At 52.5% G+C, this 139028-nt stretch overlaps 6 protein-coding genes and 1 long non-coding RNA gene across 12 annotated transcripts; 3 read left to right on the top strand and 4 right to left on the bottom strand.

The window, feature by feature from the left end:
* Nucleotides 1-36924: 36924 nt before the first annotated feature.
* sgsm3 (small G protein signaling modulator 3) lies at nucleotides 36925-54816 on the top strand. Of its 5 annotated transcripts, none has more exons than XM_088930249.1 (22): nucleotides 36979-37209; nucleotides 40997-41086; nucleotides 41913-41994; nucleotides 42946-43006; nucleotides 43437-43645; nucleotides 43825-43932; nucleotides 44524-44667; nucleotides 45007-45202; nucleotides 45388-45533; nucleotides 46240-46467; nucleotides 46694-46876; nucleotides 46960-47115; nucleotides 47325-47379; nucleotides 47728-47777; nucleotides 47871-48023; nucleotides 48381-48451; nucleotides 48963-49011; nucleotides 49127-49212; nucleotides 49388-49510; nucleotides 50148-50208; nucleotides 50895-50966; nucleotides 53156-54816. In XM_088930249.1, the coding sequence occupies exons 2-21, from the start codon at nucleotides 41076-41078 to the stop codon at nucleotides 50964-50966; spliced, it is 2244 nt and encodes a 747-aa protein (XP_088786375.1). In that variant the 5' UTR covers nucleotides 36979-37209; nucleotides 40997-41075; the 3' UTR covers nucleotides 53156-54816. The 5 variants fall into 5 exon arrangements, with proteins under 5 accessions (XP_088786373.1, XP_088786375.1, XP_088786376.1 ...); XM_088930250.1 differs by having other exon boundaries at nucleotides 53153-53210; XM_088930247.1 differs by lacking the exon at nucleotides 50895-50966 and having other exon boundaries at nucleotides 36925-37043; nucleotides 53153-54816.
* Nucleotides 54817-55541: 725 nt separating this feature from the next.
* Nucleotides 55542-73327, bottom strand: LOC148821637 (GTP-binding protein 1-like). 2 transcript variants are annotated; one of them, XM_088930670.1, is made up of 14 exons: nucleotides 73081-73327; nucleotides 72335-72529; nucleotides 68734-68845; nucleotides 68259-68439; nucleotides 67383-67731; nucleotides 66922-67045; nucleotides 66602-66716; nucleotides 65328-65472; nucleotides 63758-63940; nucleotides 62994-63129; nucleotides 62392-62570; nucleotides 61532-61693; nucleotides 60098-60148; nucleotides 55549-58471 (listed from the first exon to the last, which is right to left on the bottom strand). In XM_088930670.1, exons 2-14 carry the CDS (start codon nucleotides 72518-72520, stop codon nucleotides 58367-58369), a joined length of 2028 nt encoding a protein of 675 aa, XP_088786796.1. In that variant the 5' UTR covers nucleotides 72521-72529; nucleotides 73081-73327; the 3' UTR covers nucleotides 55549-58366. The 2 variants fall into 2 exon arrangements, with proteins under 2 accessions (XP_088786795.1, XP_088786796.1); XM_088930669.1 differs by lacking the exon at nucleotides 60098-60148 and having other exon boundaries at nucleotides 55542-58471; nucleotides 73081-73323.
* A 4567-nt stretch (nucleotides 73328-77894) lies between these two features.
* LOC148821636 (beta-galactoside-binding lectin-like) lies at nucleotides 77895-85171 on the top strand. The gene is made up of 4 exons (XM_088931100.1): nucleotides 77895-77995; nucleotides 81039-81115; nucleotides 82536-82707; nucleotides 84573-85171. The coding sequence occupies exons 1-4, from the start codon at nucleotides 77987-77989 to the stop codon at nucleotides 84717-84719; spliced, it is 405 nt and encodes a 134-aa protein (XP_088787226.1). The 5' UTR covers nucleotides 77895-77986; the 3' UTR covers nucleotides 84720-85171.
* Nucleotides 85172-87433: 2262 nt separating this feature from the next.
* LOC148821635 (beta-galactoside-binding lectin-like) lies at nucleotides 87434-93264 on the top strand. Its single transcript, XM_088930501.1, has 4 exons — nucleotides 87434-87623; nucleotides 88809-88888; nucleotides 89897-90074; nucleotides 91269-93264. Exons 1-4 carry the CDS (start codon nucleotides 87552-87554, stop codon nucleotides 91440-91442), a joined length of 504 nt encoding a protein of 167 aa, XP_088786627.1. The 5' UTR covers nucleotides 87434-87551; the 3' UTR covers nucleotides 91443-93264.
* Nucleotides 93265-95048: 1784 nt separating this feature from the next.
* Nucleotides 95049-96281, bottom strand: uts2r4 (urotensin-2 receptor 4). Its single transcript, XM_088930500.1, has one exon. It carries the CDS (start codon nucleotides 96087-96089, stop codon nucleotides 95049-95051), a length of 1041 nt encoding a protein of 346 aa, XP_088786626.1. The 5' UTR covers nucleotides 96090-96281.
* A 2372-nt stretch (nucleotides 96282-98653) lies between these two features.
* LOC148821633 (arf-GAP with dual PH domain-containing protein 1) lies at nucleotides 98654-112785 on the bottom strand. The gene is made up of 11 exons (XM_088930498.1): nucleotides 112171-112785; nucleotides 108343-108473; nucleotides 106858-106949; nucleotides 105404-105486; nucleotides 104754-104866; nucleotides 103977-104123; nucleotides 103316-103399; nucleotides 102779-102841; nucleotides 101773-101844; nucleotides 100390-100621; nucleotides 98654-99796 (listed from the first exon to the last, which is right to left on the bottom strand). The coding sequence occupies exons 1-11, from the start codon at nucleotides 112259-112261 to the stop codon at nucleotides 99771-99773; spliced, it is 1134 nt and encodes a 377-aa protein (XP_088786624.1). The 5' UTR covers nucleotides 112262-112785; the 3' UTR covers nucleotides 98654-99770.
* A 17780-nt stretch (nucleotides 112786-130565) lies between these two features.
* LOC148821632 (uncharacterized) lies at nucleotides 130566-134454 on the bottom strand. The gene is made up of 2 exons (XR_016093885.1): nucleotides 134170-134454; nucleotides 130566-131136 (listed from the first exon to the last, which is right to left on the bottom strand). It is a non-coding gene; the product is annotated as an uncharacterized LOC148821632 (long non-coding RNA).
* Nucleotides 134455-139028: the final 4574 nt, after the last annotated feature.

The following is a 139028-nucleotide window of genomic DNA, read 5'->3' as shown; positions in this document are numbered from 1 at the left end:
TCCACCTGTGTCCTGTCTCGTCTGCATGCCTCCCTCTGGCTCTCTGCTCCTCTCCTGCTGTCCGTCGTTTTCTCTATCCTTGTTCGAACCCGCTCCTCTCCCATCCCCCCTGATCCCACCTTTAATCACTTTGCCGTTTTCCTTTTTTTAATGCCAGCGTCCTGTGGCACCCTCGCCCCGTTTTTCCCCAGCCATCCCTGCATGTCTGTTCTTCACTGTACCCCATCTCTCTCTGCCTCCACCCCTTCTCCGTTCTCCGCTAGATTTTGCCCAGTTAGCCTGCCTGACGTGTTTTTTTTCTTCCCCGTGAGATGTTTCCATGTTTTTAGCTAGAATGCTAGACCGTGATCCTGAAGTGCCCTTCACCGTGCAGGAGTCTGGAATTCAGCGTAAGCCCTTCAGTGCGCACGGCGGTACGCCACAGCACCCGAGCGATCAGGGAGCAGTGGCAGAGTGAGTCATCGTCTTAGTCAAACGGAGTACAGCACCGTGAAAAGCAGGTGGGTTAGATGCAGATCTGCAGCGAAAGTGCACAATTAGCATGGCAGATGTTGAAGCTGGAGATGATTGGAATGCATTAATAACTGATGACTTTATATCATCCTGGCTCTTCACTCCTGCGGCCCCCGCCTTCGTCGATGAGTGCCGAGCGGTTTCTCCGTTCTGTAGAGTCTCTGAGTTATTCCCTACAGCCTACAGCTCGCCACGGGGCTTCTGAGCCCTCGTGCTGGTGGCCCCGGAGTCTGCCGTTTCCACTGAGCTCTCTGCTGCGATACTGGGTACCACCCAGAGCTGGGCCCAGCCTCGCACCTGCCCAGCCGACAGAGGGAAAGCCCTGGGGGTACGTGACTCAGGAGCAGGGGCACCCCCGGGCGAGGACAGAGCAGACAGACTGGGAAATGGCGGGGGGGGATAGAAACAGCAGAGGCATGCAAACCCAACCATTTACGCGTCTTTGAAAAGGGCCCGGGTGCTCAGGGGCTCCCAGAATTCCCCATGGGGCAGGGCAATGCCTTTGTCCTCGCCGGTCACACTCTAAATCAGCACCTACTGTCGTCCCCTGGCACTGCAGTCTAATCAAATCCGAGATCTCTGAGCGAGCGGCAGAGGCCAGGGGAAGAACTGTCCCGAAACGGAAAAGCAGAACCTCCCCAGACAGCATCTAAGGACGCGAAGAACAGTTCTGTAAGATCCTGGAACCGGCTGATCGTACAAAACAGTGAGAAGTCACCTGAATTGCACGTGATGTGTTGGATGTACTGTAGATCTCCGCACAGTTTGGTAATAAATAAACAATGCCTGGAAAGGTCTCCTTGATTCAGGATCTGCAGGACCTTTGATCCCCTTGATCCCATCAAGCCCTAATTGGGCTAATTTAATCCTCTTCCTGCTTCTTGCGCAGATGATGATGCAAGGAGACCTGCTGGACTGCTGTCTTTCATGAGAAGCCGACCCGTGGAGCCCTGCCTTAAGATAAGACGCTCCGCTGCCTTTGCAAAGCACTGTTCTGATCACACGCAGGCCCTTTCTCCGACAACATCCCTGGATGTGCTCTGGCAAGACGAGGGCAGGACTTGCTCTTTCCAGCAGAGGACCGCAGCGTGTCTGGGTGTAAAGTGGGCGGATTTGAAAGACGGATTGTGCCATGCCCGCTGGCACGCATGGAGCTGGCATGGGCTGGCTGTTTTCAGCTCCAGCCCGGACCAGACGCAGTGTCTGATGTTTGTACAAGTAAGACTAAGATGACTTTCAGAACTAGCTATGGGTTTGTTTTAAAGGGACGCTGTTTTATTAAATGGACAGAGGAGAAGGTTAGAAACCTTAGCCAATCGCGGGCTTGTCAGTACCATACAGCTTCCTCCCAGCCCTGTGTTCTAGGTTTGATTGTAAGCAGGTCTACCTTCTGTGTGGAGTTTGCATGTTCCCCCCCCCAGGTTCGTATGGGTGGTCTCCCATACATTGGTTTCTCCAAAGATATAAAAACACGTGGAACAAGTTTCAAGTGAGAGGAAGCCCACTTGGTCTATCAATCCCGTGTGGTAGTTTGTAGCTAATTGATTCTCTGGGTCTCATCCAGGTTTTTTCTTGAAAGAAGCCAGGGTATCGGGTTCAACCACATGGCTGGGCAGCTTGTTCCACACTCCCACCACCCTTTGGGTAAAGCGGCGAGCGCTCTGCCGTTCTCAGTCTTCGGCAAAGGCCCATGTAGTTTCCACACATGTTAAACCCAATTCAATAACACCGACAGTGTGTCTGGAATAAATATCACGAGCCTACCTGCGAGCGATCAGCCTAGCTCAGTGTCGAACGGGTCTTGAGCTGTGCTGGTACTCTAGGGGCAGCTCAGCTGCAGTCTGCCTGTCAGCAGTTCTTGATGGCAATAATTGTCAAGTGTGAACCCACCCTGAGGCTGTGTTGACATGGCAGTCGAGTCTGCACCTTCTGCAGCAGTGTGGAGCGAACCGGTTCGGGCACTCACACAATTTTTAAACCAGTGTAGCACAATTTGAAAGTCTCACTGTGTGTTTTTCTAATTTTGCTCTTTTTTTAATTACCCACTACTCACTTTGCTGTTCTCCTTATCTGCTTCCCAGAAGGCTATGACAGACAACGAGGGGTGTATACCCGCATGATGTGACACAGAATTAAACTGAGATGCCGACATCATTTTGTGCATTCCTGTGCCCGGGCAGAAAATCTTTCATCTTCCTGTGTTTGCACAGAAAATCCTGTCTCCCTGTATGCAGACCTACACAGACAACGTTCACTCTGTCTGTGTATCAGTCTATAGCAGAAGGAAATGTTTAGTGCTGAAATACGCTCAGCCTGAGAGTGTGTGCAGGTTGAATGTTCAGTCTGCGTGTGAGGAGAGGACGGACACTCGCTTAGATCAGATTGATTGGCCACTGTCTTGCTCTGCGTGCACAGAGATGTCAGTCTCTCTGTCTATACAGTACATACAGCTTAACAAGTGTCTGTAGCCCACACATACTCCGGTATCGATCTCTGGCTCTCTCTCTCCATTCCCCCTTGCCTCTCTCTTGCTCTCTCTGTGATGAGCCTACCTTGACAGGTAATTTACTGCTTGAGCAGATCTAACAATGCACAGGAGAGAGGGAGAGAGGAGAGAGGGGGAGTGGAGACGGAGAGACCCCAGACATGGGCTAAGACAAGTGGGAGAAAGGGGGAGAGACTGGAGCCGAAAGAAACAGGAGCAGAGGCCTTGTGATTGTTCGGAGGTGGGAGGGCGATCTGCCAGCATTCCAGCAAGAAGAGGCAGAGAGAGGCAGACTGGGGAAGGAGGAAGAGGGGGAGAGGCAGAGAGAGGCAGACAGGGTAAGGAGGAAGAGGGGGAGAGGCAGACGGGAATGAGGAAGAGGGGGAGAGGCAGAGAGAGGCAGACTGGGGAAGGAGGAGGAGGGGGAGAGGCAGAAAGAGGCAGACTGCGGAAGGAGGAAAAGGGGGAGAGGCAGACTGGGAGAGGCAGACGGGAAGGAGGTAGAGGGAGTAGAGGAGGGAAGGAGACAGAGGGAGAGAGGCAGAAAGGGGAAGGAGGTAGAGGGGGAGAGGCAGAGAGAGGCAGACTAGGAGAGGGGGAGAGGCAGAGGGAGAGAGACAGGGGAAGGAGGTAGAGGGGGAGAGGCAGAGAGAGGCAGACTAGGAGAGGGAGAGAGACAGAAAGGGGAAGGAGGCAGAGAGAGACAGACAGGGGTAAAGAAGAAGAAGGAGGCAGGCCGAGACAGACAATAGAGACAAGTTAGAAATCAGTTCAGAAGTGCAGAGAGGGAAAAGAGAGCCAGAGAGATGGGCTATTTTTAGTTTACCCTTATCACACAGGTGCAGATGTGACTGGAGAGCAGCGAAGCACGGTGTCGCCCCCAGGGGGGGTATGTGTGGTAAACAGACTCAGCGCAGGCGCCCATTTCCCACGGACAGAGGGGAGCAGCGGAGAGGGACCCTGAGATCACAAACGGGAGGTACAGGGCGGCACAAACCCGACGCCGGCTGTGTCTCCTCCACGGGTGACAGTAGTGTCAGCAGGGACTCATCCTGGCGAGACGTGCCCCCTCTTCTCCTTGCTTCCCAGTGTCTCTCCTGCGTGGAGACACAGGGAGCCCCCGCTCAGTCCGGCGAAGGTATGAGATGAGTTTCATTCGTGCTGAAAACGGCCGTTTCCAGAGAACACTCTCCCTCAGTGTCCTGAACTCCAGCAGTGGAACAGGGGCTTCAATTATCTGGGGCTACTGCCCCCGATGACAGTTGACATATTTAACCCCAGTGACCCTTAGTACAAAGTGTAACGCCCCCCTGGCTTCTGGCGATCGCAGCTGCACAGATCGGCACATGGGCCTGGGTGTGGCGGTGGGCCAGAGCCCCCGAGCCCGAGCCCCTCCGGAGGTCCCACGCTCTGTGCTGCCAGCTGATTTCAGCAGACGCTGGTGTGTCTCTGATGACGGGGTGAAAAGAACACGTCCCGATATCTTCCAGCCCCTCCCTGCTGTCCCTGACAGCACAGCACAGCGGCGCGCAAGCCTTTGAAGACACGACAGTCCCCGCAGTAAGAGCTCAAGTAATTATGGGAGAGGAGAGTGGCGACTTCAGCTTCTGCTGTGAGGGAGCTGCCAGCGTTTCTGTGTGAAGCCTGCCTGATCAAGGCTAATGAGGACTGCTTTCATTACACAGTCTTCCCTCTGTCTCAGAACTGCTCTCCCTGTTCAAGAGCTGGCCTTGTTCTCTCTGAGGCGTGCACATTCTAAAGGCAACGTCTCTGATTGCTATTTTTTTTTGTCCCAGTTCTCATTTGTTTTTTAGTCTTTCAGATCGCAAGCCGCTTTTGGGGGGTGGGGGGTGGAGAACCGCAGTGCTTTGAACGATCTGGAAACAAACATGCAGCAGGCTGGAGAACCACAGCATAGCAGTCTGCTGTCCAGGGGCACCAGGAGGGGTGTGCAGCATCACTCTCTGGGCGTAATGTAGAGAGAGAGATTGCCATTCATGAGAAAAGTGCTTGGTTGTCACGCCAGAGAAAAAGCCATTTTCATAATTTTAGGGTCTTTTAATAAACTTCAATCCAGGCCAATTTGAGCTTCTCCTGATGCGATCTATGGATTTGGCTTCCAATAATATCGGAACTTCAAAGTTCGAACCTCTGGACCCTACAGAGGTCAGACCCGCATGCTCCTTGCCCTCCTCCTGATGCATCCTGGGTCATCTTGATCTGGAGACACTCAGCTCTTGGTGTGTGGAACTGCCGGCTGCTTTTGCTCCTAAATGCACTGGAAGCATTGCATCCCTGTCTCATAGCTGAGACGCACCGGCCCGTGGGCGGATGTGGACAGTTCCCTTTCTGATATCCGACCACCTCGCAATCTCTTCCTTTCAAGACACGGGGGGCTTGTTCTCCTTGAAGTGCTGCAGTGCCCCTTACTCCAGGGGGACCGGGCCGACTCTTTTCAGTAGAGCCACTTACACTTTGTGGAGTTACGATCACAGCTAAGGACAGTCTCCTTAATGAATACTGTCCTTCGCTCACTGTGCCTGAGACGAAATGTCAGACAGTTGGGGATCACGCTTTTCCTGCCACCGTTACATTTTTATGGGACGTCCTCCCTCCGCCTCCCTCGAGAGACAAATTCTCTTGACGGGTTTTAAATCTAAAGCGTCTGACACACCTATTTACTGCCTGACTGTCTCGCTGTCCGCTTGCATGTTCTTGTTTCATTTTATTTCTTTCGTGCTGTATTTCCTAGACTCCTGTCCTTGGAATTGGAAAGGCGCTTTATAAATGTAAAGTTAAATTATTGAGAATAACATGGATGTGTTCTATATGATAAGGCTCTTATTATTTCCTCAGGAGGTCTAGATCTTCATCTTGCGTCTGTGCGCTCTGCCCCAGGCTGGCTCAGGTGAGGGAATGTCAGCGCTGGTACCCTTGGGCCCCTGTCGTGCGGGTGATGACGGGCGAGGAGACAGCGTGTGGGCACTGCGCTGCCAGAGAGGCCAGCCTGGCGCCGGGCCAGCCCTGCCGCGGCTGTCAGCAGCCCCCGCAGAGGAGAGCAGAGGAGGTCAGAGCCGGGCTCGTACCTGTCAGCTCCTCGGCGTCTCCCGGGAGGGATCCTTCTTCTCGGACGCTTCCTCAGGCGGCACACCGCGCACAGCCGGGGGGCGTGTTCAAGTTTTGCCGCTGGGGCTCGACGATTTCCAGCGTCGTCGTGAAGAGTGAAGTGTGTTCGGCTGCGATTGTGGCGCAGTGCTTAGCGTTCCTGCCTCCCTGTGCTGGGTTCTTGGCTGCTGTCTGTGTGGAGGCTGGCCCCGTTGTGTGGGAGTGTGTACGTCTGTGTCTGTGTGTGCCCCGCAGTGGACTGGCGTCCTGTCCAGGGCGTGTCCTGCCTTGTGGCTGTTGCAGGATAGACTCTGGCTCCCCTGTGACCCTGTACTGGATAAAGCTGTTAGAAAATGGATGGAGGGATGAAACGTGTTGATTAACAAAGAAATCATCGAGGGACAGTTTATTATCGCCTGCAAACGCTCCGTAGTTTGCTCGCTGTTTGCTGACGGTGATTAGTGCTGGTGGTGTGTAAATTATGACAAAGTTGTGTAACAATGAGGGAGAGTTCTGAGCTTTCTGTTCCCACTCATTATTACACTAAAGAGAGTGATATTATCTGGTTAAAGCACAGTAAAATAGCAGCACATTTCTGGTAGAACACCAGGGAATTCAGGGTGAAAGGAAAGTCAGCTGGAGTGTGAAAGACTGAATTGGAGTTTAGCGGTGGAAATGAATTGAATTAAGAGGTTTTTTTTTGTGACTGCCAGTCTAACCAGTCCCGTCTGAAGCATGGCACTGTGTGCTGACAGCCGCTGGTCCCCGTCGCCGTCCTGGAATATAGTTCTGGAAGAGAGCAGGGTGACGCTCCTGAGCTGTCTGCCACGCTGGCCAGATCACGAGGGCTCACCCAGGTGAGCAGAGCTGGCCGAGCCGGCGTTTCAGCGGCAAAGTCCAAGTCATTTCCCGACCGCCGGGCTCCGCGCCCCATCGGCATGGTGGGGAAGCAGCGAGAGTTTTAATTGGGGTCCAGTCCGCCCACGCACTGACTGTCAAAGGCGCGCAGCACAGCTAAGCCCAGCTCCACGCAACCAATTAGTGCTTTCCTGGGCTGAGAAAGCCAGCCGGCCGCTGCTGGTCTCTTGATTTCCCTGCAGGATTCCGCGCACGCCCGGCGGGGAAGACCGGGAGTCCTGCGCCACCTGTGGGAGAGAGCGGAGAGGGACGGAGGCGGTGGGGTGGGGGGGGTCAGTGGTCTGTGCTGGGAGTTGAACAGTGTGGCTCTGTTGTCACGGGAGCCGGTCCCGACTCCCGTGTGGTGAGTATTTAGGACCCTATGCAGACGGTATAATCCAGATGAGACTGGAGAAGGACAATAGGGAAAACACGGAGAGGAATGGATGGGAGGACAGATAGGGGGCGGTGCCGCCGGTGATCCAGGTGCGAGGGGGAGCGCAGGCGAGCAAGTCCTGTGGGAGCCCAAAAGGGAAAAACAGGGCACCGTCCTGTAGCCAGGAGATCAATCCAAGACAGACAGTTAAAACAGGAACCGGGTCGGAACCGGAACAGGAACAGGGAAGTTAAAAACACGATGAACAGGCCGGGCGCTCCGAGCCCCGGACCCAGAAGGTCAGGACGTCGGGGTGAAGCCGATGCCATCGGGTTTCTCCTGGACCCGCTGGTAGGCGGGCCTCCGGGCGTCCATCTCCCAACGCTGAGCCCAGAGCTTAGGAGACACGTAACTTATATAGTGACGGGCTAAACAGGAGACAGGTGCACGTAATAATGAAACTAACAGTAAAAGGTCGGAGCGCCCTCTGGAGGAGGGATGATGAGCGTGTCATCTGTGGTCCCTGCAGAGAGAGAGAAGGCCAGGGCAGGCTAACGGGCAGCACCAGCAGACCGGCAGAGAGAGGACACCAGGTCCTGGGGAGCGGCAATATCCCAGAGACCGGGAGGGAGGGAGCGGAGGACGAAGACTGAGAGCGAGGACAGCAGGTCACACGCGTTGCGTTTCGGGAGAGCAGCGGGGGGAGAGAGACAGATGTCCGCTCGAGTCGGTTAATGAGCGCGTCATCTTTTCCACCGATCTCTCCCCAGGGAAGCTCTCTCGCGGTAGCTCTGCTGCGCCAATCGTGTGCGTGCACCTACTCACACAAGGTGCGCGCTCGCCGCCTCTTGGTCCCTCTCTGTCACCCTGGGCTCCGCGCTGTCTCTGTCCCTCTTGGCCCTCCCGTCTCTCTCTCCCGCTTTCCCTATCTCCACCTGCTTGCCCCCCTCCCTCCTCTCCTTCTCCCTTCTCCCCCCTTTCTGCACTCCCAGCGCTCAATCGAGTGCCTCCTCTGAGCACTCTTCACTTGTCCCTGCAGCCCTCTTAAGCCACAAGCCAGCACAGCGGCCACCAGCCACACCGTTCGCAGTACCTGTGCGTGCATGCACACGGGGCCTGAGGTCCAGGGCGGGGCCTGTGACAGCGGTATCACGCTCTGGGGTTCCCAGGCACAGTTACATCCCTGGGGCCGGGGGATCTGTCCTCTCCTGCACCTGTCTGAGCTGCACCCGGGAGAGAGCCTGAAGCTTGGAGCGTGGAGTTGCGCAGATGCGCGGCTCTGGCTGGTGTAGGACAGGAAGCGCCCTGAGGCGCAGAGAGAGGCGCAGGAGGCAGGCAGGCCCACGCGGTGCGGAGATGTGGCGAGTGGAGCGGACACGAGCACACCCGCGGCCGTCTTCCCTCGAATCCTCTCTGTGCTCTCGTTTTTGCGTTTCCTCAGTCCGTTCCAACAGAAATTGTGTGTGTGTGTGGGAGGGGGGGGGTTGGGATTATTTGTGTCCCTTTTAAAAGTTAAAAGAAGATGCTATTTGATGAAGAAGAAGAAGAAGGCCATTTGTACTGCAGCACAGTCCCCACATTTTCCATTTGTTAGAAGTTACCCCAAAAAAATATAGAGTATTTACCCCAGAGTACAAGGGTTTTTAGAACAATATCAAAAAACATTAACTTGATCTAGTTGTTTTTTTTTGTCCTTTTCATCCAGTACTGGGTCACAGGTGAGCCGGAGCCTATCCCAGCAAGCAGTGGGTACAAGGCAGGGTACACCCTGGACAGGACGCCAGTCCATCACAGGGCACACACACAAGTCAGTGTTACAGTTAGGGTTGAAGTCAGGCCAGGAGTATCAAACGTAATTCACCCCAAAAAGCCCTTTCAGGACAGCAATTTATAACATCCATCTGAGGAAGGATAGTGAGCCAGCAGTCACTTGTTAAATGTCCTTGTAGAAAAAGGATTTTTTTATTATTTCAGGCTTTCTGTTTCTGCATCTGCATTTCATTTTTTTCTGCATTCAAAGGAAACGCCCTGGGCTCGACAAGCTGACCGCTTTTATTAAACTCAGAAAAAAAAAAGGTGTTGCAGCTTCAGAAGCAGATTAATCTTCAAGTTCAAATCACCTGCAATAAGCTGATAATTGGCCAGGGTTCACAGCCTGTAGCACATGTGCTGTACTGTGTACAGTTCGGTAGATTTGTACATATATTAATTAGCTGTTGCTGTTTCCTGGTGCTAGAACAGTTTAATCACAGATCCGGGGATGGGCGTGACGGGCTGATAGGCTCTAATAAAGGCCAAACAGCTGGCCATGCAAATTTGTCTTAAAATGTGCATAACAGAAACAGAACTGGTTAGATTGTTCTACCTTCCAGCTTTGTGACACACCCACCCCTCCATTCTTTTAACCACTTCTTCCAATTGAGGGGTGCAGGGGAGCCGGAGCCTATCCCCAAGGTGGGGTACACCCTGGACGGGACACCAGCCCATCGCAGGTCAGACGCACAGACACACTCGCACCAGGGCCAGTTTTCCCAGAAGCCAGATAAGCTTCCAGCGTGTCTCTGGACTGTGGGAGAAAACCCACGTAAACGCAGGGGGAACACACAAACTCCACCCAGACAGCACCCCAGGAATTGAACCTGTGGCCCCCCAACACTGTGAGGCAGCAAAGCTATGAGCCACTTTGTAACGCAGTCAGAGCTAATTAATATTCCGCTGTCCCACAAGTCATAGCAAACTTTGTAACGCCGTCAGAGCTAATTAATATTCCGCTGTCCCACAAGTCATAGCAAACTTTGTAACGCCGTCAGAGCTAATTAATATTCCGCTGTCCCACAATTCATAGCAACTTCTCCTTGCTCCCCAGGGAAGAAGCCGTAACCCTGAAAGGTGCTCCTTATGAGAAGGAGACGCACAGATGAACATTCTGCCGGAACGTGTGCTGTGCCTGTCAGACTAGAGGAAACGGCGGCAGGGATCACGCAGAGAGCACAGTGGGGTTCGACGCGGGCCGAGGAAGTGCCAGTTGTCTGATGTGCCTGCTGTACTCCTCTGACAGCGCGGCTCACGCCTTCTCCCTGGGATGCAAAGAGCAGCTGGATGATGCCTAGAAGGAGCGCTGAGCGGCCGGATGGGCTCAAGGGTCCTCCTCCGGGTTATCGCCTGCACTCTGACTTTCAGCTTAAGGTTAGTAAAATTCCAGGGGTGGGTGCTGAGGTGTTCTGAGACTGGGCACTTGCTTGCGTTCACTCACTGACACTGGAACTGAGCTCTAGTCTGCCAGTGCATCAGCAACCTAAAGGACACCTGCCTCATCTCTTCAAAACCTAGTTCAGTTGGCACCATATTCCATTTTTCACAAGCCCATTTTTCTCTCGGCTTTTTCAGACTCTTCGCTTTTTGCAAAAAAAACATGAAAGTTATTACAATTCACCGTGGTGGGTGAATATAGCCAGCTTTTCTTGTTCTCAGCTGTACAGTATAAGGCATCATGAATTGAAATTACCCTAGCTTCTCAGTGAAGGGCTTCGTACTACCAGCTGTGCACTTTGGCAGAGTCATACAGTATTTTTTTTTCCATTCTGCAAGCACTGCGTGAAGGAATGCTGTCAGGGTATATCCTGGGGGCAGCTGTCTTCTTCTGTTACTCACTGCCCCCCCCCGAACAGCAGCTCAGAGTCAGCACAAAGCAAAGAACCCTGACCCAGATGAGCCCAGTCCTGAAAACACGTCCTCACGTCTGGGAGGCTCGAGGTACAGAGACCGCCATAAAGAATTCGATAGCTAGGTAGTCAGTCCTAGCTTATTTTGGGGTCAGCGGTGGGATTTATTTTCCATTTTATGTACATGAGCAATCAGACAAATCCAAAGCTACAGATATTAATTGTAAAAGGTTTATGTAGCTATTAGGATCCCAGACTGTATGTGTAAATGTGATCCCTTTAACCCTTGAAAAAACCCTCAACCCCACTTCCCAAACCACCGGCACCATTTTGAATTCGATACAGAACGGAGTACAAGCTGACAGCAAAAGGCTACCTGGTCCATCTGCAGACACAGGGCATTCCTATTTCTCAGTATGGGTGTGGAGTGGTAGTACTGATGGCTGCTCAGAAACAAAACGGACAGCCGCCTGGAGTCAAGTCTATACTCTGAAGGTTGAATTTAATCTTATCCGATTGTAGGGGTTGAAAAAAGACAACACATGGCTTTCAGGCACCTGCGAGGGGAAGGTGGAAATAGAGATCTTCAGCTGAGACAAATTCAGGAGCGCAGATAGAGCAGTGTGGTGCGTGCCTCTTATCTGCTCCCCAAAACAAGCCGTCTTATCTTTTACTGAGATGCTGAATGTGGGTTTAAGGAGGGCGTCAGTCCAAAGCTGAAGTTAATGAATCAGGAATGGGAGATAGGATGTCTAAAAACCATGGTCCTGCGAAATCCTACAGGACACTACGGCAGGTCAAAATTGGGAACGCACTGTCGCTGTGACTTTGTGCACCTCAGTCTACACCACTGCCATGCCGGCCCAGTGGACAGAAACGTGTTCAGCCGACACCTCTGACAACGCTGGACCAAGCACAGCATCCTGTCTGAGATTGATGCGGCGTGCCCACTCTGGACAGGGCCCCTAACCTTCCAACAGACCAGTCCAGCGCTGCTTAAATCTGACAAGCTGATATTCCCCCTTTCAGCACCTTTTAAACTGTCCGATGTCATAAAATCAGGGAGCGCCTTGTTAATTACTCGCTAACTGCAAGGAGAGCTTTTCTGCCCCCGGCTAATGGCACCTTGTTTCCAGAACCAGGCATTGGCAGTGAGGAGGGGTGACCTCTGAAACATGGCACCTTTCTGTCCAGTTTAAGCATTGGACACCGCTGGTAAGAGCTGCAGTTTATTTGCTGTAGAAAGCAATGGAATACTATGATCCAAGCTGTGCTCTTTTTTATGTAGACAATTGGATGTTTTCTGAGAACACAAAATGCCATAATCTGTTTCAGTAGACTTGACTGGCGATCGGGAGTAATTGAAGAAACTTACATTGATCTGGTGTAATCTCTGATGCTGTATTATGGCTATGTAGTTTGCTCTACAGTATGTTCGCAGTGCTGAATGGAGTAACACATGTTAACAATCAGCACACAAATTAGCCTATATAATTTGCAGTAAGTGCTGTAATTCAAGATGCCAGAAGACGCTGCCTCTTTATCAGTGTCTGGAGCTGCGCTGTAAACAAGACACAGCGAGGCAGTGAAGGCACAGGCAGGGAATCTCATCATGCAATTGCTGTGTCATTAACAGTTTCCTGTCTTTTTCCTCTCCGATGGCAGCAGTAAGGAATCGTGATCGGGGCTCTGGACTCGTAACCAGAGAATTGTGAGGATCAGTTCTAGAACAGGACGGGACTGTGCTTCAATCAGATTGCTCTGGTTAAATTGCCCCGCTACATCAATGGACACAAATGTAAGTCACTTTGGATAAATGAATCCCGTCTTTTTATTTAAACTACAGGAATACCCAGAAATCCTCTTTTGTCTGCAAAGTCTGTGAGCAATACTTCTAGTGATGTTTTTTCCACCAGTCTATATAAGATACAGTACATAGCATCACCGGCAAACCTGTCACCAGAACTGCAACAAATTCTAAAAGCTATCAGGAAAATAATCATCATGGTACTTTGTTGAACATTGATGACGTTTGGTAAATTCATTTTTGTTGGTTGCTGGTTAGCACTTGTCATCAACAGGATTGACAAACCCCAGCAAGCAATGCGTACAAGGCAGGGCTCACCCTGGACAGGACGCCAGTCCGTCACAGGGCACACACACGCATACATACAGACACGCACACACTCACAGCAAGGCCAATTTTCCCAGACGCTAAGTAACCCACCAGCCTGTCTTTGGACTGTGGGGGGAAACCGGAGCTCCTAGAGGAAACCCACATGAACACGGGGAGAACATGCAAACTCCACACAGACCGCACCCCAGGAATTGAGCCCAGGACACCAGCGCTGTGAGGCAACAGTGTTGGCCACTGTGCCACCATGTTACCCAAACGTTAAATTAATTTAAAAAAATCTCTATTCGAATTAAATATATCTAATCTTTAAATCTCACAGGACGTGCACAGTAGGTGCAACAGTACACACTGGTGTTGGTGGAGGGCAGTCCCCATTATCTGTAAAGCGCTTTGAGTGGAGTGTCCTGAAAAAAGTGTAGGGATATTTTATGATGAAGATGATGAATGATCCTTTCCAAAACCCTTATATTTCATTCTTGTCAAAAACACCCATGCAGAAACTGGGTGATGGGTTTCTTTTGATGCTCCACCTGCATATACAATCTAAATAAATCTAAATGAACGTCTAATTCCACTTCATATATTCAACGATAGGTCAACGATAGCAGACCAGACAGCTGTTTCCTAGTCGGGTTCATCTGCTAGACGCATCTATTGTCTTTACTGTCCGTGAGATGAATCGATTTTTTTAAATAAGCACATTGACGGAGCACTTCACGTATTATCGAGTGGCTTACAGGTTTCTCCCTGTGCAGAGTGTGGTCTGATAGACTGAGCTGTGTTCAGGGGGGGTGACTGAGAAGCCTGGTGCTGCCCTGTGTCTGGATTCCCAGTCCCTGCTGCTGTCCGTCACACGCCGAACTGATGAGCCTCGGTGTGCTTTGGTTTCCTGTCTGTCAGACTGTAATACTGCTTCTCCCTCTCCTGCACTGCGAGTGTGCTGACTACTCTAGTGTCCAGTCTGTCAGACTGTAATACTGCTCCTCCCTCTCTCCTGCACTGCTAGTGTACTGACTAGTCTAGTGTCCAGTCTGTCAGACTGTAATACTGCTTCTCCCTCTCCTGCACTGCTAGTGTACTGACTAGTCTAGTGTCCAGTCCGTCAGACTGTAATACTGCTCCTCCCTCTCTCCTGCACTGCGAGTGTACTAACTAGTCTAGTGTCCAGTCTGTCAGACTGTAATACTGCTTCTCCCTCTCCTGCACTGCTAGTGTACTGACTAGTCTAGTGTCCAGTCCGTCAGACTGTAATACTGCTCCTCCCTCTCTCCTGCACTGCGAGTGTACTAACTAGTCTAGTGTCCAGTCTGTCAGACTGTAATACTGCTTCTCCCTCTCCTGCACTGCTAGTGTACTGACTAGTCTAGTGTCCAGTCTGTCAGACTGTAATACTGCTCCTCCCTCTCTCCTGCACTGCTAGTGTACTGACTAGTCTAGTGTCCAGTCTGTCAGACTGTAATACTGCTTCTCCCTCTCCTGCACTGCTAGTGTACTGACTAGTCTAGTGTCCAGTCTGTCAGACTGTAATACTGCTCCTCCCTCTCCTGCACTGCTAGTGTACTGACTAGTCTAGTGTCCAGTCTGTCAGACTGTAATACTGCTTCTCCCTCTCCTGCACTGCTAGTGTACTGACTAGTCTAGTGTCCAGTCTGTCAGACTGTAATACTGCTCCTCCCTCTCTCCTGCACTGCTAGTGTACTGACTAGTCTAGTGTCCAGTCTGTCAGACTGTAATACTGCTTCTCCCTCTCCTGCACTGCTAGTGTACTGACTAGTCTAGCGTCCAGTCCGTCAGACTGTAATACTGCTCCTCCCTCTCTCCTGCACTGCGAGTGTACTGACTAGTCTAGTGTCCAGTCTGTCAGACTGTAATACTGCTTCTCCCTCTCCTGCACTGCTAGTGTACTGACTAGTCTAGTGTCCAGTCTGTCAGACTGTAATACTGCTTCTCCCTCTCCTGCACTGCTAGTGTACTGACTAGTCTAGTGTCCAGTCTGTCAGACTGTAATACTGCTTCTCCCTCTCCTGCACTGCTAGTGTACTGACTAGTCTAGTGTCCAGTCTGTCAGACTGTAATACTGCTTCTCCCTCTCCTGCACTGCTAGTGTACTGACTAGTCTAGTGTCCAGTCTGTCAGACTGTAATACTGCTTCTCCCTCTCCTGCACTGCGAGTGTACTGACTAGTCTAGTGTCCAGTCTGTCAGACTGTAATACTGCTTCTCCCTCTCCTGCACTGCTAGTGTACTGACTAGTCTAGTGTCCAGTCTGTCAGACTGTAATACTGCTTCTCCCTCTCCTGCACTGCTAGTGTACTGACTAGTCTAGTGTCCAGTCTGTCAGACTGTAATACTGCTCCTCCCTCTCTCCTGCACTGCGAGTGTACTGACTAGTCTAGTGTCCAGTCTGTCAGACTGTAATACTGCTTCTCCCTCTCCTGCACTGCGAGTGTACTGACTAGTCTAGTGTCCAGTCTGTCAGACTGTAATACTGCTTCTCCCTCTCCTGCACTGCTAGTGTACTGACTAGTCTAGTGTCCAGTCTGTCAGACTGTAATACTGCTTCTCCCTCTCCTGCACTGCGAGTGTACTGACTAGTCTAGTGTCCAGTCTGTCAGACTGTAATACTGCTCCTCCCTCTCTCCTGCACTGCTAGTGTACTGACTAGTCTAGTGTCCAGTCTGTCAGACTGTAATACTGCTTCTCCCTCTCCTGCACTGCGAGTGTACTGACTAGTCTAGTGTCCAGTCTGTCAGACTGTAATACTGCTTCTCCCTCTCCTGCACTGCGAGTGTACTGACTAGTCTAGTGTCCAGTCTGTCAGACTGTAATACTGCTTCTCCCTCTCCTGCACTGCTAGTGTACTGACTAGTCTAGTGTCCAGTCTGTCAGACTGTAATACTGCTTCTCCCTCTCCTGCACTGCTAGTGTACTGACTAGTCTAGTGTCCAGTCTGTCAGACTGTAATACTGCTTCTCCCTCTCCTGCACTGCTAGTGTACTGACTAGTCTAGTGTCCAGTCTGTCAGACTGTAATACTGCTTCTCCCTCTCCTGCACTGCTAGTGTACTGACTAGTCTAGTGTCCAGTCTGTCAGACTGTAATACTGCTCCTCCCTCTCCTGCACTGCTAGTGTACTGACTAGTCTAGTGTCCAGTCTGTCAGACTGTAATACTGCTTCTCCCTCTCCTGCACTGCTAGTGTACTGACTAGTCTAGTGTCCAGTCTGTCAGACTGTAATACTGCTTCTCCCTCTCCTGCACTGCTAGTGTACTGACTAGTCTAGTGTCCAGTCTGTCAGACTGTAATACTGCTTCTCCCTCTCTCCTGCACTGCGAGTGTACTGACTAGTCTAGTGTCCAGTCTGTCAGACTGTAATACTGCTTCTCCCTCTTCTGCACTGCTAGTGTACTGACTAGTCTAGTGTCCAGTCTGTCAGACTGTAATACTGCTTCTCCCTCTCTCCTGCACTGCTAGTGTACTGACTAGTCTAGTGTCCAGTCTGTCAGACTGTAATACTGCTTCTCCCTCTCCTGCACTGCTAGTGTACTGACTAGTCTAGCGTCCAGTCTGTCAGACTGTAATACTGCTTCTCCCTCTCCTGCACTGCTAGTGTACTGACTAGTCTAGTGTCCAGTCTGTCAGACTGTAATACTGCTCCTCCCTCTCTCCTGCACTGCTAGTGTACTGACTAGTCTAGTGTCCAGTCTGTCAGACTGTAATACTGCTTCTCCCTCTCCTGCACTGCGAGTGTACTGACTAGTCTAGTGTCCAGTCTGTCAGACTGTAATACTGCTTCTCCCTCTCCTGCACTGCTAGTGTACTGACTAGTCTAGTGTCCAGTCTGTCAGACTGTAATACTGCTTCTCCCTCTCCTGCACTGCTAGTGTACTGACTAGTCTAGTGTCCAGTCTGTCAGACTGTAATACTGCTTCTCCCTCTCCTGCACTGCTAGTGTACTGACTAGTCTAGTGTCCAGTCTGTCAGACTGTAATACTGCTCCTCCCTCTCTCCTGCACTGCTAGTGTACTGACTAGTCTAGTGTCCAGTCTGTCAGACTGTAATACTGCTTCTCCCTCTCCTGCACTGCTAGTGTACTGACTAGTCTAGTGTCCAGTCTGTCAGACTGTAATACTGCTCCTCCCTCTCTCCTGCACTGCGAGTGTACTGACTAGTCTAGTGTCCAGTCTGTCAGACTGTAATACTGCTTCTCCCTCTCCTGCACTGCGAGTGTACTGACTAGTCTAGTGTCCAGTCTGTCAGACTGTAATACTGCTTCTCCCTCTCCTGCACTGCGAGTGTACTAACTAGTCTAGTGTCCAGTCTGTCAGACTGTAATACTGCTCCTCCCTCTCTCCTGCACTGCGAGTGTACTGACTAGTCTAGTGTCCAGTCTGTCAGACTGTAATACTGCTCCTCCCTCTCCTGCACTGCGAGTGTACTGACTAGTCTAGTGTCCAGTCTGTCAGACTGTAATACTGCTCCTCCCTCTCCTGCACTGCGAGTGTGCTGACTACTCTAGTGTCCAGTCCGTCAGACTGTAATACTGCTCCTCCCTCTCTCCTGCACTGCTAGTGTACTGACTAGTCTAGTGTCCAGTCTGTCAGACTGTAATACTGCTTCTCCCTCTCTCCTGCACTGCTAGTGTACTGACTAGTCTAGTGTCCAGTCTGTCAGACTGTAATACTGCTCCTCCCTCTCCTGCACTGCTAGTGTACTGACTAGTCTAGTGTCCAGTCTGTCAGACTGTAATACTGCTTCTCCCTCTCCTGCACTGCTAGTGTACTGACTAGTCTAGTGTCCAGTCTGTCAGACTGTAATACTGCTCCTCCCTCTCTCCTGCACTGCTAGTGTACTGACTAGTCTAGTGTCCAGTCTGTCAGACTGTAATACTGCTTCTCCCTCTCCTGCACTGCGAGTGTACTGACTAGTCTAGTGTCCAGTCTGTCAGACTGTAATACTGCTTCTCCCTCTCCTGCACTGCTAGTGTACTGACTAGTCTAGTGTCCAGTCTGTCAGACTGTAATACTGCTTCTCCCTCTCCTGCACTGCTAGTGTACTGACTAGTCTAGTGTCCAGTCTGTCAGACTGTAATACTGCTTCTCCCTCTCCTGCACTGCTAGTGTACTGACTAGTCTAGTGTCCAGTCTGTCAGACTGTAATACTGCTCCTCCCTCTCTCCTGCACTGCTAGTGTACTGACTAGTCTAGTGTCCAGTCTGTCAGACTGTAATACTGCTTCTCCCTCTCCTGCACTGCTAGTGTACTGACTAGTCTAGTGTCCAGTCTGTCAGACTGTAATACTGCTCCTCCCTCTCTCCTGCACTGCGAGTGTACTGACTAGTCTAGTGTCCAGTCTGTCAGACTGTAATACTGCTTCTCCCTCTCCTGCACTGCGAGTGTACTAACTAGTCTAGTGTCCAGTCTGTCAGACTGTAATACTGCTTCTCCCTCTCCTGCACTGCGAGTGTACTAACTAGTCTAGTGTCCAGTCTGTCAGACTGTAATACTGCTCCTCCCTCTCTCCTGCACTGCGAGTGTACTGACTAGTCTAGTGTCCAGTCTGTCAGACTGTAATACTGCTCCTCCCTCTCCTGCACTGCGAGTGTACTGACTAGTCTAGTGTCCAGTCTGTCAGACTGTAATACTGCTCCTCCCTCTCCTGCACTGCGAGTGTGCTGACTACTCTAGTGTCCAGTCCGTCAGACTGTAATACTGCTCCTCCCTCTCTCCTGCACTGCTAGTGTACTGACTAGTCTAGTGTCCAGTCTGTCAGACTGTAATACTGCTTCTCCCTCTCTCCTGCACTGCTAGTGTACTGACTAGTCTAGTGTCCAGTCTGTCAGACTGTAATACTGCTCCTCCCTCTCCTGCACTGCTAGTGTACTGACTAGTCTAGTGTCCAGTCTGTCAGACTGTAATACTGCTTCTCCCTCTCCTGCACTGCTAGTGTACTGACTAGTCTAGTGTCCAGTCTGTCAGACTGTAATACTGCTCCTCCCTCTCTCCTGCACTGCTAGTGTACTGACTAGTCTAGTGTCCAGTCTGTCAGACTGTAATACTGCTTCTCCCTCTCCTGCACTGCTAGTGTACTGACTAGTCTATCGGTGTGTCTGCATTGCCTCTGCGTCTCTGTCTTGTCTCTCTCATGCTCAGCGCAGTGGAAACCCACCACGCTGCCTGCACAGTGAGCTCCCTCTCCCTCCCTCTCTCTCTCTGCCTCCCTGTCTCTCCTCCTTCCCCCAGTGCTGTTTCCTTTGTACAACCTCCAGTAAAACAAGACTGAAACAAGATTGATCCGTTCCACCTGATTAAGTCTCTCGCTCTGCCTCTCCTCCTTCTTATTTCCGCCTCACTCCCTCCTCTCCCTCTCTTCCATCGGCCTCTCTCTGTCTCTTTCTCTCTTCGTCTCGTTGTTTCCTCACACTCTTCCGCTTCTGCCTTTCCTCCTGTGCCAGCCGTTTCCTCCTTTTCGCCAGGCTGGGTCTGTCCCTCTCCCTTTCGTTCCTCCTCCATCCTCCCTGTCTCCCTCACTGGCCCTCTCTCCTTCTCTTCCTCCTTCTCTCGCTCCCCCTCCTCTCCTCCCTGCCTCCCTCTTTCATTTCTCTGGCTTTCCACTCAGGCATCTCCGTGATCAGCTTAATTTTTAATCAAAACCCGCAGTCCTCTGCCACTCCAGGGAGAGCACTGAATTATTGATTGGCAGCGGGGATGAAGAGGAGGTGAACCAGCAGGGGAGAAGCCTAATTAAAGGAGAGGGAGGAGGGTGGAGGTGGGACAGAGGGATGCTGAGCGCGAGAGAGAAAGGCAGATTTGGGGAGGTGTGAAATCCAGCAAGGCCTGCCAGATGTGGTCTTCAGGACAAGCTATGTGGCTCATTTACTACTCATTTAATACCTGTGCCCTCATCTTTGCAAAAAGACCAAGTACCAGAGCACTTCCAAAACATGGAGCATAATGCAATACATCACTGCATGTATGTAGCTGCATTGCCCTTTCCATTTCTCCTATCAGCTGCTGTGCTGTTCTGTGCATTTCATTCAGGGTGGTGATGCCGTCTTTCATTAGCGCTGGACACTCAAGCTCGCTGGAGTCACGGGGAGCTCCCTCAAGACACACACAGAGAACCGGAGTCACTGGGAGATCCCTGGAGACACGGAAAGATCGCTGGAGTCACTGGGGGATCACTGGAGACACAGAGAGATCACTGGAGACACATACAGAGAACCGGAGTCACTGGGAGGTCCCTGGAGTCACTGGGGGATCACTGGAGTCACTGGGGGATCACTGGAGACACAGAGAGATCACTGGAGACACAGAGAGATCACTGGGGTCACTGTGAGATCACTGGAGACACAAAGAGATCACTGGGGTCACTGGGAGATCACTGGAGACACAAAGAGATCACTGGAGTCACTGGGGGTTCACTGGAGACACTGGGGGTTCACTGGAGACACGGAGAGATCACTGGAGTCACTGGGGGATCACTGGAGTCACTGGGAGATCACTGGAGACACTGGGGGTTCACTGGAGTCACTGAGGGATCACTGGAGACACAGATTACTGGAGACACAGAGAGATCACTGGAGACACAGCTCACTGGAGTAACTGGGAGCTCATTGGAGATACAGAGAGATCACTGGAGACACTGGGAGCTCCCTGAAGACACAGAGAGATCACTGGAGTCGCTGGGAGATCACTGGAGTCACTGGGAGCTCACTGGAGTCACTGGGAGCTCACTGGAGATGCTGGAAGCCCACTGAAGTCCTTGTGAGTTCCCTTGGGACGCTGGGAGATCCCTGGAGTCCTTGTGAGCTCACTGGAGTCACGGGGAGCTCACTGGAGACACTGGGAGCTCGATGGAGACGCAGGAGAACTGTTTACATGTGCTCATAGGATTCCAGTCCCAAATGGAAGAATCACAGAGCCTTGAATGGAGCTATTGATGTTGTTCTGTAGGACCTACTGAGCACAAGTCTTCAACACTTCGGTCGCTTGGAAGTCTCACAAATTGCCTCTTGTAAATTGAGTTGGAAATAGCTCTGAATTTTTATATAACATAAAGAAGAGAGACGGAATAAAATTAAAAACGACTCCTTTAATTTAAGGCTTTCTCAAGATAAGTGCCAAAAACCTTTCTCGTAATACCTAGTAATTCTCTCTGCCTGTCAGTCTGGCTGTCAGTATTTAATTAAATGACACGCATATAGAAACCTTAAACAAACTGCTTTGCATGAATCTGCATAATGGGAAAATATGCAGGCCAGATTATGATTATCATTAATATTTTTTTTCCTGTTTTTGCCCCCCCCATGAGTCACAGCAGTGGCCATGATTAGGAAACTGCGATTGATAATGTAACTATCCCCATCTTCATGAATATTCAAATCCCTGTCAGGTTGCGGGTGCTGATGCTACTGATGCTCTTTGCAAAACTGTCAGGTTTTCATCCACGATTTCAGATAGACACTCCCGTCATCATCATCATCGGCTCTGAGGTTCACCCAAACATTTAAATTAACACTCCTGTTGGCGTTGGAGCTTGTAGGGTAATTTAGTCTAGCTCATCTGCAGCTTCTAATTTACTCTCCCCCATCATCATCGGAAGTGAAAGAAGCCGTGTCTCATCCATACCTTGAAATAAAACCCCATCAGTATCAGAACAGCACAACCCAGAGAGAAACTCTCGAGCTCATCGATAACCACAAATTAAAACGCCTATCAAACCTTTAAACGCCTGTCGCTGTCAGGTCTGGAGAACAGCCGAAAGAGAGAGTCTGGAGTCTTATACAGAAGGTTCTTTTTTAAAAATGGTGACATTTCCAAACTTGAGTGGGTATTAATATGAAAAATATTTGTTGATTTCTGTTTTTTTATTATTTGATTGAAGAGAAAAAGGATTACACACTTTCACACACATGTCATTTTTTTAACAAACGTTGTGCGAGATTTGCATGCATTCAGGTCATACATTCACATACAGCTTGACTTACATCTAAATCTACAACTTGATCTGTGTAGATAGTTACAGAGATCCCTCCCACAGGAGGCAAACCAGTGTGCAGATGAGTCTAGTTCTACATGAGTACCAGTACAAGTCACAAACCTTTTTATGTTTGGCGAGGAACGTCTCTAAACCCAAAGACTCATCCTGCCTTTAAATTGATCTTTTAATCCCTAGGTTCTCAGCTGGAACTTTGAGTTACAGTTCGACGTTCCTCAATTGAGGAGAGCAAATTCTGTTTCATTCCTGAATTTGGGGTTCATATACTGGACATCCTCAAGCTGTAATCTGGGGATTTCGGAGGTGATCTCAGACAGTATGCGTCTCCTCTTCAGGCTTTGGAAGCTACATTTCAGGGGCTCCCAGTCATGATCCAGTACTCTCGCAGGCCTACAGGATTATACACCAAGATCGAGCTCTTAATTGACTCATAGGATTAATCCGAACTGTTTTCATGTTGGTGGTCTCACCCTTTAACTACTGCATTTCGTACAGAAAAAAAAAACTCCCAAACTTTTCAGTAGTAAAAATAAAACTTCCCTGTAACTTTGTCACTTTATTCCAATCCAAGCATTAGTTTGGCTTCCGTTAATGAATTAAGCTTGTTTGCAGTGGGTGGTAGTGTTCCAAGGCCTGCTACAGGGAACACCTTGCAGACCCAGGTAAGTACCTTTATCTCTAGGTCTGGATCTAACTCTTGGGTCTGGGGTTTGCAGAATAGCTTTGCAGACTTTCGAAAACCTGAATCCTCTTTCCCTTCTGATTCCTAACTAAAAAGCTCCAGGTGCTTTCATCTGCCTGCAGGGTCTGGTATTCTCAAATGCCTCTCAGGGCTGGTGTTTGCTCATCTCCCTCTCCTCTGGTGATGAGCTCTGGTGCTGGGAGTGGGAGTGACTGGTGGACAGGAGTTGGGAGGCTTTAACTGTTGTCGGGTGCGTGTTGCTCGCTCAGCATGTAAAAGGCTCTGAGCCACACTTTCCCTGCTTTTCAGCTCAGTGTCCTTCGAGTGGCACCAGAACCTTTGCTGCCTGCTCCGGACTCCTTCCACAAAGACGTTAAAGGCACTTGATCGGGGGTGAGTCCCTTATTGATTTTCCCTGTGTACTTGGCGTATTTCCTGTACTGCTTGACAGGTTCTGTCCAGTTGTTTGATGCGGTAAAAGCGTTAAAATGAATGCACTTGAAATCGTTGGGGGGGGGGGGGGGGGTTTTTTTTTTTTTTGCATTTCATTAGTGTCAGCACACAAAACCCGGCAGGTGAATGCATGAGGAATTCGTCTCTTCTCTCGACGTGCGTCTCTGCGAATCAGTTTCTGTTCCAAGACGCGTTCCTTCATCAATGGGGACTCCCGCTGTTCTTCAGTTTTGCTATCCGGTATTTAAATTTGGAATCAGAAAATGATTTTGCTTTGAATACCTCCCCCCCCCCCCCCCCCCCCCTTCTGCAGTGCTCCGTATAACAAACATGTTTCACTGTGGGAAAAGCGGATCAGCATTAGAGCAGTGCACTTCAGACCACGAGCCTCACAGAGCACACAGCACCCACTGCTGGAGGAGTGACGCAGCTCTCGTTGAGAGCACATTCATTCAATCAATCAATCTGTCAGTCAGTCAATCAATCCAATTATTATAGAGCGCCTTTCAATGCAATTCATTCAACAGGCACTTTGCATCAGTTGTCCAATAAAAACAGTACACTATACAGTATATGCAAATAAAAACAGGTGTCACTGAGAAATGAAAAGAGATACGTTCATTCCAAAGACAAGGGGCTGCCGCTGAAAACGCTGGGTCCCCTACCGTACAGTGTGAGGACAGTAACTCATGAAGGTGCACAGGAGACAGCCCGTGTAACTCCTGGTGGGTCAACAGGAGAACGCTATAGTGTGTGCTGTAACTTAAGAGGGCGAGTCCTGTGCTCTTCTGTAGGTCACTAGCTCAATCCCACACTCCTCCTGCGCTGCTGCCTAGGGAATAGAGCTGGCAGTCAGCAAGGGGCATAGCCCAGAGTCAAGATCGCCCGGACTGAAGACCCTGAGACACCTCCGGCTGTGTCGGTCTAACCCTTTCCTTGAAAACGGCTTGGGCCCGGATAAAATCCAACCCTCAGCCCACCCACCCATCTATTTTCTAACCACTTCTTCTAATTCAGAGTCGCGGGGGAGCTGGACTCTATCCCAGCAAGCAACGGGCGCGAGGCAGGGTACGCCCGGGGCAGGACATCAGTCCATCACGGGGCCACACACACACACACAGACACACCCTCACGCCAGGGGCAGCTTTACAAGAAGCTAATTCATTATCAGCATGTCTTTGGACTGCGCAAGAATACCCATGTGAATGCGGGGAAAACATGCAAACTCCACCCAGACAGTACTGCACAAATTGAACCAAGAGTCCCAGCGCTGCCAGGCTGCAGCGCTAACCATTGTTCCATCATGGCTCCCCCAAAATATCTGCACTGCTTTGCCCCATGAATCTGTTTCTTCTCCTCCATCCCCCTCTCCCTCTTTCTCGTCCTCGGTGCTTTTTCTCCTCCGTCTGTCTCATTCTACTGTTTTCCACACAGATCAACCCCCTGCTGACTTCTGCTCTAGTTCCCTCACTGATTTCTGATTGGAGAGGGAGAGAGAGGACAGGAGGGGGGTGACTGACAATCTGACTGGCTGATGGCCTGGACACTACAGCACACTGACTCTGCGCTGAGTAAGAGGGAGGAGCTCCATCACTGAAAAACAAGAAGTTCAGTGGAAATCTAGTACAGGTATTGGCCACCTCATTTCCAACAGAAATCATCCTGGCTTGCTAGAATCCATAGATTCAGTGTAAATCACTTATTGTGTGTTTTTATTAACAGTGTTAATGTACTGGACTGGAGTCAGTCAGTGTGTCTGGATTAACCCCTCTCTCTCTCAGTGCAGTGTTAATGTACTGGAGTGTCCAGTCAGTGTGTCTGTATTAACCCCTCTCTCTCTCTCAGTGCAGTGTTAATGTACTGGAGTGTCCAGTCAGTGTGTGTGTATTAACCCCTCTCTCTCTCAGTGCAGTGTTAATGTACTGGAGTGTCCAGTCAGTGTGTGTGTATGAACCCCTCTCTCTCTCAGTGCAGTGTTCATGTACTGGAGTGTCCAGTCAGTGTGTCTGTATGAACCCCTCTCTCTCAGTGCAGTTTTAATGTACTGGAGTGTCCAGTCAGTGTGTCTGTATGAACCCCTCTCTCTCAGTGCAGTGTTAATGTACTGGAGTGTCCAGTCAGTGTGTGTGTATGAACCCCTCTCTCTCAGTGCAGTGTTAATGTACTGGAGTGTCCAGTCAGTGTGTCTGTGTGAACCCCTCTCTCTCAGTGCAGTTTTAATGTACTGGAGTGTCCAGTCAGTGTGTCTGTATGAACCCCTCTCTCTCAGTGCAGTGTTAATGTACTGGAGTGTCCAGTCAGTGTGTGTGTATGAACCCCTCTCTCTCAGTGCAGTGTTAATGTACTGGAGTGTCCAGTCAGTGTGTGTGTATGAACCCCTCTCTCTCAGTGCAGTTTTAATGTACTGGAGTGTCCAGTCAGTGTGTCTGTGTGAACCCCTCTCTCTCAGTGCAGTTTTAATGTACTGGAGTGTCCAGTCAGTGTGTCAGTATGAACCCCTCTCAGTGCAGTGTTGATGTACTGGAGTGTCCAGTCAGTGTGTCTGTATGAACCCCTCTCTCTCAGTGCAGTTTTAATGTACTGGAGTGTCCAGTCAGTGTGTGTGTATGAACCCCTCTCTCTCTCAGTGCAGTGTTCATGTACTGGAGTGTCCAGTCAGTGTGTCTGTATGAACCCCTCTCTCTCTCTCAGTGCAGTGTTAATGTACTGGAGTGTCCAGTCAGTGTGTCTGTATTAACCCCTCTCTCTCTCAGTGCAGTGTTAATGTACTGGAGTGTCCAGTCAGTCAGTGTGTCTGTATGAACCCCTCTCTCTCTCAGTGCAGTGTTAATGTACTGGAGTGTCCAGTCAGTGTGTCTGTATTAGCCCCTCTCTCTCTCAGTGCAGTGTTAATGTACTGGAGTGTCCAGTCAGTGTGTCTGTATGAACCCCTCTCTCTCTCAGTGCAGTGTTAATGTACTGGAGTGTCCAGTCAGTCAATGTGTCTGTATGCCAGCCTTAGCAAAAATACCAGGTTACCACCACTAAGCTCATGAACAGGTCCATGACCAAGTGGTCGACACAGCAGTTTCACATCTCATCTGGAGGACAGCACCTCCAATGGTTTTGCTGTGTCTTTCTGTTCCTCTGTGCTTTAGTATACTGGGGGATATGTCAGATACAGTATGTCTATTACTTATGCCATATATATAGTATGTTTGTAGTATGCTCACAGTACAGGAAACCATAGTAAACCTGCAGGAAATGCTCATAACACTATGGTTTGCGAGGCAGAAATGTGCTGAAAACAATTATGCAACACTGTATCATTTGTAGCAAAACTGTGCTTCCTGACAGAAGCACACCAGTTGTGAACAGCTCTCTCGAAAGGCTTTTCCAGGTTATTTCTCCATATTGAATTCTTATTCTTACTGACAAGCGCTAAAATAAAAAATTTAAAGGAGCCACATCCAGCATCTGTTATCTTTATCACTCTTACACATACTAGTGCTGCTCTACAAAGTCGGGATATATTGAGGGAATAAATATGTCAAGATCTCATTCAAGCGTTTCTCGAAGGATCCCAGAGAACGGGCTGCGCTGATGTTGTCCGGCTAGCTGGGCTCGGACCGTCCCGTCTCTGCAGGGAGAGAAGCACCGTAAGCTCTCGCCTGTGTGGTATCGGGCCTCGTGGTCTTCGCTGAGCTTGGGGGAGTCTCTCCGATTGAACTTGTTCAGCTCTTTCAAGAATTTCAACAGCCCCGCATGTAGTCATCGTATAACACAAGAGTAGTGGAGTAGAGGAGCTCACTGTGGAGTAGAGGAGTTCACTGTGGAGTAGAGGAGTTCACTGTGGAGTAGAGGAGTTTACTGTGGAGTAGAGTTTATTGTGGAGTAGAGGAGCTCACTGTAGAGTAGAGGAGTTCACTGTAGAGTAGAGGAGTTTATTGTGGAGTAGAGGAGCTCACTGTGGAGTAGTGGAGCTCACTGTGGAGTAGAGGAGTTCACTGTGGAGTAGAGGAGTTCACTGTGGAGTAGAGGAGCTCACTGTGGAGTAGAGGAGTTCACTGTAGAGTAGAGGAGTGTATTGTACAATAGAGGAGCTCACTGTGGAGTAGAGGAGTTCACTGTAGAGTAGAGGAGTGTATTGTACAATAGACGAGCTCACTGTAGAGTAGAGGAGCTCACTGTGGAGTAGAGGAGTTTATTATGGAGTAGAGGAGTTCACTGTAGAGTAGAGGAGTTTATTGTGGAGTAGAGGAGTTTATTGTGGAGTAGTGGAGCTCACTGTAGAGTAGTGGAGCTCACTGTAGAGTAGTGGAGCTCACTGTGGAGTAGAGGAGTTTATTGTGGAGTAGAGGAGTTCATTGCCATATGTTCATGCACATTGAAATTCTTATTCGCTCTGATCTCTCGGGACATACACAGTACAGCAGACGACACCACACATTGTAGACAGTACAGCATGCACATCATAAATAATAACAGGACAATAATAGTACTCGTCTCTGTAAGAGTCTCTGCTCGAGACCGAGGAGATTCAGTTCCTCAGAATCAGGCAGGAAAAAGTTTGGGCGTTACAATCCAGTCCGCTGCTTTCATTGCTCCAAGTAAGAGCCGACTCCCGCTAGCAGGGCTAGCGTAATTGGCGAGGCTACATTCCTATTTCAATAAGAAGCGGGCAGAGATCCTGGGCTTATTAACAGTCTTCACGGGGCTAATCCATCACTCTCTGCTTGAAGGGGAGTGGGGGGGGGAGAGGTTAATGCAGACGCAGCAACAGTCTGATTGGACTCTAAGGAGCACCCCCCCCCCCGCTCGGACACAGAGCTAGGCTGGAGGAGGAGGGGATACAGGCACACCCAAGCACTCCTCACTGCAGCTCATCAACACAGCCCTGAGCTGAGAGGAGCACAGCGGCACTATATAAAATAAAGTTGTTCTTGTTCTTGTCCTTCTTCTTGTTCTTCTTGGCATTGAGGCCTTCGGGATTAACACTTCAGCCCTCAGTGTCACCCAGTACCCCAGCATACTGAAAATTTGGGGTGCTCAGCCCCCCAGAGGGTCTCTGCGATGGTACGATGTGGCTCGGAGGGCAGGAGGGAACTGAAAAAGGACAGTCTTCCTCGACGTTAGCCCCACCAGCGCCCTGAGCTCCAGCCGGCAGCCATCAGCATTTCTCTGGACGGAGCGCCTGGGTCTCCGGAGCTGTTTCCCAGCGGGCGCGCGCCGCCAGTCTCCGATCCACGGCCCCCCGCGCACGATTCGGGCCCGAGCTGCGCTGTGCCCAGTTTCCCGAGCCAGCTTACTGCAGCTCAAAAGACAATCGCAGCACGGCAGTGAGTGTGTTTTGTCAATTACGATGTTTACCATGGCGAGGCCAGGGAGGAGGAGGAGGAGGAGGAGGAGGAGAGGAGCTGGAGAGACGCCTGTTTCCAAGGAGATCCGCTCGCGCCTCAAGGTGATTTTACACGTCTCACTGGAAAAGTGTGGGAAAAAGTGGAAAAGTGGGAGTGCGAGTGTGTGATGTGTGACTGCGTGAGGGGAGGTGCTGAGCAAGGAGAATTAGGCTCTGCCGGAGCCCTGTGTGTGTGTGTGTGTCTCTGTCACCTTGCGCCCTCTGCTGTTTGTTCTGAAGAGGTGCGCGGAAGAGGTATGTGACTTCACCATAAGCCCCCGAGTCTTTCTCGTAGGCGTGCTCTTCATGCTCAGCGTTTCCCTCTTCATATCTGCGGTTCGTGTTTTTGTTACCTGCTGCCTGTGGCACTCCGCGCTTGTCCACATTTCAAAGTCCTCTACCAAGTGATTGCTTGGGCCAATATCTGTCAGAACTTACTTTGCAGGTTTCTACAGTGTTTTCTAATCCTTCTCCAGTTCGGGAACCATGTGCAGACATGCTTAGTTCACTCCCTTCTCTGGAATCTAGAACACTGCTAGACGTTTAAAAACCAGAGGCCCTAGTACAGCCCCCTGTGGCACCCCACTAATTACATCACCCTAATTTCAGCAGCTAGCTCTTGTTTATGCTCTCTGTTTTCTATTGAACCAGTCCTGAGTACAAGCCCAGGTTCATTCTGCAATCTGAGAATTCATATTTTATGAGGGACTTTTCTGAGCTTGTGAAAACCTTCTGAAAATCTAAATACACTGTATGCATTCTCTGTGTGAGTCCATTACTGTTGTCGCAGGTGCAAAGAACTCTTAATCAGTTAGTTAAGCAAGATCTGTGTTTTATGATCCTAAATCTGTCCTGAGTCCTCTTCCCAATTCCCAATTGTTCCCAAACAATGGGTGTGCCTCTTGTTTATTTCTATTTACCTTTTCCATATTATCTATATTATTGCATTTAATGGATCTTATTGCTCTGTGATTATTTGGTTGAGTTTTGTTTTCGTGCGTGGACACTGTGAATGAGCCAGAAGCTCTGTCTTTATCTTTGTCTCTGTCTTGTGCACTGAAAGGAACGGGTGAAAAGAAATTGATCTTATTAATCTGTCTCATAACAGGCGTTGAGCTGTCTGTGGGTGCAGTTAGAGGAGGAGTGTGGAATGAGGTGCTGTAATAATCCTAAATCTGCCTTAATTCCACAAGATGGCCCTGAGCTCCATTCATAAGAAGAGATTAATGTGCTCATTTGGCGCTCCTCTGAAATCCACAGAAAACCCAGATGCAAAATTCATTAACCTTGCAAGAAGCTGAGGAAAATGTCACAACTGCTGTGTCTTACTCAGGGTACTGGAATTAAGAATAATTTTGATATTGTCATTAGCAGTAGTAAACATACCAGCATTAGTTTATATGCGCATTTCAGGCGATGCAATGCAGTATTTTTCACTAAATAAATTGGAAGCTTGTAAATTGCAGTATAATTGTATAATACAACTTAACTGTACAGGTAGTCAAGTTGTCTTTATGTCATTACATGTCATTTTCTCTGAACTGTTTCAGGCTGGAACAGAGATGACTCTGAAAGAGGACCTCATTGATGTATTCTAAGCCCTTGTCAAGGCATGGACAAAGACCATCCTGCGCATTTCTTTCAGAGGAAACCCAGACACAGAAACCAGAGCCCACAGGCGGAAACCTTGTGGCAGTGCATCCTACACCAGGACCGAGAGGCATGCCTGTGCCCAAAGGGAGGTGGGGGTGTGGAACAAGCTGCCCAGCCATGCTGTTGAAGCCGATTCCCTGGCTTCCTTTCAGAAAGAGGTGGATGAGATGCTGAGGATGAGTTGGCTACTCATCCCTGGACAGGCCTCCTCCTGTCCGCAAGTGATCTTATGTTTTTCATGCGAGGTAGACAAGCCCTAGGGCTAGACAAGCCTGAACCGGGAGGCTACACGGGACAGTGCAGGGGGAGAGCCTGCGTCATCCCGGGGCAAGACAGTGGGGAGGCTGGAGGGAGGGGGGTGAGAGATGAGCAGAGAGGAAGAGAGCCTGGCTGGTGGACAGGATGGAAAGCAAGGAAAAGTTTTGGTGCCTGGAAGATGCATCTAGGGTGCAGAGAACCCAGACTAGTGAGCATATAGTGACTGCTTACAGAATAAGCCTGTCAGGGGTGTTCACGTAATCAGCTGTGTCTGTCTCTGAGTCTCCATTTTGCTCCTTTTATCTCCCTTTGGCTTCTGCTTGACCTCTCTCTGGCCTTTGGGCATTTCCACCTTGTTCTTCCTCTCCTCCCCTCTTTTCCCATCGCCTCAGACTACCTCTCTTCCTCGCCCCCCCTCTCTCTCTCAGTTCAATTCAAGGTGCTTTATTAGCATGACCGATGGGTACAATCAGTGCTGCCAAAGCAAATAAAATCATGAAATTCACATGAAACAAAACAAAAAATAACATTAATATAAAATCTACAGACATATTACAGACATTTACAACAATGACGTATTATAAAATATTTACATTTACTGTAGACAGAAGGAGCATTATTGGGAGACAGACTCACTGTTCCTCAGGCTGTGACGGGAGATCACACACTGGGAGATCACGTACTCTCTCTCTCTCCGGTCTTTGAGTCACCTGAAAATTTCTGGTGCAAGCTCGCCCTCTGGTGGCCACGGGAGCACAGTACAGTGGCGGGGGCCCGCGGTGTTTTCTTGTGTACTGTAGGTTGGCCTAAAAGGCTGCAGATGTGGAAATCGATGCTCGTTTCTCCTAATGGAGCTGCTGATGGCTGCGACAGGCCGGGATGGAAAACCAGGTCATTCTTACGACTCTCCTGCCACAGGGCTGCGGACCTCTGTTCAAGTCAATCAGCTCTGATGAGTGAACAGGCTGACCTCCCGGTCCTGGCCTGGTCTAGAGTCCAGGGGACAGCCCCAGCCTCATTATTGACTATGATTTATGGCACAATTACGCCACTATAGGACCTAGAACTGCAGGACCCCGCTTTATCACGCCAGTTAGTGCGGAAACTTCAGAGAGCACTGTAAAACACACAGCCATGGCATCGTTTCCAGAATCCCCTCGTGGTAACCAGGACTTCAGGCTGTGCAATGCAAATAAACAAGAAATAATAACTTACTGACAAATTAGAAAATGTAAAATAGATAAGAGTGCAAGCCATTTGGCTGGAGTTTAAAGTAAAGGGCTCTGTTGTTGACACAAGATTCCTTAATGAAGCCTGATTACCAGACCAGAGGTGTTAAGTGTGGCTTCATCACCGACCAGCTGTGTTAAGTGTGGTTTCGTCACAGACTAGCTGTGTGTTAAGTGTGGCTTCATCACCGACCAGCTGTGTTAAGTGTGGTTTCGTCACAGACTAGCTGTGTGTTAAGTGTGGTTTCGTCACAGACTAGCCATGCGTTAAGTGTGGTTTTGTCACAGACTAGCTGTGTGTTAAGTGTGGTTTCGTCACAGACTAGCTGTGTGTTAAGTGTGGTTTTGTCACAGACTAGCTGTGTTAAGTGTGGTTTCGTCACAGACTAGCTGTGTGTTAAGTGTGGTTTCGTCACAGACTAGCTGTGTGTTAAGTGTGGTTTCGTCACAGACCAGGGTTGTGTTCAGAATGGTTTTGTGACTGACCAGCTGTGTGTTAAGAGTAGTTTCCTTACTAACTTAGTGAATGAGTCTTGTCTCTGCTGAGGTAATATCATAGCCCCTAGTACAGCCCACTATTGTTACAGGACTATTCTGTTCTCTTACTCTAACCTCCACTTTAACAGACCCCTCTACTCTATCCCCTATTCCAAAAGGACTGTCCTGAATTTCTGCCATATTCTTACTGTCACACAACATTCTCCTCCTCTGTGATAGAATCAGCTACACAAAAGTTTCAGGGCTCCATTGTCCTCCTGGTGTGTCCTCGAGACCTGACCCTTCTCGTAAGAAAAGGAATGCACTGACCCGCAGCTGAATGAATTGCAATGAATATAGTCGCTGTGTTTTAGAAAAGATACTTCTGCTCTGGAATCTGGCAATCAGACACATTCTGGGGCTCAAGGGAATGTCCTGAAAGGCTGAAGGAACTGAGCCTTGTTTTCTTTCACAGAGAGCCTGATACACAGAGACACTGACAGAATCAGCCCTGCATGAACAGCGGCACATGAACCAGAAGACACCACTGGAAACTCTGGGGAAGAGCACTGAAGTCTGAGAACAAGAGGCACTTTTTTTGCACAGAGACTGGTGGGAATGTGGGACAAACTGCCCAGCCTTCTGGGTGAGACTGATACCTTGGCTTCTTTTAAGAAACCGCTAGTTAACATCTTTGTATCAATGAACTGCTAACTATCAAACAGACCGAAGGAGCTGAATGGTCTGTGCTTGTGTAGTGTGGTGCAGTGGTTAAGCATGGTTGTCTCGTGGGCTGGGGACTGGGTTCAGTCCTGGACCTGGGGTGCTGTCTGGGTGGAGTTTGCATGTTCTCCCCATGTTCATGTGGGTTTCCTCCAGGTGCTCCAGTTTCCTCCCAACGGTCCAAAGTCTTGCTGGTGGGTTAAGTGGCTTCTGGGAAAATCATCCCTGGTGTGAGTGTGTGTGTCTGTATAGCGCTGTGATGGACTGGCGTCCTGCCCAGGGTGTGTCCTGCCTTGTGCCTGTTGCTTGATGGGATAGACCCCAGCTAGCCCAGGACCATGAACTGGATGAAGTGGCTGGAAATGGATGGGTGAATAACACAGCCAAAGAACAACAGAGGATGGTGTACAAAACTGACATCAATATTCCACTCAGGGTGTTTCCCAGGAAGGAAACAGGTTCCCTCTGGTTGGGGAGAGACCATTTTTCTATGTGAAAAAGCATTAGCACAGAAGAGACAGGAGTGCCACAGGTATTAATAGCGCAAATTAAGATTCATCTCCAGGGCCTGGTGGTATTCCATCAATTGTACTAAAGAAAACGAGAAGTGTTATTTATAGACCATTAAGTCATTAACGAAACAGTTCCAGCGGTCACTCCACACAGGGGTATTGCCCATGGACTGGAAAATTGCTTACAGAGTGCCCATCCATTAACAGGGCAACAAAGCCAAATCAAGTAATTAAAAACCAATAAGCTTTCTATTACATGGAGATGATAATTAGTATCACACCGGAGGAACACCTGTAGGGTAGTGATATTATAGTGGAGAATCTCCATGGATTTAGAGGAAGTGAGTCTTGCTTAACTACTGCACTTGATTGAATAAGCAGCAGGTTTACATAGATGCACACATAGCACATGATATGGTACTATTTAGATTTTCAGAAAGCTTTTTTTTATAAAGATAAAAGGTGAATTCTACATGAGAGATTAATTCTTGAAGTGACGGAGGCAGGCGTTCAAGGCAGCCTTGAAAGCCCAGGTTGCAGGCCACCATGCTGGCCAGGAGGACCCCACATGAACTCAGAGAGAACGTGTAGACTCCTCACAGACAGACACTCCTGTCTGGATTCAAACCCCGAACCCCTGGAGCTGTGAGGCATTAGTACTAATGACCACCAGATCATCTATTTTCTACCGTCTTCTTCAAATTCAGGGTCGTGGGAGAACAAGCAATGAGCACAATGAGTACACCTTGGACAGGCCACCAGCCCATCACAGGGCACATACTGCCAATTAACCAACCAGCCAGCAGCCATGACACCCTGCAGCTCCCAGCTGGCAGCCCTCTGAAGCTCAGCAGGTATGAGCCTGGCCAGTACCTGCAGGGGAAACCTCCTGGGAAAAACTAAGGTTGCTGCTGGAAGAGGTGTTAGTGAGGCCAGTTGGGGGGCACTCATGCTGAGGTCTGCATGGGTCCTAATGCCCCAGTATAGTGACGGGGACACTATACTGTAAACAGGCGCCGTCCTTCGGATGAGACGGCAAAACTCAGGTCCTGACTCTCTGTGGTCATTAAAAATCCCAGGGTGTTTCTCGAAAAGAGTAGGGGTGTTACCCCGGCATCCTGGCAAAATTTCCCCCCTGGCCTTTACCTATCATGGCCTCCTAATAATCCCCATCTCTGAACTGGCTCCATTACTCTGCTCTCCTCCCCAATAATAGCTGATGTGTGATGAGGACTCAGGCTGCCATCGCATCATCCAGGTGGGGGTACACACTGGTGGTGGTGGAGGGGATCCCCATTACCTGTAAAGCACTTTGAGTGGAGTGTCCAGAAAAGGGCTATATAAGTGTAAGAATTATTATTATTATTATTATTATTAACCCACCAGCCTGTCATTTGACTGTGGGAGGAAACCAGAGCACCCGGAGGAAGCCCACAGGAAAATGAGGAGAACATGCAGACTCCACATAGACAGCACCCCAGGTCTGGAATTGAATCCAGAGCTAACCACTGTACCCCACTGCTGAATTCTTTTTAATTCTTAAAAAACTCCCTGGCATCTGCGAGGAGGCACTGTCTTGTGAAAGCCAGGGTGCCGTTCAGTTTTTTCCCCGACAGCGACATCTAGTGGTACCACACCGTCATTGCAGCTCTCATACAGTCACACTTGATGATGATGATAATAAAAATAATTCTTACACTTGTATAGCGCTTTTCTGGACACTCCACTCAAAGCGCTTTACAGGTAATGGGGATCCCCTCCACCACCACCAGTGTGCAGCCCCACCTGGATGATGATGATGATGATTATCCATACACTCTGACTCTGTGACAATCCTTCACACCCCTTGTTTAACAATTTCCAGTTACTCCCATCAGAACGCAGATACCGACTCCCCAGCTCCAAAACCAATAATTTTAAGTTCTCATTCATACCTGTAGCCATGTCGTTACTTAACACTTGGTGTTCTTGATGCAAAGATGTATGTATCTTGTTGTCCTTGACGTGTTTTTTTCTGTCTGTCTGTACACTAACACTGCTGCTGTAAAACAAATTGCACCCTCAGGGATAATAAAGACTCTCTCTCTCCACTTATATAGCTTTTCTGGACACCCCACTCACAACGCTGTACAGGTCATGGGGATCCCCTCCGCCCCCACCAGTGTGTACCCCCACCTGGATGATGCTCCAGTCCGCTCCCCACACACCAGCTCTCAGTGGGGAGGAGAGCAGAGTGATGAAGCCAGTTCAGAGAGGGGGGTCATTAGGAGGCCATGACTGGTAAAGGCCAGGGGGAGATTCGGCATTAAATTAAAACTTAAATGTGTTAATTGAAATACTCCAAACTCGTGATGTTAAGGCGTTTTTGTTTTAGTTGCTTAAATTAATAGCGTTCTGCATGTGACCAGCTTACCTCTGCAATGTGCTCTATTGCTGTACTTAACCCAATAGCTCCTTCATTTACTGTATTGATCCTTCTGATGATCAATTCAACAAATGCGGATCGGCATAAGGTGAACCTGCTTAATGATTGGAGCAGATGTGAGTGATCCTGAGTTAGGGTACTGCTGTATTGTGCTGCTTGTATCCGTTGTGCATCTTGCTTGTGTTTCATATTGCATTCAAATACTGTATTAACAGATGCATTTTTGTGTGATTAAGCGTTGTGTTTTGCATTGTTAGTTTCCGAATTTTTTTTACGTTTGGTTTGAGGGCATGTCAGTTAACGACTTAAATGAAATAATAATTCATGTGACGGACTGTTTTATTTAGATTGGGTCAGTCACCCACACACTAAGCAGTAGCAATGCTGCCGAGTCTAACCGCAGAATGGATATACCATCCCGAATCCAGTCACGCTTGATTTTCAAACATTGGAGACGCCCGTATTGTATTGACCAGTTAAGCGATCCATGTCTTAATTTATTTAAAGGGCCTGTGGTCCATCCGGGCTGAAGATAGTCTGACTTGAGTTCACTAAATGACGTCGTTTTAAAATAACCCGCTTAATCAATCACAGTTCAATTGCTCCGGGTCTTTAGAAACTGGGAAATTGAATGGCTATCCGTGACAGCCACTGGATACGTGTTCTCTGAGAGACCTCTGACCCACAGGGTACAGCTGCGACGTTTGTAACAGGACAAGGCTCTGCGGATACGCGAGCGTATTCTATCTTTTTAAAGGGGCGGTGTTGGGCAGATAGACATGATGCATACGGATACTAAAATCAAATCATTGCAACGCCTTCTCGTAACGGTGTGCTTTCGGGAGGAGGGCGATTATAGTCCCTCTTCCTCGCAGCGTGTCGGCCGGCGGCTCCCAGCATGCACCGCGGCGGCGGCGGCGGCGGCTCGGCCGGACCAGCCGCCTGGCCGCGGCGGAGGGATACGAGGTCCTGTTGGGAGCAGGTGAACAAGGATGCGGTTCCGGGAGCCGGGACACCTTCAGGCAGGAAATACTGGGACGGGAGGCGGAGGAGAGAGCCGGATGCCCCGCGGAGGCTGTAGGTAGGTTGCGCATATCGGGGGACTGGGAGAGAAAGAGGAACTAGTTGTCTGCAGAACCCCGAAACTCCCCCCCCCCCCCCCCGTGTCCTGCGGACGGGCCGACTAGTCTGGGTATTACCACTACCTGCCGTCATGGAAAAGCCCGGATCCGGAGGTCTGGATTGAGGTGAGCCCGGCCGGAAACGTGCAGAATTATTCCGATGAGTTGTTTTTTTTTATGATGATGATGATGTAGCAGAGCCTGCTCGCCTAGTTCACTCCCGAGCCGCGGGGAAAGGGGACGTGGGTGTCAGTCAATGGGCACAATCGCGTTCAGACTTGCACCGGTGGTCAGGCTGTGTCCTCCGGGACGCCGTGTGACGGACATTTCCGGACTGCCGCGGCTTGTCTCCCAGTCTGCACGCTGTTCGCCACTGACCGTACGTCCCCCAGGTTTAATTTCATGTCCGTGCTCTGGAAAGCTTGTGTTTCTGGACACTCCTGTCCAACGCCGCTAGCAAACGCAGTAAATACGACTACATGCACGACAACAACAACAACAACCACCCCGGCCACGACTCAAGCACGGCGTGTCCGCCTGCCCCCACGGGGAGAGGAGGAGAAGCAGGCCAATATAACGAATAAACGATGCTTTTATCGCCGATAAAGTTCACCCCCCGGTGTGGAAACTACTGTAGTCCGCCAGCGGCGATCAGATACTGCGATCGGGAGGTGCGTGTGAGGGTCAACTCGTGCATCAGGAAAATGACCCGAATGAAGCGGGTTCGACTTGTTAATGGGTGGGGGGGGGGGTCTTTGAGACGAGAGGAGTGAAGTCGCAGAGAGGGGGTCAGTTTCTAGGGCAGCCGGGTTTCTCCTGCGTCTCTGCCCGGGGGAGGTGTGGGCGACAGGTGTGCGTGTCCGGCCCGTGACGGGGCTGGGACGGTGGGGATTCAGAGGGTATTTTCATGTCGTTTTGCGAAGTGTACAGTGTGAGTGTGTGTGTGTGAGAGAGAACGACTTCGTCCGTCAGCCCGGCCAGGTGACGCTAAAGGCACCGTTGCCCTCGTCGTTTGAGGAGGTAGGAGCTGCTTCTGGGTGAGCTGGTTGTGTTCTCGACCTGGGATTCCGCTATGCAACAGGTCGTCTTCCCTAAAATAAGGCGGAGAAGTCCCGTAGCATACGGTAGCTCCCGGGAGACCCCCTTCCCTTGTGCGGCTTTGAAACCGTAAACGTCACGGAGGCGTTCAATTCCTCCCTGCGGTCCACCTGGTCGTTTTTGTTGGTTTATTTATTTTGGGAGGGGTGGCCGCCTCGTTATTTGATTAATTGTAGTTCAGGTGGGGGAGCTGCGTCAGCGTGCGTCGGCTGCAAAGGGACACGTAAGAGGCTTATTCCCTTCTGCAAAGAGAAGAGAACACAACGTTTCGGGCGTCTTCAGGTGTGAAGAAGGCTCTACGGCCGAAACGTTGTTTTCTTCTCTTCTCTTCGCAGCAGGGAATAAGCCTCTTGCTTGTTATTTGATGAATTGGACGACGGCCTGTGCGCCAGAAGGAGAGGAGCGCCAGTGTATCGTTGCCTGCCTCCCTCCCTCCCAACACCCTCTGTCACCCGGCAAATAATTCACCGAAGTAATCCTGCCTGGCCTCCCGAAACAATGGCTCGGCTGAAGCGATATTCTGTTGCAGCACAAGGTGCGCTTTGTCCCGGCAGCGTGGCCCGCGGTGACACCGCCCCCCCTCTCCCCCTCTCCTCCTCTCCGGGGAGCTGAGCTCTGCTCCGTGGCGTCGGTCTGAAAACCTGATTATCCGGCGCGGTTAGACGCTTTCCTAGTTATTCGTGTGTCTCTCCCCCCCCCCCCGATTCAGTTCGACGACTTTAATCTGCTCTTGCTCCGATAACGCGGCGTCGGCTCAAAGTTTGACGCCCTCCGGCGATAGAGAAACAAGAGAGGAGGCTGCTGTTGGGTGGTTTGGGTTTTTTTTTTTTACCTGAGGAGACCAAACCGGTTCTAGTCTCGCTCTGAGGATCAGAAAACAAGTGAGTGGGCGTTTAGCTGCTCATTGACCGTGCCGTGTTCAGGGACCTCAGATGTCTGTCGTTTTTTGTGTGTAATACAAGGTGCAGAGTTTGGCTTCTGTTTTTCTGAGGCCTGGAGTCCAGAGACACGTGTACAGTACCCCTGTCCTTCAGGCCAGAGGTTTCCAGCTCTGCTAGTGGGTTTAGTTTCAGACAATAAGAGATGATTTTATTAGCCCTATACAATGTCTTGCATGAGGAATGTGTCTTTTCGCAGACCCCAGCTTGCTCTCCAGGAGACACACAGACAGGGAGAGAAGCTGGGGGTCAGAGCGCAGGGTCAGCCATTTACAGGGGTGCCCTTGGAGCAGCTGGGGTTCAGGGCCTTGCTCAGGGGCCGAACGGAGCAGCACTCCTCCTGCCGGCTGTGGGATTCGAACCGGCAACCTTCCAGCCACAGGCGCAGATCCTGAGCCACAGAGCCACCCAAGAGAATACATTTTGAGCTTCTGTCATCCGTACAGTATGTGTGTTTTGTAATGGTCACTGCCTCGTTCCTGACGTAGAGCTGTGTCCTGGGCGGGGACAGGTTAGACGAGTCCTGAGCTGTGGGGGCTGCATGTGTCTGTCGGGGGGGGGGTTGATTTGAATATTTAAATTCCCCAGCGGTCCTGCCGAAGTCAGTCCAAAGGGCGATGCCTGTTAGCACGGCTGCTCTGTTAGCCATCCAGAGAAGAGCAGCCAGATGCGCTCCAGGCCGTAAGGGGCCGTCCGGCACTGACCGGCTGAAGGAACTGGGTTTAGCCCTGAATGGAGAAGCCTTTGAGGGGATCCTCTTTAACGCGTGGGTTGAGGGTGACCTGTAAGACTCTCTGACTCGCTGGTATGGGGACACACCAGGACCGGGGCTGGTGACCTCTTAAGATGTGGTGGATTGGGACGGGAGTTGGGGACCCCCTGATGTAGGGTGACCTATAGGAATAACTGGATGGGGGGGCTCCCCAGGAACAGGGGTGGGGAGCCCGGACAAACCAGTCTGGGAAAAGTGTGTGCGTCTCCTCTCGCAGGCTGACGGACAGGTCTCTCCCTCTCTCCCGCCATGTCCTGCTGGCTGGTCATCTTTAAATATGGGAGTCCGCCATGCAAGCGAAGGAGAACAAGTGAAATGTGCGAGACGGTTAGAAGCAAAAGCCAAGGAGCGCCCCATTCCCCCCCCCCCCCCCCCCCACCCCCAGGAAACAGGTCTGTGTATCCTTCCGTCTGGAAGCGAGTGACTCACCCGTCGCCATGGCAACGCCCAGGCAGGAAGCGCTCGGCCTCCTCCTGCTCGACAGCTTGGATTGCGCAGTGTGTGTGTGTGTGAGATGGGCCTTCCAGTCCACCGTGCCCGCACACGCAATTCCGCAACCGCTCGGCTGCCCCTCCCTGGTGCCCTTCAGCTGAAAGAAGACAGTGGGGGGCATCTCGACCGCGAAGGAGCGCTGGAAGGGAGTGTGGGCCCTGTACAGGGCCTGAGGAGGAAACCCCTGTTCCTCTGAGCTCCTGCGGAGGACCGGTCGGCCAGCCGGGACAGGGAAAGGGCCTGGATCGCCCGGGCTCAGCCCCAGCAGCCTCTTGCTCTGCTCGACGACGGACAGAGGACGTTCGTGTTCTAGTAGAATCTGCATGACTTGTTGGAGTGTGTACGTGCCGTGAGAGGTGTGTTGTGAAGTAGTTTATTTACGCGTCGCGTCGGGGATGTGCCGGCTGGTTCTCGGTTTAGCGAGCAGGGGTGAAAAGCCGTTGCCCCTCTCGGGCGTGCGAGGGGGTGACCCCTCAGGAACCCCACTGCTTTAGAAAGGGTCACCCACTTGCTGCATCCCCAGAGAAACCTTTGGTTCTCGGTTTCTGGTAGTGGAGGGGGGGGTAGGGGGGACTGCTTTTGCACCTTTCCTATGGTGACTCTCTTGTTGCAGAAACCTGCGGTCACCCCCCTGGACCCCCAGATCTCGTTGAATCCCGAGGGCCTCTTCACCTCCCTCTCTGCAGGCCAGCATGTCAGGTAGGTGTGTTTTAGCCCGGCGCTGCACAGCCCTGAGCTCTCCTAGACCACACTGGTGTGGGGCTGTCACTCACCCGGTTAACACCTCATTAACCTCCTGCTGCTGGAGGTTATTGCTAATTAATCAGACCAGCAGACATGAACAGAAACAGAAGGAAAGAGTCAGCCTCACCTGTTGATATTGGAGGGCGGGCGATCCCCCCCCAGTCTGAGCCACACGCTGTCCTCGGCTGCTGGACAGAGGAAGAGGTCTCGAATGATCCATCTTACAGGGGAACCGCAGGGCAGTTTTCAGATTTCGGGGGTTAGAAAGGATCGGCACTGATGAGTGCATTTCAAACCATGATAAAAGCTAAACGTCCCCAGTAACCTGTGAGATGTCCAGTTTCCATCACAAGATCGACTAGAGTTTCGGGTCTGCACGGCGCCGTGTTCTGCAGGTCAGACCCAGACGACAAAGCCCCAGCTTGTCCACAGGGGAAAGCTCTGTTCTGCAGTGACGCTTAAAGTCCCCCCGAAGCTGGCACTTCTAAAAACAACTGAGGAGGCAGGTTCATTCCCAGGTGAGGGATAAAGAATTAGGGGCCACTGCTGGTTCAGTTGTGTGTGGGGCCCGGCTGAGCGCTTGGCTTCTGTTGTCCAGGTGCGGCATCTCATTCGAGAGTGAGCACAGAGCCACACCACCCCCCGTGGGGACTGAGCGATCAGGCATTGTGGGGTGCGGGACTGGACCGTGACGAGAGCCCCTGGTGGGATTTTGAGCTGGGCTTTCTTCTCCCCTCACCTCTGTGCGTGTGTGTGTGTGGCTTTTGTTTTTGTTTTTCAGGTAGCTACACTCCGACCCCCGGTGGCCCTTTCTCGGCCCTCACTCCCAGCATGTGGCCCCAGGACCTCCTGTCCAAGTACTACCAGGTAGGCCCTCTGCCCGTGGGACAGCAGCCTGAAGTGTGGAGCTGTGTTGATGAGGGCGCCCTGACTGGAATCAGCCATCCTGAACTCGGAGACCGATCTGCGGTTTTACATTTTAAGTAAAAAAAAATTGGTGCATAGGATCGACACAAGTATTTCCAGAGACGGGCCTCCCATTCACCCGATATAAATAACAGAAATCACAAGGCTGGTGTGGCTTAAAATGATGTTCCCACTGTGCCCAGTTTAATAGTAAGCTAGTTTCAGCAAGGGTGTGTATCCTAGAGCACATCTTCTCCATCTAGAAGACCTGGTCTAAAGGCAAAGCAGAAAAATTCACGATGACTCTTTCGTTTGTACTATTTCTTGTGTTTTTTGTGGTTGGGCGAGCGCTGGGTTGGAGCCGTAGCCCCAGCGTGTTGTCTCGGTTCCTGGCAGCGCCAGGGGGAGCTGGTTCCAGAGTGGGCAGCAGTGAGGGGCTGTGGTAGCTGATGGCCAGTCAGTGGCCCTCACGCGGCGGAGCGAACAGAGGGGGACTGTTCGCAGGCTGACGACTGGCGGAGCTAATCCGTCTGCTGGCACTCGTACCCCTGCAGTAGGGGCGTTTCTAAGACCAAAGGCAGGGTGAACGCGTCGCGCCCTGCATGCCCTGCTCGAGACAAGTCGCCCTTTTACTCTGGGCTGGGGGTCAGGGATTTCCACGGCCAAACAGGGGGATATTCCAGACCTGCAGGGCACGCGGGCGTCGAAGAGGACAAGACGGCTCACCCTCCGACCCGGTTTCAGTCGCAAGAGAGCTCGCTGCTTTATTGACTGACGTGCCCAGGGCACAAAGCAGAGGGGGCCCGTTATGGATTTGGTTAACAAATATTTGACGGCTGGTACTGGAAAAGCCGGAGAGGCAGGGATGAGATCACCCCCCCCCACATCACTGCGTCCCTGTGTTTTTTGCAGAAGGATTCCGAGGAGCTGGAGATCCAGTACGATGAGTTTGGCTTCCGGGTCGAGAGCGAAGGTAGGGGAGCAGTGCGAGGTGCGGACGGGTCCTCGAAGCAGATCCTGGTCCGGGTTCTAGATCCGAGACCTCTGCCATCAGTCCCTTTTTCGTTGAGTCTTTGATAATGGGATTCAAAACCAGGAAACTGGCTTATACGAGACTGAGAGTCCTGCTGAAGAGTTAGACATTGTAATACAGAGAAGAACAGTAGGACTCCTTTTAGGCATTAAGGCGCTTTTAACAGTGCAAAGCAATATTGAGGTACTTTAAGCAATAATCCTAAATTATTTTAAAATGCCACCAGCACAGGAGTTCCTGCCACCCCAAATAGAAAATCCTGGCTATGCCCCTGCTCCCTGCGCGTGTTACTGGAGAGCTGTAGAGTTGTACAGCAGTACCGTGTTGAGGTCTGGCTGGCAGAGGTGTAATGCACGTTTCCGTCCAGCAGATGGCACCGAGTTGCAGCCCGACCGGCTCTCGGGGACCCCGCTGGTAGAGGACCCCCAGCAGCGGCTGCGCTGGCAGGCCCACCTGGAGTTCACCCACAACCACGCGGTGGGCGACCTGACGTGGGAGCACATCTCCCCCACCCTGCCCCGCTCGGACCGGCTGAGAGCGCTGGTGCTGGCGGGCATACCACACAGCATGAGGCCGCAGGTAATTCTGGACACCGCTGGCACGGGCGGCCCCTGTAGGGGGCGCGCAAACGAGTGTGTTACTGGCACGGGTGATATGGCTGCTGACAACCATGTGGTGGCATGCTGCAAAGGAGGCACGCTCACATGCAGCATGGGGTGGTGCACGTGCTTCCCTGTGATCTCTCTCCCCCTCTCCAGCTGTGGATGCGGCTGTCTGGGGCACTGCAGAAGAAGAGGACCTCCGAGATCACGTACAGGGAGATCGTCAAGAACAGCTCTAACGACGACACCACTGCCTCCAAACAGGTATGGGTTTCCACAGTGCCCCCTCACTCCCTCTTTTGTTCTTCAGTTGTCGTTACTTTGATCGTCTCTTCATCACTCGGTGTCAAGTGAATCCTCTCTCATCTGTCCCCTCTGGCCCCTGTTCTGGCTCTGCTCACCTCCGCTGGCTCTCCCATCTCACCTCCGCCCTCTCTCCCTCTCTCCTCCGGCTCTGCTCACCTCCGCCCTCTCTCCCTCTCTCACCCCCGCCCTCTCTCCCTCTCTCTCCTCTGGTTCTGCTCACCTCCGCCCTCTCTCCCTCTCTCACCTCCGCCCTCTCTCCCTCTCTCCTCCGGCTCTGCTCACCTCCGCCCTCTCTCCCTCTCTCACCCCCGCCCTCTCTCCCTCTCTCTCCTCTGGTTCTGCTCACCTCCGCCCTCTCTCCCTCTCTCACCTCCGCCCTCTCTCCCTCTCTCCTCCGGCTCTGCTCACCTCCGCCCTCTCTCCCTCTCTCTCCTCTGGTTCTGCTCACCTCCGCCCTCTCTCCCTCTCTCACCTCCGCCCTCTCTCCCTCTCTCTCCTCCGCCTCTCCCTCTCACCTCCGCCCTCTCTCCCTCTCTCCCTCGCTCTCAGATAGAGAAGGACCTGCTGCGCACCATGCCCTCGAACGCCTGTTTCTCCAGTCTGAACAGTGTGGGCGTGCCGCGGCTGCGCAGGGTACTGCGGGGACTGGCCTGGCTCTACCCAGAGATCGGCTACTGCCAGGGCACCGGCATGGTGAGGGCACCACTCTGGATGAGAGTGAGATAGGATTTGCACAGGTTACATGCCAGCTACACATGTTATACAGTAAACATGGCCTCCTAGATGCACCCAGGGTTTATTCCCAGGAAGCTCGCTCGCTGCAGGCAGGCTACACACATTACCGTTGATCCTGCTTGGGTCCTGGCTGTTCCCAGGTCACTTGCCGCAGGCACATTATCAACGCAGATCAGTGCTGTTGCTGTTTTGCGTTTCTCACTTCTGGGCTCAAATCGTAAGCCGATGGCTCCGCCCGCCTCTGTCTGCCCGTCTCCCCTCGTCAACCTGGTCTCTGCCCCTCGCCCTGTCCCCCAGGTGGTGTCCTGCCTGCTGCTCTTCCTGGAGGAGGAGGACGTGCTGTGGATGATGTGCTCCCTCATCGAGGACCTGCTGCCCCCCTCCTACTTCACCTCCACCCTGCTGGGGGTGCAGACTGACCAGAGGGTGCTGAGGCAGCTCATCGTGCAGTACCTGCCCCGGCTGGACAGGCTGCTGCAGGAGCACGACATCGGTGAGGAGGAGGACGCACTTTTCTGATAGCTTGGGCTAGAGCCCCCCCCATCCCCTCTCTCCCCTCCCCTCCTGTCCTGTGTTCTCTGCCCAAAACACAAAAGCCGAACGGGTCAACGAGTTATCGCTGCATCGCATTGCACGGTCAATGCCTGTATTGACTGGTCCCTGCCATGTCTCCTTCAGAGCTCTCCCTGATCACGCTACACTGGTTCCTCACCTCCTTCGCCAGCGTGGTCCACATCCGGGTGCTGCTGCGCGTCTGGGACCTGCTGTTCTACGAGGGCTCGCTGGTGCTGTTCCAGGTCACTCTGGGCATGCTCAAGATCAAGGTGCGCCGCGCGTTCCGAGTTCCCCCCCCCCGCTCTGCGCGGCTCTGATCTTTGCGACCGCTCCGCCCGACCCGGCATGCTCGCGGTCAAGCTTTACCTCCCGCCTCCTGTCCTGTCTGTCCAACCCCCCTTAATTGTCCCCTCCGCCCTCGTGCACAAGATCATTAACTTCTTTAGTCGGGAGCAGGGAATCGCTTCAAGGATTCGGAGTCGGCAGTGGCGTTGACTGAGTTGACCCGCTGAGGCCTCTTCAGGATCAATAGTGATCCGTGAGCCAGTGGGAACAGGGAAAGGGGGGTGTGTTGGACAGGCAGCACTTCTTTACATTAAGGCAGCAGACCTCAAAACTTGCAGGATCTTGTTAAATGCAAACCGCTTTATTATCATGACCGGTCAATTACAGTGTTGCCTGTGTCCAGTGTCTCTGGCCAGGCTGTGGTCACTGAGCCTGTCTTCTCTGGGCAGCCAGGTCAGCCTGTGTTGCCCAGTTTCTCTGGCCAGGCTGTGGTCACTGAGCCTGTCCTCTCTGGGCAGCCAGGTCAGCCTGTGTCCCCAGTTTCTCTGGCCAGGCTGTGGTCACTGAGCCTGTCCTCTCTGGGCAGCCAGGTCTGCCTGTGTTGCCCAGTTTCTATGGCCCGATCGTGGTCACTGCTCTCTCTCTCTGGGTGCTGCGCAGTACAGTCAGCATCTCTCTCTCTCCCTGCAGGAGGACGAGCTGGTGTCGTCGGAGAACTCGGCCTCCATCTTCAACACGCTGTCGGACCTCCCCTGCCAGCTCACAGACGGGCAGCAAGTGCTGGAAGAGGCGGTGCGCCTGGCAGGGGCGCTCTCCCCCGACCAGCTGGAGGCGCAGAGGCGCAAGCACCTGGCCTACATCCTGGCGGAGCAGGCCGAGCTCAACACCGCCCACACCCTCGGCACTGGCCTGGGCAAGGTCAGGGGGCAAGGGGTCAGGGGTCAGGGGTCAGGGGAGTGGGAGGGTCAAGGGCTCAACGCCTGGGTTCTGGTCATCCGTCAACAGGCAGGTCCAGCCACAGAGACACGCCGTGCACTCCAGATGACCGATTCCTCGGGAGACCTTCACCGCCTCCTGTGTCCGCGGTGCTGTGTGGGTGACGAGCCCGTCTGTGCTGACGTGAGCTCCTGTCCCCCGCGCGCAGGTGGTGCGCAGGCAGAGCCAGCGCAGGAAGTCGGCCCTCACCTCGCTGCTGTTCGGGGACGACGAGGCCGAGGCCCTGAAGGCCAAGAACATCCGGCAGACGGAGCTGGTGGCCACGCTGAGGGAGGCCATCGGCCGGCTGGCCACGCACTTCCACTGCCTGGACCCCCGGCACAGCAGCACGGTCAGTGTGGCGTTCCCCTGCAGGGAGAGAGACTGGCCTTCCTGGGCCAGCGCGGTGTGCTCACTCGCCCCCTCTCCCCACAGGACCTGACCCCGGACTACTCGATGGAGAGCCACCAGCGGGACCACGAGAACTTCGTGCTGGTGTCGCGTTGCCGGCGGCGCCGGGCGCGGGCCCTGCTGGACTTCGAGCGCCACGACGACGACGAGCTGGGCTTCCGCAAGAACGACATCATCACGGTGAGCCGGGGCGGGACGCGAGGTCATCTCTGGGAGACGCTGCGATGTCGGGCCCTCTCTGGAGTGGTTCCATGGTGTAGGGAACAGACCAGGCACCAGAGTGAATTGTTTCATTGATCGCTCGCTGTTGGTTTTAATTGATCGCTGCATCTCATCCAGGCTTTGCTTGAAGGAGCCCCAAGAATGAACTCCTGCGCTGTCTCTTCCAGATAATTTCCCAGAAGGACGAGCACTGCTGGGTGGGAGAGCTCAATGGCTTGCGAGGTGAGAAAGGGGCGCTGCGGGCCCACTCGTTATACCACATCTGCATGGACCTTCTCAGTGAGCACCCCCGCGCTGCCCTGCAGAATGGTCTACCCCGCTTGCAACCACAGTGCGGAAAGCATGCAGGTCTCCGTGGTGTAGCTCTTCCACGGTTTCACACGAAACCACGCCACTGTCGGATCCGTGCAGTTTCACAAACTTACAAAGAACTGAATTTTATTGCTCAAATCGGTAAACGACACCAGAAGAAACTTAGTCTGACTCACTTCCCTGCGCCCATCTTGTGGTCACTGTGCGGTCATCCTCCTTTCTGACCGTGTGCCATCTCTTCTACCCACCCCCCTCCAGGCTGGTTTCCCGCGAAATTCGTCGAGGTCCTGGACGAACGCAGCAAGGAGGTACGTGTGCCGGCTGCTGGTGGGGGGGTGGCGGGTTGTCGTCCGCTGGGTGAAGACTCTCGGCCTCACTGTGCCCCCGCGTCGCGCCCGCAGTACTCCCTGGCCGGCGACGACTCCGTGACGGAGGCGGTGACGGACCTGGTGCGAGGAACGCTGTGCCCCGCCCTCAAGGCCATCTTCCAGCACGGCCTGAAGAAGCCCTCCATCCTGGGGGGGCCCTGCCACCCCTGGCTCTTCATCGAGGAGGTACGGCGAACGCCACCGGGGGGCGCCCGGCTGCGGGTTTCTCGTGCGAAGCGTTCCTATTGGACCGAGAAGAGGCAGTGAGGCCGTTATTTTCACACGCCCTTGACCGCACGGATTTAGCTAAAGATTTCTAGCCAGCCCCCCCCCCCCCAGTGCTGCTTGGGAACCAGAGAGTGGGTCGCAAAACCCCCGAACTAGAACAGGGAGACCCCTAATGGAAACGCGCAGGGGCAGAGGAGCAGGCAGGGACGGGAGCTCGCGCTCGTGCGCAGGGCTGGAAGTGGGCGGAGAGGCGGGGCCTTCGGCGAGCGTGTGCGTTGCCTGACTGGCTGCTGCTTTGCTCTGTTGCGTGCGCAGGCCGCGAGCCGAGAGGTGGAGCGAGACTTCAACTCCGTCTATTCCCGGCTCGTCCTCTGCAAGACCTACAGGTGAGGCCTCTCCGCGGGTTTTACCCCCACTCGTCGCCTGGACCCCTCACGAGCTTCCGAGCTTAGCGTTGAACGTCGGGAGCTCTTTCAGGAGCGCTAGTGCCCTTCATCACTGCTGTATGATCTCTCACGTGAGGCCCTTATGATCCTGAGCTGGAGGTGAAGACTGGAGGCGTAAACAGATCAGCTGACAGACACATTGACAAGTCTTGTGTAAATCACAGCAGGGGTGGAGAGGGCAAAAGTGTTTACAGAACGGTCGGGCGATTGTGTAATACTTTTGCTTCTTTGCTTTCCCAGCTCCCGGTGGCTTACAAGACCCCAGCTTATCCCTGTTACTGTAGCATTAAAAATAACTAAATCCAGACATCTCGGCTAGTGAGGGACAGGGTGGTCCTCTGCAGGTTAAGCCCTCCAGTGTGTCTAGCTAGTGGCTGTTTGCATGTCGGGTCTGACAGCCACGCAGGGGTGGAAGGAAGACTGAGTCTCCTCTGGTTCTTGGGTTTTTCAGGCTAGATGAAGATGGAAAGGTCTTGACTCCTGAGGAGCTGCTGTACAGAGTAAGTGTTGTGTGTTTTCAGTGGTTTTTTATGCCTTTTCTTCCCCCCCCCGGTTATATAAGCACTTAAAAGACATCTGTTCTCTCTCTGTCTCTTCCCCACCCCCCCCTCCAAGGCTGTCCAGTCTGTCAATATGACCCACGACACAGCACACGCCCAGATGGACGTCAAGTTTCGCTCCCTGATCTGCGTGGGCCTTAAGTGAGTATCTTCCTGAAGAGCGAGAAGAGGCGTTTTTCACGGCCCACCCTCAGCAGGAGGGTGCCTGCACACGGGAGGGATAGGAGCTGGTCTCTGCTGTGCAGGACAGATTTTGGCGGTGTTCCCTCTTAGCAGGTCTAAGAACCCGCTCTGTCTCGGTCTCTCTCGCCCCCAGTGAGCAGGTCCTCCACCTGTGGCTGGAGGTGCTGTGCTCCAGCGTCCAGTCGGTGGAGAAGTGGTACCAGCCCTGGTCCTTCCTGCGCAGCCCTGGCTGGGTCCAGATCAAGTGTGAACTGAGGTGAGGCGGAGGGGCGGACGGGGCAAGGGGAAGTGGGTGTGGTGGTGGGTGGGGCAGGGGAGTGGGTGTGGCAAGGGGAGTGGGTGTGGCGGTGGGCGGGGTATGGTGGGTTTGACGGTGGGCGGGGTATGGGGAGTGGGCGTGACAGTGGGTGGGGCAAGGGTGAGTGGGTGTGGCAAGGGGAGTGGGTGTGGCGGTGGACGGGGTATGGTGGGTTTGACGGTGGGCGGGGTATGGGGAGTGGGTGTGGCGGTAGGTGGGGCAAGGGTGAGTGGGTGTGGTGGTGGGCGTGTGATTGCCGCATCTGCTCAATTTTACTTGTAGCCTGTGCCCCTGTCGTCTCCATGGGGGACTTATTACACCACAATCAGCTTCCAGGAGATGGGGGGTAACGCTGACATTTATGTTGTCCGCTGGGTAGGAAGTCCAGATCATCTTGGCTGGGCATTTGCATGCAAAGGAGCTGAATTTGACAAAGCTGTACAAGAGATTTGTGTGTCTTTTGAAGGTTGTTAGGTAAAAAGAGCTTCATAAATATGAATTGTTAACCATTTTATTTAGAAAGGTGTTGCTCTATCATGTGTCAACCTATGAAAATGACTACGTGAACGAATGTGTCCCCTGTGTTCTGTTTCAGGGTGCTGTCTAAGTTTGCCTTCAGTCTGTCTCAGGATTGTGAACTACCGGACCGAAAGGAGGTGAGCAGGGGAGACAGGGGCAAGATGTAAAGGAGGAAAATAGGGGGGCTTTTGGGCAACAACAGCGTGGGTCCCAGTCCAGGAGGGGTCCCTGTTGCCCGGGGTACACAGTAAGGGGCCCAGTTCAGGATGAGCCCCTACAGGCTGGGGCTCTTACTCCATCACCAAATTGACCAAGAGGGCATGTCTGCTGTGCCCTTGTATGGGTGCAGATCTCCGTCCTGGCTGTCTGCCTGCGTGTTTTGTCTCTGTAAGGCTTTCTTTAGCTTGTCTCGCGGTGTGTCTGCTCAGTTCTCAAGATGTACTGTGCAGCTGCATGCTCGGTGTGTGTGTGTGTGTGTGGTGGTCGTGTGTGATGCTGTGATTGTGATCGTCTGTGGTGTGTAAGCAAGTCTTAGCGTGTCCCTTATGCAGGTACGGAAATCAGATTCTGCCTGCACAGCAGTTTGGTCCATTTCATGCTGGAGCTGCAGGTTCTCGTCAGGAAAGTCGCTGGGCCAAGTGCTGGACGCATGAGGCTTGTAGCTCTATTTGGAGGTCTCATATGCAGACGTTGATTTGTATAAGAGCCCGCTGCTGGGGGGGGTGTGGGGGTGTGGGGGGGGTCAGATTGCTGTGCAGCGGAGCTTTGAACCGCGCCGCCCGCTGCCCGTTTGCTGATCGGCTTGTCTGTCCATCCCCCGCAGACGTCGCCCATCCTGAAATCGGGAGTGGTGGACATGTTGGTCAAACATCACCTCTTTAGTTGGGACCTCTAGGTACGGACGGTAACCATAGCAACGGCGTCACCGGCTGCCTGCGGGTGTTGCCGTGGTGACGGGTGGTGGGTCGTCATTCACTCACTCACTCGCTCGCTCGCTCGCGCGTGCGCACGTGTCCAAGTGCAGCGCTGTCCTCGCCGCGTGGGCTTGATCTGTCCGCTTAAAACCCTCAGCTCCCCCCCCCCCCTGCTCTTCCTCTTCCTCTTCCTCCTGCCCTGCGGTGGGCCTGTTGCTGCTGATTGAGGTCTCGGTCTGCACCCGGCCCCCTAATTGTTTAAGGGACGCGGCTGGACTGCTCTCAGCTGCTGGTTTTCCCCAGCCGTTCCCCAGCATGTCTCGAAGGGACGGCGCGTCAAACCCGCTACGTGTCCCGACCTAGTCAACGAGTCCACAGAAGCGAGAGCCCTCACCGGACGGAGAGTGGACTTCTCCTGCAGGCCGGGGGTGTCGAAACTCGGGCTCGGGTATTTCCGAGCGCTCCCAGCGGATCACCGTGTCTTGGGCTGCCTCCTGCCCTGAAGGTGTCCGCGATGCAGCCGGGGGTCCCCACGAGGTGCGGCCCGTCTCCGCGGTGACCGGAGTGGACGCCGGGTGGTCCGAAGCCGGCTGGACTGTCTCAGCCAGCTGCCCGTGCGGGCAGGGGGGGGCGCCTTCCTCCCCGCGCTGGCGCCCCTCGTCTCGTCCGGCGGCGGGGGGAGGGGGCGCAGCGTGTGAATTCCGGGACAGGAAGTGAGGGAATAGTCCAGGTTCCTGCTGGGAAGGCTTATCGGGCGGACGGGCTGATGTTACCACCTGCTCGCCCAGCCTTCCCGTCTCGTTATCCTGCTTAACTACTGATGAGCGAGCAAGCAGCTCACGGCGTCCTCCTCTGTCACGCAGGCGCGTGGGTAGCCCGGGTGCGAGGAAAGACTTGGACTCTGAAATGGAAGGAGGTCGCGTGGTGAAGTCACAATGCTGCTGATTAATTGGATTCTTAATGAGGCTTTTCTGACATCTACATCTAGACCAAGGAACAGTAACTCCAGTCTTTAAGAGTTGAACTATCCTCCATTTATTCCTGCGCATGTTCATTACCCAGGACCTGACGGGTGCAGGCAATTCGATTTCCTGTGTAAATAATGAGTTTATTCACCCGTCTGTCGTCTTCCTGCTTCTTCCAGTTCAGGGTCGCGGGGGAGCTGGGGGTCTATCCCAGCATCCAAAGGGCACAAGGCAGGGTGCGCTCTGGACAGGACGCCAGTCCATCACGGGGCACGCACACACACGCACGCGCGCGCGCACACACAGGCACTTACACACGTGCACCAGGGCCAGTTTTCCCAGAAGCCAGTCAACCCACCAGTTATAGTGAATCCAACTGATCAGAAAGGATCTGTCTGTGCTCTGCTCTGGACTTGTCCAGTCTAGACCAAAACAAGATTACACATTTAAATATTGATTTTATACTTCTTATCCGTTGTGGTTAAGCCTTTTTTGGCATTTAGTTTAAAATATCAATCTTAGCATTTTTGAGTTATTTTGCCAAAATCTTAAATCTATTTTTTTTTTCCTACTTTTAGCGTAGTGTGACTGCTTAATATTTTTTCAGCAATTTAGTTTGCAAAGGAGAGCTCCTGCCTGACCTCTGTGAACTTGATTATTGATCAGGCTATAAGGTGGTGATGTGCTGGTCTCTAGTGTTGTGGTTAGGTTTGGTTAGTCTAATTAAAATAACACTGACAACAACCAGCCAGTGTCCCAAGTTTATATACCTTATCAAGTTTTTTTTTTAAAGCTAGAGAGTATATGACTCTTCTAAAGTAAATGTATGGATTTGAATTGCTCGCAGCCGGCTTTAAAAACTCAAGAGTATCTCAGGCCTCGATATATACAACGCCGATGTTCGATTTTAGTTCTAGGCTGGGAAAGTCAACGTAAAAGGTTAGATCGTCTTTGTGTGCTGCTGTTTCCTGGATAGAAGCCAGATGACATGGCATTCCAGCTCGAGCCCTCAGCACACTGCTTCCCCGATCGCCTCCAGAGTCCTGCGCAGCAGTGATTTCCTTCTCCTGCTGGGACGGGAGCTGATCTAGTGCGTTGCGACGTCGCTACAGGAGGTGTGGGGTTCCTGTTTGTCGACTGCAGAAAGTTTCACTTCTCTTTTGTTCTTTCTTTTTTTATATCGTCGGCTTTTTTCTGCGAAGCAGGAGAAGGAGCAGAAGCCCCTGAAGGAAGGCGTCCAGGACATGCTGGTCAAACACCACCTCTTCAGCTGGGACATCGACGGATAGGGAGACCCCGACTCGGAGCCGTGATGGCCCTGGTGCCCGGTCTCCCTGGCAACACTGCCTCGTTGCCCTCGGCAACATCAGCCTCATCTCCCTCGGCTCCGGGACTGGAGGGGTGTAGAGTCTGCAGGGTGTCCTTTCCCCCTGTGCTCCATAGGCAGTTAGTTTAACAGGGCCAATTGCAGCTTTTCAGCTCAGGACATAGGGCAGTTTAATAATCATGGCGGAGGATAATGAATTGTTTTTTTTTCTCAGTAATTGCAAGCCATTTGTGTAATTTGCGTAGGTCAGTTGCTGGGGTTATCGCTTGCAGTTTCTCAGCAGTTCAGGTCACGGCTACAGCGTGCGCGTCGTATTGTAGTTGTTGACGGACGGCCCAGCTTGCGGCGGTAAGCCGAGCGGTCCTGCTCAATGTGTCGCGCTGCTCACCTCCGGAGTGATCTGCCTGCTTGCAGTTATTGATGATCACCGTGGACCTGCTGGGAGCGAGAGGAGGGTTACAGGCCCTGCGGCCGGTGGCCCTGGAGAGCTGGAGAGCTGGAGGCCAGGTCCTCGCCCCTTGCTAAAGCCTGCAGTCCTGCTCTTCCAGTCCCTGCTTCACTGCCGCTGAAACGGCTCGGCCCTCTTAGGGTGGGGCTGGAGCCTCCCTCCCGCCGGCAGGAGCCCTGTGTCCCGAGCAGCATCCGCGCTGGGCGATGTCCCTCCCGTCCTCGTGCCGACAGAGTGGGAGGGCTCCGTTTCCTGAGCCACAGGGCACGGCGCTCCAGGCCCAGGCCTTCAGCGGGGCTGACTGAAGCCTGGGGCTGCCACTGGAGGTCACTGCTAGCAAAAGTAGATGTTGCAGGAGGGGGTCTGGATGACTGGACCGGTATAGGAACTGCAAGCTGGTCAGTACAGTTCGGTTTGTCTTCGGTCTCCCTTTGTTTTGTGTGTGTGTGTGTTGCTATTAAGTTGCCACTGAAACAGCTGATTTGCCAAATTCCTATCCTTGTACCCGCTTTTGAAAACACCTGTTTTCTTGCGTAGTCCATAGCAGTGATCCTCCTGGCCAGCTGCTGCATTGGCTGCATGCTGTCTTCATCAGTCTGGCTGTGGCCCTGTTTCTCTCTGTCCTGCCTACGTGTAAAAGGAGGAACAGTGCTGACCATGTGTTTTCTTTATACTGTACCTTTATAATCAGAGCTGGTTCAGTACAATGCGAACTGCTCTTTTACTCACTGGAATTCAACAGTGCACTCCTCACTGAAACCTTGCACGCTCTAGACCCAGGCCTCCAGTTCTATAATTAAGACCTCTACAAAAACCAATGCACCCCCTCCAGCAGTAGTGTTAAATCTGTTCTCTGCTGCTATACAGTAGTTGTTGATAATTAGCGGAGATTAGCAGACCTCATGGATGTGTATAAGACTCATTTTGTGTTTTCATGTTCTCTGGCTCTGTAGAAAGGCAGTGCCAGGTCATGCAGGTCCGGCCATCTGCATGTGTTTCACAAAAGTGAGTGAAGGGCAGTTCTGTGTTTGTTAATTTATATCATAGCCCAGTGTAAATAAGAATAATAAAATTCTATATTACCTGTAAAAGCATTCTAAGAGTCTGAAATTGTTTCATTAATGTAGTTGTGTGCAACTTAAGATTTTGTTTTCTGATTTATTCCAGCTTGTTTCCTCGAAGATATTCTGACCTGTTCGATACAGTTCGTAGGGGAGTTGTAATTAATACTGAGAAGCTATTTGTATACGAGGCTGCTGCATGCACCGACAGCCACCATTGTGGTCATAAATTCTAACACTAGGCTGAAGTTTCTCATTCCAGCGGCTGTATCACACTGCAACTCCCAGCTGGCAGCCCACTGAAGCTCAGCAGGTGAGAGCCTGGCCAGTACCTGGAGGGCAGACCTCTGGGGAAAGCTGAGGTTGCTGCTGGAAGGGGTGTTAGTGAGGCCAGTTGGGGGGCACTCATGCTGAGGTCTGCATGGGTCCTAGTGCCTCAGTATAGTGGCAGGGACACTGTCCTGTAAAAATATGTATTATCACATCACCCAGGTGAATGTATAGCAAGACAACTTAAATTTGGTGGTGAGAGAGGGGGGGACTTCATTACCTGCAAAGCTCTTTGAGTGGAGTGTCCAGAAAGGTGCTATATATGTATAAGGTTTATTATTTCCAAGGTCACAGACAGGGCTGAAGCTTAGTTAAGGAATATTAAATATTTGTATTTAACACTGATCAGGTTGAGCACTGATGAGGCTACTTCAGCGATACAGCACATTTCCCAAGACAACATGAATCAAGGGTCCACAACTCTGTTTTTATCTGATAAAACTTTTATTTCATAAAAGGATGTAGACCACAATCTTTCACCTTGATGGTAATTATTTATAATGTGAAACATTTTTTTTCTCAAAAATAATCATGCACTAATTTAAAAACTTTGCAAAAAAAAACACAATCCTGGTAGTTTTTTTTTTTCCTTTTTCCTCTGGTCATTAACATCTCACTCCATCTTCAGGCTACATCTGTTTTTTTTAATCATTATATTCAGAACCCTTCCCAAGAGGAACCAAATTCCTCAACCAAATACAAATATTAGGCTTTAAAAAAAATTCTAGATTTTAATAAACTATGTAAAAGTAAAAACACAAGCTTGATTAGTGACCCAATTTAAACTGTCAGCAACCTGCTGAAAACAATCACATCCCCACAGTGGTGGGGCAGTTTCTCTTGCTGCACAGAGCAGGGGGTTCCAATTAATGATTATAATTGTCAGCCTGCACCATTAAAATGTAAATATTTCCATAATGCTTAAATAACTCAAAAAAAATACCTTCAACTCAAAAGTGACCCCCCCCTCCCCCCTCTCCATTGAAATGCAATTCTGAACTATGTAGCAAGACAGCTTAACTTGGGACAGTGGTCAGTTGGCGTTCTTAAAGTCTCATTTATTCATCGATGTTGAAAGATCCAATGTTTCCCAGGTGTCAGGCCCCTCTGCTCATTGTAAAGAGAACAAACACTGCCAGTCTGCAGCAGGACAGGTGACTGATTCACACACTTCACGGGCACGCTTCATCTACGCCCAGTGATGCAACACAACACATGCAATTGGTTTCTACAGTTACCACTAAGCTTTGACCACCTAACATTCATTTAAATAGTCAATCACAGGGCAGTTACTTAGACTGTGATTCTATCTGTAGCAGGGGTGCTCATCCCTAGTCCACAAAGGCTAAAAAAAAATATTTTTGTTTTCCTTCAACATGCATTTTTTAAAACTAAGAAAAAAAAAAGATTTTTACTTAACTGAATCTCAACATTTTCTGCTCAGCACAGAGCATCTAATAACACCTCTCCACCCAGGCCACTGCAAATTAGACTTTTGCTCACAGTTTGGGATAAGTTAACTAAGCAATTAAAACACCTGATAGAGACCGTCTCATCTGCGCCCTTCAACACAGAGCATCCTATAAACCTGGAGAGGAGATCAACTCATTGTAATCTGATAGGTCTGGGTGACCCAAGATATGTAGAGAGAGATGACTTACAGACTTAAACGAGATGAGCATACTGGACATTCCCAAAACGGAGAAATGCAAGATACCAGCTTTATACTGCAAAGCATTTACTTCAGCAATTTAAGCATCATGCTCAACCTTTCACCTGGGATTCGAACCCATGACCCCAATGGTCCAGAGTCCGGCAGCTGAGGGTGGAGAAGCCTCGGGCTTCTGAAGATTTGAGGGCTGGAAGGAGAGGAATTAAAAAAAAACTGAACAGGTGTTCGAGAGGTTATGACCAGAATCGGGTCTGTTAATTTGGTGGGTGTTCGCGATTAACAACGATCCCCTTCCATTCCGCTCCTCAAAGATTAAGACACTCGCCAACATGCTCCAGGACCTCGGCTGCCTCGCTCACCGGAGCAACGGTTCAGTGGAGAGGAGGAGGAATCGGGGCTGGGAAGTCGCCTCTCACTTGAACCTGGAGCTTCCCAGTCCTGGTCCTCGCATCCCAGGGTCTGGGGGACTCCAGGGATCCTGAACCTAAACCACCACCTTGTACAGACCTCCCTGTCCCACAATCCGCCGGGTCTCCCAACTCCACTCCAGGTAGCCTCTGGTTCTCTCTCTCTGCCATAGCGGTGGTTAAAAATACTCGCACCTCGCTGTGGAAAAAAAAACTGCACACACCCACGCTCCACCTTCGGTGTCGTGTTCCAGCAGAGCTCTTTTCCACTATCGAGCTGGACTCGTGTATTTTTCTAACCAAGGACAGAGTGCAAAAAAAAAACAAACCAAGCAGGGCAGATCGAGTGCGTACATCAGCGAGCACTGGCCCAAGCTCCAACAAAACCCAGCAGATAAAGCAGCCCTTCGGGACCAGGGTTGAGAGCCACTGACTTAAAATAAATACTAATTAGAGGAAGTCGTTGCATGAAATAGATATGCTTCATGCCGCACACGCCAAGTCACCACGCCCACCGACGAACTGGTCCTGCCTGTAGGGTCTTATCATGGAGACCCGGCTGCAACCTGCAGGACTGAGGGCCTCACTATGGGGACGTCCAGGACAGAGGACTGGACTGGCCCCATCTTACAGTTAAAAGCGCTCCCTTCTACACCTCTCAGAGGTTAAAATTAAACTCTGCCACAGACATGCTGGGGGGCTGGGGAGGGGGTGGGAGGTTGCAGTACATTAACTGTGGAGGAATTACTCTGCTGCGCTACTCTCCCCAAGATAAGCTGGCAATGCGCAGAAACCTTTTTTAATATCGGTGAACCGACAAACTCGTTCTGTAATAGGGGAACTGACCGGGAGCTGCGTCGTTCCGGGCCTGATCAGCGCCAGGAACCCAGCTCCTGCTGCCTCGCTCTGGGCCCAGCTGGCGCCAGGGGTCCCGTTGCTGCTGCTGCGTCGCCCCGGGCCCGATCGGCTCCGGGAACCCTGTTTATGCGGCGGCCCTCCGGGCTGGATCCGCGCCGGGAACCCGGCCACGACGCAGCCCAGCACAGGTCATTGCCAGCTCGCTCCTGGGAGGTGGAAAGCTAGTCCTGCTCAGGCCCGGCGCTTGCAGAAGAGGAGAGGGGGAGGAGACCGAAGAGGAGAGCGGGGGAAGCAGGGCCGGCGGGCGCGGGGTCTAACACGCCCCTCCCCCCCCCGCCGGCGTCGCCGCCGCGCAGCTCTGGGACTTCACCTTGTGTCGCTGGCCGCCCCGGCGCCGACCCCCTCCTCCGGACTTTGGCTGGAAGAATCACAAACCACAATGGAGAGCTGGTGAGCGGAGCACAGCACAGACAGGCTGGCTTCCCGAGAAGGAGCTAGCGTTCTCATCTTTCCCCAACGAGCCTCCCTGTCCATTCCCACGCTCTTCAGAACAGGGCCATGAAGTGCCAAGACGTTTTCCATTCTTACCAATGTGAAGGAGATCCCAGACTACAGAGAAAGCAGAAACGCCAAACTGTGTTTCATTAAACGCCGATGCACAGTCTCACAGGAAGCTGAAAGTCAAATGGGTCAGTCGAAGCTCATCGTCATGAAGTGGTTCTCTTTCAATGCTTATATGTTAGCTGCGTACAAAATGCTGCAAGGAGACTGGTTGCATTCATACAGCCCTTTGCAAGGATACGAAAGTGCTCCGCTTATAGGAGAAGGCCCGATTCCCCCCTCCTGAATTCTCCTGGGTGACATGTGGCAGCCATTCTGCACCAGCAGCCCCACTGCACATCGAATCACGAGGAGGAGTAAGACATTACTTCTACAACTGAACTGAGGAGGAACTTTAGGGAGGAGCCAGATCGTGAAAGATCAGAGTTGAATTAAGGGTTACCCCTACATTCCAGGACAAGTATCCAAAGAACAGTTTGGGGCATTGTTTTGGAAATTCTTGTTTCGAGGAAAGAGCGCCACCTACTGGTCCACCCACACCACTTACAGCAGCAACCTGGCTATCCCTGGAGTTTTCCCCATTCAGCCAGTTTTGGATCTGCTTGGTTTCGGAGCTCTGGCCAGTTCAGGCTACAAGGTGGCAATGCTGCTCTTGGTATTTAACATTTCTGACAGGATGTGCGCGACTTCAGATAAATAGACAACAGCTTCACAAGGAAACCATTAACAAGCGATAAACACGCGGCTTGAAGAAAACTCTTGGGTTTTACATCAGGTGTTTTGCTGAGCCCAGCTACCATGTTTCAGAATAAGGGCAGAAACGAATCAGCCAGAATCTAAACAAGTTTAAATAATGAGGCAAGTCTGCAAAAGGGGGGAGGCCATGTCTCTTCTCCAGCCTGCTTGGTTTTTAGCAGCGAACTGATCCAAGAACCTCACGCTGCTCTTTCTAACGGCAAAGAGCCCTGTGTCTGGCGCTGCAGGAGAGCAGGTCGCCTGTACTCTCTCTGGCCGAAATACCGAGATGAAGAATTTACTCTATTAGATATAAAAAAGTTTATAATAAATGCTTGTATTTGTTGAGTACATATAATACAGGACAGCACATAATGCTTATGTATTTGCTAACAACTGTAACGGTGTAACTACTGTACTGTACCGTAAGTGAGCAGGAGGAGTGCTATTATCTTCCTACCTGTTGTTTATAAATCAGCTAATGACTATAACCTCGTTATTCAATCAATCAACCAGAAATGGTATTGTTTTCGTACCTAGGTACTGTTCTGAATTAAGGTGAAGCCTGGGTGTTTGAGGGACCCTTCTCGAGCCCTGGAACCAATCCGAGATCAAAACTCAGGAAGTAATGGGAACTTAATTTCCTTTGGGTTTACACCTTGAGAGCACTCAAGGGAAGGAGGGAAGTTCCCAGCAGGACTGAGGCTGTGCCTATCGGGTTCTGCTCGATCTCCTGACAGCACATTACCTTGTTCTCCTTGTTGATGTCTTTGCTCTGCACGTCCTCCTCCCCCACTGTCTGATCCCGAAAGCAAGGAAACGGGAAAGGGATGGAGAGATGGAGGGATGGGGGGGGTCCGAAATGACCCCAAATGGGGGAGAAGACGACAAAGAACAGAAGGAACGGGAGAGGGGTCAACAAAGCAGATGGGAATAAAACCATAAGGAGAAAGTGTACAGGAGCCCAAAAGGGGCACAGAATGAAGGAAAATGTGCAAAAAAAAAGACAAGGGAACAGGAAGGAGGGATGGCAAGGGGAGACGAGTGATAGAAAGGGTAAAAGGCAGTGGGAAAGCAAGCGAAGAAGGGGGAGAGGTGGAAAGGGGCGTATATGAGAGGGGAGGTGGAGACAGGGAGAGACAGGTTAGCGAGAAACTGCAGCAAGAAAAGAAAGCCAGGGCTCGGACTGGGAGCCATCAATCCCCTGGGATACGAGCCGATTCGGGCAATACGGACTTACAAAGACATTGAAGAAGCAAAGCTTATCTGGATCCTCAAAATATCCGCCAATTTGGGCATTTGCCAAAACACTACTCTCCGGAGGGTGACTGGGACACAGCGCACGATCCTGTGACCCTCGCGGCACACGACCCGTTGGATCGGCCTGCCGTTTTCGAGAAGAACCCCTGCTCGGAAAAGGGAAAGAGCAACCACCCATCCGGGTACCAGTCTGGACGGCTCTCTAGAGAAACTGGAACTAAAGGGGGGCTGGCTCTGCGTTTCTCCCACGTCCTCTCAGCCGCTGAATGGACAGGCACGCTCTGCAGCGCATTTGGACCCTTCAGGAAGAGCGAGCATGGTGTGCCGAAATGGAAGTCACGCTTCAGAATCGTTTAAAATTGACTTCCTGCGTGCAGATGTTCGGTAGATGACTCAACTGGACTAAATCATTTGGCAAGTAAAGGTGAAGTACCTTCACCTGACAAGTACATGAGTCTGCATGGCAAAACTCATGGGTACAAGTTGTGCAAAAACTGTCGCTCTATAAAAAAATTAGCTGGAGGTGGCCTGCTATGGTAGTTGGATTGTTATCTCCGGCTGCATTATGCAGCTTTGGTGCAGTGCAGGTCCTGGGTGTAAATGCAAAGAGTAGCAAAGTTCAGGCAGGTCTCGATAGACGAGGGATACAGACTGACCCAGGACACAATACAAAAAGAAATGTGCCATCATAAATGTAGTGTCCGATCAGTCAGTGTGTCTGTAATAACCCCCCTCTCTCTCTCTGAGTGCAGTGTTAATGTACTGGAGTGTCCAGTCAGTGTGTCTGTATGAACCCCTCTCTCTCTCAGTGCAGTGTTCATGTACTGGAGTGTCCAGTCAGTGTGTCTGTATTAACCCCTCTCTCTCAGTGCAGTGTTCATGTACTGGAGTGTCCAGTCAGAGAGACGGTACTGCCCCTTACCAGTGCTGTATGCGGACTGGCCGGCCGTCCTGTGGCAGCCGTCTCCTCATTGGTAGACCCTGGCCCCTCCTCCCGCCGGGGCGGGGCCATCTTCTTGGTGGACTGCATCTTGATTTGAGGAGGCTTGGCATTGGAGGGCATGTTATTGGTGGACTGCAGCAGCTGATGAGCAGGAGAGAATAAAGCGCTTCAGTGAGACTGACAAGTCTTCGATCTCTCGGGCCACCAGCCCTGGCTTTTCAGGTTTTCCCTGTTCACATCTGCAGAAGGGTTCCGTTTCTGCGCCTGGCAGATCGCGTTCGTTAGACTATTTACAACCACGTTCGGGTCCCAGACCAAACAAGTGTTTTACTCCCTCTGCAAAGCAGCAGAAATTACACGTCAAAAGATAAGACACTGGGCCCTGTTTGACTTGTAGTCTCAGAAGAGGTGGGACCCCTGGAGAGGACTCGGGAAACACTGGCAAAGCTACTCTGCTGCGCTCCAATGCAATCCACAAAAGGCTCCAGACAATTTGAGGTCACCTTCAACCCCAGAAGTGCACATTTACCCATCCCACCCCATCCCTCCCCCTTTCCTGAACCCTAAATTTACACCCAGCCGCACTGCGTACCAATTTCCACCTGGTTAGTCCCAAATTAAGCTTCTTTAAAACTGAACTTAAACTGCTCTTAATTTCCTCCCAACCTCCCCTGTCCTTTCTCTACTACAACAAGCTACCCCAGACCTGAATCATCCCTGACTGCCCCACCCCAGCCGAACACAGGACCCCCCCTCAACCCTCTCCCAGGACCCAGCCCCACCCCCCCACCCCACTCGTTACAGGCCAACGACGCCCACACCCACAGCTGAACCCTGACCTTGGTGATGGTGCCCACGGCTTTTGTGCGCCCCTCCCTGAAGACGAGCCTCTGGTCGGTGTGCAGGTACTCTGGGGTCTTGATGAAGCGGAAGTGCACCGTGGCCTTGTCTCCTGTCCTCAGGCAGTCTTTGTTCATGGACAGGATGGTGGCCGTCTGTCTGATGCTGCCACAGTGTACTGAGAGGGGGAGAGAGAGAGAGTCTGTCAGTGTCTCAATCGCAGCCTGCTCTTTCAGCGTGTCAGGCTGTCAGTGTCTCAGTCACGGGCTGCTCTGCCAGCGTGTCAGGGTGTCAGTGTCTCAGTCACGGGCTGCTCTGCCAGCGTGTCAGGGTGTCAGTGTCTCAGTCACGGGCTGCTCTGCCAGCGTGTCAGGTTGTCAGTGTCTCAGTCACGGGCTGCTCTGCCAGCGTGTCAGGGTGTCAGTGTCTCAGTCACGGGCTGCTCTGCCAGCGTGTCAGGTTGTCAGTGTCTCAGTCACGGGCTGCTCTGCCAGCGTGTCAGGTTGTCAGTGTCTCAGTCACTGCCTGCTCTTCATCATGCCTGGGTGCCAGGGTCTCACCCAGGTCCTGCTATTCCAGTGTCTAAATGCCAGTGCCTCACCCATGGCCTGGTAGCGGGGACTGATGGTAGTAGGATGATGCAGCACCAAGATCTCGGCCTCAAATTCCCAGGAGGCTTGTGGGTTAAGGCGGGGCGACACCATCACCATGCCCTTCCTGATTGAAGAGCGCTTGATCTGAGAGAGAGCAAGAAAAGACAGGAGTCAGACCACCAGTTCCCAGTCCTAGTGCTAGGGACCCATTGCTAGATCGGGTTTTTATTTAATTTGTTAAGAGGGGCAGAGAAACAAGTCATTTGCAGGTGGTGCATAAAGAGCGAGAGCCCAACAGAAAACAGAAAAAGATACTGCGTTGTCTTGAGTCACGTGCAGGTTAATGCCAACACCTTCAAAGCCACAGTCTGTCTGCGGGTCACGCTGCAGTATCACAGATTCCCCTGGGGCCTTGCTGCCACGAAATCCAGATTGTTTTTGCAAATATTGCTGAGTGACACGGCAACGTGCAGGAGGACAAGACCAGGATGCCTAACAACTAACGTGGGGAATTGCACTAAAAAGCTAGGATGTGGTATTGTAGCGACAGGAAGGTGGCTGTCTGTCTGGTGCTGCCACAGTATACTGAGAGGGAGAGAGAGAGTGTGCCAGTGTCTCAATGACTGCCTGCTATTTCAGTGTGTCTGGGTGCCAGTGTCTCAATCACTGCCTGCTCTAGGTGTTTGTGCCTGCTCCTCTTTGTGCTCAGTGCCGCAAGGCCGCTCCGCCATCCACCTCACTGCTGCCAGGCTCCGCTAGTTGGACCCCTCACCTTCTTCAGCGCGAAGGAGGCCGTCTGCCCTCCCCGCACCTCCTTCACGGGCATCCTCTTGCGGTGGATGGACTTGACGGCGATGGGTATGAAGCTGCCCAGGGGGTCGGGACCGAGGAGCAGGATGTCGTTCAGCCGTATCAACCCGCGCAGAGTGGTCCCCGACACGACCGTCCCCACGCCCTGCGAGGGTGGACATCGATAACAGGATCTTTATACTCCATTTCCCTTTCTCATGCTAATACCACAGGCATATAACGCACTGCCATTACACTTTATAACGTGCCCTTTCAATAACAGTAATAACAACAACAACGTTTTATGTAAAGGCACCTTTTCATCCATACATTTTCTCACCACATCTTCCAATTCTAGGTCACAGGGGAAGTCAGAGCCTATCCCAGCAAGCAACGGGAGCAAGGCAGGACACTCCCTGGATGGGACGCCAGTCCACCACAGGGCGGGCGCACGCACGCACGCACGCACGCACGCACGCACGCACGCACCAGGGCCAGTTTTCTCAAGGCCAATTAACGTATGAGTATGTCTCCGGACCATGCACCCAGAGGAAACCCACACAAACCTGGGGAGAACATACAGACTCCACACAGACAGCACCCCAGGGGCCAGTACTGAACCCAGGGCCCCAGCGCAGCACGGCAGCAATGCTGACCACTGCACCACCACCACCGTGCCACCCAGCACCCTTTCAAACAACAGCAAACCGCTACCAAATAGCACCCATGGAGAATACACCAGGCAAAAAGAAAGCAAAGGGGAAAAAAAGGCCTGCAGTTTGCCTTCAGGAAGCCAAAAGTAAAATTCAATTATATGGTACCACACATGTAGTGGAAAGACAGCTCTTTCCGCAAGGTCTGGAAATGCCAAGAATGGCAAAGACTGGAAGGGATTCGTGCAATGAGCACCAAAAAAGGGGTGCTGTTCACGAGAAGGCTCCTTCGCCCGTTGCGACGATTGTGGTCTGCGACAGGGTGAGGAGGCTGGAGTCCGACAATCTCGGATTTGGATCTGGATTATTCCTGTTCTGCTCATTCTTATCCTGACCGCTTATACACGTTAGAAGGAGAAGCTTAAAGCTCTGACTGTTACTGAGAGTCAGCAGAGCAGTTTCAGGCAGTCCACAGACGCCTGGACACACTGAAGCTTATTGAACACCTCAGTTAGATGATAAACAGTAAGAAAGGTGTTACACCAATCCTGATGGGATTATTAATATCTGGGCAACAGACATATCAAAAGGTCTTAACAAAGCAATGTTATGCAGGTGGAAAACATGACATGAGCTTTGAGCCAAAAGTAGCATCAATTTTATAAATGATGCTTGATGTTTCTAGATCACTAATTTCAACATCTGTCCAAGTCTGCTACAGATACTACTCATAAGTTCATACATTACAAGACCATTTAAGATAGTAAAGATATTCAGGATTTAACGGGTAATTTTACATGGCCACTGAGTTTTGATGAATGTTCGACGGAGCTCAGTAGGGGAATGTGACTGTGAGGGGTTTGTAACGTGCAGAATGCAGGCAGTGTGGGCTGGACTCACAGGCACAGAGTACGTGTCATCGATCTGGAACTCGGCGGGCTCCTCGTCGCTGTAGGACGTCCGGGAAGAGAGCAGGTTCAGGAACATCTTCAGCAGGTCCATGTTCTCCCCCGTCACGTTGGAGATCTGGAATATCGGGCACATCCTGGGCGCACGCGCAGAGTCAACATGCAGAGAGGGCAAGACGAGAGACGTACAGACAGACAGACAGACAGACGAGAGTCAAAGCCTGGCTTTGCTTCTGAAGAAACCAGCACCTTTCAGCGCAAAGAGTCCCCCTGCCTGCAGGCGCAAAACCCACAGAGATCGGAGAGACAGGAGGAGACCCTCTCCACCTTGGCCCATCATATCCTCCTCTCCGGTCTCTCTGTGATCTGCTTCTTGTCCTGGCACTCAATATAAGGACTCAAGGTAAAGCAAACCCATTTTCTCAAACCCCACTGTCCCCAAAACCTCCCCTGGAGAGAATTCATTCCCCCCCAAACCTTCAACCCTGCTAAGGTAGCAGGTCCCCTCCTTTGCCAGCAACAGAGTGTCCCAAGAATCCCAAATCAAATGGCAGTATTTAGGGGTATAGTCAGCAAGGCCTTGATGATGCCAGTCTCATCCCAGGCTTGGACAGGCTCTTCCAGCCAAAGACCTCTGCCCCACACATACACAATGTAGAGCTCCACCACCTGACGCGGCGTCTTTGCTATAAAAGCCAACGAATGGAGATGGGAAGGAGACCTGCCTCTTCCATGCTTACGAGTCGGAGTTCGTTTTCACTGGGGACTGGAAGTGTCCGTGGTCACCTGTCAGTGCATCAACAGGACCCCGGTCCTTCCTTCTGTGTCAAGTCTCAACCATTCCTCACCAGCAGCGCCTATTTGTTGCTCTATCTAGAAAACCTCACAGCTGGCGAGTCTGTGCCACCGGAACTTAGCGACTGCACTGACCTCTGGTCTTTCCTGCTACAGGGGAGTGCACACAAGATTCTCTCTGCAAGCACATTTAGACCTCCTGTGCACGCTTTACCAGTGAGTCAGGTAGGAAAAAAAGACATACGTTTCAGTCGGATTTTAGCTTCAGGCTGCCTTACCTGTGCGCCCACGTACAGCGCTCTCAACTCTGGCATTAGCTTTGAAAAAACCCAATGGCCGATTTTATCTCGCACGACATGACAGCCGGCAGCTGTTAAAACCCGAAATGGATCAAAGCCCTAAAAATCAATCCGCGCAGCAGGTTACGCTGAAGCCCCAGGGCCTTCCACCCCCGCCCCGCCCCGCCCCTACCTCTCGGAGCTGAAGTTGGAGGCCGTGACGATGACGTCATCTTTGTTCTGCACCAGAACGGGTATCTTCCTGCAGCCGGGGGACTTGAGGAGCCTCTGTAGCAACTTGAGCGTCTCTGAGGGTGACACAAAGGGACACGCGGTCCTTCAGGCCATCCTAGATTGACAGCAGCGCTGGGGCAGCGCAAACCGCCCACCAGCTAACACTTCGACTTCGTTAAGAAAAAGGGGGGCACAGATTCTGGCTTTAAGAGCCTAACGCCAAGGTTCTCTCCCGCTCACGCGTCTTCGGTATCGTGCCAGGTGGCAGCCGGGCCTCACCTTGCAAGATGTTGGCGGGGCACATGTCGATCTTGGTAACGACCACAAAGACAGGCACGTTGAGGGCCAGGGCCAGCCCCAGGTGCTCCTTGGTCATGCCCACGATGCCTGCATTGCTGCCCACCTGTGGGGAGAAACAGGTAAATTGAGCTCCGGGCAACTGCGACTGCACCGGCCTCGGTCCTCAGTGACCAACGTGTCTTTGGCCACAGACAGGACATTGCTTATTTATTTTCAATAACAACTATATGACTGAATCAATTGAAATAAGTGGCATATATGAGACTGTGGAAGTGCGTAACCACTTCACCAACTGCAAAAAAAACCTCAAACTTCCACATCACACACCAGACCACCTTGTAGCCTGGGTCTCATAAGCTAAGGATGAAAAGCACAACACCAATACTTAAGAAAAAAAATCCATCAGTCCCTCCTCCTCTCCTTCTCCCTCCTCCTCTCACCATCAGCATGCAGAAGTCGGGCAGGTGCCCCGTCATGCCGAACACTGTGGTCTTCAGGTACTTCTCGTGACCGGCCAGGTCGATGAAGGTGATGACCTTGGAGGACTTCTCGCAGATCTTGGTCCAGTCCAGGCTGCCCCCGTGGCTGTCGGGCTTGTTGACCACCTGCCCGCACTGGTCGAAGCCCAGGATGTCGTTGCCCACGCTGCTGGTGCGGCCCGACTCCATCTCGTGCTTGTGCCGGAACAGCTTCTGGCGGGCGAAGCCGCGCCCGTTGTCCAGCTCGCCGTGGGTCAGCACGCCCAGCAGGGTGCTCTTGCCGGCGTCCACGTTGCCTACGACCGCCACCCTTCGAGAGAGCAGGAGAGGAGGGGGGGCGGGGGATTAACACACTGTGCACCCCTGGATGCACACTGGCAGCACAGAGAGCTGACGCTGGACACAGACACCAATTAAAGGGGGTTCGGGGACAAAATAAATTCACTGACGGCATAGAAAAATTTGACAAATTCAGAATTAAGCACAAAACTGTGAATTTTGTGGAAGTACTGTGGGTAGCCGTTGCTGTTGCGAACTGTAGCAGCCCTTCCCGCTCACTAGTCACTGTCATGAGTACTGCCATGTGAAGCACGTGTGAATAAGTACAGGTTGTGAAGCAGACATTTCACTGCAGAACTGTCCCAGCGTGATCTGCATGCGGAGTTAACAAGTAGCATTTGTTGGCAAAACCATCCCCAAGTCGAGAGCACTATTCTTTCTCACCCCGAAATATAACAATAGCGCTGCTGCGCCAGTCACCACAGGCAGGACCCAACACTACACGAGCACTGACGGAAGGAGGGAGAAGGAGAGGTACAGGCTGTAGACATGACCTACCTGACCTCCAGGAAGTCCGCCTCCCCCACCCTACGCCGGATGAGGTAGTCCCGGACCTTCCCCCCGGCCTCGCAGCGCTCCCTCAGCAGGATCATGTCCGAGTCTAGCTGCTCCGACAGGGACTGCACAGTGGCCACCGAGGCCTGCAGGTCGGCCTCACTCAGGCCGTAGTCCCCGCCGTCTGGAGGAGGAGCAGGAGAGAGGGAGAGGAGTGGGATAGGGGTTAGAGGGAGAGGAGAGGGAAATGGGAGAGTGGGGGGGATGGCGGAAGAGGAAGAAGAGCACAAGAGGAAAACAGACAGAGACAGACTGCATCAGCAGGCGATTGCCGAAACAGAGAGGGGAGGCGGGCGAGCAATTGTGAAACAGGGAGAGAGAGAGAGAGAGAGAGAGAGAACGCAGGTGTGGCTGCAGGTGAGAGGAGGGGTGGGGCGGTGGCAGGAGGTAGAGGAAAAACGAAATGGGGCTCTCTTACCGGATCCCACCCCCACGACATAGATGGTCTCCCCGCATCCCTCCTCCATCCTTTCCCGGAGCTGCCTGAGGAGAGAGTCGTACTGCTCCCCGCTGGGGCTGACCAGGGCCAGCTGAGAGAGAGAGACAGAGAGGGAAACAAATAAGCGACGAGGGAGTGACTAGACGCCACAGCGCGCAAGACGGCAGAGACGACAAGAGGATCGGACGCCAGCACGACAGGCGAAACACGGGATCTGACCACAAGGCCCCTAAGCTCTTGAACGTTGCGTCTGATCCACGTCGGGTGTTAAGATCGAACCTCTGCGTTGACACATCACAGCACAAACCCGCACCAACCCCTACACCTTTTGATGCGTCGGCTCTTTTCCCAACAAACTGGGTCCACCTTGGCGACAACTCTGTACCCGCTGGGGGTGCCGCCCCTCTGTAGCAACGCAGATAAGACACCCGTCGCACACAGCAGGGTGACCTGCTTGAGATCCGACCACCGCGCGGTCTTGAACAGACAGCGCTGCACAGGAGACCCGGGGACTGGTTACTAACCGGCAGAGACCATTCGGCAAACAGCGAACAGGCCCGTATTTGGTTAAGGTTCTCGTTTCACGCCAACTAGCTCATAAAAAAAAAGGGAATCGGCTAAAAGCACACACCAGGACTGTAAGGGATCGACCTGCAGGGCAACAAGCCTGAAGAAAGGCAGGCAGCAGCTCTCGTGCTGGAGGGTCTGTGCTAAAGTTCATTTTCTCCTTCACTGCCCAGCCAAAGGTTTTGGCAGGGAGCATGACAAGGCATGGGGTCTCACAGGGGCCGCCACATGGGGGCTCCATCCTACCCCATAAACCCCAGATCCGCACAACAGGGCCAGACAAAACCGCAGCTTCACATTAACACCGCGGCCACCACCAGGTCAGAGGAAGAGGAGCTCTGACCGTCTCGTTTCGGATATCAGGTCCACTGCTCATTGAGATCCATTCCACTCGCGGGCAACGACCCAAGCACACCGACCTCCTTTCCCCAGGAGGACGCGGCTGGCGGCTCCCCTGCACGGCGACACGGGGAGGATCACTGATCCGAGCGCATCGATTCGCCAAGCCAGGTCAGCGCCGAGGCTCGCCTGACGACGCCCAGCCACCTCCCCGACCGCTGCGCAGGGGCGCGCGCTGGACTCCGGTGTGGCAAGGAACGATGCTGTGGACTCGGACTCGGACCCGGGCTGCAATGAGCTCTCCTGGCTGTTCTTTCACATGATGAAAGTGCCATGGTACCTTGTTTTCTCACTTTCCCTGAAACCACCAGCCCCAGGAAGTGTTACGATGCTCCATCTACGCGACAAACCGTTTCCTTCGGTTTCATCATTAACTTTGGAACCGGTTTCACTTTCTCTTTAAATGCTTCTCTTAAACGAGCCCACTGTGCTTCAGAAAAAATCTGCACCACTCATATGAACTGGCCTTTTTTTTCTACTGATTTCATCAGAAGTGTTATGCATGCATGTTACTCCCCTTACATACTCATTGAGCTGCAATGTTGTCTTTAGTTTCATCGTCATATGGAACCAGTTTTACTTTCTCTTTAAGACTTCTCTTAAAGGGGCCAGCTGTGCTTCAGACTAAATCTGCACCTCTCGTGCGTACTGTGCAGTTTTTATACCAGGAAAACTGGGGGATAAAAAGCAAAACCAAACTGTCCAGGATTGTGAAAATAGCACAAATAGAACTTTTCTTAGCCTTGGGCCTGAAAAAAAGAACCAGGAGGAGTACCCGATTCAAGAATTTAAAATCCTCAAACGCTTTTAAAAAAAAAGCCAACCCCAATGAACTCTGAAGTGGTTTTAAAACCACAAGAAGGAAGAACTTTTTTTACACAAAGGGTGGTGGGAGTGGGGAACAAACTGACCAGGCATGGTGTTGAAGCCGATATCCCGGCTTCTTTCAGGACACAGTTGGATGAGATCCTCCAATCGGGATAGGATTTTTACACAAAGAGTGGTTGGAGTGGGGGACAACCTACCCAGCCATGTTGTTGGAACCGATACCCTGGCTTCTTTCAAGGAAAAGCTGAATGAGATCCTGGGATTAATTAGCTACCAACTACCCAACAGGCTAGACGGGTTGAATGCCTTCCTCTCTCCGATTATGTTTAAGTTCTTATGTTTCACTCCACTGGGTTTCAATTTTGTATTTGTCAAAGACCTCTGCCATTATATTAAAGTCTGGCACTTAAAGTTCAGCGTCAGGACCTACAGCATTAGAAAGGCATGAGAAACAGACGATTTGTTTGAAGAGCTTAATTGTTATGTTGTACATGTTCAATGTTTATTTTCTAAAAGGTTTTGGACCGTTCGGAAATAACCTTGCTGTGTTTAGTTATGAAATTATCTCATTACGAAACTCGCCGAATTAAGACTATGCAGGCTTTTGTCTGCCGACGGTTTTCCGACATTTGCTTACAGCGGGTGGATAAGTGCACAACGCAAAACTCCACAAACAGCGTCGTTGATCTTAACTTCTTACTCTGCCTTCAGCAGACACACTACTGTGGATGCTAGCAATGACAACTAAATCAAACTGCCTTGTCCCCCAGTCAGACTCCAGAGAGCACTCTGCACAGCTTTCCTGAGAGGCGGGAGCTCACTGCTCTGCCCCCACAAGCTGCATTAAGTGTAAAAAGACCTGACTTCACAAGGATGACGACAGCCCAGAGACACCGCGACACGGTTGTGCAAGAGCTAGACTGGTCAGAGCACGCTTTGTGACCAATCAAAACCACTCTGGGCCAGCGGCTTCCCTGGTTTCAGCGCAGTTTCATCAGAGCAGGAAATACAGAGGCTGCGGGAGGGAGCTGCCTTTGTTAGGTTGCCTCTTACAGTGCAGAGTTTCATCACTCTTCAACAACGTGCCATCTCCTTTCCAAGGGCAGCACAACCAGGGGAGCCACTGGTCTTCATGGCCTGAAGCAACTTCATAGGGACAGCAAAGTGGGGTCAGTGTGTCTGCAGCAGGGCTGTCCAGTCTTGGTCCTGGAGGGGTCAGTCAGCTTGTCTGCAGCAGGGCTGTCCAGTCCTGGTCCTGGAGGGGTCAGTCAGCTTGTCTGCAGCAGGGCTGTCCAGTCCTGGTCCTGGAGGGGTCAGTCAGTGTGTCTGCAGCAGGGCTGTCCAGTCCTGGTCCTGGAGGGGTCAGTCAGTGTGTCTGCAGCAGGGCTGTCCAGTCCTGGTCCTGGAGGGGTCAGTGTGTCTGCAGCAGGGCTGTCCAGTCCTGGTCCTGGAGGGGTCAGTGTGTCTGCAGCTCATCTTGACAGGTCAACGTATACGGTACGAAAGGTATTAAATAAGCACACAATTATATCCATTTCACGTGTTGACATGCGTTACGTTCTGCATCTGATCAAGATCCAGCTGCTGTACTCAACGAACTCACTGCCCTTATCGAGCCCCCTGGAAACCAGAAAACGTGACCCAAAAGTGACTTATTTTTCAATTAAGGAAAACACAAAACACCATATGGTGACAGAACTATTCACTTTTTTCTCGTTTATATCCTTGTGCGAGTCGCTCTGCCTCTCCAAAAATAATTTAAAAAAAAAAACAGACAGAGGCCTACCTTACTGGTGAAGTCTAGGTGATCCCCGGCCTCGCCGTTGAAGATCTCGCCGTCCTCAGGGCTCTCTGCCCGGGCCACGTCCTCTCCACATCCCGGCACCGGAGCGAACATGCAAGCGGGAACCGGTGACTCCACCGCCGGTCCGGGACCCGGGCTCAGGTTCGGCTCCGCCGGTACCGAAGCCATCCCCTCCAACTTCGACACAAAAAAACGACGCGTACAGACGTCTGTATCTGACCAAACCGTAATTTGAGAACTGCTTCTAGCAACTAGCAACAGTGCCGGTTTATCAAATGCTGGTTATATCCCTCCTGCTGTCCGTACCGCTGAATTTGCCGACATAATTGACACGGATAAGGCGGAACTTCTAAGAGGCACCACGTTAAAATATAAAATGCCAGCGCCACTACTCAATTTTTTTCCCCCCCAATTTCTCAGAGCATGTTTTAGTGTTTTGTTTACGATTTTCCTCCTCTCTATAGAAAGTGCCTTAAAATACACAGCCCGGCCCCCCTATGGTGATACCCCGCCCCCTTTATTAATTATTCATGACGCCCCGCCGTACGCAAGTTGGGCCGCAGTCGGTGCCCCCGCCCCCGCCGCCATGCATTTGCAAACGAGCACGCACGATTGAGCCAATCAGAAGCGGCGCTTGTGCGCGGCAGCGGGGTTTCTAATTCGCCGTGCGACTCGCTGGCGTCCGCTCACACGTTGCTTTCGTGGGGGTGGGGGGGAAACATGCGTACCTTCCACGGTGATGTGTCCACGCAGCCACTTTCTGGGCAGGCTCCGCACCGCTCGCTCTCTCTCTCTCTCTCTCTCTCTCCCCTCCCTCGCCTCACTCTTCCTCTAGCACTCCCCCCCCTCCCGCTCCCCGGCGACCCACGCGTTCCCTTATTTCCACGCTGTCCTCGGAGACGGTAGGATAACGGAAACCGCTCCTCGGCGACAGCCCGCCACCTCTTCCTCCTCACGAGAGCGGCACGCAAGCGTGTGCGGGCTCACGGTCGCTGACGTCGGCGCTCCCGAGACCCCCCCTCCCCCCCCCCCCGATGATGCAAAACCTGAGCAAGTGCGGCCTACCGCGCCGGCGCAGTGTGGCAGCAACGCGCTGAGCTGCGACGACCGATAGGCGTTCAGATATAAACCGCATTTTCCTGTCCAGCAACCACGGAAGACAATTCAGCTCCCACCCCACCTTTCAGCATCTCTCCCCCTCGCTCGGCACGATCTTGTAACCCCTGTTATGTCTCCCTCATCCTCTGTGTCACCAATCCGTCAACACTACAGTAAGCGCCTTTTTAAAATATATATCACGCTTATCAAGTTCCGTGTTTATTGTCATTATACTCATACACAGGTATATGGTATGACGAAATGCTATTTAGCTAGCTCTCAGGTGGTTAAGTAGTACAAAAACACAATACAACAACACAATACAATACAACACAAAACAATACAATTGTATAAGAAAAGAAAGACAACAGGTAATGTGCAAAACAACATCAGTTGTGCAAACTCATACATCAGCAGAATGAAATAAAGGATAGAAAATTAGGGGGAGTGAACTTCTTGACATGTGAGGTAGAGGTAGATTTCAATGTGTGAGTTCTGATAAGGAGAGAAGGCGCTGTGAGGGTTCAGATTTTGGGTGAGAGAGGCTGGGAGTTTAATAGTTTGATAGTGCGGGGGTAAATATTTATTCAGTATCATCAGCCATGAAAATGATCACCTTACACAGCATAATAAAACGTTCATCTTCCTCTCTCCCCAAAAACAGCAGTGAAAACCTACACCAGAAATCAAGACCAAATTCAAATGAGTGGATTCGAAAAGCAATTGCATATAAACCTCCAACTGTACACAGTTCCATAATGATTATGAAACACTATCAACAAGTGTACATTATTATTATCGTTTAATTCTATAATTATGATTTAATGTAGTTGCGTGCTGTGGTCTTGTTGCTGACTCTGAAGCTTCTGGGGTTGAGCAGGTAGATAAACACGCGTCTGTGAGACAGGGCTCCAGTTCCACGCCCTGTGACGGGAGTCCGCTGGGGAAGGAGATAGTACTGCCGCTGTAGTACGCTAGGGGGCGCTACAGTACAAAACAATTATTCCAGCCTTCGAAAAGATAAGATCACTTTATTGGCCAGATACAATTTCTTGCATTAGGAATTCATTTTTTCCCATACCCCAGCTTGCTCTCCATGAGACACACAGACAGGGAGAGAAGCTGGGGGTCAGAGCGCAGGGTCAGTCATTTATACGGCGCCCCTGGAGCAGCTGGGGTTAAGGGCCTTGCTCAGGGGCCCAACGGAGTAGGATTCCTCTGCCGGCCGCGGGATTTGAACCGGCAACCTTCCAGCCACAGTGCCACCGCTCCGCCCCAGCCAGGAAACTTCCTGGGTCAGCCGGGCTGACGCATTCTGGTCGCGGTTGAAGATGACTCCCAGGCGGCTTCCTGGTCGGGTGTTTGCACGAGCTTCCTGGACCCGCGCGGGTAAGCAGGGGACTTGCGCGAGAGGAGTGCCGCGTGCCCGGGGCCGCAGCTGCCGCTGGTGCCACGTCACCGCGCCGCGGAGCCCGCGCGCCTCTTCGGGGGACAGTGGATCAGGCTGCGTCTGCTATTGAACATCTGTTCTTCCTGCGGTTCCTGCTGTGCAGTAAGCAGGCAGCGTCAAGCCCTGCGCTGTCTTTCTGCTACAGATCGCCCTCTATGAACGGGTCCTACTAGGTATTAACAGACCTCTTCCTCATGAGCGAAGCAGGGTCACAGGCGGAGCACAGGTTACCGGCAGTAAGGTATACTGTGTTACACGTAAGGACACTGTACTATTCACAATAAAAAAGCGAGCCCGGATGTTTAAATGAGTTCTCTATTTGAGCCGCTTGGCTAGAGGAGAACGATGTCCCATTTACACTGACGGCCCGGAGTGTATCTGCCGAAGCAATCCGGGGGTGAGGTGTCCTTGCAGAGCAGAGCAACACCCAGAATTTACTTCCCGCGTCCCTCCGGACTGGGGTCCAGAGCCCTGACCGCTGCTGTTCCGGGCCATTACGTCATATTCTAGTGATATAAGAAAGTCTTTAGGAAAACCCGGCTGTGGCCAATCGGCTGAGCGATTTGATGCATTTATTTACCTGGTTCACGAACCTCAGCTACAATGCCTGAGAGAGTCATGACAAAGCACCCCGGATAGGATAAGACTGAAGCAAACACTGAAAGAAAGGCCCGAGTGGTCAGGCGGTAAGTATTGGAATAATCTTTCTCCTGTCCGGGGAGGATTGCGGAGAGATTAGACGCGCCAGGTCTGCAGGCACACAGCGGCTTTGAGCTCAAGCGCAGGCTCAGCTCACTGTTAGATGTGTTTGCGAGTTTCTCAGTAAACCCTTGGGTCATTAAAGGAGCGATCCGTGGAAACTAAATCCATTTTTTTGCAAACAAAAGTTGGCACTCGGCGCACCCTAAGGAGGAATCCTGCATCGTGTCTCCAGGGTGCAGCTCCGCGTATTGTTGTTCGAGCAATGTGCTTGTAAAGTCAGGATATTTTCTCTCATCCCAGATTCCCACAGATCCAGACCCGTGTTTTTTTATCTTTATTTGCTTGGATACGGCTATGGAACTCGCACTTGAAATAAGTTTTTATTGAAACACCAGAAATACAAAAAAAAAGACAGAATATAGAAACAGACACAGAAAGAGACACTTCACAGCCAGAGGAATTCACAAACCCGGCGGTGCGCTATGCCCGTGAATCTGAAGGACGTCTGACGTCACTGGCAACTTCCGGGCGCAGCACCTGCTTGCGCGTGGCTTCGCGGCCGGACAGTTCGACAGTGTACCTCGTGACGGAGAAGGCGCTCTCAGCTGACCCCCTCTGTTCCAACACAGGACTGAGCCAGATCCCCAGCAGACGAGCGCTTCGGGAAGAGTGCAGACGCTGTGAATATTGCGCCCCCGGTATCACTCTCGCAGGGGCTAACGACGGGACTCGTGAGAGTGGGCTCACACCCCCCCCAGTGTGCGCATCCTGCAATATCCAGGTGCCTATAGAAACACTCGCTTGTGTGCAGTATCCGTAGTCCTAGTAACACTAGCGTGCCGGTGCATCTAGCGTCCCCAGAGAACTTCACGTATAACAGACAGACAGGGTTGCTGTACAGTGCACAGTCAGCGTTAAGAGTTTTCAGTGAGGTGGCAGCCATTTCGGAACTATTTTGAGAGTTTGAGCCTCCCTGGTGTACCACTAGATCTTCATCTGTCGCTACTCCGCTGTTTCCTGATGGCACCGGCCTTCCTGGAGACTGTTAGTGTAATTCGTGGCCTCTGTTTCTGTGTCCCTCTTCTCCTTTAGTTGTGCTTTTTTTAAGAGAAAAGATTTTGGGAGGGACGTCTGAGAGGGTTGAACATGCTGTGTTTTTCCCTCTTCAGTAAATTATTCCCAGAGAACACACCGTACCAACGCGACTTGTGTGTTTATCCTGTGAAGCATGCATTTGCGCGGGTTTGAAAAATACAATACAGATCCCTCAGTGACTTCGACAGCAGTGTGTTCAGCTGGACAACAAACTTCAACGTCCGCCGTTATAACATACTAGGACGGTCCCTTTAAGGAAAGCGACCGAAGCCGTCTGTCGGCTCGCCTGGATGATAAGTTCGGCTGTGTGGGGGCTGTAAACTGTGAGCTCATGATTTGTCCCAGCACAGACCTGCAGAGCGCCAGCCGATTCGGGGTTTAATCCACGGGCTGGATTGAAAAGGGCAGGTGTGGTCACTGACAGAAATTCTCTCCCCTGAGTCACTGTCCCCCACTTTGTGCGAGAGGGGGTCCGATGTCCGGGCCGCTGAATTCTCGCGCTTTTCGACCCGATCGGTCAGGTGAGCGCATGGCTCTGTGGCTCAGGATCTGCGCCTGTGCCTGGGAGGTTGCCGGTTCCTATCCCGCGGCCGGCAGAGGAATCCTACTCCGTTGGGCCCCTGAGCAACCCCAACTGCTCCAGGGGCCCTGTATAAATGGCCGACCCTGCGCTCTGACCCCCAGCTTCTCTCCCTGTCGGTGTGTCTCATGGAGAGCAAGCTGGGGTCTGCGAAAAGACACATTCCTCATGCAAGACATTGTAAAGGGTTAATAAAGTGATGTTAATCTCTAAAAAAAAAAACTCACTTCCTCAAAAGACACAGGTGACGCCACGCTCCCAGGGGATAGAACACCTTCGCTCCCTCTGGTTCTCTGCGGGGATAAAAAAAAAAAGACTATAGCTGTTTGCCGAGGCACTTTGAACAAATTTGAAGAGGTGTTGAACGCAAAAAGCACCATTTAAGACAGATGAGTGTTAATATGGCAACCGTCTTAAATAGTAGTAATAATAATAATAATAAATGTGGATGAGGTTTTTAAGACTTGTAAAGATAAATCTCTACGCTCTGACCTTGGGCGTAGTCTAGCTAAGCAGTCATAAAGCTGCAACAAAATCAAGTGCCGTCTCCCCCCCACTCACCCTCTTCTGATTGGCGAAGGAGCCGCGCGTCCGGCTCCAGCGGCCCCCCCCCCCATTGGCCAGGAGAGTTGTCCATCGCTCAGATTTCTCCTTATAAGGGGGGGCCCAGCCCGGTCCGCGCTCGGTCCGGCGAGATAAGACGGGCGAGATGAGCGAGGTAAGTGCGCGAGCGGCTCAGCGAAACCAAGAAGCTCTCGTTTCCGCTGTCAGAAAGTTTAAAAAACCGCTTTTAGGGTCAAAGGCAGGATCAAAGCCTGCAATGGTGTAAGCGAGGAGGATAAAATAACTTATCTGAGCATTTTACCTTGTGGCGTTGGTTAGCAGTAAAACCCGTTCGTTCCCGTATACGGAGTCTTGTTTCGTAATGACAGAAGTGTTTTATTTTCCGTAGCAGGACTGAGTAAAACGCGCTCAAACCGTAGTATTTGCACCCCAATCCGCATGGATCCCATCTTGATTCAGTGACTCAACTGTAGGGCCGGGTGCCAGCCGGTTCAATAACGGACACGGAGTAATAATGATGCGACAAAAAAACAAAAACAAAACTGAGCTGCCCTTCTGAAAGAACTGTGGAAAAAAAATGTTCCACAATTATCTCCCAAAGCTGAAGCGGGCTGGATTCACTCGGTCGGGGTGAGGGGGTTTAGGATAAACCGGCGCACTGGCTGGACGGGCGAATCTGATCGCTCGTGTCAGGAGTTGAGTGCGTGGGCGAGCCGGGGTGTATTCGGGATAGAAGCGAGGAAGTATTCGTGAGGATTAACGGACACGCAGAGAGAGAGAGAGACGGAGAGAACTGTCCCGCTTTCTAGCCGGTTATTAAACAGACGCATTTCCAGCACCCCGCAGCCGGCGAAGAAACTCTTGAGATGACGGGGGGGCGCGCAAGAGTGTACTGTACGTGTGTAGTCGGCTGCAGACTCAGCTCGGCTCAGCCCTGCTCCATCTGAGGCTTGTTCAAACCGCACACCGCTGGCGGACAGCCCCCGCGAGCGCGGTCACGGCTGCTGGGGGTTCCGGTCCCAGGTTCGGCACGCGCCCGCGCCCCCCCCCCACACACACACACACCACTGGCCAGTAGCAGACGGGGCTCTCGGGGACCGGACTGGGAGACCTGATTCTTATAGGTTTAGGGGTCAGCCTTCACCCCTTTTTAAAAGACGGGGACTACTTATAAGCTGACGTAGTTCGAGCAGGGAGCTGCGTCGGCATACGTAGACCGCAAAGGGACAAGTAAAGGGTTCACACCCGAAGAAGACTCCGCCGCCGAAACGCTGTGTCTCTTTTCTCCCCTTTTCAACAGGGAATAAACCTTCCCTTGCAGCCTACTTACAAGCTGTTGGGCGCAACCCGCGGAACTCGGGTCCGGTGGGGTAGCTGGGTGTTCAGATTATTTGTGTTCCAAATGATCGCTGCCTTTGACAAATTATGTGCCGTTTAGCATCTGTCAAGTTTCCGCCCTGTTCTTCCTGTTTCGTGGGTCAAAGTCCACAGAGTCTCTTCAGTCAGCCTATTACTGAGGGTCTTCCTGATCACTTAGCTTATCTGCATGGCTGTGTGGAGAGATAGGGGAGAGTGGCCATAGAGCATGCTGTAGGTTACCTGCACGCTTCAGAGCAGGAATGCAGGAAGCTAAAGGTTGGAATACAGCATCAGCTGACGAAGTTCACACAGACACAGGTGCGCTTTTCCTCTTAAACGCAATTTGGATGTTTTATCAGCTCCTTTTTAGTGCTGTATCTTCCCTGAGATCGCGGGGCTGGGCTGGGCCCGTCCGGTGCTGGGGTGCGGGACCTCTGTGGTAAACCAGGGTACTGGTACGTGTGGTATTCTCAGGGGGCCCGTAGGAGTCCAGTCTGGGATTGGACAATCAGGCCTGCTGGCGGTTTTCCCATAATTCAGCTCTCGCTTGCTCTCCTGATGGTCTTCTTTGTGGGATCACTGCTGCTCAGGGAGGGTCCCCGTTGACCTTAAAGACCAGAGCTGGGAGCCGCAGATCCAAGAATCTCGCCCGCGAAGGGTCTTGCTTGTGCTTAGACTCCCAGGACTAAGGAAGATGTCTGCTGCAGAACCTCGTCTTGAAAAGGCAGCCCTGTGATCTGCCATAAGAACAGACCAATGGCTGTTCAGGGATGTTAGTGACTTGGGGGGTGGGTGACCCTGAAGGCAGATCACAGTTGCCAGACAAGAGGCAGCCATGTGGTCCTTCTGGCTCACGAGGTTCCTAGTAGCTCTGGGATCCGGTGGTAACCTCCTGCCGCTTCCCGAAAGAAGCCGTGACTGGGCAGCTTGTTCCACACTCCCACCACCCTCGGCGTACAGACCTGCCTTCTCAAGCGACCCCGGGTCCTGTAATTGTAGATGGGATGGACTGATGGCAAACCTCATTTTGAGCATCAAGACTGGGGGCAGGGATTGGACAAGATGGTAGGCGAGTCCGAATACAGGAACTGTCCTGCAGCGCCCCCCCCCCCCCCCCGGTCAGTGTCCGACTCTTCTCAGGGCCTGCCCGGTTCGGACTCCTCTCGCCCGAGTCCCTTCCAGTGAAGGAGGGCCTTCTGCCAAGAGGAGTCGGGCTCCGGCCAGACTCACGCGGAAAGAATGCGCTCTGCTTATCCTCAATCCCGCCAGAGTGCTCGATTTTTTGTTTTTTTTTAATTGTTCAATTCTGCCAAAGGAGCAAACGTAAACTCGCGTCGCCCGATTCAAACAAAATCCCTCATCTGCCCACGCCAGCCCTCCCTTGAACCACACCCCAGGCTTCGCTTTCGGGGTCCCCCCCCCTCATTTGAGCTCCCACTCAATCTCTCGGAAATCTGGGACCGCTTTCGGACACGTTTCTAGAAAGCGCCCCCGCCACCCGGGACCTGTCAGCGGAAAACGAGGATATAATTGCTCCCAGACGTCGGGCCTTGCAGAAGGCAGAAATTCAATGCCTCGGCTTTTTTTTTTTTTGGATTTGGCAGACCTGCTTCCCAGGAAATGGGGAGTCATTAAAATCTGCGGTTCAGCTGAAACCGGCTGAGTTTTCCACTTCCCTGACAGTCTGCTGCTGCTGATGATGATGATGGTGGTGGTGGTGGCAGTTTTATCCCAGATAGATGCCTGGGAAAGGAGATCCTGGATGGGGTCCCAGCAGCTGGCTCCTCAGGATCGCGAGGAGCTGCGCTGTGACCCTGGTCCTTTTCCCTCTTCTCCAGGTCTGTGTGAGGAATCTGGCCTTCAAGGCCGGGCAGACGATGAAGGTGAAAGCCGCCATCAACTCAGATGCCAGCTGGTAAGTGTCCGGAGAAGGGGTGGAGGGGGGGACCCCAAAAAATCCTATGAAGTTGAATGATAACCGGTTATTCATCCCATCGGAGTTAAGTTGGAGTACTTTTTTTTTTGGGTGTCGGGCTGCGTCAGGAGTTTCAGGAGGCTCCACGCTGTCTTGGGGTGGTTTAGTCACTTATTCCGTGCAGTAATGTTTGTGCTGTCAGTCCAAATTAAAAGTCGAATCGCATGGCAGCAGCGCAGAAGAACGTGCACTTGTTGCAAACGGCTTCAGAACGGCACGGCTGGGCGGCTTGTTCCATGCTCCCACCGCCCTGTGGGTACAGACTCCCACAGCAGCGACGCCCCCCTTGCCACGCGGTATTGGATCGCAGTGCGTGTGGCGTGTGACGCAGGCTCTGCCTGGGCCTGTCTGTGTGGGGAAGGTCTTGTCAGGGTGTGTACTGGAAAGTTAACATTTGCAAGACCCTTCAACAGCTGTAGAAATGCCTGGGGCCCCTGAAGTGCTGGACTTTCAGGAAACGGGGGCCGTGCACATGCAATGTGATCATCTAGGCTCGTTATAATAACCCTTACACAAAAACAAAATCGAATATACTGAACGTAGTGGTGGGTGGATCATATTTTATGGTTCTGGTCCAGTATTAACAGCAGGTAGCTCTGCATCTGTACTCAAGCGTCCGAGAGCCCAGACCTTTTCTGGTTTTCCTTCCATCTGAGCCCTGAATTAGTTAATAATTGAACTCTTTATTTGCATGATGAGACAAGCTGCAGCCTTTCCTTGTTCCTGATACACTGTAGATGTAGAGAGATCTATACAACCTCCTGCACAGTGGCCCTTGAGGCCTGGAGCTGAGATCCCCTGTTCTTGAACCTTGAACCATCTGTCTGCTTACTTGTATATCTTATGATGATGATAACCCATACATAGCGCCATACTATAGCGCCCTTCTGGACACTCCACTCAAAGCACTGTGTAGGTAAGGAGGAATCCCACTACCGCCACCAGTGACCCTCTGTTCGGGAGAATCCTGGCATCATGCAACGCTTTCGCAACCCCAAGACCTGAGCTGAAGGCTCAGTGTCCCTTTACTGCCCAAGCCACACTGTCATCATGAATGTAATTCATCACACCTTATATAGCCCTTTTCTGGACACTCCACTCAAAGTGCTTCACAGGTCATGGGGATCCCCTCCACCACCACCACCAGTGTGTACCCCCACCTGGATGATGCTCCAGTCCTCTCCCCCCACACCAGCTCTCAGTGGGGAGGAGAGCAGAGTGATGGAGCCAGTTCAGAGAGGGGGGTTAGTAGGAGGCCATGACTGGTAAAGGCCAGGGGGGAAATGTGGCCAGGACACCGGGGTTATTGATGTCGTTAGTGAACCAAACCTCCCTCCGTCCTTTCGTTTCCCCCCAACAGCTTCTCGATCAACATCGGGCACTCGGAGAACGACCTGGCCCTGCACTTCAACCCCCGTTTCAACGCCCACGGAGACTCCCACACCATCGTGTGCAACTCCCGGCAGGGTGGGGCCTGGGGCTCGGAGCAGCGGGAGTCCGTCTTCCCCTTCCAGGCGGGAGAAACGTTCAAGGTGAGGTCGCTGGTGGTGGGGGGGGGCTTCTCGGACCACCGCGGCCAGGTCGGGTCGGTCCCCCAGAACAAGCATGTGGGTTACAGATGCTCCTGCAAGAAAGCTGGGGGACGAGATCTCTCACTGTAAGACAGTACAGCCGATAACAATGTCTTGAGCTTACTGACACCTAGTGGAGAGCAGCTGAGTGGCACGGGGGTCAGCATGGCTGCCGTGCAGTGCTGGGGCCCTGGGTTCAGTGCCGGACCTGGGGTGCTGTCTGCGTGGAGTCTGCATGTTTAGAGTTTAGATCGCGGCAAGACTCTTGATGGGCAATAAGAATACAGGTTCCCTGCTTCAGCGCGGCCACAACGAGTTCTGGACTTGAACCCAGCGCTGTAAGGCAGCACTCCTAACCGCTGCACGGTGCGGGCCTTTAAACTGTCACTTCTTGGAGTCGGAATTGAATTCCGTGTTTTTGACGAGCGGTGAAAAGCTCAGGCCGAGTGTTTCCTGGTGCTCCGACGCTGAGCACGTGTGAGGGCTTCACAGGGTGCTTTAAGCCTGGACGTGGCCCGAGCTCTTGCAAGCAGTCTTCCTCCCTGTCATTCAAGCATGGCCACTGTCCGTTCCGGCCAGTGATGTTGGCAGTTATTGCTAAATGTATGTTCACTCTTGGAAGCCAGCTTACAGCACAGCATGTTGTGTAACGTCAGATAAATATAGATCAAAACTTAAAACTCGGAGAACAATGATTGCGTAAAATTAACAGTTTCTGGACTTTAACCCGGATCGTTTTGTATTAAGAGAAGTGAAACATTAACAATATTGTGTATGCAGGCCTCTTTTTTTTTTCCTTAATTGTATGTCATTTAAGTGTGTGTCTGTGTTCGTCTGCCCTGCGATGGACTGGCGTCCCGTCCAGGGTGTGTCCTGCCCATTGCTTGCTGGGATAGGCTCTGGCTCCCCGCAACCCTGGATTGGAAGAAGCTTACAACTCCAATCTGTTAGAAAATGGGCAGATGTACTTCATTCATCCCACATCGAATAATATGTTACATGTGGATATGTCGCCCTCAAGTGGGGAAAAAGCTGTCATTACACAGCCTCCCTGCATCCTTCATTTTATTTCCTCATGTAGGGAATTTGCCGCCTCTTCCCTTGAGATATTTTAGCAGAGGTTCCTCAGGATATTTCCAGGAACTCTGAACTCCAGCCCAAGCAAGGTACCCCAGATCTGCTGGTGATTTGAACATGCTATAGGGTCCAGCTGGTCAGTCGGTCAGTGTGTCTGCACCAATGCTCTGCCAGTAAAGTGTGAAGATGAGGTAGTGTCCCATTCAGGCAGTGTGGCCGTCTCCCTGTTGGCACGGTTTTAATCTGCTGCCGAGTGTAGATAAAATGGACAGTCTGAGTGATCACGGTCTGCCAGTGTAGTGTTAATGAGTGTTGGGCATTGTCTCTCTGCTCCCCTCATTCTCTCACTGCAGTGATGTCATATCCTGTATTCTACCTGCTGGCAGTGGTGCAGCCAGGTCTGTCTTGGCCATCCAGTGTTGATGACCAGGCTGTGGTCACTGAGCCTGTCCGCTTTGGACAGTCAGGTCTGTCTGTGTCCAGCTTCTATAGCCAGACTGTGGTCACCGAGCATGTCCTCTCTGAACAGTCAAGTCTGTGTCCAGCTTCTCTAGCCAGACTGTGGTCACCGAGAATGTCCTCTCATAAGCAGCCACCAGGTCTGCTTGTGTCCAGTGTTCCAGTCTCTCACCCTGATCCCTGCGTGTTGGGCTTTCTGGTAGCTGGATCTGGCAGCATTCAAGTTGGCGTTTCCTCTCCAGCGAGGGAATTGGCATTTGAAAGACTCAAAGATTTTCTCTCCCTCCCAGGTGTACATCACGCACAACAACGACTCCTTCCAGGTGAAGCTGCCCGACGGCAACGTGGTGACCTTCCCCAATCGCCAAGGAGACGACATGTACAATTACTTCCACATGGATGGCAACGCCAAGTTCATCTCTATCAAGGTCGACTAGGGCACCATGTCGGGGGGCGGGGCCAACACATGGAGGGGGCGTGGCCGCATGCTTCCAGATGCTGATTGGTTGATCTGGAGCCCGGCCAGATGTTGGTCACGATCTTTTATACTATTGGTTCACTTCAAGGCTGCAACCCCCTCAACACACACACACACACACACACAGCTTGCGTTATCTTACACCTGGAAACAAGGGAAAATAATGATTGTTTCATCAACAGCTGCAGTTTATTACTTTTAGCGTTTTATGGAGATGTAGGGATGTGCTGGGAAGTGTGATGCCACCAGAGAGGAAAACCAGCCAGGCGTGTAGATTTACCACTGTAAACTTGTACAAGAAGCATAGCTCTGCCTCCACCACCCTGCCTGCAAACTCCCCAGCTGTGCAGAATTTAATCCAGGCGTGTGAACCTCTTTTCTCAATAAAGGATTGATGGGGTGCTCCAATGTGTGATGCTTTGTTTTTGTTGTTTTTTATTGCTGCAACTGGGAGTTGTAAATTTTAGCTCAACCAGTGTGCTGTAGTTCTGCTGTGACCCCGTCTTGGCCCTGGACTCCAGACCTGGGATCGGCAGGGTCAGGCAGGACCACAAGCCAACAGAGCTCTGCCGAGCCCGCTGCTGTAGTCTAGGCCTGTGGTTCCCAGTCCTGCTCCTGCCGCGACACGGTCTCTTCTGAAGCGTCGTGCTCCAGCTGAAGTCTTCATTGCGGGTCGTTTTTATAGTTGGGGGCATGTTTTGGAAATTTGCTTTTAGCTCTTAAAAGGTCAAAGGGGATTTGTAAATGGTGTGAAATGGGGCCTCTCTGAAACTCATGCCACTGTTGTCCGTTTCCTGAAAGCTTAAGCAATTGGACTTCTGTGGTAGAATGAAACTGCTCATTGCGAGTGTGTCTAATCCAGAGTCACACCCCACTTGGGCAGGGGCGATACACTGACACCCCCCCGCTGTGGGCGTGTCTTGCAGTGTCATTTCACCCCGTGTTCATCTACTGCTCCACTAGAAAGAGCTGTTCACTCCGATGGGACCGAATGAAGCAGGAAATGGAGGAGAAACCGGCCAAGCTCCTGTGTGCTGAAGGTGCTGGACACAGGGTGCCTGAAGTCAGGTATTCGGACAGAAGAAACGAGTTCAGCCACAGTCGAGTCAAGCCAGCTGCACAGTTAGCTCTGGCGCTGTCGATCTCAGCTGGGGTGAAAGCCAGCGGACAGAATCGCCGCTCCAGGGGTTCCAGACCATCGCCTGCAGACCGAGTACAGCAGCCCTGAATGGACCAGAGGATGCAATCCCACAAACCTAACGAGTCTGAGTTTTTTTTTATTGCTCGCTTTCTAGTTAACTCGTTTAGAGCAAACTAATATACATTTTTTTTATTCTTACACGAAATACTGCTATTTACACTTTTCAGTTTAGAAAACTGCTATCACTGTACTTGACAGTTTTCACTTGAGTTTTCAGTAGCCATTATTTGTCTCCGTTTCTCCTTTTGCTCAGGTGATTTCTTTGAGCTTAGGGAGCTTAGGAGACCTTCAGTCAGTTTATCATCATCTTTTAAAAATCACCCCACACCCTTTGACTGTGTGCATGGTGTGCCAGCTGTGCGTTTTATTTTGTACAGTTTATCAAGTATTTATAATCATACTGATCATACACTTCTGGCAGTTCAGGTGTCCCAGCTGGTGGTGGTGGGGGGTCATCTTTACCGGGAGGAGTTTCTTGAAACCACCCTCCCTGCGATAAAGAGTTGGAAATTTCTGATTTTGAGATTGAAATATAAAAATTCTAAAACTTCTTTTTTATGTTGTAGCAATTTCGGAGACACACACTACACCACACCCAATATGTTCACATTAACACACACATATGCTACCATTAATACGTCGTCTAATCTAAAGGACAGACGACGCTATTGAGGCTAGAACATGTATTAACGTTCCTGAAGACTGGTGGGGTTCTGTAACTGTGGCCACTGGGAGTTTCCCTGTGACAGGAGTGGGGTACAGGCCTTCCGAGAGGGACTGGGATCTAGGGGGGGTCACCTCGGAACACCGTGGTGGGGTACCCGCACAGCTCTAATTGCTATAGAAACAGATCCGAACCAGACCGCACTGACAGTGTGGAATAGTGTTTATAGCGCCTTGCACCACACTGCCCCGGAGATTTATGGATCGGAGTCCGAGGGGAAGACGGTGCTGCTGCTCTCCTGCACATAACTTGCCGCTTTGCCGGAGAACCGGACGGATATTCCCCGTCCCCCCCCCCAGCACAACACCTCGCTCAGTGAGAACTTCACTCGCGGTGTCTCCGCTGGCGAGCTGAAGCAAGTCCAGAAATGGGCTCTCCGGAGCGTCTGTTGTTGTCTTTACAGAAAACAGTCGTGTTTACCAAGTCTACGGAACCCACTGACATTGTTTCGAGACGGCTTTGAACGAGCACCGCTGTACTCGCGGAGTTCATTTAACGAAAGTTCGGGAGGGATGACAACAACCGCGCTCAGTCATCCCCAGCCGTCAGCGATTAGCAATCACTCGATTCCACCTTGCGGGGGGGTCCTGGCCTCCTCGTCCTGTGGCCAGGAGGTTGGCCCTCGGTCAAGCGGTTTAAGCCAAATATCCGCTCCACAGTAGTTCGGTGCGCTTTGATTTGGGGCGTTGTCATTCGTCGTCAACTCTGGACTATTAGTCTGCGTTTCACGGCTCGCCTTGTAGGGACACCCCCTTTTCTGGTTATTGGTGGACGGCAGCGAGGGGAGACGGAGATCTCTGTCAGAAAAGAGGGGTTATCTACTGCGGGAGCTTGGGAGAGTCGAAGTGGGAAAAACCCGGGGAGACATGTTTCGAGTCGCGGACTGGACCTTCACGGCTTGTGTTCTGCTCTGCGCGGCCCACCAGCTGCCGGCCCAAGTGAGTTCCGATCGGACACTGTATTTCCACTTCTAGTTCAGTAAAAGCCCTAGTAAAAAAAAAAAAAGTGCGCAGTGTGGCTTATTAGAAAAAAGCGTTTTCAATGCAGTGCACTGGGCGCCATTTGCAAATAAAAAAAAAACATTCTACGTCTTCCCCCCCCCCCCACCACAGATTCAAACGCCGTCTCTTAATTGTGTTCATGTTTTAGAAAATGCAGTTCAGCACTCCAGCCGTTCTTTGTCCAAATGCTTCATCCAATTTAGAATGGGAGGGGAGCCTATCCCAGCAAGCAACGGGCACAAGGCAGGGTACACCCTGGGCAGGATGCCAGTCCATCGCAGGACACACACACACACAGACACACACATAGACAGCAGGGCCGGTTTTCCCAGAAGTCAATAACCAACCTGTCAGCATGCCTTTGGACTGTGTGTGGGGGGGGGAGGAACGGGATCACCTGGAGGAAACCCACATAAACATTGAGAGAACATGCAGACTCCACACAGATAACACCTCGGGTCCAGTGTTGAGCCCAGGGTTTGTGGCAGCAATGCCCGTCACTGTGCCACTGCACCGCCCTGAGTCAGTACAGTATTTGTGTGTAAAAATGTCTTTAGTCTCAGTCAGCGCCCCCTGCTGGCCCTCTTCCAATGGTGGTTTGGCTGAGCTGTGGGCTGTTAGGACTCCAGAAGGCAGAGATGCCACTTTTCCACCGTCTTCTGCTTATGTTCATTGAAACGAATTGTGTGCAGTTGGTGACACACCCCTGCCAGTAGGGGGTGCTCTTCCCTCTGGACCTGAACTTCCAAACCAATGCCCCAGTAGGGGGGCATTCAGATGAGCTCAGGTCCTGACTCCTTTGGTCATGAAAGATCCCCAGGGTGAGTGTAAGAGCAGGGGTGTTCATTCACCCCTGTGTCCAGGCTGAACTCGACCCTGGACTGCAGTCAGGCCTCTCTGAAGTGCTCGGGTACAACCTGGCCTCCCCAAAGCTCCTCCTTCATTCAGCTGGTGAAGCAGCTTCTCTGTCCTGGCCCTGATCTGCACAGTCCTGGGGCTCCGGTGTCTCTCGGCTGGGGCTGTGCTGCGGTACTGGAGAGCTCCGTTCTCTCCTGAGTGTGTAAAAGCCCTTTGGGAGCAGGGTTGCCACAAGGAATTACTTTATTTAATTGTTCCAAACAGGAAGTCTTCACTGACAAGCTGCCCTTCAAGAAAGGAGAAACGATGGAGATCAGAGGCTTCGTCTATCCAGCGGCTGGCCAGTGAGTGAGAAATACAAAGGGTTTTTTTTTTTTTGTCCACCAGTACTGAGGCCCAGGTCATGATGGAATACAGTCAGAATTCTGGCACCGGATCGGAAGGAGTCCACCTCAGGGCGTAGGTAAACGGGCTCAGAAGGAGAAAATTTCAACACTTATTTTTTTTTTTAAAACTTTAAATGATATGTTTGACACAATGTCTTTCAGCTCTTAAAAGGCCGGATGGGGTTTATAATTGATCCCAGCCCTGAGTCCAGAAATTCAGGACAGTCCTTCTGTGGGTGTGTCAGTCGATATGGGCGTGTCTGCTCCATTCTCACCCCCGGCTGTGCCTGATCATCGTCAATTGATCACCTGTTAATAAGAGCCCTTTAGACTGAAGCAAGGCAGTAAGCTCTCAGCTGGCAAATAAGAGACTCTGAAGCTCTGTGCGTGGATGTCGATGGAGATGATGCGTGTTAACTGGGGTTTTGATTGAAACCAAGGCCTGAGTCTTATGAAGCTGGACGATCAGCCTGCCCTGCTGGTTAAGAGCCCAGACTTTATCCTTAAACATCTGACTACATCTGGGTGGGACAGATATACCGAAGCAAACGCATCACGAATGTAACCATGCAAAAGGCAATGGAGAGGGATTACTAGGTTATATGTTGCAGGCTACCTATGAACAGAGGACGCACTGAACAAAATTGCAGGAATTAACCTGGGAATTGATGCTTTAGGTTTTGATAAAAATAACAGAATATTGTCGGCATATAATGTGATTGTATGCTGTTACTAACCTCAATAGCTGTTGAAAAGTTCATAAAGGTGTCCAAAGCATACCACACCAAAGAGGTCAGGGCAACCTATGAGCATTTGTGGTCAATGCCGGGGTTTGTGTGTGTCCAGTGGAATGCGTTTGGATGTGCTTTGCAGGCCCGTCAGGTTTTTATTTGACTTCAGGTGTGCTCTTCCCTCAATTGCCTCCGATTTCGTCATCTGTCTGTCTGGTCTCCGCTCCCCTGTCAGGTTTGCGATTAATCTGGGGAGCTCGAGCTCGGACTTGGCGCTACATTTCAACCCTCGCTTCTACTATTACATCACGGGAGCACAAAACACCATCGTGATGAACTCGGCGCGCGGTGGATCGTGGGGGAGCGAGCAGCGAGAGTCCCACTTCCCCTTCAAGCGGGGGGAGAAGTTCACGGTGAGGTTGCTGGGAGTGGGTGGGGCTTCAGGGGGAGGGGCTCACGGCGAGGTTGCTGGGAGTGGGTGGGGCTTCAGGGGGAGGGGCTCACGGCGAGGTTGCTGGGAGTGGGTGGGGCTTCAGGGGGAGGGGCTCAGGGCGAGGTTGCTGGGAGTGGGTGGGGCTTCAGGGGCAGGGGCTCAGGGCGAGGTTGCTGGGAGTGGGTGGGGCTTCAGGGGGAGGGGCTCACGGCGAGGTTGCTGGGAGTGGGTGGGGCTTCAGGGGGAGGGGCTCACGGCGAGGTTGCTGGGAGTGGGTGGGGCTTCAGGGGGAGGGGCTCACGGCGAGGTTGCTGGGAGTGGGTGGGGCTTCAGGGGGAGGGGCTCACGGCGAGGTTGCTGGGAGTGGGTGGGGCTTCAGGGGGAGGGGCTCACGGCGAGGTTGCTGGGAGTGGGTGGGGCTTCAGGGGGAGGGGCTCACGCTGAGGTTGCTGGGAGTGGGTGAGGCTTCAGGGGCAGGGGCTCAGGGCGAGGTTGCTGGGAGTGGGTGGGGCTTCAGGGGGAGGGGCTCAGGGCGAGGTTGCTGGGAGTGGGTGAGGCTTCAGGGGGAGGGGCTCACGGCGAGGTTGCTGGGAGTGGGTGGGGCTTCAGGGGCAGGGGCTCAGGGCGAGGTTGCTGGGAGTGGGTGGGGCTTCAGGGGGAGGGGCTCACGGCAAGGTTGCTGGGAGTGGGTGGGGCTTCAGGGGGAGGGGCTCAGGGCGAGGTTGCTGGGAGTGGGTGGGGCTTCAGGGGCAGGGGCTCAGGGCGAGGTTGCTGGGAGTGGGTGGGGCTTCAGGGGCAGGGGCTCAGGGCGAGGTTGCTGGGAGTGGGTGGGGCTTCAGGGGCAGGGGCTCAGGGCGAGGTTGCTGGGAGTGGGTGTGGCTTCAGGGGCAGGGGCTCAGGGCGAGGTTGCTGGGAGTGGGTGGGGCTTCAGGGGGAGGGGCTCACGGCGAGGTTGCTGGGAGTGGGTGGGGCTTCAGGGGGAGGGGCTCAGGGCGAGGTTGCTGGGAGTGGGTGGGGCTTCAGGGGGAGGGATTGTTACACGTCAGAACCGTGGAATGAATTTCAGTACACTTCATATTTCATTATGAACCCCATCTGAATAAGCTTAAAGCCACTCCCCACTGAAGGTTCTAATATTGGTGTCTGATCAATTCCTCTCCTCTTCTCCTTCCAGATGTCCATAACTCACAATGGCAACTCCTTTGGTATAAAGCTGCCTGATGCCCATATGATAAGTTTCCCAAACCACCTGGGACAAGACTCTTATGACCATGTGAACTTCTATGGGGACATTCAGATCTTCTCTATCAAGGCTGAGGTTGTCGGTGCAGGCCAGGCTTCTTTCTGATTAGAGCTTGTTCTGAACAGCAGTGGTCTTTTTCATCTCTAGTCATTAATAACCCCCTCCCCTCTACTGCAGTGCAATGTTATCAAATTGCTTCACATGCCTTTCCACTCCACTGTCCAGAAATGTTTGACTTGACACTAATGTCACTTTGTACTGTGTCCTCCTGTGTGACTGGCTCTCTGCAGTGTGTTCAGTGTGTCCCTGTGTGACCGGCTCTCTGCAGTGTGTTCAGTGTGTCCCTGTGTGACCGGCTCTCTGTGGCGTGACCCTGTGTGACCGGCTCTCTGCGGCATGACCCTGTGTGACCGGCTCTCTGCGGCGTGACCCTGTGTGACCGGCTCTCTGCAGTGTGTTCAGTGTGACCGGCTCTCTGCAGTGTGTTCAGTGTGACTGGCTCTCTGCAGTGTGCTCAGTGTGACCAGCTCTCTGCAGTGTGTTCAGTGTGTCCCTGTGTGACTGGCTCTCTGCGGCGTGACCCTGTGTGACCGGCTCTCTGCAGTGTGCTCAGTGTGACCGGCTCTCTGCAGTGTGCTCAGTGTGACCGGCTCTCTGCAGTGTGTTCAGTGTGTCCCTGTGTGACCGGCTCTCTGCAGTGTGTTCAGTGTGTCCCTGTGTGACCGGCTCTCTGCAGTGTGTTCAGTGTGTCCCTGTGTGACTGGCTCTCTGCGGCGTGACCCTGTGTGACCGGCTCTCTGCAGTGTGCTCAGTGTGACTGGCTCTCTGCAGTGTGCTCAGTGTGACCGGCTCTCTGCAGTGTGTTCAGTGTGTCCCTGTGTGACCGGCTCTCTGCAGTGTGTTCAGTGTGTCCCTGTGTGACTGGCTCTCTGCGGTGTGTTCAATGTGAGAATCCTCAGTCACTGGGCTGGTTTCTCTGCCCTCCAGCCCCACAGACAGCGAAGGGGCATGCGCTTGAGGTCTGGGTTTCGGGTGTTAACTGTGTGTTTTTCCTGCCGCTCTGACCTCTGCCCCGTCGCGCAGGTTGCCTGCCGTGTGAGTGCTCTTTTCTCAGTGGGGCGAGTAACAGGGGGTCCAGCGGAGATCTGCCCTGCGGGGGGCAGTTCGCAGAGTGGCACTAAAAGGCCCCATGCCCGTGCCCAGGAATGTGTCGCTCCCTGGCCACATTCCTCAGGCAGAGCTCTACCCCCAGGGCTCGGGACAGGGGGAGAGAGACAGTGTGTGCCGGCTCAGCACTACCTTCTGCTTTCCTTCTCCCCGTCTCTGTCTCCCTTCTGCTCCTTTTTCCTCTTCCTCCTCCTGCCTCTCTTTCTTCTCCTTGGTCTCCCTTCCTCCTCCTCCTCCTCCTCCCAGGGCTCGGTCTGATGTGTGGCTGTGTGCTAGCCTCTCTGAGGCCACCCCCCTCCCCAGCCCTTCTTCGACAGGCTGCGAGCTGGGAGCCGCTGTCTTCTTGTGCCCCCAGACAGCTGCCAGGTGACCCCACTGTGTTCCGTAGGCGTTCCCACCCGCCCCAGCTCCTGCTCCGCTCTGTTTGCTTGGCTGTAGCCATGGTACCTGCGCCGGGCGGCTCCAGCACAATTAGAACTGCTGACTCCAATAAAACCGGAGGGCGGCGATCTTAAAATCGTCACCCGCTGCCCTCTCCCCACCTCTCCAACCGAGCTGAGGTACTGGAAGACCACAGGAGAAGGTGGGAGAGTCACGCAAAAGCAGAACGTGTTTTCCCAGAAAGAAATGTTTTCAACTTTGGCTTTTCATGAGCAGTATTCTATATTTTATTGGTACATATATATTATATATATTGGATACTTGTATGTATGAGGCTTCACAAAGGCATCTTGAAAGAAATAAAGGTGTTTTTCCAGCTAGTCCAGTTTCCTGCTGTCTCCCAAAGACAAAGGCAGTAGACATAAGTAATGTATGGAGAGGAAAAACTGTAGGTGCATTGGGAAACAGACAGATTCAATATGGTGAAATAAGTACAAAACAATGTAAAATACAAAACCAAAAAAGTTAAGAAGAACAACATTTTCACCAAATGCTTTGGTGCACAGAGCAAAGTTCAGAATATGAATCTGCAATAAATTTGCTAGCAGCTGTATCACCCTGCAACTGGCAGCCCCACTGGAGCTCAGCAGTGTGAGCCTGGCCAGTATCTGGAGGGGAGACTCCTGGGAGAGCTGAGGCTGCTGCTGGAAGAGGTGTTAGTGGGACCATTAGGGATCTCCCCACAGATAGCTGGTGGGTGGGGAACGTACTGGTGCACTCTGTCTGCTGTTGCAGGTGGGGCTACACATTGGTGGTGGTAGTGGGATTGTATAGGTATATGGGGAATATATATTCCCTGTGACCTGCACAGTGCTTTGATTGAAGTGTCCAGAAAAGCACTATATAGCTGTAAGGGATTATTATGATGATGGTGTGGCTCAGGCAGCAAAGGGACATCGAGCCGTTCAGCTAAGGTTTTGCTGGTTCAAACCCGGGCTGTGTCATGAGGCCAGGATTCCCTTAAACAGAGGGGTGCTGCCTCTGTGTTGTAATCATGAAACAGAGACAGTTAAACCATCAGAGGAGAGAAAAGCAGTAAAGAGTCTCATTAAAGTACAAAGCCATCAGCGCTAGAGCCGGAATGCTATAAAAGCGTTTTCCCGCGGGTCTCAATAAATGTTTTCATTATACGGTTGGAAATTCATTTGTTCCAATTACCCAAGCTCATCTTTTATTAATTTTTAATATAAAGCACTCTGCAAAACTGTGCATGAATGTCTAGTATAATGTTGTATTGCGAGTTGCAGGGGGAAACATAGGCCTCCTATCGCACAGCAGGGGGATCCGTTTCAGGTTGTTCGAGACCCAAGCCTGCAAAGTCTCGTGAGTACTTCATCCAGCAGGAGCTCTGCGGGATGTGCTTTTATCTCATTCCTGAGCAGATCTGCAGGGGCAGCGCTCTGCGACACTGCTCATCTGCTGCCTGGTCAGCACGTCAAGCGTGCAGCCTGTAAGAGCTGAAGTGGATCAAAGTGCTGAGCACCCGGAGTGTGTCCGGCGTGGCTCCATACAGCATTTCAAACGGAACTTCCTGCACAGTTAGCCATTACAGTTGCCTAGGTGAGAAATGACTTGCTGTCATACGCTGGGGGAATATTTTGAAGAGGCGGCTCCAGTTCTCAAAGGTTTTACAGGTATTTGAAACACGTATGTGATTTAACGCCTTATCCTAGTGTTGTCCATGAAGCGATTAAGATGAACAATGGAATGAGTACCAGCGGACACCGCAGACCTCAGAGGAGGGGAGTCCACCATCCTTGATTTACACGGGGACAGCCCGACTCCGGTCCTTGAAGTCCCCTGTCCAGGTTTTATAGCTCTCTCCAAATCTCAAGCTTCTATAGGACAAGGAAAGGAGTGAACGGGAGTTCTTGTGAATGAAGTGTCCCGCGAAGACCGGAAGAAAACATTAAAAATCCCACCTAAAAAAAAAGAGACCCAGAGTCCCAGTTGCTGATTATGAACGGGACCGGAGTGCAAACCCAGAAGCACACAGCAGAGCTCGGCTCCACTGATGCGGGTCGCCAGTTACTTTCTAAGGGGGGCCATGTATTTACCCCCCCCTCTTGCCCCTGGTCCCAATCCGGGGCGCTTGCCAAGAGCCTAAGGGTGCCGTCTTGCCGCGGCCCCTCCAGGACCGGCTGTGTCCGGCCTGGCTGAGCTGGCGGGCCGGGCCCTCTGGGCCAGGTAGTCCCTGTAGCTCCTGGTCAGGAGGGTGTAGAGCAGGGGGTTGACGCAGCTGTTGCCGTAGGTCAGGCAGGTAAGGGCGAAGTTGACGTAGGTGTGGGTGGTGGGGGACAGGCCCCCCAGGGTGCCAGGGGAGTACAGCTTGGCCAGCTGCCAGACCCAGAAGGGCAGGAAGCAGGCCCAGTGGGCCAGGACGATGGCGAACACCATGGTGACCACCCTCCTCTTCGGCCCCCTCCGGCCCCCCGACACCGCCGCCGCCGCCCCGCCCAGCGGCCCCAGCCCGGCTTGCACCGCCCAGTACCTCCGGGCCAGGCCCGCGTACAGCCCGGCGATCAGCAGCCCCGGCCCCAGCACGCTGGTGCAGAAGAGGACGGTCAGGTAGGCCCTGAAGGCGTCCGGCGTCCAGGTGGGCGAGCAGATGCGCCGGGGGGGCCCCGCGGGCTCCGGCCGGCCCCTGTGCAGGCGGACCATGAGCATCATGGGCAGGGCGAGCAGGAAGGAGGCCGCCCAGATGCCCAGGGCCGCCAGCCGGCGGGAGGCCGCCGAGGCCCGGCGGGCGCGGAAGGGGCTGGCCACGGCGCGGTAGCGCTCCAGGCTCATGGCGCCCAGCACGAAGACGCTGGCGTGCATGGTGAGGAGGTCCAGGCTGAGCAGCACCCGGCAGCCCGTCTCCCCGAAGAGCCAGTCGCGGGCGAAGTAGGTGCACACCACGAAGGGGATGGTGGAGAGGTACAGGAGGTCGGCCAGCGCCAGGTTGACGACGTAGACGCAGAGCGAAGCGGACCGCCGCAGCGCGGTGCTGGTCACGGCGAGGGTGTAGGCGTTGCCGGCCACGCCCAGCACGCACGTAACCAGGAGGGTCGCGCCCAGCAGGGAGGTCACCCAGGGGTCGGCGGGCGCGGTGCCGGTGGCGTTGGCGCTGCGGTTCGTGCTGGGGTCTCCTCTCAGGTCCATGTCTGTGACCGGAGCCGGTCCCTGCTGTGGGTTCGCTTGGGCTGGCTCAGTCGCTAATGCAGCCTGGCCTCGCAGCCCATGAGCTCTTCCCCAGTAGCCTGAACTGACTGTCTCCTTATCCTTCAACACGGCTGCTGCAGAATCTGCACCGGTTTGTGGGCGGGGAGCGTTAGAGACATAAATATGGGAACGCTTCCAGGTTTACTTTCCTAAAACGCGATCTCAAACAGTGCTAAATTCTGGGAGACCCTTTTTGTGACGGCCCAGCTTAAGCTCCAGTTGTCCGGATCTCTCCCAGTGCTTTGTGTGCGTCTGGGAGACGAGCCGATGTGTTAAAATGCTGGGAAGCAGTCCAGACAGGAGTCATTCTCACAGCGCGTGTGCTGATTTGCCAGAGTGGAAACCTTTAAAATTCTTCTTCCAGGTTCTTAGCATGGCGATCCACTGCGATCAGGAGCCCAATCCATCGTGTTTTGTGTTCCTGGAAAAATACACTGAGCTTTCTTCCACCTCCAATATCAAAAGACAGGCGAAGCTCCCACACCTTGAGCGCGGTGCTTTTTACCACTTGGTAAAAAACTCTGGCTTTGTGAGCAGAGAAGAGCGTTTCGATGTTCCGGCTTTTCCGAGGAAAATCCGAAGGGATCCCTCGCCAGCCTCTCCTCCTGTCCTGTTGACACCCTCTTCGCTTTCAGAAACCCGTTTCTCGGTAGCTGACCTCAGAAAGCCTCTCTTCTGCATCGCTCCACACCCTTGAAAGCACATCGATCAAAGGTGAAGGCTGGATGGACATTTCTGATGTCGGGAAGAGATCTCAGGTCAGCGGCCTCCGGTGTGGATTCCCTCAGAAGTCTTTCAGAACATGCAGGCTCCTTTCGGTTCCGATATCGATCCGTTCTGCCTGCGAGCGTGCAACGGAGCTCGGACCCCCGTCCTGCTCTGCCTGTGTCTCTCTAGCTGGTCAGAACACCCTCGGATCCTGGAGGGGAAAAAAAAAAGCAAAAATCCAGTCCTGCCCACCCACTGTATCTCCAAGGGGCAGATCGGTACCCACAGTCCTGGGAAAAGAGGAAGAAAGGAACAACTGGAAGTAGGGACTTCACAGGAAATTCCTCTCGGTTATGCTTTTAATATAACCTACACTGTGGTCAGTAAAAGTTTTGCTAGCCGCCCAGCGGCCTCGTCTCCAGGCTAGAGGGAGCTCAGTTCCCTGTGTCCTGTTTCTGTGCTGCTCCTTTGCCCTGATGGATCTGTCCTTCCAGGATCAGGATTCCCTCTTGCCTGTTGTGCTTCCAGATGACCAGTGTTTTCCAGGCTGCACTCTTTATAGTAACATGGGAGTCTGGGAGGGGGTGTGTGTGAGTTGGCCCTCTCTCTCTCTCTCTCTCTCGCAGAGCTCTTGACACCCAGGTGCGATGAAGTCTCTTTACAGGGCACGCGGCCAGAGGACAGGCTCCAGCTGTTTTACTGTTTCGAGCGCGTCTGTGACCGCGAGGGGGGTCGGCGATGATCTCGATCCGAGCGCGGCGAACCGGCCTGACCTTCCTTCTGTGTGTAAAGTTTAAAGCTCGTTAGCTGAGGTGCTCAGTTTTTTTGCGGAGAACAAACAGTCCCAGGACTGTATCCCAGTCACGCCCCACTGGTGCTCTGTCTCATATAAGCTTTGCTGGCAGGACGCTGGTGACCCAAAGTCATTCAAGTCAAGTTAAAGTTAAAATTCCCAGACAGGGAGCTCCTTCATTCTGTGGTGCTGAACATCGGCTTGTTTCATGTTTCTAATTATTTCTTCTTATTATAATTAAACATTATTAAAGGCTATTATATATTAATACATTATTATCAATTGATATAAGATTATTATGAAGTATTAATATCATTAATAGTGGAGAATTATGAATTATTCAGGACAGATCGTGAGAAACCCCAGAAACAAGGGGCTTGTGTTGTGTTATTACTGTGATTCCCAGCAGGGCTGGTGCCAGTACTTCTAGACTGCAGTTTGACTTTAGGGTTAGGTGAAGGAGGGTTTACAGGACACTGTTTTTCAAGGGGGACCTGAAAAAGAGCCCTGCTGTAGATATTGCAGCTTCTCTCTGCTCTGGGGGACAGGCGCACAGGTCAAGAGCCAGCTAGACAGATCTAACACAGTGGGTATCAACACCTTTCTAAAAGTCCAACAGGTCAAATACATAATATAATATACTAAGACAATATAACAAAATATGCTGTTTTTTTTCCCATGATCCCTCATTTCCCAATAGCCTGAGGATTCCCAGAATCAACTCGGGGATGTCCACTGGGGTCAACAAGAGGCACTTAGCAGCCAGTGGCGCCGGCCAGGTAGCCAAATCAGCCTCTAGAATCAGAACCGAGCTAGGGCCGCCGCTAGAGAGTACAGCCATTTCTCTTCTACTGTGAAAACGCGAGGCCGCTGCGCTCCTACTCCCCCCTGGTGTTATTTTTCACGTGACCAGGCCTCGCCACGCTCACACCGTGATCTGTTGCGACAATAACCATCAGAACAACTGACCCGCGTGATGCCGAGAAAAAGCTTGCCGAGCACAGGTGCCACAGTGGAGGTTTATTTATATATACAGATCCGTGTCTTTATTACAAAACCGGTCCGGTACAAAGAAGAGTCGGGCTACCCCATCAGCATCCGTGGCGCCTTTGAAAGCAACTCCTCAAAGCGCTTGACTGCAAGGGGAATCTCAGGAACTGGGCTAGAGTGAGCCCCCCCAACCCCCCTGCGAGTGAGGGAGAGAGATGAGATACGAGGGGAGTACTTGACGTGACTCCCCCAGCGGAGGGAATGGCTATCCAGACTCCCCCCACCCCTGCTCTGCTGTGAGGAATGAGCCAGGGAGCTGCAGCAGGGGTGCCAGGAGGGGTGCAACAGCCATATGGGAAGGGCAGTCCCAGGTGCGAGACTTATATACCATATGAAAACGAGCGGACGTGTGTGAGATTTAGATCTAATCTCCCCCCCCCCATACTCCCCTTATAAACTCCACTGATGCAATAACGGTCAAACCAATCGGATTTGTTCTTTGATGATGGCGGGCCTCAGGAGGGAACTTGTCGGACGGTGCGGACTGCAGGAGTTGCACAACTGTCCTCGTGTTTTCCGGACGGGAGCTGGACAGACGCTGACTGAGCGGTCACACCCCTCAGGGCAGTCACCCCTTAGAGTCTCAGTGCGCGGGGGGGCCCGCGCCTCTCCAAACTTGGAACCCCCACTCCCGTCTGTCAGGAGGAAACGGGGATCAGAGGACACTTAGTTTAGTTGAAGAAATGACGTACATCGTGACTTGGCTCTGTGTTTCCCCCCCGGTCCTGGAAGAACTGATCAGCTTTGCCCCCTCTCCTCTTTCTTTGGTCCTGGCCAGCGGTCTGTGTTTCCCCTGGCCCAGTATTACCCGACTGGAGTGTTATGGCGAGGGAGCTAGCCTGAGCCTCTGTCGGAGTGCTCATGGGCGTGATGTTAGTAGTGTTTCTGTGGTGCAGAGGAGCAGCACTGGGCTTCTTTCACGAACATGGGTCACCCCTCCGCCCCCCCCCCCCAACCCCCTCAGCTCTATGCCAGCCCCTGCTCTGTTGGTCATGTGATCAGACGCCTCCAGTGCGGTGGGGGTGGGGGTGGGGCAGATGGGTGACCTTTCCTGTTTCCGTGGCGATGCATCATTTGTGCTTCAGGTGGGCTTCCACTGCAAGAAGGAGCAACAGACGGGACAATGAGATGGACAGACAGTCACGCATTTTGACACACGCACTTGCTCGCACCTCCTGATCTGCCTATTTCAAATCTCGTTGCCCCCGGAAAACCGTTAAATCATCAGATGCTAACACATGGATTCACATATTGCCAGTCGAGTGATTTGTCAGATTACATCATTTAAAGATTTGTTTTCCAACCGCTTTTCCAATGAACTGTCACAGGAGAGCTGGAGCCTATCCCAGCCAGCAATGGGCACAAGGCAGGGTACACCCTGGGCAGGACACCAGTCCATCACAGAGCACACAAACCCAGACGCACTCTCCCAACAGGGCCAGTTTTCCCAGGAGCCAGTTAACCCACAAGCATGTCTCTGGACTTTGGGAGGAAACCGGAGCACCCGGAGGAAACCCACACGAACACAGGGAGAACATGCAAACTCTCACTTCTCACTCTGATCCCCATCTCACTCTTTATCACTCTCGCATAACCTCTCTCTCACTCCATCTCACCATCACTCTCCACCTCACTCTGACCCCCCGCTCTCTCTCTCTCTGTCTCACTCTGGGGAGGCGGTGTGCTCACTGGAGAACTCCTGGGGTGACATGGGCTTGTCCATGACCTTCTGGAACTGCACCAGCCAGTCCCGCTGCTCCTCCTCCGTCTCGCAGGTGAACAGGAAGTCGCGGTCCGGCGTCTGGATGGTGATGCCGAACTGCCAGGTCCTGTTGTTGTGGGTGCTGCTGGGGAGCCCCGCAATGGCTTTGTACCCCAGGTCGCGCTGACCGATGAACACTTCGCCCTTGGCGTAGGCATCCTACAGGCAAGGGTATCGAAGCAGCCAATCAGAGAGCTCCACTCTGGCGCCACTACAAGCACATGTGCAGAAGCAGCCAATCACAGAGCGGCGTTCCCGGTGCGCAGAACTGTGCTTCTGAGGCGCGGCCCAGCGGACGCAAATGGAAACTCAGGGCACCTGCATCGGAGACTGCGAACTGGAGGCACGCCCTTCCAAAGAAAGAGGCGTGGGGGGGGGGAGATGAATTCAAAATTAGGAAACAAAATGGTAAGTATGAATATACAGAGCTGAAGGAAGTGCAGCTTGGACGTTCTGGGTCACGTCTCACTGCAGTGCAATGGCTGTTTGATCTGCTTCGCAGGAATAAGAAACACCTGACTGATACGGTTTCAGGACGTCAATCAGGCAAGTCCAAAACCCAATAACACCCTCCTAAGGTGCTCTCTCTCTATCTTTACATCTCTATTCTCTTATCTTAAGCATAAGCATTGGCACCACTTGCTACTACATAATATTCCCTAGTAATGAAAGCCAACCGTGGTCACTTGGACAAAGCCTCTCATACAACCAGGCCTACATTTGAGATGTCTGGCTCTTGAGTACAGGGACTACATGTTGGGCTCAGAGGGTGGGCTGAGCTCTACGGATCAAGCTTGGGTCATGACGTTCACCAGCTACAACCAGGACTTTGCGAGTGCCTTTGAGAGAGACGTCCAGTGACGAAGGGCTCCGACAGCTGGGCGTGTCAGAAGAGCACATTCCAGGTGGGTCTCATTGACTCCCTCCCAGCAAGTACAAGAGTCTTTGGGGAAGGATCAAGTCTTAACAATTAACAATTCAAGCAGTCCTGCAAGAAGGTCACACTGCTCTGGCACATACTGTACGTCCCTGAAGTTTGCTCTTTGAGGGCGACTATCCAGCAGTCTCTCGCTGTAGCTCTCCTTACATTACCAGGATCTTCAGACGTCTGGCAAAGGTCAAACTGACCCGATTAAGAGTTCATTGAGTTAACTGAGCCCTCTTCCTGGCGACTTGTACTGCTGGGGCTCCCTTGAAGAGGCAGTTTTGGGGGGGAGCTCTGCTCTTGCGTGTGGCGTTCAGGCTGCGTTAGGCCTCTCCTGAGGTGCCAACTGAGCAACTGCTTGACTTTGAAAAATGAGAGCTCCTACCAGGGGGTCTTTAAAGTACATCAGGCGTCTTTGGTCCAGGGTGAACCAGCGCTTCTTGAAGCCTTCGGTTTGCTGTGCGGGGAAGAGGACAGGGATGTCAGCAAAGGCAGGTGAAGGAGGAAGGCGGTGCAGACGTCTCTAAGACGGGAGCAACACAGAGCTGGGATCCCCAAGGGCATCTGAAAGATGGAGGGCACCCATCTGCTGTATTTGCTAACCACTGTTCCCAATTCGGGGTCACAGGGGAGACGGAAGCAAGCAACAACCGCAAGGCAGGACACACCCTGGGCAGGACGTCAGTCCATCACATGGCACACACACCCAGACGCACTCTCCCAACAGGGCCAGTTTTCCCAGGAGCCAGTTAACCCACAAGTATGTCTCTAGACTCTGGGAGGAAACCGGAGCACCTGGAGGAAACCCACACCAACACAGGGAGAACATGCAAACTCCACACAGACAGCACCCAAAGTCCAGACCTGAACTCAGTGCAACAGTGCTGTAAGGGTGCTGCACCACCATGCGGCCCGGGATGAAAGACCACTTAGAGCCTAACTGCTGGCCATGCTATGATTATGGCTGCAAGTGTGCAGGCACTGTCACAAGCTGCTTCCTGTACTGCTGCGGAAAAGTCTGCTCAGATGGAGGAAAGATTTTAAACACATACGAATGACTCCACACACAATGTATTTCTTCATTACCCAGCAGAGGGCGCTATGTGTCCGTACAGCATTGCTGTAGCTGGTAGGGTTTTGAAGGATTTCCGAGTTCAGCATGTATTTAGCTGCACATCTTGCGTCACATTTAAGTGATGTGTGCTGTTCCTGTAGGCTTTCTTAGAGAAAGGTATTCAGCCCCCCCAGAACAGAAATAGCACAATGATGAAAGCATAAATACACTGAGGTCTGGATTAAATAGGCAGATTAAATAAATGTTAATTAACACAGCACTTTTCTTAAAGTGGTTTTAAAGGGCTGACATGATCAGAAGCAATCGCTGAACCCACCCGCGGCCCGGTCTTCTCCATGTAGCCCTCCTTCAGGAAGTTTCTCGTCAACTTGGGTATGAGCTGAGAGACACAAGAGGCACGCGGTCACTGGGAGAGAGGGCACCGGAGGGGAACCGAGAGAGGAAGAGAGAATCGGCGCTGGGGGGTAAAGGTCATGCAAGAGGTGGGTCCCGAGTCAGAGGAATTCATGCATTCAGAGCTGTGAGCCCAGCGATCAGACGTTCAGTCACGCCAAGGGAGCACTGGGGCACCGAGGCACTGACTGAGAGAGAGCAGGAGGGAGAGAGAGAGCGAACAGCTGGAGTTTTTCTGGGCTTTCTAACGGAGCTGCAGTTAATTGAAGGGTTTGATCGGTGCTGGACAAAGCCCCGAGGTGGAGAGACGGAGAGGGAGAGGGAGGGAGGGGGATGGGCTGGCAAGAGCCCAAGAAGCCAGCCCGCGAGGGAAAGGAAAAGATGGGATACCACTGGAGGTCACGGATCCTGCAGGGTTTGAGATGGACCAGGAGACTAAGAGTCGCAAAGCCGAACTTACTTCAGTGTCGGTGGCTCCGGGGAAGGCGACTTGCAGGTTATGGAACTGCGTGGCCCGAATAGCGTTGAGCCAGTCCACTATTGTCTGGAGGAGACAGGAAGACGAGGTCCCAGTCACTGATCAACAGCCCTGCTCTGGGCCTCCCTGTGCCCCTGTTTATCAGGTCACAGGTGTGTCATAGCACAATCAACCCCAACCAAGCTGATTCCCTGGATGGTTTTTTTTTTGAGACACAGTGGGATGAGATCCGGCTGAAGTGCATTCAAAACTGAGAACAGGAGGTTCTTCTTTATACAAAGGGTGGTGGGGGCGTGGAGCAAGCTACCTACACGCTGTTGAAGCCGGCACCCTTGCTTCCTTCGTGGAAGATACGATGCTAGGTAATGTCAAATGGCCTCCTGTCATGTGTGAGCTGCTTGGGATAAAAGCATCTGCCCAGTAAATACAGGTTTAAAAAATGTAGCTGTTCTCATGTGTTTCTGGTGCTTCTGCCCGGATGCAGGAGATCCCCATCTCAGCAGGAGATATATCTGTCTGTGTGACACTCCTGTGCTGTGTTGCTGCAGGTCTGCTGCGTTGGGCTGTCCTCTTCACCTCCGCAGCCTGAGCTGCCTGGACCTGGCCCTCCTGTGTCTCAGTACGAGCTTTGTGCAGACGGTACCTTGCCGTTCTCGTGGTAGACGAAGATGTTGCGGGTGCTGTAGTCCTTCAGGAAGGTGATCTGCAGCCCGTTGGGGTTCCCGATCTTGATGGGCTGGAAGGTGGCGTTGATGGTGTCCACTCTGATTATGGCTTTGGGCTCTTTTGCCTATGGGAAGGGGGGCAGACGTGCAAGATGTTAGTCCCTGGTTGCCACCCCATCCTGTTCTGCAACTGGCTCCGATTGGCTATTGTGATCTGGGCCTGGCTCCGATTGGCTGTGCTGATCTGGGACTGGCTCTGATTGACTATCCTTATCTGGGATTGGTTCTAATCGGGTATTCTGATCTGCGATTGGCTCTGATTGGTTATCCTGTTCTGGGATTGGCTTCTATTGGCTATGCTGATCTGGGATTGGCTCCGATTGGCTATCCTGATCTGGCATTAGTTCTGATTGGCTATCCTGATCTGGGATGGGTTCCAAATGGCTATTTGTATCCAGTCATCACTGGGATGACATCTACATCAGCCAATCATTGTTTGGGCTACAGGAACTGATGGCTTCTGGCTAACAATACACAATACAATACACGCTACAAAACACAGCCCCTGTGTATGGTATGCATCTGGTGTACAGACTCCTACTGCAGCCCCTGTAGACTCATGGCCTAAGTTAGTCTATGAATTTCACATTCAGCCTTGCCTAACCTTGTAGCCTACTTCTGCCCAATCCCTCCTCCTCCACTGGGCCCGGTCCAGCAAACCCCTCCCTGTCCACTCCGGTCCCGACCCGACTCACATCATACTTGGTGTAGTACTTCAGGACGCCCTCCCTCTCGATCAGGACGAACTTCCGGCTGAGGAACTGGCCGTTGTCTCTGCCGCGCTTCATCAGCATCTCCTCCTTGACCTCTGGCGGGCAACCAGACATTATCCCACACGGCGCTGAGCGTCAAGTTACAACTCAACCTCCGGGCACAGTAAAGTAGAGCAGGAGAGAACGGGATCGGGGGCGAATCGTACCCCAGTGGCCAGTGAGAGCTCACAGCCAGAGCGTTCAAGGACATCCCAGACTTGTCTCCATGTCGGCTTTCGCCAGGAACCCTGCTAACCCCTGTCATCGTCCCTGGACACACCCCCCCATTGCAAAAGAGACCACGTTCCACTGCTGCCCAGTCTGCAGCTCCCAGCTGGCACCCCACTGGAGCTCAGCAGGTGTGAGCCTGGCCAGTACCTGGAGGGGAGACTCCTGGGAAAGCTGAGATGTCGGTGGGACCAGCAGGGGGCGCTCACCCTACGGTCTGTGTGGGTCCTAATGCCCCAGTATAGCGACAGGGACACTCTCCTGTAATTTTGTTCCATGCAGTAAAGTGGAAGACAATCAGGTCCAGGGCTGAACAGGACGGATGAGGACCGGGTGCACTGACCGGCGGTGACAGCAGACCCTACCTTCCTCATAAGGCAGCGGCTTCCCGGGTTCGGTGAACTCCTTCCTCTCGTACTTGGCTCGGATCCACTGCTCTCGGAGAACCCTGCGCAGAGACGTATGTTAACACATGACCCTGCACAGTCAGGGCTTGGCCAGGTAGCGTACGGTCAAGTTCTGGAGCTCAGGGGAGAGACAAGCACTTGCAGGCCACTGATCCAACAGTAAGGGGGCTCTATTGCTCCCTCCCCCATAATACTACCCATGCCAGGTGAGGGGAGGCACACCTCCTTCCCCATCAAGGGGTGATCCCTCTGGCGGTTTACTCTGGCATTATGGCCTTGAAGGGAGAGAAGTGATGAACTGCCAGGAGGTGTTCAAAAACCTGAACTGGAGTTTTACCAGGGCTGGGGGGTGGGTTTGCACCCCTGTTCTTTTGAATAGTCCTGGTGAGGAGGGCCTTGCTTGGCTCAGCCTGATCTGCACGTCGGCTGTGGGAGGAATGCAGAACAATTTATCGTCCCATCGGCCTTTTGCTTCCTCCTATGCAATTTCCAGTTATGTAGGAGGAATGGTGTGCGCGTGGGGAGGGGGGAATGCTCAGTATCTGTTCAGAGTGTCATCTTTCTTCCTTGCTGCTTGTCCTGCTAGCCCGAACGCTCGCAGTGATGTCAGCCACGCTGGGTATCTGATGACAGGTATGCGGTAGAGTACCTAGGTCCTGTCCCACCACAGGAGTGTCCCAGGGCTCTGGGAACTTCCCCGAGGCATTCCAGGATAAATAATGGCTCCAGTTCCTGGAAAGCCCTGTGAGTGCAGGATGCCATGAATACTGAAGGCTGGGGGGGAAGGAAATGAACGCCGCACAGCTCTCTGAAGGTCACCAGATCTCTGAAGACCTCATTGTGCGGGGAAGCACCCAGGTCTTGCGCTACTGACCGTGAACATCTGTCAAGAAGATCTAGGGAAAAGATCTCCCCCTTCCCTGACCTCTGTCCCATAGGATCTCCCTCCCAGGAAGGTATGTTGGACACCTAAGAGCTATAGCGCTGAGTTTCAGAACAGGCGTGTGTGACTGTCGCCTGTCGGGTTTTGTTCCATTGAATTTGTAATCAACTAAATAACAGGATTAATTTGAACGGCGTGACTGTTTTCACGTTTGAAACCTGTTGGAGGCGGCAGCCTTTCATTTCCCTGTCGCATTCCCGAATTCAAATCAAATCCCGAGCTCTTGAGCCATCCAGCCCGCCTCCCAGTTCGGCTTCCACGAAGCCACGACTCCCAGCTGCAGGGAAACCCAGCAGGCGCGTGGGCCTGCAGGACCGGGTCTGGGAAGGCCCTGGTGTCGGATGTGCCTGTGGGCATGTGGTCTGTGCCCGATGAGTCACACGGTTGTGGTGTGGTTCTCTCTGGTGCACCACAGGCATGCCGCTGGCGCCCGCTCCCCCACCCCCCACACAAGCCCCACATCACTCACTGGCAGTCCCGGTGCGTAGGCTTGTAATAATAGACAGGGACCGCGGCCTCGTACTTGGCCTTCGCTGCAGTGTTGCCGTGCTCCGCCAGGAACTGGAAAGAGAGAAGCCGGGCGGGACAGTGAGAGGGAGCTCAGCACTCTCGTGGGGCTCAATGAACAGACCAGGGGAGACCGCCGACGTTTCGTCCCATCTTTCTCCCTAATTGAACCGACAGTCTTAACGAGCTGCTTTGTAAAGAAACTGTAGGTCACCTACATGGGGGGTGGCTTGTTCCAGACACCCACCACTCTTTGTGCGATGTGTACTTCCTATTCCTAAATGTGCAATGCCTTGACTTCCGTTTTGGTCGCCTGATCCTTGCTGATCGTTAAGCGATCCAGTGGATTAGCTGTGTCTGTGCTTTTCAGGAGATCAACCAAGCCTGATATATAAATATGCTGTTCGGGTCTGGTGTGGTGTGGAGCTGGTGAAGATTTGTGACTGTACCCCAATCCTGACATTGCATGGTTGATGTGTCTGCAGGTTTTTCAGCTCCTAAAGTCTTTCAAAATCTTAAATTGTTTAACACAATAACAAACTGGTTTAGATCATTTGTCGAGGTGAAGTGAAAACCCGGAGAAGCACCTGGACCTGGACCAGGAATAGAAACCCTGTTTTGAGGGTGACTTCCCCTTCCAATCCCAAAAATCTGTCCCAGATTTTGATTTCCACCAGAAAGCCTTTCAATTTATATATATCAGACTGCAATAAGAGGGCAATGAGACTAGCACTTGCAGGAGGTGGACAAAGAAAGAGACAACTTTTCCTTTAGTAGGCACCATAAAACAAAACAACGTCAGGCTAGTTTCTAGGTAGAAGTTGCTTTGCAGTGTTGGTGACAGTGAAACATGCCCTGCACAAGCCTGGTTATTATGAATTTGTTATCAGTGTGTACAGAGGGTGTAAGTTCCTCATACTGCGAGGCACAGCCTTTGTTAGACCGATCCAAAAAGTTATATATTGTCCCGTGCAAACAAAGGCAGGTCATGCAAATTCCGCAAAAAGGACGTGACAGACTCAAACCCGGGCCCCACGGGCTGTGATGCAGCAACACTACCTCAACAGTCATTCTTTTTAGACAAGACTGCTTCAGAAGAGGTTGAAATTAGGCACAGACACACACCCACATCAGGGCAGGCATTTCCCAGAGGCCAATTAACCTACCCAGCATGCCTTGGGACTCTGCAAGGAAACCAGACCGTCTGGAGGAAACCTACATGAACACGGGGGAGAACATGCAAACTCCACACAGACAGTAGCACCCCAGGAACCAAACACAGGGCCACAGAGCTGTAAGGCAGCAACGCTGACCACTGTTCCACCATGCTGCTCAAAATCTAATATCCCATATGATCATTGCACAAACAATATAGCTCCTTTGTCCATGAAGGTCAACAGAATGGATCCGATTCCTGAGATCACCAGGAACAGAGACTCTGACTCACCTGGACCTCCAGATCCTCCCAGGATGACAGCCTGAGGGACTTCACCTTGCTGATGCTGGGAATGTTCCTGTGGATCCCGGAGCACTCCAGGCAGATGAAGGTGCCCAGGGAACAGGAGCCCCATGACGGGTCTGTGGGCAGAGCGGAAGTGAAGAGGGGGAGGAGGTCTGGTGGGAAAGCAATTCTCGAACCTGCGAATCGCATCGGTTGTTTTGAACTGGCTCAAAGCACTGAGTAAATACAATCCGCTTTAGAGCAACCACGCTCCTGTTGCATGGCAATTTGCTCCAGTCCAGGTTTTACCAAGTCAAGCCTCTTGAATATTAGCCAGCAGGAGTGTGTGTGTGTTTTTTAATGAATTTAGAATCTGTATTTCGGCTCTCAGTTCCAAACCCCAGCGACTGCATGCGAGAGAGAACGAGGAGAGGTAGGCAGACTCCCAGCGTGGCTTGTTCCATACTCCTACAGCCCTTTGTGTAAAGAAAGCATCCCCCCTCTAGTGTCCAACTGTGGTCTTTGACTGAAAGTAAGTACACACACAGTGTCACACTAGTCTGGTTTAAAGCAGCGATCAGGGCTGTACTCCAGTACATTGCATTGTGCCCCATAATGGCCAGGTTAAAACCACTCTGTGCTGGTGTTCAGGGCTGGAGCTGAACTTCAGTACAGCTGGCAGTAAGCAGTTGTCAGTGTGGGGTGCGGTGGCTGTTGCTGGGACAGAAGACGATTGTCTGGTTACGCTGACTTGCAATATACAAATAACCACCCCACACGATGAGCCTGTGAGCTCTGTGGTTTCGGTGGTTTTAAAGAGCCTTTCATTGTATCACATCGTTCTCATGTGTACTCTCAGGCTGGGGGCTGCTATATATAGAGAGTATACAAACATCCTGTCCATGTACATATCGGCCCTAGGCAGGATCTTCATTCTCTGCGTTTGCAGAAGTCTTAAACAGTTTATTCTGAGGGTTGCTAATTTAAACCAGGCTGATGGCGTCATTTCTGCCTCTCACAGTACCTACAGAAAAAGAAACGCACAAGTAAGCATCTCATGTCTTTTATCTGTAAGCGTGTGTAGAGACCCATCTATCTGCACCACCAAAAACCGGAATGGGGGGCGGGGGGGGACGAGCATCTGCATCAGGCCCTGCTTTAGGCCGTGTCGTGCCGCACACTGTGATAGATAGATACTTTATTGAACCCGTGAGGGAAATTGCAGAACCCATCCTGATAGGACCCATCCTGCTTTGCGTTTGCTGCGGCGTCACCAGCTGCTCATTCTGATATGGCAGGGCTCCTGCTGTTAATAACGCAGGGTCATGAGAAGATGAGTAACTGTAACTGTAACTTTCAGTCTCATGCGGTGTCGCTCATGCAGGCCCGAAGCCCGGCTCTGCAAAGCTGAGAGATCTCGCTCCATCTCTCCGACACCCTCTCTGTCTCTTATGAACGCTTCCGAACGAGAGCAGCCCAATCAGCCTACCTGACGTGTTTGGTGGTTAATAGCTAATTAATCCCCGGATCTCACCCAGCTGTTTCTTGAGCTAAGGCAGGGTATCGGCTTCAACAACACGGCTGGGTGGCTGGTTCCACACTCCCACAACTCCTTGTGTAAAGAAGTGCCTCCTGATCGCACGGATCAAATTCGCATGATCCCTCATCTAGCCTTTCCATCATCCCTCTGTCACCCTAGCAACGCCTCGTCGCCGCCTTGTTCCACTCCTACAGCCCTCTGGAGCGAGCTGCCGAAGCCGCTACCCTGGCGTCTGTTGGGAACGGCTGGGTCAGACACCGCACTCGGGACAGGAGACACGCCCTTACCCAAAGGGTGGCGGGAGCGTGGAACAGGCTACCCAGCCGCGTTGTCAAAGCAGAGACCCTGGTTTCTCCCCCAGTCCCTTCATCTTTCTTTGCCCGTATCTCTGTCCTATCGCCTCTCTCCTCCTCCCTCGAGCTCTTCCCCTTTTCGGTCTCTCCTTCCCTTTTCCTGCCTCCCCCCTTCTCTCTGCCTCCCCCCCCCCCCCCCCCCCCTCGCTCTGGGAAACCCTGTCTGCAGAAGGGCCAGAGAGCTGTGAGAAACTCTTTCCCTGAAGCCCCGGAGGCAGATGTGTCTGTAACTGTCTTATCAGCACGTGGAAAATAGGAGAAGTGTGTTCTGCCGGCACTTTCATTTTCGTGTATTTTTAGCTTATCGCAGCCAAACCGTCCCCCTTCTCCTGTCTCGCCGCTCCAGGCGCGGCACCGAGGAAAGGCCTCTGTTGTGTCCCTGCGCATCCCCCCCACCCTCCTGCGACGGGCAAGGTGTCAGGGGGCCTGGGTTTCAGTTTTGTGGAACAGGGGGACCTCCCGCGGTAAAACAATCCGGCCTTGATTACAGCAGCACGGAGCACCCAACGGAGCCGACACAGGCACACCCTTAACTGGGCCTCGAGCAAGACGGCAGTCCCGCGCGCGGCGGAGCGGCCCGATCCGTGTCAGGATCTGCATGCGGCGGTGTCCCCTGACCAGCACTGGGGGCACCCTTAAAATAATACTGCCTGGCTTTTCGGCTTCATTGCCGTGACGTGTAAAGCCCGGAACGGATCAAACGGCTCTGCGGTGGGAGTCCAGATCTGTTCCCCGACACCCCACGACACCTCAGACCAGACTGCTCCGGCATGGTCATGCTAATGGGAGGCTCCTGCGTTCTGCTGCATGAAAAAAAGCCTTCACCTTCTTTCCTTACTACAACAAGGTCAATCTGCCCGCTGCTTCAGCACACACGCACACACACGCGCGCGATCGTCTGATTTCAACATCCCTGACGTCACACGTAGGACAGCCCGGCTGGACACAGCCTGCACCGTCCTCAAAGGCGCGGGCGGAGACACAACGAGCTCAGCGGAGCTCTGCAGAACCGACAAGGGAAAAGTGGCCCAGCAGTTGTCTTTTAAATTGTCAGCATGTTGCACTATACAAGTAGCTCGACGGCGGATACTTGCTGAGAAATCACTCGGGCCCCGGCCTGAGAACACGCCATCAGGCGTCTCGCCCCTGTACTTAACGCGGGGTTTGGCGTGAGCGGAGTTCGGCACCCGACTCCCTGTGTCACGACGTTTTTTTTAAAAAAACCCCAGCAAGGCGCTTGTGCACAGGCGCTGCTGGGGTCCTCAGCCGGGGGAGACGCCTGGACTCTGTGACCCGGCCGGGAGCCAGCAGGACTGACTGGGGCTCGGGTCAGGGGACGGTTACGTGAGCTCGCCGCGCAAATAAACGATGAAAACATCCACGGCGGCGCCTCGCCGGCCGTGGGACGGGAGCTGCGGCCCGAGTTCGCGGAGTGAATGTACCGTGTCGCTCCTGTGTCCCGAAGGGCTACATGGAAACGGTTAGCCCAGCCCAGTAGCGAGGACGTATTCGAGCAGGGCGGAGGAGTCTTGGCGTGCGCATGAAGTGACTTCGGCGCATCCCAGGTGTGGCCCTTTAATAATAATAATAATAATAATCATCATCATCATCGCTGAAACCCGCCACAGTCGTGTGATATTGAGGGACTGGGTGTGAGATTCTGTGTCAGGCGCCACAGTCCTCATGAGCTCCAGATCCTGACTTTTATGGATCTTGGCTTTTGCCCCGGACACTGAGGAGGCCGGTGACGTTCGCTCCTGACCCCCGTTCGGCCGCAGCCCACCTGGATCCGGATCAGAACCCACAGTGCGTGTCGAGCTGGGGAGCGCGACCGCTGACGGTCCGGGGCGGCGGCGGGGGGGCGATCACCGACGCGCGGGGCACGAGTGTGCTCCTCGGCTCGGGGGGGGGTAGGGAGATCACCTGCACGGCGCTGCTTACCTGGAGCCCCGCAGTCGGCGCACGCGGAGTTGCCCGGCTTCAGCAGGACCTCTCTCAGGGCGCGAGCCGCCCTCTCGTTCGCCACGGCCATGCTCTCTCGCGCTGGCAACCCCCCCCCCCACTCTCTCCCCCCACACTCCTCCTCCTCCTCCTCCTCCTCCCGCGCCGGCGAAGACGGTCGATTGGTATTTTTTCGGGACCGAATCCTGCTTTCTGGTGCGGCTCCTGTGCCCCTTCTTCCTTTCTGACCCCTCAAATTCCCCCCTTCAAAAAAAAGAGGCGAACAAAGGAAAGAAAAAACTTGTCTTGACAGGTCCCAGCAGAGACAGGTATTCGCCCGGTGTCCTTTCCCAGTATTAAGCCCTGAGCTACCGAGCAGCCCGTGTTACACAGAGAGATTTGATTCGGCGGCTCAAGCCTTCGTCCTGCACAGCCCCGAGACCGAGGGAAACGCCACCCCCCCCCCCCCCCTTTATCTCGAGCACAGTTCTGTCCCGAAAAAGGAGCCACAAACCGAGCCGTCTACCGCCGCGTTCCTGCCGCCCCTGCCTGCCTTTCCATCAGGGCGTGTGCGGAGAGAAAGGTGCGCTCGGATGTTCCGCCGGGAGACTGTCTGAACTTGCTTTTCCGCATATTTCCGATAGCATGGGCAATAACTCTCAGGCGACCCCCCCCCCCGCCAACCCGCCAACCCGCCGGGGCCTGCGCCTCCACACCGCCACCTGCCGGCGAAAGGTGGTGATGATGATGATGATGATGATAATAATAATGAGATGAGACTTTATTGATCCCGAAGGGAAATTGAGGTGTTACAGCAGCCCAAGACAAGCAAAAAACAGACATCAGAATAGGACATTAGAATACAGTAATACAAAATACATACAAAATAAAGTAAATAAAAATAAATACATAGGTGTGTGCAAAATATGATCATAGTCACTGTAAAAACAAAAAATATGTGCAAAATGTGCATAGTTATGTACAGATTGAGTGTCCAAAAAGTAATAATAATAATAATAATAATAATGCATCTGACTGACGTGTGCATTTAAACAAAGACTCACAAACATCCCCGACAGAGAAGGCAGAGTTTTCCCTGCACGTGTTAGAAAGTAAAGTGAGAGAGTTATTCATTGCAAATTGCAATTACAAACCGAACTTTTGCACCGAGGCTGGGGACAGGGGACGACTGACAGGACCCTTGGGCCCCGACAGTTCTAAACCTCACACTTTCCCGACGCCACTTCCGGAAAGCGTAACCTGCACATACATGCTGGGGGTGTATATATGCTTTGCTTTGGTCTGGCGCCTCTGCCCTCCGCCTTCACGCTGAGGGGGTTGGGGGGGGGGGGGGGCAGGCCAAGCGCGTTAAGACAAGTTTCACTTCGCTCCATCACTCCGCAAGCATCCTCAGATGCACCCAACTCTCCCGTCGTCATTCCTTCTAAATAAAAATAATTTCAAAGTGGTCGCGGTAAAGCAGTACAGGGGATGAACTTGATTCGAATGTCCGTAACAGCACAGCTACCCGTCATCGTCATCTTGAAACGCATGAAATAAATCCCATTTCCACGAAGCGACCGCCAGAAGCCCCGTCTGCAGACGCCAGACGCTCCTCCTGTCTGCTGGTGCGGGTTTCTGTAGGCAGGTCGTGCTCTCGGGGCTAAGCCGGCTCGCAGCGTTGGGAAATCGCCTCTCCCCCGCGCTCAGCAACGCTTGCCACAGTGCAGGGTGGGGCAATAACAGGGGAAGTGGAGCAATGCCGGGCGAGACGCGCCCAGCCGAGCTCGGAACTTGCGGGGCCCGAGCTGAGCGTACAATGCTGTCACCTCGCCGGGAATATCGCCGCCCTCACAGCGAGCAGCGCGGCCTTTGGTGTGTTTTTTTTTCCCACAAATTTCAGCCCCCTCCGTTTCGAATTAAATTCCCTGTTATGTTTTGTTTTGGTTTTTTTTTGCCTTTTATAAAAGCGTGTCTAGTAATCGTAGCATCAATCTCTTGGTGTCGCAGGAACAACAACAAAAAAACTTGCAGACGGAGGTTTATTTTGGCTGGGACGTGACTAAGTCAGTCAGAATCGTGTTGAAGGCGACGGCAGGGTGATGATCTCTGTAGTGTCGCTGTAAAAAAAAAAAATTGTAAATGACGTTGTTTATTCTGAAGGAAAAGATGGATATTTACTCAAGTTGCTCCTCTTCCCTCTAACCTACCCCATCAGCCTAACGCTAACCGGCGCGGCGCTCCGAGACGATGTAATGACCCGGATTCCACCACTAGGTGTCGCCACAGCACCGCGGTCGACGGCGCAGCTACCTGGACGCAGATTCTCCCCAGCCGTCCGGCAGTGCGGGCGGAGGGGGCTGTCCCCGCACAGCCTGTCCGACCTCCTCCCACCCACCTCCCCCAGCCTGCACCTGCCGACAGCACCCGTGCTTTCTTTGTACCCAAACGGTCAGAAAAATGGAAAACGCGATATGGCTTCTGCCCGGCGCCTTTTATCGGCAAAGACAGGCGCGCCAATTGCTCCGGGCGGGACCGGATACCGACGCCGGTGCAGCCGGCCTGCGCTGTCATCGTGACTCACTGCTGTGCAAGGGAGCCGAGCCCCTGTGTGACACACGTCTGTCAGAGCCCCTCCCTCCCGCTGTCTCCTGCCCGCTCAGGAGCCTGAGAGGCAGCTGCCCTGCTACTGCTGCCCGTGCTGTGCCTGTTGATGCTGGGGATCGAGGGGACTGCAAGACCCGCCCTGGTCCTGCAGGTGTCGCCGGTCCTGCTCAGATGAGCTGTTTCCCGTTTCTGGACACTCAGGACGATTTGTGGCCACATTGGGCAGGCAACGTCTACAACTAGGCCACTGGGAGATGCGGTGAAATTCACTTCAATTCCATTCCAATTCAATAACACTTTATTCATCCCCAGGAGGGCAGTGTAAGCAGTCTAGTTGTTTGACCCATGCTCCCACCTCCCTTTGTGTAAAGGTGTTCCTGATTGGAGAATCTCATCCAGCCATTTCCCGAGAAAAGCCAGGGTATCGGCTCCAACAACATGGCAGGGTAGCCTGTTCCACGCTCCCACACCCCTTTGTGTAAAGAAGTGTTCTTGGGTTTCGAAGGCACCAGACGACGCGTCTCCTCGTCTCTCGCAGAACTATTTCTATCCCCCGCCCGCCGCACTAAACGGGCCCCTGTCTCGTTCCAGCGCGGGGCTCTCCCCAGCCCAGCAGTCCACAGAGGAGGGGACGGCGCTGTGTGTGGATGTGTGGTCTCCCTGCAGCTCGAGTGAGAGCAGGGGGATTCTCAGTGCGAGCTTTTCTGCCGAGAAGGTAATTGAATTTGTTTTCGTGGGTCGATGGCAATTCAAGTAAAGGGCAGAGGGTTAAGCAGACACAATAAATAAGCAGCAGTTCGTCAAGTGAGGCCGAGATTATCGCTCTGACGCCCAGGGACCAATTTCGTCCGCAATCTGCTGTGTTTGTGTGTGTGTGAGCACCTCTGTCTGTGTGTGTGTGTGAACTTGGGATCCGACCTCCAGAAAATCCGTTTTTAAAGGTCAATTCAGCCAGCAGCTTCATCACCCTGCAACTTGCAACTGGCAGCCCACTGAAGCTCAGCAGGACAGTACCAGGAGGGGAGACTGGGAAAAAGTTGCTGCCGGAAGAGGTGTTAGTGGGGGCAGCAGGGGGCGCTCACCCTGCGGTCTGTGTGGGACCTAATGCTCCAGTATAGTGACGGGGACACTATACCGTAAAGAAGGTGTTGTCCTCCAGATTAGATGTAAAACCGAGCTCCTGACTCTCTGTGGTCATTAAAAATCCCAGGGCGTTTCTTGAAAAGAGTAGGGGTGTTGCCCAGGTGTCATGGCCAAATTTCCCCCTGGCCTTTACCAATCATGGCCTCCTAATAACCCCCCTCTCTGAACTGGCTTCATCACTCTGCTCTCTTCCCCACTGAGAGCTGGTGTGTGTGGAGAGGACTGGCGCACTCTGGCTGCCGTCACATCAGCCAGGTGGGGCTGCACACTGGTGGTGGTGGTGGGATTCCCCATGACCTGTACATGTCACGCCCCACACTCTCCCTGGCAAACGACGTTACATTCCCGGAACCTCTGCTTCCCAATCTCATCCCTGATTGAACCCAGCACATTCTCACATGCATCAGATTCCTCAAATTCTCACTCCCTAACCAATCATCCAATCACACCCCTTTCCTTTCAGTATTTAAACCCCCTTCGCACACCTTCCCATGCTCAATATTGAGAAGCCTATTTTAGTATTCTCCAGTGTGTGTTTCCAAACCTTTTGACTGATCTCCCGTTACGAATCTTCTGCTTCCGCCTCTTGACCTCGCCTTCTGGATTTTGCCTTTGAATTGTTTTGAATATCTCTCGTTACCGGACCCTCTGCCTCCCTTATCGACGCAGCCTTTGGATTTTGTCTTTTGGATTGTCCCTTTGCTACTCTGTGTCCTGTGGGATTCCGGTCACGCATAAGGATCCTCCTATTCCACGTATTGGTTCCCTGACAGTACAGGGCTTTGAGTGCAGTGTGCAGAAAAGCCCCACCATGAAAGCAGTGGTGTTTAACAGGGTGAGAGATGCGTGCACATTCATCCACTAGGAGGGGGACAGGTGGCCTGCAGTGCCCCGAATCGACTGGCTCCGGCCGGTCTCCACTGTGCCCCGTCAGTCCCTGCCATTGACGCCCTGCCTGGGACCAGACAGTTGTGTTCTCTCTCCTGCCACACGGTCGAGCCCCTTCTGATGAAATATCTTCCTCTTAGGGCCATTGCATTCTAAACAAGGCAGCTGAGCGCACAGAATAACAAGGAAAAAAACTCTGGGGAGAATGAAAAAAGAATATATCAGCTGTGACGGAGGGGGCACGCTCAGTGTTAGGAGAATTAAACCACTAAGCGAGGCTCTATTGAGAAATGTGCAAATAACAAGCCATCAATCGTACAGAGAGCTGCGCTGTGCAGCCAGCTGTTTCCGTGCAATTTGTTCAGCCTGTGCCTTTTCCCTCCTCATTCCCTGCGATTCCACTGCTCAGCGCTGCCATGGCTCTGCTGTTGTTTGTGCTGCAGCCTGACATTGCCCCCGTGAGACAGCAGAGCTCCTTAGTTCTCTCCCGGGGGGCGTGTGTGTTTGATGGGGGTTATCAGGGTCACAGCAAGGAGGGGGGCTGTTTGTGTGCTCCCCCAGACACCTGCCAGGAAGAGGAAGAGCGATGTGGGATGGGGGAGTGGGGGGTGGTCAGATTCTCTGGGTCCTTACAGAATCAGGGGGACAGAGACAGCGATCACCACACAGAGGCATGGACATGAGAGAGAGAGAGATAGCTGCAGACACCAGGTTTGGACTTCAGATGGCTCTCCCCAGTATGAGCAGCCTTGTGCTCCTGCCCACTGATTCACCACGGTTCTGCAACAGGAGCCTGTTGCTTGCAAACGGCATCTTTTATCATCATCGTCAGCATTGTCAACATCAACATCACCATCATCAGTACCATCTGCAAATTCATCTTCATCATCATCATCATTATCATAGTCATCCTCAACATAGTATTCATTGTCATCAATGTCATCATCAGTGTCGCCATTCTCATCATCATTGTTGCCGATGAACATGACACGATTGCCCAAAACCAGATCTTCTGAGATAATTACTGAGATGGCGTCAGATTGTTTCTGTTTTGCTTGAACTCGCCGTACCCTGACTTTCAAAACCCCCGCAGCCAGAAATAAAAGAAATCCAAATGGGAGAGCTGCGGCTCTATTAAAAAGATTGTGAGCAAGATTAATTGAATTCGAAGAGTCTTGTTTCTGGCACAGGAAACTAATAGAATAAACTGACTAATACAGCGCATGCCTCATTACATTCACTTCAAGGAATGTTTTGAATGTTTAGGATAGACAAATTAGTCCTTAACAGTCTGCCACCAATACAGAAAAGATGGAGGTGTGTAATATGTAGTGTTTCTCCCCCTTCCTCCCTGTCGGACCGATCAGACAGTGAGGAATCAGACCACCCATCTGTTTTTCTGTCACTCTCTCTCCACATCTGTCCTCTCTTCCTCCCTCTCAGCTCCGAATAAAGTGCTCCCCTCAGACCAACACGCCCCCTTTGTGATGGTGCTGCCCTCTGTCTGCAGGGTGTGGAACATGTTCTGAGGTTCCTGGAATCCAGCAGGTTTTCCAGATCCCTTCTGGTCATCAGACCTGTTGGGTTAAGTTGATTCTTAATTGGACTCATTACCCCTCCTAGGAGGTACAGTATGCTGGTTATAACCTAAAGAGACCTGACTAGACTAGAGTCCTCTAGTGTTGGCAGATCATCTGGGGAAACAGGAAAACACCCCCCCTCCTTGCTGTGCCTCTGATACCCCCAATCAAGCACACACGCCCCCCAGGAGAGAACTAAGGAGCTCTGCTGTCTCACGGGGGCAATGTCAGGCTGCAGCACAAACAACAGCAGAGCCATTGCAGTGCTGAGCAGTGGAATCGCAGGGAATGAGGAGGGAAAAAGGCACAGGCTGAACAAATCGCAAGGAAGTAGCAAGGAAGTTTTATGGCTGCACAGCGCAGCTCTCTGTACAATTGATGGCTTGTAATGTGCACATTTCTCAATAGAGCCTCGCTCAGTGGTTTAATTCTCCTAACCCTGAGTATTCCTCATTTAATTACTGCATGTTTGTGCTTATAAATGTAAGGCTGTCCTTTGAAATTAAGGTCATTTTGGACTGCTGTACAAATTATGATAGTTTAATGTCCTCCAAAATGTCTCATTCAGTATAATTCATTTATCTCTGAATAAAGCCCGGAGATCACAGCCAGGGTCCCAGTCCAGGATGAGCCCCTACAGCCCGGAGATCACAGCCAGGGTCCCAGTCCAGGATGGGCCCCTACAGCCCGGAGATCACAGCCAGGGTCCCAGTCAAGGATGAGCCCCTACAGCCCGGAGATCACAGCCAGGGTCCCAGTCCAGGATGAGCCCCTACAGCCTGGAGATCACAGCCAGGGTCCCAGTCCAGGATGAGCCCCTACAGCCTGGAGATCACAGCCAGGGTCCCAGTCCAGGATGAGCCCCTACAGCCCGGAGATCACAGCCAGGGTCCCAGTCCAGGATGAGCCCCTACAGCCTGGAGATCACAGCCAGGGTCCCAGTCCAGGATGAGCCCCTACAGCCTGGAGATCACATCCTTCTATCCTGTGTGAGTACTATTTGTTAGTTGATTTTTTTTAATGCAGCAAATTCTTAGGCTTTTCTTTTCCCTGACCAATGAAAATGTGTTCTCTTTTTTGACAGTTCAACAATGTGGGTACCTGTAGTTTTTTTTCTATCGTAAATGAGGGTTCCCGAGGGGTCAGTGATCACACCACATAGAGACCCGCCACGCCCCCATACCTAAACATAGTGCCCAATACAGCACAGCTCATCGACCCCTCTGCACACCCTGTCAAAACAGATCCGCAGCCTTACTTTGTGACTTATTGTAATAGGAGCACCTCTGCTCTGCAGAGGAGCCTAGGGGTGTACTTTGAGAACCTAGGCAGTTTCCACAGGATTGAAAAGTAATTTATCCTGGGCTACACCATGTCACAACACACAAATTTCTCTCTGTGCCGCAGGTACCGGGTGATTCTCGGTACAGGCTTCATCATCGTCGGGCGTGTCAGGCTGGGCTGACGCTGTTATCATCATGTATCTGTTTCAGAGGTTTTCTGCTCTTGAGTTACAAACGAGTTTATTCTATTACAGATGCATAGACCTCAGAAAGCGATTGCCCACCGCAGGGCTCTGTGGCAAACGTGACTGATGGAATCAGCCACTGTCATGACCACGCTTTTCCACAGTCCATTCGACTTCCTCCCTCCCCGGACGTGTTTTCACACTGCCCAGGTTCAAGTGCGGTAGAGCTCAGCTCCGCTGTATCCCCACGGCCGTGAAACCTGCTTAATTTGGGCAATTGTATATCTTCATTTGTATGTTCGGTTCTTTTTCCTTTCTCGTGTAGGAATGTTTCTTGTTTGTCAATGGGTTCGTGTGGTGGCAAATGTATTGTGCATTGTGTTCCTCCTGGGACAATAAGGAGAAGAGCGTGCAAAGCGCTTCGAGATGAGAGCACACCGTGGAACAGGAGACAGGTCGACCGCACAACAGCACGATGAGCTGCGGTGCCCGTCTTCCTGAACTTCCTGAAAGCGGCAAAGCTTTATTAAAACGGATTTGGCGCTGATTCGCATAAACACGCGTGATTAGGCGGGAATCCACCCCGAGTCGAGCGCGAAGCCCCCGTGGGCCGAATGAGTGAAGGGATCGGTAATTAAGCGAGAGGAACGCGCGGAGAAAAGAGAAATAAACGCGCCCGGGTGTCGCGGGGATGAATTGTTCGCGATCTCCCGGAAAGAAGCGCGATTCGGCGGTTATGCGTGACTGATGGCTCTCATCTGACCCTCAGCTGAGCGCCGCGGGTTGTGCGAGTCTCGGCGTGCAAGTGCGTATATGCGTGCAAACAAATAACATCTCATTTCGAAGCATTGAAAGAGCTCCGACACAAGTCTGGAGCTCAGGAGAAAGTACGGGCTGCTGTCCCTGCCCTCTCGCCTTTAGAGTACTGGATGTTCTGGATGAGAGCCACAAGTGCTCTTAAACCCGCCTGGAGAAAAACATTCGTCGCTGAGCATCTGAAAGGCTGGACAAGTATTTTCTTTTGAGAAAGCAGGGCAGTTGCACTGCAAACAGGCTTTTCAGCCATGAGTGCTTCCCCTGATGTTGGAACCATATGCTGAAGTATTAGGGCTCATCCATTAGTAAATTAAATGCCTGCTGTAACTAAGAACGCTAATACTCTTAGCTGATGGACTACCCCATAGTCACAGATGGATAAGCTTTTATACACTATACTCATCTGCAGATATGTGTGCAGAGAAAGAGAGTAGAGAGGAGGCTAACAGCACTTTACTGAAGGTCTGCCAATCTTCATTTTTATGGTCATTTATTTCATGCCTACTCAAATGTGGCAGTCTTAATGAAATACAGTAGAGCAGTCCTGATATAAAAGGGGGCTATAGTAAAGACACAGTTACAGCGCAGGGGAGGCTGTATTCAGACACAGTTACAGCGCAGGTGAGGCTGTGTTCAGCCACAGTTACAGCGCAGGTGAGGCTGTGTTCAGACACAGTTACAGCGCAGGTGAGGCTGTATTCAGACACAGTTACAGCGCAGGTGAGGCTGTGTTCAGACACAGTTACAGTGCAGGTGAGGCTGTGTTCAGACACAGTTACAGCGCAGGTGAGGCCGTATTCAGACACAGTTACAGCGCAGGTGAGGCTGTGTTCAGACACAGTTACAGTGCAGGTGAGGCCGTATTCAGACACAGTTACAGTGCAGGTGAGGCCGTGTTCAGACACAGTTACAGTGCAGGTGAGGCCGTGTTCAGACACAGTTACAGTGCAGGTGAGGCCGTATTCAGACACAGTTACAGCGCAGGTGAGGCCGTGTTCAGACACAGTTACAGTGCAGGTGAGGCCGTATTCAGACACAGTTACAGTGCAGGTGAGGCCGTGTTCAGACACAGTTCCAGCGCAGGTGAGGCTGTGTTCAGACACAGTTACAGTGCAGGTGAGGCCATATTCAGACACAGTTACAGCGCAGGTGAAGCTGTATTCAGACACAGTTACAGCACAGGTGAGGCTGTGTTCAGACACAGTTACAGTGCAGGTGAGGCTGTGTTCAGACACAGTTACAGTGCAGGTGAGGCAGACACAGTCACATACAAGGTACAACAGCACCTTGAGAAAAGACTCCAGGTAAAGGTATTTGAGCAGCATACAGAACAGAAGGACTTGACTTATATCCTTTCATCCACACCTTAACCACTGGCGGCTCATTTGGATATTCTGATGGATCCTCAGCTCAGGTTCCGGAGTGCAGGAGGAAGCAAACGAATGAGCCCAAGACGAATGAGCTCAGAGGGAGGCTCAGGTGCGAGCGCACTAATCAGTCCTGGAGCAGGACGGAGGGGTCAAAGGTCATCTCCCCAGACAGGAGCAGGAGAGCGATGTGGGTGCCATGGCAACGAGCGACTGGCTTTCTCCTTCCTGCCTGCTGGGGGCTGTTTCCCTCTGCTTTCCTGTGCCTCTCTCTCTCTTTCCGTTGACTTCTCTTTTTCTTTTCTCTTTCCCCAACTCCTCTCCGCCTTTCAGCCTCCGTCTCTGTCTGTGCTGCTCTTTGTCCCCCTGAACACGACTGGCTCTCTCTCCCTGAGCTCCAGCTACCTCATCTCTCTCTGTCACATTCCCGATGAGCCTCGCCGTCACAACGAGCAGAACAGCTGGCCGCCAGGGAATTTGCATTCATTGGATTCAATAACACACCTTCACTAGGAATAACAACATACAAAATGCCGGGAATTCAGTGTCCTGCAAGGATCGTGGAGTGTTTCAGTCAAAATCTGATTTCACCTGCTCGACTGAGGGCTGGCTGACCTCCTGGCCAACTTTTATGACGTTTTAGGAGAGGAAATGACATCAACGGCGATTGCAAATTGCTGACAGCTGCGTCTAATTGAACACACAGCCTCCCGGATCCAGCTTCCTGGATCCGCCTGTCCGCTCACTTCTACTGCTGGTCGTGGACTGCGCCCCGCCAGGAACGGGGCAGCCTCTCTGTTCGTGTTTCACACCATGCAGTTCCCTGTCTGAGCAGAGGGGGCGCCCCTCTCTCCCTGTCAATCACACCGTGCAGTTCCCTCTCTGAGCAAAGGGGGCGCCCCTTGGACTCTCGCTCTCTTCTTATTTACTGTCCCAGACTCTGTACAGGGAGATTCGATATTTTGGGAGATTTTCAAACCTAAAACTTGGCACCATTTGGCTTTTGAGAAAAAGGTGGTTTCCATTGTGGGCACATGTTCACATCAGGAACTGCTGTCTGCGTGGGGCCACTTTCCCCGATCTGTCTCATGAGGCTAGTAATGCAAGCCTACACACACACAGTTTAATTGCCTTTCCTCATTATCTCTGAGAGAGAGAGCCCCACCACCAGAAGGGCACTTTAATCTCTTTCTGATACGAGTAAACCAATCAGCGAGGTGGAAATGACAAGCCTGTACTCTTAAGTGGTGTGAAAATCACCGGCTCTTCTCTTGATAGCCTGTGAATTAATTTGGAACTTTATTGAATTAGATTTTTAAGCATATTGCTGACGATATTACCGAGAGAGCAACAGCATATGATACAGCATGATTTTATTTTTTTTATATAGGAGTACCATTGCTGATTTCTTCATTACTTCAGGTACATAGAAGTACTTTCAAACATTAAGCTTTCCAGTTGACTGAAAACTGTGTTTTGGAACAATCAACAGGTATTTATCCACTGGGAGTGATTAGGAACATAAGGAGGGCCATTGCCTATGAAATTCTTTATAAATTGGGGTGCTACAGTAAATCTAACTTGTAAATACCCATTGAGTGAACCTAAGAACTGGATTTTACAGTAACTTGTTTAGAAGATTATATTCATCCATTTTCTAATCACTTTCAATTCAAGGCTGTAGGGGAGCCAGAGCCTGTCCCAGAAAGCAACAGGCACAAGGCAGACTACACCCTGGACAGGATGCCAGTCCATCACAAGGCACACACAGCCACAAACAAGTTGGTGCTCTGTCTGTGATCTCCAGGCTGTAGGGGCTCATCCTGGACTGGGACTCTGGCTGTGATCTCCAGGCTGTAGGGACTCATCCTGGACTGGGACCCTGGCTGTGATCTCCAGGCTGTAGGGGCTCATCCTGGGCTGGGACCCTGGCTGTGATCTCCAGGCTGTAGGGGCTCATCCTGGACTGGGACCCTGGCTGTGACCTCCAGGCTGTAGGGGCTCATGCTGGACTGAGACCCTGGCTGTGATCTCCAGGCTGTAGGGGCCCATCCTGGACTGGGACCCTGGCTGTGATCTCCAGGCTGTAGGGGCTCATGCTGGACTGGGACCCTGGCTGTGATCTCCAGGCTGTAGGGGCTCATGAGTTCAGGTAACCTCTGCAGTGCACAGTTTAGATGCTGACTGCTCCATGTGTGTTTGTGTGCGTCAGGGTTAGGCCCTGGTAGGTATATTTAGACCAGCCTGAGACCTCTCCCCCTTGAGCTGATCTCTATGGATCTCTGCTGCTGCTAGTGCTGCTGCTTCAATTAGCCGCCCACTTCTTCCCTGCTGCATATTGATGGAGGGATTAAGTCTGGAGATGGTGGGTGCAGATCCTCAGACAGCCCGGCGATGAGCAGAGGCAGAAAAAGGTAACTACGAAGAAAGGGTCCTTAGAAACGGACCACTGTGTGTGCGCAGAGCGAGGAGGAAGACAAAAGGGAGGGACAGAGGAGGAGGGCAGGAGAGAGAGGGGAAGGGAGAGAAAGAGAGAGAAAGAGAGGCACCCTTCCTGTAGCCTTCATTTTGTTTGCCCTCTTGACAGACAGCCGTTTGATATAGGAGGCAGAATAAAGGATGGACAAACATTAACGCTGACCACCAGGTCCCTTAAATTAGGATTCAATATCTTCCTGTTCTTCAACCCGATATTCCACAATTTTCCACACCGCTGCTGGTGTGGTGGAAGATGAAGGCGTTTGGATCTAATTTGTTTTCTTACACAGAGAAACAGAGAGGTAGAGACCTAGTGAAATATAAACAAGATAAACACAAAGTGCTGTAGGTATGAGATTCAGTAGATAACTACATGAATGTGGACTATTGGTATGCATATTAATGAGCTCTGTCATAACACAGTTGTGTCTCCTGCAGTGATACGCTTGGGCAAGGGCTAGTTAATATTCATTTGAGTGCATATACAGTGGAGTGGTGTGTGGGGTTCTGTCTGGGTGGAGTTTGCATGTTCTTCTCATGCTCACATGGGTTTCCTCCAGGAACTCCGGTTTCCCCCCCCAGGCCAAAGATATGCTGGTAGGTTAACTGGCTTCTAGGGAAATAGGCCCTGGTGTGATTGTGTGTTTGCATCTATGAGTGCCCTATGAGTGTCCAGGGTGTACCCTACCGGTGTACTCAAGAGCAGTGGCCTCCATACGGTTATGACAACTGGCAGCTGTAACATCATGCTGGCTGGGAATGAATTGTGTGAAATGCACTTTAACACTCCTAAGCTGACTCTGCCAGATTAATGACTCCGTTTTATTAGCACCAACAAAACAGGTTTCTGGGACAGCAATATCCTCCCGCTGGCCTGCGTGCTTGAAGAGTCCTGCGGTTTTTGCATTCACTCATGCATTCTCTGAGATCGATATTATTGACCAATACCGTTGTCGTTGAAATTCGTACCCAAGAATGTATAAGCGTGCAGCACTGGCGACACGAGTAAGACAAATCTCTTTAAAAGTTTCCTAAAAGCTGTAACAAAAGCGCACGTTTTACGGGTTGTTATTGGAGAGGCGGGCAGCGGATCGGCGCACAGGCGCACACCGAAAGCGAGGCGGACTTCCGCTCTTTCGGAAAGTCCCGGATGCTCGCGTGAGACCGGAAGAGCGCGGCGACGGGGGCCTCGAGGCGGAAGGTGTCAGGTGTGTGAGTAGTTTCACCGGTCTGTCTCTGTCTGTAATCTCCTTCCATGTGAGTGCGGAACTCCATTTCCGATCATCCGAGAGCAGGCGTTGTTTTCCCGACCAGTTTTAAATTCCAAATCAGGGGGAAATGGGACCTGCTGAACAAAACGGAACATTTGTATTCACATTTTTTTTATGCAAAAGAAGGGTGGAAAAATAAGTTTGTCGGCCGTCTGAAACAGCAGCTGAAAGCCCCGTAGCGCAAACTGTCCTACGTGGTTTCGTGCTCATGTGAAATCTCTGCCCTCCCAGGTTTGGGCGTTGCACGCCGACGCGACCACTCCTAGGTGAGATTCTTCTGCACGACGGGTGCATTCCCCTTTCCCTGCATTTTGTTTTACGTATCTGGATTCGCTGATGAGCTTGAGTTTCAAACCCCGCGCGCGAGCCCGCCGGCCTCTCCGCCGTCGCGAGGCGCCGTGGAGCTCGTGGCGCGTCGCTGCAGGTCCGGTCTGTACGGGCGCGTGGGTTCCGGAGAGCCGAGTGTTAAAAGCAACGGGCTGCGTACGCAATTAAAAAACGAATTGGCATTTTTAATTGCCAGTAACAAAGTGAAAAAATGAGAAACTGGGAAACAAGAGGAAGAGCTCCAGGAAATAATAAAGCATTCCAGTGCTGCTTCAAACATACAAAGATCGTGGGAGAAGGAACCCGTTGGGCTGTGCGTTTGTGCACGAGATGTTTACACCGCGTCTGTGCCTGTGAAGTGAAAGAGTGAGACAGATGCAGGGAGAGGAGTGGACTCGAAATACGATGCACCTTTGTGTGCGGGTGAGAGAGAGTGCACAGAGGGTACGTGCAGCGGTAAGGGCTAGGGATCTGAACTTGTGACTGGGAGGTCACGGGTTCGAATCCCAAGTGAGGCTGTGCCGTAGTGCCCCTGAGCAACGATACTTCATCCGAATTGCTCCGGGACAATACTCGGCCGTATGAACGGGTGCGAATGCAAGAAGCGCAGGGGACAAGAGCAACAGCCAGCAACATGCATCTGATGTGCGAGGAACAGAGTGGAGACTGTGGTGAAATGGGAGAATGAGTGTGTGTGTGTGTGTGTGTGTGTGTGTGTGAGAGAGCAGGAGGAATGATTCACCTAGCTTACATAAAGATCTCTAAATATAGAAGCACCGTGACTCTGCATCTCTGTGCAGAGGCAATCGACCACATTGGTATCTGAACCTTCGTGCTGGTCTCGTTAGCCAGCCTCCTTCGCCAGCTCTGTCCCAGAGCCCTGTCGTCCCGGTCCCCGCACCTTCTGCCTTTCCATCGAGCCGAGCCTCCCCCCTTGTTGCGCCGGAGCCTGAATTGGAGTACTAATGGGCTAATTACACCTCCTTTAATCACTGGGAGCTCTGAGGCTTTTTGGAGGTTACAGATGAGCTTATGAAGATTCATTAGTGTTGTGAAACTGGCAGCTTTGTTTAAGAAATGTGATGTGAAGACAAGACTGAAAAGTCCAATTGTTGCAAGTTACTAACTGGGTTAAGGCAACGGAGAGACATGCCTGAAACCATGCTCATTCTCTCACCCTGTGGATCTCCAACTAAGTCCCTTAATTGAACCAATTATTGTTTTAAGGGGGTAAGATTAATGTGGTCTTTAGCCAATGTTGGACGGCGCATCTTGATCATGAGTATTCAGGATAGTGACCACTGACACAGCCATGAGTGGACAGCCTTGGTACCTTAACATTATACCAGGATGCAGGATAGAGACCATTGACTCAGCCCACAGCTGGACAGCCTTGTTTCCTTAACACCATTCCAGGACACAAGAAAGTGACCACTGACTCAGCCACAAGTGGGCAGCCTTGTTAGAGCTCAGATCACGAGGCAGGGACGGGGACGGGTTGAGTTTAAGACTGAGATTCGGTTTGGCTGTTGGGGTTCAGTTTCTCTGTGGAAGGGCTGGTTGCTGGTGGTCGGCGTGGCCAGCAGGTCATGTGGTTTGTGTGTGTGGGAGGGCGGAGGTCATCATTCTGCCAACCTGAATGTCTTGTGTGTTTGGGGGAGGGGTGAAGCTGTTTGCACAGGCAGGGGGGTTGGGGGATTGTAGATTACATCCTGGGAGAAGGTGTGGTTTGTGAAACAAATCTTTTCACCTTTTTTTTTGTCAGGGGGGGTACAAATGACTTGACTCTCTCTGTCTTTTCCTCTACATCTGTGCACCAGGCCTGCTGTTGTAAGGTGCAAGGCCCGGATTCAGAGTGAGAGCTCAGCTTAATGCATTCATGATTTGCTAGCTGCAATAAGGGCTCAGAAAGTGAAATTCAGGAACCGTGCCCCTCCCCAGAGACGGGAAAAACATGATGAGACATGAATGGTAATGCCAGAAGGTTGACAGTTTCGTAGAAATGTATAATTCTGAGTTGTTTTCTGGCAAAAGGAAGCTCGCTGCGTGGATTGACTTAATTTTCTTCCCCCTACTAGAACTCGGAGTTCTCCAGTCTCGAACAATCTCTGTGTGTCCTCACGCCATTGCAGAAATAACTCAGAACTAACTTGGAAAAACTCACAAGATAAAAATGTACCTGTGGCACAGTGACAGTTCCTTGGGGTAAGGGGATATTAGCTGTGTAAGATCTATAGTTTCATTATGTAAAAGCAGCAGCAAAACCCCCCTATTTACAGATGATAAATCTCCTTTGAACTGAAGATGATTCAGAATATTGCTGTTCATAGTCATGCATAATCTTTTCTGCCACTGCACAATATTCAAATAACGCTGGATCTTGCAAAACCTGGCTGTGGCCTTAGCATCGAAGTCCAAGGCGATGTATCATGAACTGTGTTGCATAAGATAACGGTTGTGGTGACGACGGTCTGACTGATTCCATGTGAGGTGCCGTGTTGGTGTGGTACTGGGAACTAGAGAGGGGGATCGGGGGCAGTTCGTCCTTAAAGCGACCGTCCTGCGCGAATCCGTCTTGCCTTGAGGCAGTCCAGTGAGACCCGGGGCGTTTTACTTCGAAAACGAAGGAACAGGTGAATGTTCGTTCCACGCTGAAGGTTAAATGAAGAAACGTGGCGTTTCTTTTCTTGACCCTTCAGAGTGGAATTCACGTGTCTTAATACCTGTCCCTTTCAATAAAGTCCCTTTCCCCGATCAATAAAGCCTTATCTATCTGTCTATCTTTGCAGCCTCCACATGCTGACGTGGCTCCCTACTCAAACATCTAGATTTCAACAGTGTCGTAACAGTGAAGCAGTTGGAAAGGCGGGATTGCAGTCTTCTCCTTTTTTATTTCGGTTGTCAAAGGCAATAGGGGGGAAAGCACTCCTTTCACGATGGAGGGCTCAGACCCACTCTCCCATCAAGCTTGCTGTTTTACCCAATACCTCACCCTGAGGTGGCCTTGGGGCGCAGTTCTGCATCTCGCCAGCAGGGGCCGCTCAAACTCTGCTCTCCTCCTCCGCTGGATGAATCACCGCACACGTGGCCCGGCCAAGTGAGACCCCCGCCCAGTCTCTTGCCCAGAACGGTGCAGTGTTATGCGAGTGTACTGAAAATGTCAACAGATGTGTTGCGGTACAGTCCATTAAGCAACACATCCAACAAGCACAGCACGGCTGACCTTGAACAGTCCTAAGGAGTGCATTGCCACGGAAGACACAGTAAGGTTTCTTATTGATCCTAAAGGACGGGCTGCGAAGCCTGGCAAGGACCGGATCTGAACTAATGTCTGGGAGCTTGTTTTGTCCTTTTGTGAGGAAAGAAAAAAAAATAAGAGATGGGCTCACGATGTTTTATCTCCTGCCCCACCACATGTTGAAGGAGCCAGGTGATTTTCTACTGGACGTGAGAAACCATCCTTCCGTTTTCTAACCATTTCATCTGAAACAGGGTTGTGGGGGAAGCTGGAGCCTGTCCCAGCAGGCAGTGGGTGCAAGGCAGGGTACACCCTGGACAGGACACCAGTCCATCACTGGGCACACACACACACACAGACACAGCAGGGCCAGTTTTCCCAGAAGCCAGTTAAACTACCAGCATGTCTTTGGACTGCAGGAGGAAGAGCGCCAGAAGGAAACGCATGCAAACGTGGGAAGAACGTGCAAACTCCACACAGACAGCACCCCAGGTCCACAACTGAACCCAGGGCCCCAGCGCCGACAGGCAGCAATACTGACCACCGTACTGAAGTGAGCTGACGCATTTTGTAAATGGGAAGGACTTTCCTATCCGGAATGATTGAATATGTTTCAACGGGCATTTGGATATCGGCTCCGCTCATCGTGCAGAGATGCTGCGATACGCTCCCCCAGCGCTGCTGCAGGGTGAAACGGCCCGGGGGTACCCAGGGTTCAATAGGCAGCAATCTGGCCGCTGCCTGGGCCCATTTCCAGCCGGACTCCGTCGGACAGACCATCGGGTTCTGGCTGGGGGTAAACTGTAAGTTCCCCTCGTGGAGATGGGCGTGGTTTCAGATACAGTACCCGCCTGTGGCACGCACCTGTGCAGGTGGATCGCGGGACGCGGCAGGAGCACGCGTGTACAGGGGCGCGCATATGCCGGAGGTGCAGGAGATCAAGTCGTCGGATCCGGTAACCCACAGCGGTAAAACCGCAGGTTTGGCGGCTGACCCGAGCAGCCAAATAGGAGTGTTTTTTCTCACCCCTTTCTCCGATGAGGAGGTCGCATAGCCGTCAAACGAAACGTCTGAGACCTGACGCCGTCTTATTCATTTTGAGCTCTTTTACCGCAGAAGTGATTGCGGACTGTATGATTCGAAGCGGTTATTATAGCCGCTGGGAATCACACAGGCTGCTATATGCAGGGCTGTGAATCGAGTTAGGAAACATTTCAGACCTTGTTTTATTCTTAATAAGACACCCTTAGAGGTCCTATAACAACCCCTCCTCGTAGTCTTCAAAACTGAAAGGTCTTCCTTGACCCGTGTGTGTAACACATCTGTTCAAGTCCAGAATGATACATACATTATACATACATGTATCCCTTCAGGGTATACAGCGCTCTTCATCCCACCAGGATCGCCAAGTCTCACCCACGCCTGGAATAACCTTAATAAAGCTTTCCCGTTTCCAGGTTTTTCACAACATCCTAACATAATTTCCGCCTTTTTAAGTCCTTTCACCTGCTACAGATGGGACGTATATATTGTTCCTCCACACAGACGTCTCCGTAACACCCCAGGCGCTATTTCCCTGGATTCTGGCGGCCGGGGGCTGAGTTTCGGATCTTTTTGATGAAGCACGGGAGGATGGCGACGAGGCCGGACGGCACCGAGAGCGTAGCTCTCACCTGACTGAAGTCCGCCGGACGTTTCATGTCGTTCTTGGTGGATGTGTGCGCAGCCCTCTGATGTTGCAGGATTCAAAGGGGAGCCTGCAGGGACCGTCCCAATTAGCATCCTGAAACATTAATGCGGGCCGTTGTAGCCTGGTTGTCCTGTATTGTTTCGGACATAAAAGAACAGCTGTAAACACAGCGCGCGGCGGTAAATGTTTCATGAGCGCCCGCTCCCTCTCCCCTCCCCCCCCCCACATTGCGCGGCTCCGATGCACGTGCAGGGGAGAGTCGATCGACGCCGCCACTCCAATGCCGAAGCGCACCAAGGACACGACACCGAGCACAAAGAGAGCAAGCACAAACACCCCGTGTCCTGCTTTAGCCCGACCGCGCATGGCCTGGCGCAGACATGCAGCACGTCTTATGCTCATAAGGGGAAACAAAACAAATGGAAGTGTGGGAAAACCTGACAGTTCTGTGTCTCGTTCAGACAGTAATTTGACGGGGCTGTGGGCCTCAAAATGATATTGTTAACCTACGTGCCGGCACGGGTTCGGTTGCGGACCTGGGGTGCGATCTGCGTGGAGTTTGCGTGTTTCTCCCCCCCATGTTGGCGTGGGTTTCAGCCCACAGTCCAAAGACGTGCCGGTGGATTAACTGGCTTTTGGGGAATTCAGCCCTGGTGCGACTGTGTGAGTGTGTGCCCTGTGATGGACTGGTGTCCTGTCCGGGGTGTAGCCTGCCTTGGGCCCTCTTGCATGCTGGGAGAGACTCCAGCTCCCCCACGACCATGAATTGGACGAAGTGGTTCGAAAACGGATGGGTGGGACCAGGTTTATTGCGTAGGATGTTTTCCCTGTTCATTTCTACCTGGTAGTAGGTGGATCTGTATTCTTTCGTCTGACCTCTTTATGCGAGGTAGTTCACAAGAGATTGCGAGAAATACAAATGCGATGCGATTTACAGAAAGCACGGAGGATACCGCGCTTAAGAAAACGCTGTTTTACACCTGACTATGCCGCGCACGCGCCGAGACCTGACTTCATCCGCCCGTGGCTCGTCATTGTTGGCAAGACGACTCTTTCCCCCAGCGGCGCCACCATGCCTCAAGAGTCAGAGCTGTGCTCTGTGGGGGATTGCGCCCCCTGGAGGGCGGGCGGGGAGGGGAGGGGAGGGTGCTGTGACCTCCTGCCTGAGGGAGGCACGAGATTTCAAAATTTCAGCCCGTGACAAGGGGGAGGGAGCGCGACGGGAGGTTCATCGTTCGGGCGAGCCGATGACCGACACGAAGGCACGATGAGATCTTTTCCCAGCAGAGACCGCTGCGAGGCCGCTCCGGCTCTCTGCTCGAAACGCTCCGCAGCGGCCCGAGCTGATCCGATCCATCTGCCTGATAGAAAGGCAACACAGAAACTCCAGTCTGACAAGGCAGAGGGATGGTGCCTGGCTGTGCTGTCACAATTCCACCAAATGGCATGTCTGCAAAGCCCGGGACGCTCAGTTAAAAACGCGCACAGTCCGAACGGGAGATCGAATCTCTTCCCGGCGGCAGTCGTTTCGACTCGCTTAACGCCGCGCTATCTACTCGTCTCCGGCGGCTCGGGGCCGGGGCTGGCGATCGCGCGTGGCTAAGTCTGCGTCTTCACGTGAGCACGCGGATAGATCTTAAAAAAAAAAAAACAACACAAACTCGTGAAACTGGAGCAAGTGTCGAGGGCAGTGTTTCCAGCGAGTGATAACGCGGATGCTTGTCTTTGAATGCGTGTGCGAGAGAGAAGGGGGGGGGGGTTGTCTTGTTACTGTGTTGGAGCACGCACTGGTCTTGAAAGCCGTGTGTAATGCCGTCCTTCCGGTTTAAGTTGCCGTGGCCACGAGCGGCGGTCCACGCACCACGCAGGAACAACAGGTCGCGTAAACCGCGCCGTAACCGTGTACGTGTGCGAGACCTGGAGCCGCAGACGGCAGAAGCAAGAGGCCAAACGAACGACGTTTAACACGGGGGAGGGCGGATGAACTGCGCTAAATGTACACGCGTGTGTGCCGAAGTTAAACACGTTTTGATTAAAAAAAAAAAGTCACCCAATCCGCCTGGTTTTCAAAGGGGGTACAGAATAGCAGCTACAGTTGACAGAATTGTTCTTATGACGGGACACCCCTAACAAAACGAAAGCCCTTCATTTCGGTGTTTTACCACATGGTTCCAATTCAACAGCTTGCTCGCAGCTTTTCAGAAAGGACTGCTGGAGGCGCCTCGGGAGAATCGGGCGCAGGTGGGGGGCGTTCCAGTGACGGGACCTCGGTGATGTCATGCGCCCCCCGCGCTCACGAAGCAGGAACGAGTGGAGGGGCTCCCCGAGCCCGAGAAGGCTGGGCGGCGCGTGGACATCCTCGCGCTGGCTGCTCCGCGTTGTTCCTGCACGCGACTGGCTCGGCGCGGCATCTTTGTGTTCAAAACGTGTTGCTTTTGTTTGTTTGTTTGTTTGTTTGTGGTTGTTGTTGTCATGATTTATTTTTACAGGGTAAAATAATCACCTAACTGTGTGGAGAGTTGGTGTGGACACGGGACACGGCGGGATGGGCGTGGACGGGCCGCCGCGCGATTCGATCGCAGGGTCCGATGCGATTCGTAGCGGAATTTCAGACTCGGCCCGTCCAGTTCGGACTGTAGCTCCGGAGAGGGAGTCTGTTCTGCGGTTCCTCATTCTGATCTTACTCTCTGTTTTGGGATCAGACGCGAACTGAATGCGCGGTGCAATAAAAAAAAGCCCCAACAAGCCGGCGTGTATTTGTAGTTTTGTTTTTGTTCCGTCTCCCTGTGTTTTCTGCGCCAGAATGCCTTGACATGCGGGTTTGAGCGCTCTTCCCGTGTCGGCGCCGTTTCACGAGTGAGTGATGCCACCCTCCCCAACACCACCGCCACACACACACACACACGCGCACCCACACCCACACCCACCACAGCCCCGGTCGCCTCCACGCCTCGCCGCCCCTCTCCCGAGCGACGACAACAGCGCGGGTGCTTCTCCCTTGAACCCCCCCACCCCCCCCTAGCATCGCGGCACCGAGAGAGGGAGAGCTTGCAGGAGAACGCGAGAAGACGGGGCTGGGTGTTTCATTCCTCCTGTGCAAGAAGGCTTAACCGAAACAAAACCAACCAAAAGAACACTGTAGGACTTCTCTTCGGCATCATCTGCGGAGGGACAGGCGCTCCGCTGCTGCTGCTGCTGCCGCTGCCGCCGCTGCCGAGATCTTCTGGCGCGTGCCGGTGGGCGAGCGCGAGACGCCGGCGGAGACTCTTCCAGTCCAAGCGGCTGTGGCGCCCGCGTGCGTGTCCGAGCCCGGGTCCGTGCGCCGTGTGCCGGGCGCGTGGCCCGTGGCGCTCGAGATGAAGCCGCTCCGCCGTCCGATCCGGCGCTGAGGTACTGGTGCCGCTGGTGCCGCTGGTGGGGGGGAACAGGAGACGAAGTTGGCGCTTAAAAGCGAAGTCAGCGGCGGCTTGTGCAGCGATTTGAAGAAGAAGAAGAAGAAGAAGAAGAAGAAGACGACGACAGAGAAAAAAACAAACATGAGCGTTTCTCAGGTAGGCTGTGGCAAGAGGACGAGATAGTTTCCCCTCTGTCGGCTTCTCCAAAAAAGGACCGCGATGCCATAGGCGACAAACGGGACTCTTCCGCGACCCGCCCTCTGACAAACGCCGAGTGGATCTGGACGGTGAGGGCCGTCTTCACGCCCCGACAGGCGGAGGGAACAGCCGAGCGCGTCCCGCACTTGGCTCCGCGGTGAAGATGTAGCGCCGTCGCTGGTATTTTTGGCCGCTGTGCTGCGGGGAAGTGGCAGAAATCTCTCGTTTCTGTGCGTGCCTGGGCGGTGGGGGCTGCGAGGAAACAAAGCGCTGAGACAGAAGACAGAAACAAAAAGTTAAAAGGAAGATTGAATCGCTACCGAACGCCGCGTCGCTCCTGGACTTTTTACCCCAATTATCCGAGGATATTTTTTTTTTCCCCCGCACACAAGGAATAAAGAGTCGCTACACGGACACAGGCAGCACCTCGCCTCCAGAAACTGATTCCTCGTACCGCTTTGAAACACCTCCGAGTCTGATCAAATTGGTTTCCCCCCCCACCCTCCTCATGGGGGTTACGGATGCCTCTCGGAATTGAGCTACTGTGTAACACTGGTGCCTCTGTTTTGTGTGGATTTTTTTGTGTGTGTGTGTGCGCGCTGGGGGGGGGGTGTTATTCGCAGTAACTTGCCGACGGACGCGGGTTTCTGAACAAGCCTGGGATAATTTCTTTTTTGTTGTTGGTGGTGGTGGTGGCTGCTGTTGTGTTTCACTCAAACACACACACACACACACAACATTCGGATCGCGGGGAGGCACGTGGAATGGAAATGCGGATTCCGGAGCCGCCGGAGTCGCTTCCGCGAGCACAGTCGGCTGAGGCGGAGTTACCAAGGCTACCGCGCTGCTCCGGCTCGCGGAGCTGAGACAGCCCGCGCCGCCCCGGCTCCGACATGCCTCCGCTGGAGGTCGCCCGGACTGCGTGACTTGTTGGATACCGCTCGCCTCCTTCTGCTTTTTTGTTGTTTTTTTTTGGGGGGGGGGATTGTTTTTTTACCCCCCTCCCCTCTCCACTCCCTCCTCCTCCTGAGAAAGAAAGACCGGGTTTTTTTTTGGTTTTTTTTTTTGGAGGGGGGGGTCTTCGGCTGAGCGCCACGCGACGCACCCCTCTCGGATGTCTGGCAAGGTAAGGCTCGCGGTGATCCGTCCGAAGTTGCGACTGCTGGTTTTTTGTGTGTGTGTGTGTGTTTTTTTTTCCGCGCACCATCTCCACACTTGGCGTGTTTCTTCGCGATGTGTCGCTCTCTCTCTCTCTCTCTGAGAATTGCCTACAGCCGCACCGCATCTTTCTCTTCAAATATTTAACGACTTAAGAGGGCAAAAAAAAAAAAACACCAACAACCTCAATGCACCTCAAGACGCACACTCATGCAAGTTTAATCACGGTGGCAATTGTTATTATTGTATTGTTAAATAACCTCCCCCCCTCTCCTCCTCCTCCTCCCCCCCCCCCCAGTAAGACGTCAACTTAGCCTGGCTGTTGAGGCGGTGTAGGCACAGGCGGCTGTATCAGGGGTTCATTTCAGAGTGACTGGGGCTCCCTCTCTGACTCTCTGAGAGCCCGGGAACTGAAGCCCTCGGCCCCTTCTGACGCCGAATGCGGGGCTTCAGCGGGTAGCGGCCCCCGAAGACCCTCGCGCGCGGCCAGCCGGGGGCGAGGAGCGGCCGTGTGGCACGAGCCCGTTGATCACGGCGGGCGAAGCGACTTTTCCTGTGCGCGCATTTTGCACGACGAGGGCTGCAAAGTTGGCGACAAAGATCGATAACCGCGACATCGTTAGAACTCGTGAGACGCGCGTGGCGTGCGGTTCTTTAAGGCGCGTCAAGCGGAGCAGTCCGCTGTCGGGTACAATTAGGAGCCCCTTCGGTGCTTTGTGGTTTTTATGTTCGTCTTAAAGTTAATTCTCAGGTACACACGCGTGTGTGTGTGTGTGTGCGCTACAAGAGGCAGTAAGTAATAGTACGCCACAGATTCTCTTGGTTTGAGTGCACACGAGCTGTGTTATATAGCTCTGCCCCGGGTGCTGACCCTGACAGGCGCTCTCCCAGGTGGAGACAGTCTCGGGGTGTTGCTCTACTGCGTAAAAAAAAACAACAGCCACTGTATTCTCTTCTCTGTATTCTTATCCAGGTTTTTATATGGCACTTGCACAGCGCTTCGGGATCCTTAAAGATGAAAAGCGCCATACAGTATGAATGCCATGAATTTAAGTCTAAAATATATACGCAATGTGTAATTACATATGCCTATTGCCACTGTCCAGTGAACTTACGACCCCGCCGAAACACATTCCGTAATACTACACTTTCTGTTGATCTTATCCACGATCCTGGAGTCGCCGCTGGAGCATCTGGATCTCGGAAGAGCGCAGCTGTGTGGCCCCGGTCCCTCGCGCGCAGAGCCAGGCGATCCGAGCTCGAGAGAGCTCTAGCGCGAGACCTCGGATGCCGGTGCGAGGTTGACAAGACCCCCGTTTCCTCGCGACAGGGACTAGGAGAAACCCTCCCTTAATTCTTAAAGGCAGTGAGGTCTCGCTCGTTATGACTTTTAATGACTTTTATCTCTTGACTAGACATTTAGCTTCCGGCCCTTTGCTACCCAACGCGTCATGTAGGTCCTAAGACTCTCCATGCAAATCAGCCGACGATTTTTATTTCTGTTTTTATTTTCTGGCTGCTTGCCGTGACTTGCCCCGACTGTAGCGCCTCGGGGGGCCACGCGTGTGACACGCCGTGTGAAGGAGAAATTCGGGCCTCGCGCGGCTCTGCTGGCGGTGGGAGCTGGAACCGTGCCGGAGGCGAGGGCTTCGACTGACGCCTCCCGGGGTTCACAGCTCCCCGTGCCCCCTCGCTCGACCCGGGTGTTTTGCTGGCCTGGCTGGTCGGGGGTCGTTTGAAGACGAGCGCCTGGGCTGGGGGCGAGACGCGTCAGGGTGTTTCTGCCGAGCTGGCGTCGACCCGGAGCAAACCCTCTGCGGTAGGAGCGGTTTGAGTAGAGGTTACTGGTGACAAGGCGTCGAAATGCGACATATGATCAACACGTGAACTCCCAACAAGAACGGTACCGTACTACTCGTCAAAGGTGCCGCAGGCTGAACCCGCCTCGAACCTGGATTTACTGCCCGTTTCCAAACAAACTGTTGGCGGCGCTCAATCCGAAGCGACACCGGGCGCTGTGGGGTTTGTTTGTTTGTTTGTTTTTGGTTACACACGCGTGGACTCGCGAGGACACAGCGGCGTTTTCAAGCCCCGTCACGGCACACGTGCCGGCCCGGGCGGCCATCCGAACCCGCGAGGCTCCGGAGCTGCGCTTCCTGTCGCGTGCAGCCTGCCGTCCGTCCGTCCAGCCGCGGGCCCGGAAGCAGCGAAGCCCGTCTCCCCTCTCGCACGTCCTGTCTGCTGCAGATACAGCGCGCAGTCATTTCAGACAGCAGACTACTGCGGAGAATGCTGGAGCTTAGCACTTGACTTCTCCCCAAGTAGTAATAATAATAATAATAATAATAATAATAATAATAATAATGAATGGCTAGACATGTTTACCAGTAATAGTCAAGTATGGCTAATTTTTCTTTTACAACAAGCTCTCCTTCAGGCAGAGATTTGGAAATTTCCTGCGCTAGTAGGCCCCTTTTATGTGGTTCAGTTCAAGTGAATGCAAGAGCAAGCCGGCCGTCCTCAGCGCCCGGAGTAGCGGTAGGTGAACAAAGTGTCTGGAGTACCGAGGGAGGCAGGTGGTCAGTGGTGTGAGATGACGGAGGCTGTGGACAGTTAAGGACGGTGTGGAGAGGAAGGCTGTGGAGGGCAGGTGGTCAGTGGTGTGAGATGACGGAGGCTGTGGACAGTTAAGGACGGTGTGGACAGGAAGGCTGTGGAGGGCAGGTGGTCAGTGGTGTGAGATGACGGAGGCTGTGGACAGTTAAGGATGGTGTGGACAGGAAGGCTGTGGAGAGCAGGTGGTCAGTGGTGTGAGATGATGGAGGCTGTGGACAGTTAAGGACGGTGTGGACAGGAAGGCTGTGAAGAGCAGGTGGTCAGTGGTGTGAGATGATGGAGGCTGTGGACAGGAAGGCTGTGGAGGGCAGGTGGTCAGTGGTGTGAGATGACGGAGGCTGTGGACAGTTAAGGACGGTGTGGACAGGAAGGCTGTGGAGGGCAGGTGGTCAGTGGTGCGAGATGACGGAGGCTGTGGACAGGAAGGCTGTGGAGAGCAGGTGGTCAGTGGTGTGAGATGACGGAGGCTGTGGACAGGAAGGCTGTGGAGAGCAGTGGGTCAGTGGTGTGAGATTACTGGTTTGTCTGAGGAAACGGTCAGCCTGTAGACTGGAGGAGCTTTACTGGATGGCCTGGGGAGCAGAGATGGTGTTGGGGTGAAAGGGGTGGACAGTTGTG

The sequence above is a fragment of the Atractosteus spatula genome, chromosome 13, assembly GCF_055471065.1.
Source record: "Atractosteus spatula isolate fAtrSpa1 chromosome 13, fAtrSpa1.hap1, whole genome shotgun sequence".
Lineage (NCBI taxonomy): Eukaryota > Metazoa > Chordata > Actinopteri > Semionotiformes > Lepisosteidae > Atractosteus > Atractosteus spatula.
Note: the sequence above shows the minus strand (reverse complement) of the source record. Positions and strands in the feature narration are given on the sequence as shown.

Coding starts and splice junctions, on each gene's coding strand:
- LOC148821636 (XM_088931100.1), top strand. Junction 81,116..82,535: donor ATCAACTCAGATGCCAGCTG/GTAAGTGTCCGG, acceptor TCCCCCCAACAG/CTTCTCGATCAACATCGGGC. Junction 82,708..84,572: donor AGGCGGGAGAAACGTTCAAG/GTGAGGTCGCTG, acceptor TCTCCCTCCCAG/GTGTACATCACGCACAACAA.
- uts2r4 (XM_088930500.1), bottom strand. CDS start 96,089: ATGGACCTGAGAGGAGACCCCAGCACGAACCGCAGCGCCAACGCCACC.
- LOC148821635 (XM_088930501.1), top strand. CDS start 87,552: ATGTTTCGAGTCGCGGACTGGACCTTCACGGCTTGTGTTCTGCTCTGC. Junction 88,889..89,896: donor GTCTATCCAGCGGCTGGCCA/GTGAGTGAGAAA, acceptor CTCCCCTGTCAG/GTTTGCGATTAATCTGGGGA. Junction 90,075..91,268: donor AGCGGGGGGAGAAGTTCACG/GTGAGGTTGCTG, acceptor TTCTCCTTCCAG/ATGTCCATAACTCACAATGG.
- LOC148821637 (XM_088930670.1), bottom strand. CDS start 72,520: ATGGCTTCGGTACCGGCGGAGCCGAACCTGAGCCCGGGTCCCGGACCG. Junction 67,732..68,258: donor GCGGACTTCCTGGAGGTCAG/GTAGGTCATGTC, acceptor GCTCTCTCGAAG/GGTGGCGGTCGTAGGCAACG. Junction 61,694..62,391: donor CCGTGGGCACCATCACCAAG/GTCAGGGTTCAG, acceptor CCTGCTCATCAG/CTGCTGCAGTCCACCAATAA.
- sgsm3 (XM_088930247.1), top strand. Junction 43,933..44,523: donor ACACCACTGCCTCCAAACAG/GTATGGGTTTCC, acceptor CCTCGCTCTCAG/ATAGAGAAGGACCTGCTGCG. Junction 49,012..49,126: donor CTGAGGAGCTGCTGTACAGA/GTAAGTGTTGTG, acceptor CCCCCCTCCAAG/GCTGTCCAGTCTGTCAATAT.
- LOC148821633 (XM_088930498.1), bottom strand. CDS start 112,261: ATGGCCGTGGCGAACGAGAGGGCGGCTCGCGCCCTGAGAGAGGTCCTG. Junction 104,124..104,753: donor AGTACTACACCAAGTATGAT/GTGAGTCGGGTC, acceptor CCCTTCCCATAG/GCAAAAGAGCCCAAAGCCAT. Junction 101,845..102,778: donor TGGAGAAGACCGGGCCGCGG/GTGGGTTCAGCG, acceptor TTCCCCGCACAG/CAAACCGAAGGCTTCAAGAA.